The 141345-nt window shown below is 31.7% G+C and overlaps 6 protein-coding genes and 1 long non-coding RNA gene across 16 annotated transcripts; 6 read left to right on the top strand and 1 right to left on the bottom strand.

Moving 5' to 3' along the window:
• The first annotated feature begins 3957 nt into the window (after positions 1-3957).
• On the top strand, positions 3958-22037 carry LOC139490754 (uncharacterized). Of its 3 annotated transcripts, none has more exons than XM_071277730.1 (12): positions 3958-4046; positions 6325-7519; positions 8721-8920; positions 9463-9599; positions 10589-10726; positions 11081-12692; positions 14064-14257; positions 14995-15436; positions 17772-17900; positions 18225-18311; positions 19523-19583; positions 21835-22037. In XM_071277730.1, the coding sequence occupies exons 2-11, from the start codon at positions 7404-7406 to the stop codon at positions 19573-19575; spliced, it is 3108 nt and encodes a 1035-aa protein (XP_071133831.1). In that variant the 5' UTR covers positions 3958-4046; positions 6325-7403; the 3' UTR covers positions 19576-19583; positions 21835-22037. The 3 variants fall into 3 exon arrangements, with proteins under 3 accessions (XP_071133831.1, XP_071133830.1, XP_071133832.1); XM_071277729.1 differs by having other exon boundaries at positions 18225-18359; XM_071277731.1 differs by lacking the exon at positions 21835-22037 and adding an exon at positions 20636-20683.
• Positions 22038-39249: 17212 nt separating this feature from the next.
• Positions 39250-61631, top strand: LOC139490753 (uncharacterized). 8 transcript variants are annotated; one of them, XM_071277723.1, is made up of 14 exons: positions 40442-40763; positions 42122-42195; positions 45966-46456; positions 47360-47465; positions 48956-49167; positions 50512-50627; positions 50868-51005; positions 51860-53465; positions 54536-54753; positions 56061-56655; positions 57039-57194; positions 57537-57623; positions 57979-58039; positions 58462-61631. In XM_071277723.1, the coding sequence occupies exons 3-14, from the start codon at positions 46006-46008 to the stop codon at positions 58475-58477; spliced, it is 3762 nt and encodes a 1253-aa protein (XP_071133824.1). In that variant the 5' UTR covers positions 40442-40763; positions 42122-42195; positions 45966-46005; the 3' UTR covers positions 58478-61631. The 8 variants fall into 8 exon arrangements, with proteins under 8 accessions (XP_071133829.1, XP_071133828.1, XP_071133822.1 ...); XM_071277728.1 differs by lacking the exons at positions 40442-40763; positions 42122-42195 and adding an exon at positions 39250-39347 and having other exon boundaries at positions 57150-57194; XM_071277727.1 differs by lacking the exons at positions 40442-40763; positions 42122-42195 and adding an exon at positions 39250-39347 and having other exon boundaries at positions 57054-57194.
• A 6404-nt stretch (positions 61632-68035) lies between these two features.
• LOC139492672 (uncharacterized) lies at positions 68036-88219 on the top strand. The gene is made up of 10 exons (XM_071280824.1): positions 68036-68232; positions 71694-72184; positions 73744-73849; positions 78703-78914; positions 79965-80080; positions 81561-81698; positions 82647-84243; positions 85154-85377; positions 86656-87235; positions 88068-88219. Exons 2-10 carry the CDS (start codon positions 71734-71736, stop codon positions 88217-88219), a joined length of 3576 nt encoding a protein of 1191 aa, XP_071136925.1. The 5' UTR covers positions 68036-68232; positions 71694-71733.
• A 397-nt stretch (positions 88220-88616) lies between these two features.
• On the top strand, positions 88617-91327 carry LOC139490752 (uncharacterized). Its single transcript, XR_011656388.1, has 3 exons — positions 88617-88724; positions 89154-89214; positions 89632-91327. It is a non-coding gene; the product is annotated as an uncharacterized lncRNA (long non-coding RNA).
• A 3175-nt stretch (positions 91328-94502) lies between these two features.
• Positions 94503-107003, top strand: LOC139490751 (uncharacterized). The gene is made up of 9 exons (XM_071277720.1): positions 94503-95548; positions 96264-96369; positions 97106-97239; positions 98449-98558; positions 99753-99947; positions 101239-102775; positions 103850-104034; positions 105770-106193; positions 106593-107003. The coding sequence occupies exons 1-9, from the start codon at positions 95098-95100 to the stop codon at positions 106658-106660; spliced, it is 3210 nt and encodes a 1069-aa protein (XP_071133821.1). The 5' UTR covers positions 94503-95097; the 3' UTR covers positions 106661-107003.
• Positions 107004-107323: 320 nt separating this feature from the next.
• Positions 107324-119843, bottom strand: LOC139490750 (high-affinity choline transporter 1-like). Its single transcript, XM_071277719.1, has 8 exons — positions 119495-119843; positions 117413-117520; positions 114611-114766; positions 112831-112979; positions 112101-112253; positions 111435-111564; positions 109210-109439; positions 107324-108398 (listed from the first exon to the last, which is right to left on the bottom strand). Exons 1-8 carry the CDS (start codon positions 119655-119657, stop codon positions 107799-107801), a joined length of 1689 nt encoding a protein of 562 aa, XP_071133820.1. The 5' UTR covers positions 119658-119843; the 3' UTR covers positions 107324-107798.
• A 5771-nt stretch (positions 119844-125614) lies between these two features.
• Positions 125615-140423, top strand: LOC139490749 (T-complex protein 1 subunit beta-like). Its single transcript, XM_071277718.1, has 16 exons — positions 125615-125788; positions 126728-126805; positions 129036-129101; positions 129753-129855; positions 130126-130202; positions 130560-130672; positions 131103-131229; positions 131565-131640; positions 133707-133807; positions 134717-134844; positions 134993-135096; positions 135414-135521; positions 135932-136072; positions 137018-137121; positions 137783-137882; positions 140156-140423. Exons 2-16 carry the CDS (start codon positions 126728-126730, stop codon positions 140326-140328), a joined length of 1599 nt encoding a protein of 532 aa, XP_071133819.1. The 5' UTR covers positions 125615-125788; the 3' UTR covers positions 140329-140423.
• Positions 140424-141345: the final 922 nt, after the last annotated feature.

Below are 141345 nucleotides of genomic sequence, written 5' to 3'. Positions count from 1 at the left end.
TTAAGTGTTTGTCAAACTGCTATATAACCAGTGTAATTTTTCTGATTAAACAGTTGGTTCAAATTTTTTGAATTTTTTATATTTTTGTTAAAGGGTCAAAGTAAATACTGTGTCAAAATTTTATGAAAATTAAACAAGCCAAATTAATTTTAGTGAAAGTGTTGGGTACCACCTTAAGCAGTTAAAAAAGATGACGTGAAGAACTATTTCACATTAAGACGAAATTATAATTCTATTCAAATCAGGTACAAGATATTCAAATTATTGGTATATTATTAGCTTTGATTGGTTCAATTAAATTAAACATTTTGAAAGGACAACAACCAAGAACAGGAGCGAAATTAAAAGTATTGGAAACAGGAACAATTATAGCACTGTGTGACAACATAAACCAACAGAAATAATAATTGTAACAAACAAAAAATATTGTAGACAATAGATTAAATATCTTATTAAAAAGTCTTGAAACAAACAACTTAGATAAAACTTAATGTACATTAACATTATTTGTAAAATAGCATATTAAAGGTTAAATAAAAAAAGACCGTTACGTATGATTGTGTAGTCTATTAGGAATAATGAGATACTGTTAAAAGAATCATTATAATAATTACATTAGAAAAAGCATTGACCTTGCGCACATTTTTCCGCGCTTCATACAAAATGTACTTCGGTCAACGCTTTTACACCCCAATGAAGTTACAAAAAGAATCATTCAATTCTTAAATACAGTAACGGTTAGTTACGTATTTTTTTTTAAATATTTGTATTGGGAAAAATTTATGATCTAATAATTAAATTAGTTTATTGCATTGAAAATACATTTATTTGTTAGTAGTGTTTTAAAAGTACAGTCACACGTTTCAATCATCATTTATTATTGATCATCTTCCTTTTATCTGTGTTATCTATAAATATAGATGCTCGAAAATGTAATCAAAAGCTGCGCACAAATATAAAAATAATTGAACCCAAATGCACGCATATGTAATGCGCCTGAAATCTGTACAATGAAAAAAAAATGAAATGTTTTGTAGGAGCTGTATCATCAAAAAGGGGTGATAAAATGAATAGCTGACTCAACCTTTTGAGCCTTTGTCTTTTATAGTTTCTTATTTCAAATTATGAAAAAGTGGTAAACTTTGTCTTTACGTTGCATGCATTTATTTAATTTTTATACGTTTAAGTAGCGTTCTGGGAGAACATAGTTTATCTAATATATTGTAGTTGTAAATGACTTTGAACTCACTTTCAGTAACTGCGAGTAATCTTATTTCGGTGCTTTGTGTCTATTATTTTTATCTTAGTTGTTTGTGTGCCACATATCATTTTTGAGTTGAGCCAATTGCAACTGATTTTTAAGGTTTGTTTTATGATGTTCTGTTAAACCACTGTCTTAAGTTAGTGGAAGGTTGAGCGCCCAGAAAAATGTTGTCACTCACCAAATTCTTTATTGGCCTGTCCCCATATCAAGAGCCAGAAGTTCAGTGGTTGTCGTTGGTTCATGTCTCATATTTGTATTTTTTAATAATTGCTTTTGTTATGATTTAGGCCGTTAGATTTCTTGTATGAATTGTTGAACACATATTTCAAGTCGGGGTCCTTTGAAGCCCACTAAACAATATTTTCAAAAACATTTTTGAGGGTCATACGGGGCGGTCAATTGCTTACATTAACTTCAATTGGGAACTCTGGTGGATATTTGTCTCATTGCCAATCAAACCGTATTTCCTAATTTTTATACGCCCTTTTACTGGACGTATTATGGTACACCGTTGTCCGTCTGCCCGTCCTCAACATGTCGGACATTAACAAAAAACGCTTTAACCAATTTGATTGTTTATATCTATTGACGTGAGCTTCCTTTCCTTTTCCTTTTTTTTTATGCCCCACCTACGATAGTAGAGGGGCATTATGTTTTCTGGTCTGTGCGTCCGTTCGTCCGTCGTACCGTTCGTTCGTTCGTTCGTCCGTCTGTCCCGCTTCAGGTTAAAGTTTTTGGTCGAGGTAGTTTTTGATGAAGTTGAAGTCCAATCGACTTCAAACTTGGTACACTTGTTCCCTATGATATGATCTTTCTAATTTTAATGCCAAATTAGAGATTTTACCCCAATTTCACGGTCCACTGAACATAGAAAATGATAGTGCGAGTGGGGCATTAGTGTACTGAGGACACATTCTTGTTTATATATATATCGTTGCCAAGTTCTTGGGTTTTATTGTTAAAAAAAGGGAGGATTTTCCAGTTTTCGGACAATTACCCCAAAACGCATAAAACTTTAGTAGATAATTTATATCTATTGAAGTAAGCTCACTTTCGTTTTCTATAAATGTTGGATTCTATGTTTCTGAGTTATGGGATTTTATTCATAAAAAGGGGGAATTTTCCAGTTTTCGGGCAATAAAACAAAAATGCTTTCAGCAGATCTCATTAAATCTATGTGAATCGTTACATTGACGTAAACTCTCTTTCAATTTTCATGAATTTCTGATTTGACATTGAGAAGTGATTGAACTTCATTATAAGAAAACGCGACGGGCGTATCATGCGCTCATAGCGCAGCTGTTTATTATATTTTAATGTCGGATAGAAAATTTAGCAAAGACCTAAATATTTGAAATGAAACATCACTTTTAAAACGGAGTTGATTAATTATTTGGATGTTGTTTGAAATAAGCACATACGCGATCGTTAATTAATTCCGCAAGTACCAGCACCATGACGGGATTTCTATGTTAGTTTTGAAAGGATGTGATCAAGTTTTATCTTATTATTCATATGAAAGTCATTTAAAAGTGTATTTGAATTAAAGAGAAAAAAGAACAAAAATGAAGAAAAAATAACCAATATGGTCCTATCTGCACGTATTCATGCAAATTCTAGGAACTTCGCTAAAAATATTGTTATATCAATGTAACTAAATCGATATCTTAAGAACAAATATGGAAAGACTAAACCCTGGTATTAAGGGATAGAATAAAACTTCCCAGAATCATTCATATATTCAAATAGTATGGTTATTTTATGTCAAAATAAGATCAATTCTAAATATTATTGTACAAACAAGGCAATGAAATGAGACTCCATTCATGACAATGTCATTTGTTTCATTCATACGTTATACCATGTGTTAGTGTTACTTATTTTCATATATGGCAGGAGATGGTAGGTTTTGTATAAAAATGGTACTCAAAACAATAATCATAATACTCGTTGCTATCAAGTATTTAGAAAGCATCATATTTACATGTACAGGCACATCTTATAATTGTGTTTTGCAACTTATAGAAAGAGAAATTTAAAAATAAACAAACATAAAATGAGAACGGTAATTAGAATGGCTCTTAATAAATAGATGGTGGATTCGTAAATAATTTTTTCCCCCCTGGAATCGAGCAAAAAAAAATATATTGAAAATTATTGAAGAAAACCGCTAAGATCATGTGCACTACTACATGTACTAATACTTGCTTGACCTATAATCCCAAGAAAATGTTTCGACACAAATGCATTTCAGGCAGATGCAAGAAAACAGTTGATAAGAAAAAATAGCAGATTTATTTAAAAGAGCAGGCAGGTGTATATAGATTAGGTAATTAAAGAATTGAAAAAAACATTTCGAAGCATTCGATATACAACCAGACAAGGCACATTTATTGTGTTGCAGAGCTTTGTGCTGGGTTATCAAAACAGCCTGTGAATATACAAAAATAAAACAAATTTAAAGAAGTTTTATCTCAGTTCCTTTTCAATCCTTTATCAAATGCTAGTCCCTCCGTATATGCATGAAATATTGGTCACTGAACTTTTAACATTTAAAAGTCAAATCCAAACTAGATGCGTGGAAAAAAATAATTACAATGAAATTGCAAAAAAAACAAGGTTCTTTTTTATTATGACGAGTTATACAAAATCCAATACTTTCACGGGGAGACAATTCTATTTTACATAAATCGAAATAAGTACTTAAGGACATTTTACTTCCTGTTTATGCGTAACGATACGCACTTTATTTGGCCGACCAACCAAAACCTTGTACCGGAAGGTAGGATTTTATAGTTTGTACAATACAAGTATTTTATGAGTCTTCTTTTGATATGGAAGTTGGAGTCATAAATAATACTAAACTATTCGCATTCATTTTGTCTAAATTATTCGCAATTTATACATTTAAGTTTTGGCATGAAATCTTTATACCTTGGTCTGGAACTAATAACTGAACTCCTGTTTTGTATATTTTTTATCAATACTTCTACTAAGTTCTAGCTTATCTGGAAGTTTTAACTTGTATATATATAGGTTGATTTTCTTGAAATACATTTTTTTAGTATATAATGTTTAGTATATGTACAGTGCAACGTTATCATGATTATGAACAATATGTTGTGTGCTCTGATAAATGTCAAGTTTCACGTTTGTGTATGTGTGTGTATTTATATATTTTGAGACACCTCGAATCAATATTACCTTTTCAGTTCATTGAGAAATTCTTTAATTTTTAAAGAATATAAGGTTACAATGATTTGCGTCACAACTGATTTGCTCTTTTATAATTTACAGAGTTTATTTGAATCAATGAACCAAATTCCTTAATAAAATGGGTAACAAATAAAATAAAAACCTCAAATAAATCCAAAGATAGAGATATTGTACGATTTGTTTTGTCTGGTCCCTGAAATCTTTTCAAAACTAAGTTGACTTCAACAATGACACTTTAGTCAAGAAATATCAATTCATTTATAATGTCAGATATCAACAATGTACAAATTTTAGATAAACCTAATAGGGCAAGCATATAATGCACTTCTCTACATTGTATATTCTTTAAAGACAACACATGAAAGCGTTACCACTTATCTATGAAGGGGTCATTGAGTGTATGTATAAGATACAGCCACGAGGACGCAAGCCCGATGCGGTGTATAACATTTACATCTTATTATTGTACATGCAACCTCATACATATCTTTAAAACTGACAAGGTTTAAACAACAATTTTCTACATGATGAAATTCGTGTACCATGAATATGGCAGTTGTTATCCATTCGTTTCATATGTTTAAGCTTTTGTTTTGATAAAGAACTTTCCGTTTTAAATTTTCATTGGAATTCGGTATTTTTGCTATTTTGCTATTTTCTGTAATTCATATTTTCGTTTATTGTTTTAATAGAAACACAAAGAATACGCGTAAGGTGTATCCATTCATGACACAAAATCAGTACATGTACAACAAAAAACACACTTAAAGCAATAGAACAGCGCTTTTATTGCTATTCTTCATCTCTCATCTGAAGCCTTGAACACGGAAACAAAAAATTATCAATCAAACAGCCATTGATGGTTTACGTGAAAATAATTTAGACTCGGCAGCCAAAATTGTGTTCAAAGTTAAATACAGAATAGATATACAACGTGACTAAAATCCAAACAATCTCAAAAAGACGCCAATAACAAAAGTGCTTGTTTTTGATATTAACGTTCAGCAGTGATTTAACTTTTTCCCCATTAGTAGATGTAGTTGGTGTATTGCTACTAAGTTGGGGGGGGGGGGGGGGGGGGGGGGGGGGGGGGATTGATAATATTTTTTTTTAAATTGTCTCGTTTGTCATAAATTCTGTTACTGAGATGAGCGCTTATGTCAAATTCGAGGTATAAGTATAAAAATGAGAAGGAAGAAGCCGTTTCTGTTGTTTGTTAATTTCTTATTCTGGAGGTAATTTTATTGATATCAAGTCAGAAAAGTTTGGATAGTTAATGCAAAGAATAAAAGCCATATATCTTAACGTGAAATTAAATGATCTGGCTTCTTTGATCTGTTTGTTTTTAACAAGTGGTTGAAGGATCACCGACTCATATGAAAAGATGCCAATGATATATATACAGTTTAAAACGCTTGAATTCTTAACAATGTTTACAATGCTAACTATACACAAATAATTCAAAACAAAAATACCAGAAGATATGTAGTGTTTGTGGTTTTGAAAGTAACATTGCAGTATGGGATGTCGTGCCACAGAGTAACGAATATTGTCAATATCCTCACTTGTGCCATTTAGATTGACAAAAAGACAGTAAAGGTTAGCTCAAGTGAAAACATGTATACATACGGATTATGAAATTTGAACCATTCTACACAACATGAAAACAATACTGTTTATAATTCTCATAAAACAACTACGTACAGCACCAATCATGCGTGAGAAATCTGCAGTATGTTTTTCTTTAAAAAGTATATTGTTAACAAGAAATACAACAATATGATTTTATAAGTTATGTAAACAATTTTCATTAATTTTTTATATTTCATTAAAACATTCCATAGAAATATAGATAAAAAAAGAAAAATGAGCATCAGTTTGACAGATATTGTAGAAGATATATCATGTGGTAAAATTACAGACATTAATATATGGAACAAGCTTAGACATTATTTTAGTGAACAATGGGATGGACAACCAGAATTTATAGCCGTTCTAGTTAATTTGTCAGGAAGACAGTTAGGTGAACAGATAAAAAATATCACAGACACCAATAGTTACTTCAATGCATTGGAAACTACCTTCAGTGATAATAATGATTTACTCGAGTTTTTAATGAATTTAACTGGGTATTTGAATTATCACACCGAATCAGGATCCGTCAATGTTAAGCATAGCCTAAAAGAGTTGCGTAAAAACTTGAAACAGTTGCGACAGCAGTGTGTAAGAAGAGGAATATTTCAAGATAGAAATTTTGTTGGCAGAGAAGTACACATTAAAACAATGGAAGATGCAATTAAAACAGGAAGCACAAAAGTTAAGTATTCACATACAATTCGTCAACCGTAAACAAAACAAAAAGGAGATGTGACACAATTGCTCTTAAGAGAACTATTGTTTAAATATAAATAAGATGTTGTATGACTTCCATTGAGACAACTCTCAATTCAAGTCACAATGTCAAAAATTTAACAAACTATATGTCAAAGTACGGACTTCAAGATGAAGTCCTGGCTCACATCGAACAGCAATCTATTAAAGCTCTCATATGGCACTAAAGATGGGAACAGTTACTTGTTACAGTACGGACTTCGACAATGAGAAATAAAAAGGCAGGGGGTTAAGAAGGAGTAAGGAAAAATATATTTTTTGAAGAATGTTTAAGGAAGCACCGACATCATTTAAGTGAAAAAAGTAAAATGGGAGATACATTAAGAACTTCAGATTCTCTTGAGATGTAAGAGGATACAGAATGTAGATGGACGAATGAACTAGTTAAAAAAAAGTGTGAACAACAATTACTATTTACTTCATTTCAGTAAGCGGGTAAGGGTATAAGAACGGAAATAATCGTTTCTCCACTATTATAGAGGACAGTCACATTAAGATGTTTCAGCCTTGATAATATATAGTTCAATATATTATGTGTGCAGGTATTCTACTATGTGGTTTAGGAGGAATGGGAAAGACCAGTCTTGCTAACACACTCTGTTACAGACTCCGAGGTGAATGTTGGAAAACAATTAAAATTGAGCTAAGGTAAAGTCAAAATTGTATTTCCCATTCAGAAAAAATGTTCTGTAATAATCTTTGAGTACTGAAGATAGAAGATAGAATTACAGTTTGGTTTTAAAAAGGACATACATGCAAAAGTAGTATTTGACGTGTCTCGGTACTTATACAGCCTGTCATTGTCTTATTGCACTTGGTAAATCTTTGTATTCTTGTATTTCCTTTAAGCTTACATTTTTTTGTCTATATTCCTAACTTATGTTTATTTGTTACATATTTGTTTATTTTTTATTGTGATAAAGATTATAACACTTTTTTGACTATTATACCCATATTTTAACATTTTTACCCATTATGTATGTTTGTTTTGTTCACACATTGTGTCATACAAGCAAAAGGATTTAGCTAGCTATAAAACCAGGTTTTTTTTACACAAAAAAATGCCTGTACAAAGTCTGGAACATGACAGATATTATTCATTTGTTTGATGTGTTTGAGCTTTTGATTTAGTCATTGGATTAGGGACTTTCCGTTTTACACTTTCTTCCGATGTCGTTATTTTTGTGATTTGACTCTTTTGAGTTTACATATTGATGCAGACATCAAAAATCACTTCTTATATACAAATATACAACATTCTGGACTTAAAACGACAAATACGTGATAAATGATATTTGTCTTGATACAGTATAACAAGATTGTTATTCTAAGAAAAATAAATCAAGGATTTATAACTCTGAATATACGTCCTTGTGTTATTCAATAATATATTTGTTTTTACATGTATCTCCACAATAGTATCACTTCTTGTTCTCAATGAGATATGCCAGTATTTTGTTTTACATAGGAAATATTCTAACCATGCTGATTTGTAGCAAGGACAGACATTTAAAGTTTAAAAAACGGATTGTTCTATGGTCATTGCATACATTCATGCACCTTGTCCATGTAGTATTGTACAATAACATTATGCAGTAGTAAATCATACCCTATCCTTGAAATCATTAGGATAAAGATGTCAGATAGAAATTACCTATTTTAAAAGGAGCTGACTGTTGTTTAAATCTGTTGTAAATTAATTCCTCTTGTCCTGAAACATACAAACCATTTGCTATTGGACGTTAAGCGAAAACAACCAATCTACAATTAAAGATGAAACAGAACACAGTATACATTTAGTTAATGTAGTTGTTCTGAATAGCTGTACCATATCATTTTTTTTAATTAGGGAGCAGGTAACCTACAGACATTTCTTGCGGGTTTCCGTTCAAAGTATTATGAAAGAATCAAATGTACTGGTGTCAGGTAGTGGGATTCAAACATCAGATAATGACCAGATTGAAGAGAGAACAGATCAAATTCTCATTGAGGAGCTTAATCTGCGACAGAAACTTTTAGAACATATTTCAGAAAAGTTAAGAAGGAAACGTAAGTCAGGCAGAACATTACATTAATTATTAAGTGATTTAAATATTTCAGATATCGAGGTACTGAATGTATAATAGTATAAAAGAAGTCAGCACAATTATAGACATAATAAGCACCAATCCATTAAAATGGAAATACCAATATAAAACAAAACAGTTACACAAATCTACGTTTCTCACAACTAACATTTACAGCATTGTGAGTGCATTTCATTTGATAACGGTAAAAACGAAGGGATTTCAAACACTATGTTTCAGAATCGTAAAATTAAGATAAGCTAACAAAAAGTAAAACCACAAAAATACTTTAATCCAGGAAAATTCAAAACGGAAAGCCCCTTCTCAAATGTGATTATTTAAGATTGTTAAGTTATGTTTTTTCGAAGTAGTATTTTCTGTCCCTTTTCCTTCTAAAAAAGATATGGTAACATAGATTATTTTTTTTCAAATATCTAACAAACTTCGTGATAGCCTAAATCGAGAGCTATGACATTATGATTTATGCTTAATCCTGTTTAACTTTTTGTAATATTTGTACTTCAGTTATTATTTTATTTGACAACCTTGATGACGAGACTACAGAAGAAGCATGTGCTACAAATAGTACCATCGAACAATCAAAGATTATGGAATTCTTTAAGTCTTTACTTGAAATTATGACAGCCAATAAAGACTGCCAGGTAATTTTGTGTTTCATAACTTCGAATCTTCTTGTTTATAATAACAACTTGCCCCAGAATTACAAGTTCTGAACTCTTAAACTTCATGAATATTTTTAACACCTTAATATTTTCAGTTTTTATGTCAGGTATACGTTGTGTATTTACGGACCTACATATATAGAATATAGTACACACAAAAAAAAACCATAACACTGTTTTTCGTTTTGAATATTAGAAAGTATCAAATAAAGGAAACAGTAGTATACTGTTGTTCGAAATTAATAAATCGATTGAGGAAAAACAATCCGGGTTACAAACTTAAACTGAGAGAAACACATCAAACACTTGGAAATTATAAGATATTAAAATATTAGAATAACATTTACAGTACCAAATTTACTACCCCAGATGCAATTAACAATTAATGTGTCTTCAGTGATTCTCGAGGCCAAAATATTAAAGATTCAGAGCAGCTGATACACACAACAAGGACTAAAGGCACAGCAAAAGCCGTGCAAGAGGAATCTACTATGCTTTTCGAATACAAGATTAAAATAATTTATTTTACTGAAAATTTAATTGTTAAGTTTTAATAACGCTTTTAGTAATAAAACAAAATTGTACATCGATCTCAAAGGAAAACCTCGATATTTTATTAGGGCTAACGATTCAAATATTTTGGATAAAGAAAGGCAACAGTAGTATACTGCTGTTCAAAAGTCTTAAATCGATTGAAAGAACCGTTTATTTAAAAATATATTAATAATTTTTAATAACTCACCAGAGTGTTGCATTTTGTTTGATGGTAAGTATAAAATATACTGTTGATAACATGCATCCAAGAAAAATTTACATTAAAGATCAAAAATATAAACATAAGATTGTTTCTGCAATCATTTTATTTTCATAATTTATATTTATCATAAAACTGGTTGTGATACTAGAAAGAAAATTATATATAGTTTATTAAATACATTTGCAAATGTACCTATTTATATTTCATTCAGACTAGACTTATTATAACATCAAGGAATAACTTCCTGTTAACTACTGGTAAGGAATTAAGAAGTCTTCTGCTAAAAATTGAAGTAGACAGCTTAGTCATTGAGGATGCAAGAAAGCTTACTTCAAAGTGTACGAAACAGGTATACCATTATAACACATATTTGTTTGTCTTTTTCGTTTGTAGCCATGGTGTTGTCAATTTATTTTCGATTTATGAGTTTGAATGTCCCTCTGGTATCTTTCGCCCCTCTTTTGGTATAATGTTCACAGACATTACAAAAATCTATTGGACGATTTAGGAACTACTACAAACAAACTTATCTAAAAAGAGAAGAAAACACAGAACAATATATGGTATAAAAAATCATATTCAAGACAGAAGTATATTGTTTGTAAACCCCTTATCAAAATGGAAGAAGTAATTATAAACCTACACAAAATTTCTTCCAACATAGTAAAACGTTTGTTTTAAAAAGTTTTGTTTTTGTTTTCAGTGCAAACTGAATGATCAACAAATTGATGCCATTGTGACAGTTTGCTGTGCATGTCCACTTGCCATTCGGGTTATCAGTGATGCCATAAATGACTCCCCAAATAGTACTCATATAATTTCCCTTATTCAGAAAAGAACAGATCCGATTTTGTCGCCATTGTTGCAGATTTATGAATGCTTAAGCCAACCATTTGAAAAACTAAAGGAAAACAAATCTACTTTATGTCAGCTTTCACTTTTTGGTACAACGAAATTTGACATGAATTCAGCAGCTAACATTATATTTGGAAAATTTGAAACCAGCATGGAAAAGAAAGAAATCATTAAAAAGCTCACAGAATTAAAACTTACCATTTTGCTTTTTAAAAGTCGACACCTTATCGAAATAGAAAATGACGAATGTTTGTACAGCCCTAGCGGTCAAATTGCGGACATAGAACTCGAGGACCTATTTGCTAGACAGAAAATATATTCTCTACATCCTCTTGTTTGCAAATTTTTAAAGGACAAAGCAGACGACAAAGAAATTGTTGGTGACATTAGAAAAGCTAAATATAACTACATAGTATATTTTGATGAGCTAGTTCTAAATATTGGTCAAGAATATGAATCAAATTTTTTAGTTGCTAGAGAAAAGTCTGAAAAACTAAAAATTCACATATTAAAATATATAGAATTAATGAAAGAATATGACAGCTTTTCTAATATACAATATCTACAAACATCATCAACATCTGAAGATGCTAAAAGACGAAGTCAAGTAGTTCAAATGATTTGTGTACTGGAAAATCATTTATCTTTTATTGAATCTATGATATCGAAAATTGAAACACGTACTATATCAAAACTTAGCTGGGAGATAGAACATGTAGCAGCAATTTTAAGATATCAGCACTACTTTGAAAATATTGAAGGTAAATGCAAGCAGATTTTACAAGAGCTCAATTCATTCGCATCAAATAATTTGAGTGAAGTGGAAACAATTCAGCTATCTATTTTAAAAGGACGAACATATTTTTTCTTAGGAACCCTCACGACAGACTCAGATCCAGGATATTCAGAAGAAAGTTTATTGGAAGCAAAGCAGATTTTTGAATCACAAAAGTTGACTCAAAGGCAAGAATCTTTATCATACTTGGGCGACATTTATAACGGCTTAGGCTATCTTCTTTATCGAAAGAAAGACAAACAAAACCGGATAAAAGATCTTGAAAAAGCTATACAGATGCACAAACAAGCTCTTAAATGTTCATCAAACAGTCAAAATGAAAGTATTGTCATATACTATTCAAATATTGCAGCATGCCATTTTGAGCTATCAACTAAATTCAAAAACGATAAACGAACACGCGAAAGAGAAAAATCTTTGGATTGCTACAATAATTCAGTTGACCTTGCGAAATGTTATGGCATGGATACTTCAGATATTTACCTACGTAAACTTTTAGACAGAGGAAATGTTTTTATCATGCTGTGGCAGTTAGAGAAAGCTGCAAAAGATTTTGAAGAGTGCTCAAATTTGGTAAAGAAGCTGTATGAAAAACCAAGTAGGATCGAAATACTTATACGTCATGCACAAGGACATTTAATTAGAAGAAAAATACAACTTGGGGGTAAATAAAATAATAACAAAGTCATTAAATGCTGGTTATAAAATGTAAAGATATTCAAACTCACATATCTAAGCGTATCAAACAGGTCTAGACCACTAGAATTCTGACGTCTGAATACATTTGCATTTTGATAATTTATGAAATTTACCAATCGTCATGATGAACAGCAAATCATTGTGGTCTAATTAGAATATTATTAAAACTTAATAACAAGTGAAATTTTCAACTTTGTTTTAAATTTTTGCATTGTATTTCGAAATCTCGTGTTTATTTTGCTTGTTCAACTGATGTGACGTATGCAGATTCTACAAATTTTATTTTCAAAAAATAATGTTCATCAACTACAGGCTTTTGATACCTTTGACTTCCATTTCACCATTGATTTTTCACCTTATATTGTCAAAATAGTAAATATAATATTTCCCCCTTGAAATGGACTATGCATGAACATTCATTACAACAAAGTTTTATATTGTCCTTTTAAACTGATATCTTTTAAATTGTGAAAACACTTTAAAGAAATAGACTAATGAACCTGTATGCTTTAGGATATCTAAAATCATTTTTCATTTATCCATAATATTTACGTTATCTTTTTCTAACAATTATTCGTTAATCTGAGCATAGAACTAATGACCTATATCATTTTATCATATAAGAAGAAAAAGTAACTGGTTTCCGGAATCTTTTAAAGCAGCGTTGAATGTTAGATAAAACACGTGTTTCAGGAAAATTTAATGATGTGCAGTCGGGAAATGTTATCCAAATAGGGACAACTGTAAAATTAGGAGTATAGGAGGTGATTTACAAATCGACGCACTCAGTCACGCTTTTTTTATGAATTATTGCGACTCCCAGTTTGTAACTTTATCATGTTTATATATGTTGCCTTGGATTTTTAAAAAGTATTGGAGAAATAAGGCAAATAATGATATTTGGTTTGCTTGGTAGAGATGTCTATTAAAAAAAAGCTATATATTCTTTCAGAACAAAAATTCCAATTTCAATCTCAATCATTTTTTATAAAACGTTTAACGTTGGATGTTTGGTTGGACCTTTAATAGGTTTATGATTTTTACTTTGCACTTTTCAACACAATGACACTACGGTAGATTCCTTTACATTCCCTTTAGGAGAACCTGACTACTACGTATTGGTGGAGATGATTTTTATCAATCTCTAATATAGGTGCAGTGCTTTATTCTGATATTATATCAATTTTTCTTGCCTTATTTTATTTTTGTTTATCATTCTTTGACCTCAAATTGATCAATCTTTTTACAAATGTCTTTATAAGAATCGAAAGTGGTTTGAATGCCAAAGTGATAAATTTCTAATGATGTGATAGTCATAAATTTCTTTTGTCTTTAGGTATATCGAATGATGAAACTGCTGACTTAGTCATCAAAGGAACAGAGGTATACGAGGAATTGAAAAATATTCTTTCGCCTACCCTACTACCTGGTAATAGCACTAAATTTAAACAAATTCGAAGGTATCATATGGACTTCCTCAGGGACTATAATGATGACGATTTGGTGATAAATGCTAAAAGGTTTTATTCGGTAAGTTCATATTCATAAAAACAATACGATATTTATTTCTTACTTTTATTCTTAAAATTTGTTATCAGTCTGCATGTCCACATGGTATACCGTGTAATTCAGTTTGAGATTCATCGATCCCAAACTTCATTTTTAATGATAACATGTATTTTGTATAGCGCTATAGAACCAGGTTCTAAGAAAATGCCGGTACCAAGTCACGAATATGACAGTTGTTATTCATTCGTTTGGTGTGTTTGAGCTTTTGCAATTTGATAAGGGACTTTTCATTTTGAATTTTCCACAGAGTTCAGTATTTTTGTGATTTAACATTTTTTTAACACATCCCATACACATTGCCATGTTTATAATTTTTGGAGTATCTTTCTATGGAACTACAAATAAGAGATTTTCTAAATTTTGGTATTAACATTCATGTCAGTAATAAGTATGATGTGTTATTAGATGCATCGCTTATCAACCATCTATTAACCGATTTCTTATAAATTCGAACACTTTTCTAGGAACTTATAATAAAGAGCTGCCTGAAATTTCTTACCAGTCTTTCTTTGAACATGCTATACCGTGCGATGTGTTCTCAGAATCAGAACTCGCCACCTTTCTGTTTGCCTATGCTGTTAAAGTGGGAGTATTATTAGTGAGCTAAAAGTTATACTTGTGAATTTCGGATAACATCAATTGAAGGCAGAGAGTACGGATTTGGAAACCCATTTATAATATCATGTTTTATTTTTAAGGCGTACCATTCTGTGGATTCGACAAATGACTCTAGTGGTAAACCTACGATATCAGAATCGGTGTCAAGTAGTAATGACGAAATGGAAGAACCACAAAATTTCAAGCTTCCGCTATCCACTCCTAAATATATTTCAGGAAGGGACTCAAATCCGGCAACACGATGTAGAGCATCTAGCACAAGTTCTGGTTTTTATAGTATGAATTCCTCTACCTCGGACATCGAGAGTGTCAGCTCATTAAAAACTAATTCTACGTCGAGACAGTACAGTTGGTCGGATGACGATGTTTTCCCCAAAAGACAGTCATCTTTTGAAAGTGCAGTAGAGAGAATGGAAGACAAAACAAGTACAAACAAAAGCAGTACACCTAAATCACCCCTCCCTAAATCAAGTACAACATTTGAAGTTGGAGAAGCACACAATAAGCGACAGCTGAGTGAAGGTAATCGTTTCAATTAATGATTGACGCATTTCATAACGATTTTGTTTTACATCACTGCACACCCTTCTGGAGATTCTGATATGACCCCCTGGTTTTAGTGGGTTTCATGTTGATCAGTCGTTCGCTTTCGTGCTGGGTTTTGTGGATATGTCTTTTCGTCGTCTTATTTTTTTTGTCACGGCGTCGATAACTTTACACCTCATTATGAGTATTGAATGGTCCTTATTATCTACAGCCTCCTTTTAGTAATATCGATCTCCTACTTTCAAACTGTATCAGGATAAGTTAAGTTCAAACATATTTTATTGTTCAAAATGACAAATGGATCAGACACAGTAACGTCTTCACCTATGCAATCAAATATGTAATAAACATATACCTTCAAGTGCAACTTTAAAAGATAAAAGGGTCGAAATTTTAGACATTTACTAAACATTGTTTTTTCTATTTTTATTATTTCCATCTTTTGGATAGACACACCTTACTTTTTTTTTTAATTCAACAGATATACACAAGCAGATTTTGTAAAAACATTATGAAAATCTTAACATGTTCTTAATGTGTACAATAATTCTTTGGAAATATTAGTTTCAGGATTTAAAAAAAAACATTGTTTGCAGTATGTGTTTCAAATTTGAAAAAAAAACCATTCATCGATGAAATTTACATTAAAAGAAGTAGGTTCAGTAAGACCCCTTTTTGTCCCCAAAATTAAGCATTTTTGCAAAATTGTGAAAATGTAATCTTTAAGCTATTTTTTGGAAAGTAGAATGCTTCTGCTACATAAATATGTGCTGTTTTTGACAATACAATGCACATATATCGTGTACTAGCATCATAAAGTCATGCTAAATTACTGAAATCTTCACAATTATAGCATTTTAGTTAAATTTTAGACGGTTTCCGTCTTAAATGAAAGTGGCCGCATTCGTGTTCATTCATAATATTGAAATGTAAGTTGTATTTGATGATAATACATAACATATATAAAGGTTGAGGATGAACACGGATGCGGCCACTTTCATTTTTGACGAAAACCATCTGAAAAGTGACGTTTTTTGGCATATTTGATAGATTTGTCATATTTAAGTTTCAATCGGAGCGTTTTTAATGACTGAATCAGTTAAAATCTTTAACATAAACTAATCGAATCAATTGAAATAGACACTTAAGTGTTTAAAAAGTGTCCTAAATATCTCGTTAGATGAAACTGAAATTTGGGGCCAAAATCGGCCCTTACCGGACCTACTCCTTTGTACAAATAATCTTTATACGTAATCAAACTTAATGCCATTTTGAATAATAGGGATCCATGTACTCGTTTTCCAGTCAAATCAGTTCGAATAATAAAAAAAAACACCAAGTAGAACAACGCATCTTTTCCGATATGTCACAGTTTAACGCTGTTGTATTCTAATAATTCGTATATGTGTGTGTTACAATGTCGTTGGGTTTTTTGTTGCACTTTAGTGTTTCTGTTGTTTCGTTGGTTTTCTCTTATAATTGATGGGTTTCCCTCGGTTTTAGTTTGTAACCCGGATTTGCTTTCCCTCAATCGATTTATTATTTTTCGAACGACGGTAGACTACTGTTGCCTATATTTAACGTCGCGAAAATAACATTTACCGTTAGTAACGTCATTACTTCGCCTATAACTGTATGGTTTGCTTTTATAATTTAATGTTGGATGTAACGCGTCTTCTGATTGGCTGACATTATTTTGTTATTAGCCATAGACATGATTTAGTCATGTGACCGTGACGTCATCAACGTTTTTTCATGGTTTTCTACGGTTTAAAATGGAATTTAGAATTAAATTATAAGAAATGACTGTAATATTTTTTCTAAAAAATGTGGTGCACACTGTTATAACCTGATACGCGCGTTATTCAGTATGCACCAAATTTTTAGGTTATTTCGAATAGACAGAAAAAAATATTACAGTCATTCATTAAATAAAGAATACAGTAGAAAATAAGATAATGTGTTTTGTCAAATATGTTATGTCATACTTTAATGAGTAACTCACAGTCATCTGACAAAGTTATTTTTCCATATTGAAAATGGCTTTTTCTTGTTTTACAAAATTATGTTGAATATCATCAAACTGTATGTACTAAATAAGTAGTCCGTGTAAATACATTCCTGTAAACATTCTGAAAGCAATTCTGGAAGTTCTTATACATCATCTTGTAAATAATGGGTCAAGCATGCACTATTGTACGGAAAAAGAACTCACGCTTTTTACTGATTCTTTAAAATGATAACCAGGATACAATAAAATTTCAAGGTATTTTTTTTTTAGATCATTAGTGATGATCAAACTATTTTTCAGATGACAAATCAAATTCATCAGATTGGAATCTTCCACACAAATTGAATACAGAATATGAAATTAGACTTTTGGAGGCGAATTCTCGAGCGTGTGACACCAGTACGAAGAAGTATAAAAAGGAGAAGCTGGGTAGGCATTATAATTTTGTCATAGATAAACGGTTATTGATATAAATCCAAATACATGAATTTATAGTCATTTGCTGATGGAAAATTACAAGAAGATCTCAAGATTCAAGAAGTAATATATCACTCTCAAGTATAGAATAAAGTATAAAATTTATGATTTATTCTTAACAAGTTAACATTGTGTCACCACACTTTTGCAATATGTCTTTTTTAAAATAATATTTCCTTTTTTTAATTCCCTAAAATATATGTGATTCATGTTATATATTGACAAACGGCAAGAAACCTTCAGTGAACTTTTAAAAAATATCTTTAATAATTGTAGAAGAAATAGTAAATGAATTAGAGGATCTTATACCATCAGTAAAACCAAGGATGAGAACACTCGTAAAAGATCTTGACTCGGGGGAAGGCAAGTGTATATGTAACTTTACCAGATCTATCTCCATAAAACATAGTGGTAAGCTATAAACAAAAAAAACACGAGACACCAAAATGAAATGAGATTATGCTCTTTGACAAGGTAATCATATTTGCTTGTTTGATTTGTAAGTATTTGACGCCACTTTCACCGACTGTGGTCATATTATTGTGGTCTGAGCCGAAAACCCGCAGAGAACCACAAACAATCGACAGGAAATCTTGCAATCCTTTTTAAAGGATCAAAGTAGCAAAACAACTACTAGTATTGAACCACTGTACGGTACTTGTCTATCCCAAATTCATGTATTTGGTTTTGATGTTATATATATATGTTACATTTGTTATTCTCGTGGGATTTTGTCTATGTGTGTTACATTTTAGTGTTATGTCGTTGTTCTCCTCTTATATTTAATGCGTTTCCCTCGGTTTTAGTTTGTTACCCATATTTTGTTTTTTGTCCATGGATTTATGAGTTTTGAACAGCGGTATACTACTGTTGCCTTTATTTATGTTGATATAATTTGTATCTTCTTAGTATTCCACCAAGAATGTGTACATTATAGTCTTTTGTTACCCTTTAACATTACCCATATATGAATTTTAAACTTAGATCGGGAAGTACGTCTACGAAAAAAATGGTACATATTTTTCGAAAAATTAGCATAACAGTATTATTATGGCGGATATTTGATTAAAATCTCACATTTTTTTTTACTACACATACTTTTTAAAAAGGATCTGAAAGACATTGCAATTTTTATTTTTTTTATTTTTCTGACAACATGCTAGCTTTTTTTAATGAAAGTTGTTATTTTTTTTTCATACAAAATATTTGTTTAATCTATGTTTCTTAAACAAATGACTACAAAGAACCGATCATGAATACGAACCCCACTTCACACGGGATATGAATCTATTTCTTATAAAGTGGCTTGCATTTTATGTTTCCCCGGTGGCCTCTGTTTACGTAAACAGTTTCAAACCGGGTGATAAAAAACGTCAAATATACCAGGCTTCTAATGAGTCGTGTTAAGTGAAAATTCGTAAAAAGCCAAAACTTATTCCAGTTAGTCTTATGCATTTGATACATATTTTACGGTAAATAGTGATTATTTTGTATAATTTCGTCCACAAAACAAACGGTGTAAAGTATACATTAATAGTTTTGTATCCCCAATTTACGTTTTTCTTTTTTTTCAGCTGAGCTAGTCGATGACAAAAGAGGCAGACTTTCCCTCCAGTATAAAGATTGAGTATTTAGGTATATAAACAAAAATTGAAATTAATATTTTGATATAAGTTAAGAGCACCAAAAAAATGTATTCAACTTACAAAAAAAATCCCCTCATGAATTATACATTTATTACAAATCGTACCCCTGAAATTTTAGTACTAAACGAGTCATCTCAAACTGGTTCCGTGCAATGTGGATGATAACTAATTTTGGGTCTAGAAAAAATCGCAACAAAAGTCAGTGGAACCAAAATTTTTATTGAAATCGATCAAGATTTAGAATCATTTAAAACGAATACAACACACCGAAATAATTTGTTATTCAAAAAGTTCAAATTTTTGAGTCACAAGGAGATTTTAAATATACTTTGTAATCATTGTGTTGAATAGGCTGTTGTTGAATCTGATTAGGTTTCCACTTTCGTTAAGATAATTTATTTTTTGAAACAAATATCATTACAATACTGCTGGATTTCCCCTGTGTACTTTGGACACAATTACTTTTAAGTCTTTTAAATCGACTCAAGAGGAATCAGTAAAGCGATTTTTAAGACTTTACCTGAAATATCTTCTGAAGATTTTTGCAACTATCCTTGTATTGGAACAGGAAGAGAAAAAATATCATCGAGAGTGGTATTCTTATAGCAGTGCAATACGTATGTTCTTTGATGTATTTCAATTGATACGATATGAGAACGTATATATTGTCACTAATGCCCTTTTCACAACTATCTTAGTACAATCAATCTTGACTTAAATCTCATTAAATGTATATGAATTGTATATGCACATGTTAATATGAATGTAAGATCTGCATCTGCAAAGATGCAAATAAGCTGTTCACCTGAAAAGATATATATCAACTGTTTATACTTGCCTTTGAGTTTGGTATTTTTGTTATACTTTTTTTTAACATCTTTACAGCTAGACAGTGTATGCAGTAACATAATTGAGCTGCGTCGGATAAAATTTGACCTTATGTAATTTCATGTATACATGTACATGTATATGACTTTGATTGATTTTGGAGCTAACAATTATGATAAAACTGTCTTAGATGAGTTTTGTTCTGTTTTGTAGGGTATTTATAACAATCCAATACTATCTTTAAACTGTTACAGACTTTTTTTCAATCTTAAATAGGTTAACAGATGTAAAGATCTTCATTTGCATAAGGTCGATTTCAATCTGACGCAGCTCATATGTAAAGTTAACCTGTATCTTAAAAAATGTACATCAATGTAACATCTAATAAAAGAGACAAACAGTTTATCAGAAGAAAAGAGTGATGAAAGAAACAATAGAAATTATCACTTTACATATTTTTAAATATTTTTAAATTAAGATTGATCTTGAAAATGTTATTATGACTTTCATGAATAATTTTTCTCAATTTAAAAAAAAGAAATTGTCACACTACAGGGAGATAACTCTGTATAGTCAGCTAAACGTTTTAATTACGTTGTGTTGTAAAGGGAATATTAAGCTTCTCAGTGATCAAAATTGGTGTTTGTCAAACTGCTATATAACCAGTGTAATTTTTCTGATAAAATGGTTGGTTCAAATTTTTCAAGATTTTTATATTTTTGTTAAAGGGTCAAAGTAAATACTTTGGCAAAATTTTATGAAAATTAAACGAGCCAAATTGATTTAAGTGAAAGTGTTGGGTACCACCTTAAATGATGATATATGATACCACCGTAAAAACAATACAAACTTTTTTGCACCACATGTTCAATTTTTTTATTGTATCAAGCAGATACATATTTATCATTCGTGATTTTTAGTATACCTAATATCTGGAATATAGGTTAATCATACATTTATATAATATTAAAAATTGTAAACACTTACTTGTATAGGTGTCTGTTGTTATTCTGCGGTAAAATATTGTAAAGAACTATTATATTATTTATTTATGTATTTCTCTGTTCTGAGGTTTCTTGCATTTATTTGTACTGTGACGTTGTTTTGTAATTTTAGCGTGTTTTTCAAATATTGCCATATACGCGGGAGTTTTTTCTCGCCAGTATACCAGGTCCTGTCTAAATTAATTTTCTTCAAATGCCCCGTTCCAAGTCAGGAATATGGTAGTTGTTATCAAATAGTCCGTTCCTATGTATGTTGGTGTTTATTTTGTTGCAGTTAAGTGTTTATGTTGTACTTTTTTATTTTATGTTATAGTTGATGTGTGCCCCTGATTTTTAACCTTGATTTGTTTTTGCTAAATTGTGAATATTGAACAGTGGTACACTACTGTTTGTTTTATTTACCTTCAGGGAAAATTCACGCATGTTTAAACCTGGCTACGACTTACCAAGGATAGTGTTATGAATTATGCAAACCTCAAACTTCTCATTCAAGACTATATTACTTATTCTAATTATGATTAATGACAGTTGTAAGCATATGTTCTATGTTTGATTCTTAAGAATAATCTATACTATAGTTGATTTTAACTTGAAATATATATATTGTATTGTTATGTGTTTATTTGTCTATAGTTTGCAAAATATGCTATATAAATGCTTATAACTTGAATGTGGTACATCAGTCTATATATATAGACGAGTTGTATATATAGAATGTACACAACCATGTATAACCATCACTGATGGTGATCAGATGGATAAATCTGTTGTAGAGTTGTCACTGGTTCAGACGTACTTATAAATATAATTATTTTCTGTGACTGTAACTTACATTAATTTGTAGGATCCTATATCATGTACTGTAGTACGACGCTAGATTAAAACTGACGTGGAAAGTAACACCCGGCAACCGAAGGCTTCATTTTTATGCAGCCCAGGTGGTCGTGTAGTCTAGCGCGTCGGTTACAGTGCGGGTGATTTGGTGTCACGATATCTCCGTAGCATGGGTTCGAATCCCGTCGAGGGAAGAACAAAAAATTTGCGAAAGCAAATTTACAGATCTAACATTGTTGGGTTGATGTTTAGACTAGTTGTATATACAGAATGTACACAGCCATGTATCACCATCACTGCTGGTGATCCGATAGATACATCTGTTGTAGAGTTGTCACTGGTTTAGCCGTCACGCTAGACCACATGACCACCTGGGATTCATAAAAATGAAGTTTTCGGTGGCCGGGTGTTACCTTTCCACGCCAGTTTTGATCTAGCGTCGTACTACAGTACATGATATATAAGGCATGGAGATGTTATTTTTACAGATCAGCTAAATTATCTATAGTAAAGGATCCTACAAATTAATGTAAGATACAGTCACAGAAAATAATTATATCTATAAGTACGTCTGAGACAGTGACAATTCTACAACAGATTTATTCATCGGATCACCATCAGTGATGGTGATACATGGTTGTGTACATTATGTATGTACAACTCGTCTAAACATCAACCTAACAATGTTAGATCTGTAAATTTGTTCTTCCCTCGCCGGGATTTGAATAAATATATGTAGCTGTAGCTTGGGGAAGAAAAACCTTAGCGTTTCGATTAATTTAACATTGAATAAACAGTAAATTTAAAAACGAAATGACCATATCAATGATATTTCCTGTGGACATAAAAGTGCTGACGCTTGAGCTGGTGGTACCTCTTGGAACGAAACGCCAATCAGTAGTGGTTTCGACCGAGTGGCTACAGTCCCTGTAACGTAAAAGTTAACACTTATTTCGTTCGGATAGCGTACGTACAGCGTTCGGTAATAGTTCGTATAGAGTTCGGTCATCGTTCGTATATCATTCGTATAGCGTCCGTACAACGTTCGGTCAGCGTTCGTTCATCGTTCGTTCATCGTATGGTAAATGTTATCGTTGATGGTTTTGTATAACGTATGGTTCATGGTATCGTTAATCGTTTTATTTGTCGTATGGTTTATGGTATGGTTTAGCGTTTAGCGTTTCGTTTATCGTATGGTATGTGATATCGTTTAGCGTTTCATCAATCGTATGGTATATCGTTTTGTTAAACGTCTGATATACACGTATGTTAGGGTTTTATTTCAGAAAGTTATTTCTATTATTATAGTTATAAGTTAAAGTGATTTAATATAAAAAGATGCGGGATAAAAAAAAATATTAGTTTGGATTGGATTCAATCATTATGGAATATATATAAAACGAATGGGAAACGTTTCCTCCAATCACATTTTGACATGAATAACATTAGACCAAATACCGCGATATAAGTCAGGCTCTCTATGTCTCTCTCTCTCCTCCGCCAAACATTTCTCTAATCCAAATATTTCCTTGACACAATGAATTATAAAGAATGTTCTATACATGAGGCTTTATATGAAGTACATGTTTCATATCTAAATTAAAAGTACATTATGAGTAAAATACAGAATTAAAAAATAACTCTACCTTTTTTATATTTCTTTATTTCAGAGGTAAGCTTCTGGACAAGTTTCACTTATTCTGTCGCAAATCATTTACCTAAATAACCATTCAATTGTATTCTAAAAGAAGTTGTTCTTTGTACGAATACATGAAATATTTCTCACTGGAAGTTATGTTTGCAATCGATGATCAAATACAAATACAGTATTTATATGAAAGAGACTAAATAATATATTTTTTTAATTATTATTCTACACATATTTGAAAGATCGAAATAATCAGTTCTACAAATGGGTGTTATTTAAAGACTTGACATTTTACAGTTATCACATGCATCCATGAAATTTGTTATCGACGCACCAAACTTTTCCCTTTCATCGCGCATAGCTCATTTTCCGATTCACTAAAAGGTCTCTAACGATCTTCTTGTTAATTAAATTCTAAAATTAAAATCCTACACAAATTGCAAACACTTTTATTCTCCGGCTAGACTGCGTAAAAGATAAATACTGTTTTGTTTATGTACACACAATGTTTTGAAGGCCGATATCCAGTTTCGGTAGAAAAGAATTAATTTGCGCCACAAGTTAATCACGCCAATTCTTATTTTGCATCACTTTATTGTAAAAACTGCAACATTCATTTGCGCCAATAAAACAATCATTTAATTGCGCAAATATTATAGACTTGTTTTCAAATGTTTTTCTTAGTGCACTGATGAGGTCCTTTCCGGTATTTACAGGTACAGATACCGCAACTGAAAGGGCCTCCTTATTGCACTTAGAACAAAATAGTGCACTAGGGACCTGATGGAAAGATAGAATTGACACAAAAAACATGGCATACGGAAGGAGAAGTACATAATTTCAAATTTTAGTAATTTTAGTAATTATAAAGTTATTCAACAGTTGAAGTCAGTATTCTAATGTTACATGTACGTGTAAATAGGTTAATCGTTTCGAAGTTAATATGACACAATTAATAAAATTGAGAATGGAAATGGGGAATATGTCAAGTTTCATTTATTGGCGCATTTCATATTATAAAAAAAGAAGAGATGAGCGCGATTCAAACCTTTACAATATGACAAATTACACCTAACCGTTTTGACAAACCAGTAAATTCTTCGCCCGGGGATATACACTTGACAGTAATCTTCATTCAGTAACTTTACAATACCCAGCCGTGTCATTTCCGTATATTGTACATGTAGATAGCACGTGTGATACATGTTTATACACCAGAAATACCCATTCAAGTTATATTTAATTTTAGAAGAACTCCATATCGGGAACATAAACATAAATTACAATAATATGAAAAAAATGTATTAATAAGTTCAAATGTTGTTTTATTAAATGCATCTAGGTATTTGTAAACTTATGTTAATTCGTTATTTCATGTATCTTTTTTTTTGTTGCTTCAATTACTTTTTTTATCCTATTGACTTATTCGTAAATCGAAAAACGCACAAATCTGAATAGAATCATATGGCATTGAATGATTTCTCTAACTCAAAACTAGTTATACATGTACATGTAGATGCTTCTTAAATTATATTTTTCTCGTTGGGTTGCTTGTCCATTACTTGACGTTTACGTTGATTAAGAATCGTGCATAATCACATGGGGACCTTACTTTAACCAAACTTCACAGAAACAATAAATTCAGGATCTTTTGGAATCACAGATAAAGCCAATAATGATTGGCCCGACTATTCACCTTACATGAAATTCATAGGCAGAACTACAAAAGAGAGAATCATCCCCCTCCTACCCAAATTCCTTTAGAATATTAGAATTAAAAAAATCTGAATCAAATGTATAGTTTTTTGTTTTTTTTTTATTAGAATGAGTTTTTTTTTCTTCATAAAACGATGTTAGACAATATAATTATTTTAAAACAACTCGTGCTTTATTTAAAACCTTCAAAACACGATGCTATATCTTCATCATTATGATTTTTGGTCGGACAAATAGCGAAAAACCGTAAACATTCTATTTGTCCGGCTTGCCGGATGAATAGACATTTTTGACAATTTGTCCGGCTAGCCAGATGAATAGCCACTGCCTTAAAAGAAGGGGAACAATATACCTCTAAGTAATAAAACTTTAAGATGGCATGGTACTCTTTAAATTGTATAACTTTCTTATTCTGGCTTTCTCCTCAATTTTTAAATCATATTAAGAATCACGTTTTTACGCCAGATCTTTTATCATTTGTTAAATCAAAGACATGTAGTACATGTATTCTATTTTCCGGGATAAATTAGTCACAATGATAAAGAAATAAGGAATGATTTAGAAATTGGCATTTTGTGTATATGTTCCAGACTGTATGAGTATTTGGACCGTATGCGTACTTTTTCAAAATACTCATACGGTCGGACCGTACGCGTATTATATTAAGAAGTTGGCAAAGTTAATTAGATGCATATAACAGATCAATATAACTTAATTCTCAAATTGATATAAAAAAGTTTAACTGTAAATGAAAAAAAAACACACTTTTACATTTTATTGATTTAAAATACTGGTTATTTGATACACACAAAAAACATGTTCCAGACCGTATGAGTATTTGGACCGTACGCGTACGGTCTGAACCGTATGCGTACTTTTTTCAAAATACTCATACGGTCGGACCGTACACGTACGGTCTGACTTATATTAAGAAGTAGGCAAAGTTAATTAGATGCATATAACAGATCAATATAACTTAATTCTCAAATTGATATAAAAAAGTTTAACTGTAATTGAAAAAAAAACACTTTTATATTTTATTGATTTAAAAAATTCACGCTAATTGAATCTGTTAATCTCTTGTATTTAGCATGTCGATCACTCAGTAAAATAATTGAATTATGAACACTAAAATTGAAAATATTGGAAGTAAATATAATGTGGGAGGACAATTGTTTTAGAATATTTAGCAACTTTACGAAAAATGCAAATGCTAAGGAACATACACAAACTGCAAACATGTAAATGTAAAAATTATTTATACGTTACTTGTGGTAGCAAGTGTAACATTGGTTGAGAGTACCAAAATAAGGAACAAGATATATACAATTAAACAGATATTTAATTTCAATTGTTCATTTGTTCATTTTATCCGTGTAATTGTAATAATATTAATGAGTAAACCTAAAAATAAAGATTGTGATTAATGTTAATTTGTTTACATTTAACCGATATGATCTAATAACATATATAGTTAGCTGGTTAGCTCGTACTGGACCATACGCGTATACTCATACGGTCCGACCGTACGTGTATGGTCGGACCGTACGAGTATACGTATACGGTCCGGACCGTACGGTCCAAATACTCATATGGTCTGGAACATATACACCTATATATTGGTGAAGACTGTATATGTTACCCACTAGCTGTCCTTATGTGTTTTTGTTGTTTGATTGCTGGCTCGTTGTCGTTAACCCCACTATGATCTCCTACAGTTTCAATATATATTTCCCTTAAGACTGCTCAGAATAAAGTGACACAATAGGTTTGTATATACATTTTAGCGTTTCACTTTTCAATTTTTAACTTCCCAAAATTTTATTTTAAACTATTAATTTTGAAGACGTGTGTTATCTAAACGAAGTCTAAATGGTCACCAATTACCAGTTTATTGTTTCTCTATTTTGCACACACCTAAATATAAACATTATTATAAATCCGGTCGCAGTAAGTTCTATTGATCACAAAACAAATCCACGTTTTTTTTTTAGATATGAAAAAAAAATAATATTTATTTTTTTTTACTTTGAAACAAGGAAATAATACTTTAAATTAAATTGAGCAAAATATGTCGTAAAACCTTCCTTCGAATTAGAAACTCTTTTTCGTCATAAAAATGTTTGACATAGTTTACCCTGGACATAAAACAACTTCAATCAATCAACTAAAATATATTTAAGGGATTATTACTATGCATGTCAGTTATCTGCTAGTAGTCTGTTGTTATTTATGTATTATTGTCATTTTGTTTATTTTCTTTGGTTACATCTTCTGACATCAGACTCGGATTTCTCTTGAACTGAATTTTAATGTGCGTATTGTTATGCGTTTACTTTACTACATTGGTTAGAGGTATAGGGGGAGGGTTGAGATCTCACAAACATGTTTAACCCCGCCGCATTTTTGCGCCTGTCCCAAGTCAGGAGCCTCTGGCCTTTGTTAGTCTTGCATTATTTTAATTTTAGTTTCTTGTGTACAATTTGGAAATTAGTATGGCGTTCATTATCACTGGACTAGTATATATTTGTTTAGGGGCCAGCTGAAGGACGCCTCCGGGTGCGGGAATTTCTCGCTACATTGAAGACCTGTTGGTGACCCTCTGCTGTTGTTTTTTATTTGGTCGGGTTGTTGTCTCTTTGACACATTCCCCATTTCCATTCTCAATTTTATGTACATGTACATGTATATAAATGCCGTATACCATATACATATATTGTGGGTTAATTATTTTAAGCATAAAGTTCATAAATCGATCTCTGAAACAAATTATATATATATAGAATAAAGTAAAAGTAAAGATTAAACCTATGCCTGGCGGAAAAGAAATATATGAAAACGATAGATACAATGGGCATGCAGCCTTCGAATGATATTTAAAAAAAATATATATTTACTTTATTAAACTTAGGACTTTAATTTAAGTATTGTTGATGGGATGTTGAAGTTTCCAGAACATAGAAAATACACAAAAAAATTTATCAGTACACTATTTTATCAAAACGTGTTTGGTGTCCATTTTACAATATATTTGTTTAAGAATTTAGTGTTTACCTCTATTTTAATCTGTATATATTATATTTAAATTTGATTGGACATTATCTCAATTACAATTGTAAAATATACAAACTAAGCAAGCAAGCTAATCAAAGTCTCGCTGTACATGCATACGGAAATTAGCTGTAAAGCCAACATACAAATAGCCGCTATATCATGAGAAGAGACCACGATAAAATTTGAAAGTTAAACAAATCTTAGTTTTCACGAGAACGAATATTTTGTTAAAGCGTTGTAGTGATCAGATCATCAATGACATAATTTAAAAAATAAGACGACAAGGTTGAAAATAGTTCTAGACGTCTTATAGCAAGAAAGTCTCCTCACTCAGCTTGTGGTTATTTGGTGGTGGTGAATAGAGGCAAATCGACTTAAAATTGACTATTTCTCTGCGGTTACCATTAAAGCTCGAGGTCGAAATCAACACTAGGGAGATACCATTAAATTTTTACAAGGTAGGTGTGGGGGAGTTGTGGCCAGGATGAAATATGCTGTCAGACAAACTTTTTCGTGCATGTGACTCCATATTTGAAAAGGGATAAGAAATGACTTACTTGATAAGTTTTGCATTGCATTTAAAACATCCATTGAAAGAATATCGTATAATTCACTGGGGTAAAGCTGATGACCGTAACTGCATTCACGGTCATCCCAAGATGTCGGATGAAAAATTAGGTCAGTTCCTGTATTGTCTGTTAAATTGTTTCTATATCATTTTCTTTACAAATCATACATTGAAATGATGTAAATTTATAAAAGAATCACTCGGAAATCACTAATTACTTCCGAGAAATGTGCATGAAACGGGAAATTCGATTTGAAAAAATCGTTCAGATGACCGTAAATCATAATCAAAATATTTTCAAGATGACCGTAACATAAAACAAGGATGACCGTGATTGGTAAAAAGATGACCGTAACATGTAAAGGATGACCGTAATTTGTAAAGACTGACTGTAATTTATATAGGACGACCGTAACTTTTATAGGATGAACATCAATTCTAAGAAATATCCGTATTGTATTCAAAGCTTTTTTGTTGAGTTTGGCGATATCAATAGGGGATCGGTTAGCGGATATAAATATGTTTCATACATTTTTTTTTAAACTATAATATAATTGGCCGTATTTTGGATTTATGACAATGATAGTAAATTGCATATTTCTCGTAAATAAGGAAATATTTATTGATAACGACGTTAAAATTTTAACACAAATTGACAGCGATACGACGATAATTTGAAGAAACATGAATGTGTCCCTAGTACACGGATGCCTCATCTACACTATCATTTTCTCTGTTTATTGGACTGTGAAAATGGGATAAAACTGTAATTTGGCATTAGAATTAAAAAGATCATACCATAGGGAAAATGTGTACTACATTGTACTAAGTTTCAATTTTATTTAACTTGAAGCTGGACAAACGGACAAACAAACAGACGATCAGACGAACGTACGCACAGACCAGAAAAACATAATGCCAATAAATGGAGCATTAAAAACATTAATAATACATACGAATATTTGGTAATCGAGTCTGTGTATGGTTCCAGAGGGCAGATTTAAATCTTAATTTGTCTTGATATATGCAGGCGGAAACACTTTTGAAATAGAACAAAAGAATCGAAGCTTCGGCTTTATAAATATTTTGACATGAGCGTTACTGATGAGTCTTATGTAGACGAAACGCGCGTCTGGCGTATTAAATTATAAACCTGGTACCTTTGATAACTTTTATCGAGAAAGCGATAAATGTTTACTGTAATGTTTGATATAGTTACAAAATTTTAAAAAATGATAGAAACAAATAAAACGACAATTTTCTTCTCAATTACGAAGTTTTTACTTTAAAAACACCATTTGCATAAATTTTCAATGTATCTATTACATAATAATGCAAAACAATAAGATATCTAGTCGACGACATGGGTATTTATAAGTTGGATGTAGAAAATGCATAATCTCCGATTTTTTTTTACCACGGACGGAGAACATATCAATTTTTTAGTTCAGAAATATTCGTGTCAGCCCTTCCATTATGTGAATCAAGAAAAAATTCCCCAAAATAGGTAACGATTGTATCGAAAAGAGAAAATCGAGTGCACCTTTTTTATGTTAGGGCATGTTTGGGGTGTATATTTTGTCTTTAAAACGTACAAAGCAAGAGTATTTGATATAGCATCTGGCTTTAGATTCTATCATTTTCATATATCAAAGCTACAGGTTGACTTTATAACATAAAAAAATGACAGTACGAAAAGATGAAATATATGGGTCAAGTGAAATACCTATCTAATGAATCACAAAAACAGAGTAGGTGTGTTCGAATTGCTATTTTTTTCTAAAAGTACTTGACGACAGTCTTTTAATTTGGATGATGAAAATGGATATCTTCGAAAAAAATATGATTTTCTTGTGTGTGATAACTAGGGTTTATAATCTTCAACCACTGAAAATGTTTAGTCTGCCCTTCCACGAAGTATTTAATTAGGATTTTTTTAAATGCTTAAGAATTTTCGAAAATTTCACCTGACATCCAAACAGACAATATTTTTTAAGTTTAATCAATGCAGACAAGATCATTAACTGATGCTCATTAGCTAGTAGATACATTTGTCTTTTAAAATATAACTGACATATAACGATCGATCGTAATGGTGCTATGTGGATAAATTTATCAGTTTTCAAGAGCAAAATTGGCAGAGAGTCATCCCTACAGTGGCTTCCATTTCTACGATTGTGAGCATGGACTGGCGTAATAGGGAGATAATTTTGAAGAAGTAGAATCCTGACTATATGAATAACATTTCTGTATATATACAAATAACCAACAACGTTCCCCCTTGTGATACGCTTTTCGTACAAGACTATTTTAAGGATCTACTTTGCTGGAGCTCACCTTCACTAGTTTAGTCGTATGATATTTTCAAAATATTTCTGTTATTTTATTTGCACGACAAAATGGAAGATGATATAATATCAATTGATGTACATGCATTGGCATTTTTAAAAATGTGTATTTATTATATGTCATTAAAAGGAATCCCAGAAATAAAAAAAAATCTTTTGTCGAGCAGTTGCATGGAGGCTGTGCACCGCATTTTTTCATTATATTTGTAAAGTATTAGATGTATCATTAGGAGGACATTCACAATGTTATGATAACATTAGATGTATGTTTCATTATATGTTGTGTCACATACATATAAATATGTAGTTTTATGGCATTAAAGATTTGAATTTGAATTATAATACGTTATTCTGATTGGCTACACTGCAATCTTGCGTTATTCCTTTATCAATTTCATAACACAATAAAATGTATCATTCAAGATGACACGAGGTCCCACAATAGAGTGGACAGGAAAATTAAATAAAAACTTGATAAAAATCGTGTTTTCATAATCCTAGCTAAAAAATGTATTTATAAGTATTCAATGCTTCTTTTTGTAACTTCATAGGGTTGTAAAAGCGTTGACCGTGAGCACATTTTTAGAATGAAGCGCTTCTTACAAAATGTACTTCGGTCGACGCTTTTACACCCCAATGAAGTTACAAAAAAAGCATTCAATACTTAAAATAAATATGAACAAGGATATCCTGTGTTATGAATCACTCTGATTCAAACAAAAAATTCTCTGAAACTGATATTATCAAGATGCTTGATTTCTTGATTGACAACATATTTGTTACGTTCGGAGGACGTGTTTTTCAACAAACTGTCGGCATTCCAATGGGAACAAACTGTGCCCCTCTACTCGCCGACTTGTTTCTTTATTATTATGAGGCTGACTTCATGCAGGAACTTCTTAGGAAGAAAGATAAGAAGTTAGCAATATCCTTTAACTCTACTTTCCGCTATATAGATGATGTTCTTTCACTAAACAATTCAAAATTTGGTGACTATGTGGAACGCATCTATCCAATCGAACTAGAGATAAAGGATACTACAGATACAGTTAAGTCGGCTTCATATCTTGACTTACATCTAGAAATTGACAATGAGGGTCGGTTGAAAACAAAACTTTACGACAAAAGAGATGATTTCAGCTTTCCAATTGTGAACTTTCCATTTCTAAGTAGCAACATTCCAGCAGCACCTGCATACGGGGTATATATCTCCCAATTGATACGATATTCCCGTGCTTGCATTTCCTATCATGATTTTCTTGATAGAGGTTTGCTGCTCACAAGGAAGCTATTAAACCAAGAGTTCCAAATGGTGAAGTTGAAATCATCCCTTCGTAAATTTTACGGACGCCATCACGAGTTGGTTGACCGTTATGGAATAACCGTTTCACAAATGATATCGGATATGTTCCTTACGTCGTAACTACAATCCCCTTCCCTTTCATGAATATGACCTACCGAATTAGACTATTTACCGGATTTGTAATCACTTAAGCAACACGACGGGTGCCACATGTGGAGCAGGATCTGCTTACCCTTCCGGAGCACCTGAGATCACCCCTAGTTTTTGGTGGGGTTCGTGTTGTTTATTCTTTAGTTTTCTATGTTGTGTCGTGTGTACTATTGTTTTTCTGTTTGTCTTTTTTATTTTTAGCCATGGCGTTGTCAGTTTGTTTTAGATTTATGAGTTTGACTGTCCCTTTGGTATCTTTCGTCCCTCTTTTATGCAAACATGTGTATTTTGGCACAAGCGATGATATATAGACCGTGTGTATCATATGTATACATAGGGTGGGTTGCTCCGAATTAAGGAGGTATAAATACAGGAAAATAAAGCAAAAAAAAAAAATACAAAATTAGAATAGTCTAAGAGTATAACGGGCAAAATAAAGAACAGTGGAAAATCGTAAAAGAAAATTAAGGAAAATGGTATAAGAAAAATCAGGAATATAGGGAAATGGTCTAGTTTTTTGCCGGACAATTGTTGATGATTGTTTTTTTTAAAGTAAAGTGCATTTATAGGACTGGTAAAATAATACACAATCGTTTGTACATTGGTAGGGATTTATGTTTGGAGTTGATGAGGCACATAATAAGTATTTGTTTTTGTTTGAAATTTGAAATATTTTGGTTTTTTTCGTCTGATTTTGAAATTAATAAAAACATCTATAATACAAAACTAAATGGTTTAGTTACGACATATAGATAAAACTGCTATTCAGTCGATTTTAAAATACATGCTATAAACGAGAATACAAAAAAAATATTTAATAATCTTTTTAAACAAAAAGTCAACCTTAAGACCCGTAATCCGACTTCCATCTAAAATAACTTGAATTGTTGTTCATTTGAAAAAAAGGGTGATACCTTAGGCTATTTTCAAAAAAATGTTGATTGATCCGAATATTATCACCTATATAAAAAGATTTAACAGAACACCTTTCATGTTTGATATTTAAAAAAAACATATACGCTAAACGAAACTATGCACGCCAAGAAACGATGTACGCTAAACGATACGATATACGCTAAACGAAACGATGTACACTAAACGATACGGTATACGCTAAATGAAACGATTTACGCCAAACCATAGGATATACGATTAAAGGGCGCTTATGTTATCGTTTATAGTATGGTTTTGGTACATGGTTTCGTTCGTACATCATTCGTTCAGCGTCCGTACAACGTTCGGTCAGCGTTTCGTTTGCATTCGTACACCGTTCGGGAAGCGTACGTACATCGTTCGGGCATCGTCCGTTCATGGTTCGGGCATCGTTCGTATTGTTAACTTTTACGTTACACGGACTGTATACTCACACGTGAAAAATAACAGGGTTATAACTGTGTACACTGAACGAGTTTCGTCAATATAAGACGCATTAGTGGCGCTCGAATCAAATCAGTTTGAAGACCAAATGAAATACCATTAGAAAACGAAGTATCCGAGTAGTCTTGGAAAAAACGATCAAGGAATGTATGCCTGACCTGTGGGTAGATAAGTTATTCAACATTTTACAACTTGTAACTTACAGAAAGTTAACATATCAATAATATTTCATTTATACGCAAAAGTGCTGACTATAGGACTGCTGGTAAATTTGGTGGTATCTCATCGACAAATCTGCACTTATATGAGATTGACGCTGGGTGTCAAATATGGAGAAGGGTCTGTTTATCTTTCCAGGTAACCTGAGATCGTCCCGATATTTGGTGGGGTTCGTGTTGATATTCTTTAATTTTCTATGTTGTGTTTTGTGTAGTGTTGTTTGCATTATAACAGTCATTGTCTGTTTGTTTTCGACTTATGAGTTTGAATTACATTTTAGTATCTTTCAATTTTTCGCTTTTCTTTTATAGCTTCAAAATGAAGTACTTGTAACTATATTCAATGAAAAATTACAGTATTGTTATTTTTGGAATCACTTATTATTTTAAAAAACTTTTCTTTACTGGTTTGATAAATGTAATGGATTGTAACAGTCAGCAAGCAGGTACCTCAGCTAAAATTTGCAACTATGATGATTGATAATAACAGTTACTTGTCAAATTAAAATCAGTTCAAACACAACACATCGAAAACAAGAAATCAGACACCATGTGGAAATACTATAATGTTGAGCCTTGCACAACATCTTTGGAAATCTACAAAACATTTAAACGAAAACATTAATAGCAGTTTTATAGTTGCTTTATTTTACAAATATAGTTCTTATAATGGTATATTCAAGATTTCAGATTTCAGCTAACACAATTTATAAATGTTTGTTTCATTATCAATACTATCTATCCTTTAAAATTTAGGGTGCATTTTCCTGATATTCATAACGTTAAGTTTATTTATGTTAATTACAAAAAAAAAATTTTTATGTTTCGTATACGTGAACACACCCAGTAAGATTTTACATGACATAAGTCATTTAACACAAAGTATTTGTATAAACATTTCCAGTTTTGAACATAAAGGTTTGTTAAATGCGACGATGTAACCAATCTTTCAATTAAGCATGTGAAATATTTATTCAAAACGACGAAAAGTCAAAGATTTTTTCAAAGGCTACAGTAGTACACCGTTGTTCAAAAGTCATTAATCGATTGAGAGAGAAAAAAATCCGGGTTAAAAACTAATCCGGGTTAGATTTTATAAAACCGAGGGAAATTAACATTACAGCAAAGATGGTGATTGTTGATTTTGGAGTAGTTCTTTAGAAATCTTATAACTTCAAATCTGGTCTAATGTGCCTCATTACAATATTACTGAAGATTTTTTTTAAAGATAATTTTAATGGCTTTCGTGTGAACTGAGGAACCCCGAAATTAAATGTTCAACGAATAACAAAGTATTAAGAATATGGTGAATTAAACCTGGTGTTATAGCTAGTAGACCTTTCACTCAAATGCCTTTTTGTGCTTCTTTGTTACATTTATTACATTTGTTTGTTTTTATAGTTATTAAGCTGATAACACAATGTTGACTGATGTACCCATTTTTTTTTTACATATAAAGGTCATGTACAAATGTAGTATACCGCTGTTCAATAGTCATAAATCAGTAAGCTGGTAAAACAGACCAAACTAGTAAAGTTAAATGTGAGAAAAATAAATACAGTAAGTTATTGGTGTTCCTTAAATAAATCTTCATGAATATACAAATGAAGAAAAATAATGGAGACATACATAAATTCCATAAGGAGTGATACTTGCTGACTCTGCTACGGTAGGCATTTACGTTTCACATGTATTACATTCCATATGAATCTAGATACATTCAAAGCGTTACGATAGGATAAATGACGCCATAGGCCAGTTTACAAATCATACAAGTTGTATGATATCTCAGATAAGTTAAGGCACAGATACATCGCATTTTTGAACAAATTTGTAAGCTTTTAGTGATACTTTCGATTGTTATAAACCGATTTTTTTTCGATTATCATACGACCAAAAGTAAACAAGATATATTTCATTACCATACATGCCATTTCATGAATTATATCTGTCGAAGGATATGCCAAAAGCATTTGTAGTGCACATGAGATTTAAAATTAGTTTCTGACATTGATATTAGTACACTGACTGAATCTTATTACTGGCCGATTGTTTGTGTGTTCATTAGCTAACGCTGCTGTATTGGAATAAAATATGGTACATCGAAATCTCTGCATAATTTGTATTTTTTTTATATTCTTATTCGTAATTTTCGAAAATAAAATTCGGTTTAACTGTGAAATTAAATAATGACGTATTAAAGTGCGTGCAATAGATTAATGTAAGAATCACAAACAAAATAGGCATGAACAGGGAAAAATAGTTTTAAATTTTCCAACTTTTATGTTAGCTTTGTTTGTACAGTAATTGATGCAGGTTATTGAAGTCAAATTTGGAGCACTGTGATTGGATGTAAGGGTATTATATATTTATGAATAACTGCAGCGTGTATATTTACAATTTGAGAATTATTCGAAAAGGCTTGCTAATTTTTATAAATTTGATGTAGAATTACAGTTGCCATTGATACTACATATGTTAAAACAAGCTCCATTAATATATGGTCATGCCTCTCTTTGACTTCAAAATAATTAAATACAAACATCACTGGTAACTGTTTTGTCCAGATTTTTATTTATTATACTGAGTGTTAGATCTAGCAAAAATGTTAAGTATTGATAGGAAAAAAAAACTATCATTTTTACGGATAATACAGTACAAGTAGCTTTAAAATTACACAAAAAAAATAATGCACACATAACGCGTATTGATATTACATTACAATTTTTGAATTGGAACTATTCGAATAAGTTAAATTTTAAGTACACTTTTATTTGTTTGTATTGGCTTCATGTAGAGCCAAATGTGAAATATCAAAAATACCGAACTCTGAAAAAAATACTAAACGGAATGTCCCAAAACATACGGCAAATTAAAAAGCTCAAACACATCAATCGTGTCATCAGTGGATAACATCTGTCATATTCCTGACTTGGAACAGACATTTTTTTATGTTGTAAATGGTGGATTAATCCTGGTTTTCTAGCTAAGAAAGAGGTTTCATCAAGAAAATGTTTTGATCTGGCGTATAACATATCGGTGTTGATATGAATATCAATTATATGGCCTTTTTTTATATAAATTTCCTGTTAACAAAACTATCAATTTTCGAAAAAAATAAGGATTTTATTTTATCCGAGACATAGATTACCTCAGCCGTATTTGGCGCAATTTTTTGGAATTTTGGATCCTCAATGCTCTTCAAATTTGTACTTGTTTGGCTTTATAACTATTTTGATATGAGCGTCACTGACGAATCTTATGTAGACGAAACGCGCGACTGGCGTATAAAATTATAATTCTGGTACCTTTGATGGCTATTTACACCACTGGGTCAATGCCTGGACATTTTGTCACCGAGGGTACCGAATTAGACTATTTACCGAATTTGTTATCCCCTAAGCAACACGACGGGTGCCACATGTTGAGCACGATCAGTTTACCCTTCCGAAGCACCTGAGATCACCCTTAGTTTTTGGTGGGTGCGTGTTGCTTATTCTTTAGTTTTCTATGTTGTGTCATGTGTAATATTGTTTGTCCGTTTGTCTTTTTCATTTTTAGCCATGGAGTTATCAGTTTATTTTCGATTTATGAGTTTGATTGTTCCTTTGGTATCTTTCGTACCTCTTTTACCTTAGCCGTATTTGGCACAACATTTTGGAATTTTGCATCCTCAATGCTCTTCAAATTTGTACTTGTTTGGCTTTATAACTATTTTGATATGAGCGGCACTGATGAATCTTATGTAGACGAAACGCGCGTCTGGCGTATAAAATTATAATTCTGATACCTTTGATAACTATTTACACCACTGGATCGTTGCCTGAACGTTTCGTCTCCGAGGTTATCACCAGCTCAGTAGTCAGCACTTCGTTGTTGACATGAATATCAATTATATGATCATTTTAATAAGTTTCCTGTTTACAAAACTATCAATTTTTCGAAAAACTAAGGATTTTCTTATCCCACACATAGATTACCTAATCCGTATTTGGCACAACTTTTTGGAATTTTTTATTCTCAATGCTCTTCAACTTTGTAATTGTTTGGCTTTATAACTATTTTTATCTGAGCGTTGCAGACGAGTCTTATGTAAATGAAACGCGCGTCAGGCGTATAAAATTATAATTCTGGTACCTTTGGTAACAATTTGACTTGATTTAATAATCTGTCTGAACTAAATGGAATTCTAACATATCAAAAAATATCAGATGTGTGCTAATGTTAGTTGAAAAAAGAGATATTCAATCATTAAGACCTTGGTATATTCCTTTCCAATTGTTGTGACATTAATATAAACAGTAACATCCGCTAATAATTGATACTGTGACAGTTTCTATGTATCTACCATTTCGACCACACACGGGTTCATTATCTGCAAATAGTTTAATAAGGCTTTTGTTAGGATTATAATCATTCTGTAACTGTAGTTCGATCGTTTGAGTTGTATAATAAATATTAATATTTACTTGGATTCTACTTTATATATATGTAGCATAAGATGCCACACCAATATTTAGAAATATCTAAAATAATGTACTTGAATGCGTTCAAATATCATACATTTAATGTCGATTTATAAATATCTCTTTTACGGAATCTTTATCATTTTAATTCCAGTCTTGATTCTAAACTTATATATTTGCAAAATGCTTTCAATCATGATTATTTACTTCCCGCTTGGATAGAGTGACGTAAGGTGAAGGTAAGCTGTTTAACAACAATATATATAAATATATTCAAAGATAAACGCGTAAATAAACAAATCATCGAAAAGAAAAATCCAGGTTTCGCTAAAACGAAAACATTGAAAGGTTTATAATAACATGTAATGGATCTTTTATTTGGATGGTTTTTAATTTTTTTTTCCAATCGGTTACAGTGAGAAGCTTTATAGTTTTAAATAAAGGATATCTGATTACATTTATAGAATAATGTTGTAAACAACAATGAACCCGGTAAAACTTGTTGCGCACCATTAACTGCCATACAAATGCAACTATAAAAAAAACCCATATAACTTGTACTATTGGTTTATAGTCGAAAAAACTCTTCACTGAATCTCGAATTAAAAAAGTTAAAAGGCCAAATAATTATAGTACAAAGTTGAAGAGCATTGGGGACTTCAAATTCCGAAAGATTTTGATAAATACAGTTAAGGTGATGTTTCCTTTTAGTAAAAACAATCCTTAATGTTTCGAACAATACAATGTGTTGTAATCAATTAATTCATAAATATGATCATTTATATAAATCATCATAGATACCAGGATTATAATTTTGGACAACAGACGCTTGGTCCGTACAAAAAAAAATCACCTCATCAGTGACACTCAATTTCAAATCATTTAGAAAGAGGAAAATTCTGAAATTGTTTTTGCAAATTCTACTAATGTAATATATGTCTGAGGTAAACAATCCTTAGCGACAACTTATTTTTTTATATTTTTTTGATTCATAATTATGGCAACATCAAAGATAACTAATGTCAACGTATAAGTAAATAAATCCCGTTACAAATAACAATCCCTATTCTATGGCAAACATCAACTTTTTTTATCAGAAGGAAATAGGCCATTCAAACGTATGATTATCTTAATTGGATCATGTCATTGAGGACATAATTTTAATACTGCTTTGATATTAGTTAAATTACTGTTGTTTTTTTTTTTTATTAAATTGAACCTTATTTACCATGCTCAAGGACATCACTTACTACGTTCTATTTTAACGTTCGAAGGAAACAATTCTGCTCTTTGCGTTATTTGTAAACTCTAATACAGATTATGCATTAAGCCAGTCCTATGATAAATGTCATAGTTAAGTATCATCATCGTATGACGGTATTAGATCTTTACAGATGTTTATTTGTGTTATACATACGAGGTGTCATTCCTTATCCTAAATCAACAAATCAAAACAGAATAAAATGTTGGAAAAGAGGGACGAAAGATACCAGAGGGACAGTCAAACTCATAAATCGAAAATAAACTAACAACGCCATGGTTAAAAATGAAAAAGACAAACAGACAAACAATAGAAGTTGGGAGTGTACATTCTTACAGTTTTTGCGTTGAAATAAATTCTTTCATATGTACAACACTTTCCGTCTATTTCGTCTGTAAATATGATTTAATCAAAAAGAATTATTTGCTATGATCATATCTTATATATAGTTATTACTTATCTTGTAGGTATTTTCTTGTCCCAGTTTTTCTTTATGTTCGTTTTATTTTGAGAATTTACAAATTGAATACCCGTCTTAAAACTGTTTTCCGTATTAAGCCCCCCAAGGCGGTTGTAGTCGATTTATTTCGCCAGTATTCCAATGTTTATATTGTATCAATTGATAATCTAAAAATGAGACAAAACAGACCTAGGACCCACAACAAAAATGCATCAGTTGAGAAAAAACCTACAAAAAGCAAAAAAAAAGAGGAATAAACAAACAACAGTCTTCAAACACTACATAAACAATACAACGGTACAAATTATCTTATAAATATATAAACTGGCACAAATTAGATGACAGAGATTATACAAAAGCGAGCCAATCTACAGTTACCAATTTTAATTCCAGACGCGCATTTCAACTATTAATTTGTCTCAATTGATGCTCGAGGACAAAATATTTTAAAATCTGAAACCTAATACAAGCTCTATCAAGTGAAGAATATGACAGCTATTTTCTATTGGTTCCGTTGGTTGATAAAGTCTAGCGGTTCGTTTTGCCAGGTGTTATGGACGGTGAACTCTTTTCATCTGACAATAATAGAGGAAGTTTTAAACGGTGTAAATCTAGGTAGAATATATTTTACAGGAAGTAATTCAACACCTGGGTTGAAGTCATAAAACTTTGCTCAGTGCTCGTAGCACAAAAATCATGCCCGAAACATGAAATCAAGCATTTTGATTGGTTGATTACGGAGTATGAGAACAAAAAACTGACTCGAAAGTTATATGACTACTAGGCCAGACGAAATGTGATCGAGCTCCCGGTCTTCAGAACAAGTACTGGTTGTCTTCCCTACGTTTTACCATTTACAAGATTATTTTTGTGTATTGATTTGTGATGTCACAGACTAAAAATTACATTGTTTATCTCTACCTACGTTGCAATTTTACATCCGATAATTGTGTGCATGATCGAAAAGCTCAATCTTAATTAATGAAGTATACACACAAACGTATATTTGAAAAAATTTGTAAATTCGAATGATTTTTCTATTGACAATTTTTAATTTGTGAATACATTCATGTAAAAACACGTAAACAACATGTTTATAACTAAAATGATTAAAATCGTCTGTTCATGTAGTAGTGTGCAGGCCTTTAAATTAAGCGTTCAATTAACTTCTTTTTAAAGTCAGATCAGGTAATATCAATTTTTCTGTTGTGCTTTGTCAAAAATACGACATGTTTTTAAAAATGACAGATATAATATTGATATTTGTTGTTATTTTAATTTAAATGTTAAAGTTGAAGATAAGTCAGAAAGTTCGGGGACAGAATCTTGATTCTTTATTTAGATAGAAGTTTCTTTCTCCGGTAAGGTAAGCCATTAAACATTTGCAAATAATAAATTAATGGGATATTAAATAAAAGTGTTGCGAGTCGAATGTTTTAACATTTTATTATAATGCGTTATATTTTTTTACGGTTGACAAGTGTACTGATAAGATACATAAATCATTTGTTGTGATCGTTACTTACGAATCAACTTTTTGAAAACAAAGGAAATTGGTGTTAAGGGTAAAACTTCAACTGTTAATCTTTACACTTTATGAACGGGTAAAAGACAAATTGTCTTTCCCTCAGCTGTATTCCTAGTACTAGTGCTACGTCTATATTTTAATGTCGACCTTACTAGGTTTTTGCTAGACAGATAGTTTCCAAACTAACCTTTTAAGCTCACCTGACCTGAAAGGTCAATTGAGCTTTTCTCATCACTTGGCGTCCGTCGTCCGTAAACTTTTACAAAAATCTTCTCTGAAACTACTAGACCAAATTTAACCAAACTTGATCACAATTATCATTAGGGTATCTAGTTTGAAAAATGTGTCCTATAACCAGGCCAACCAACCAAGATGGCCGCCATGGCTAAAAATAGAGCATTAGGATAAAATGTAGATTTTGGCATATATCTCTGAAACCAAAGCATTTAGAGCAATTCTGATACAAGTGAAATTGTTTATCAGGTCAAGATCTATCTACCCTGAAATTTTCAGACAAATCGAACAATCCGTTGTTGGGTTGCTGCCCCAGAATTAGTAATTTTAAGGAAATTTTGCTGTTTTTGGTTATAATCTTTAATATTATTATAGATAGAGATAAACTGTAAACAGCAATAATGTTCAGCATAGAAAGATCTACAAATACGTCAACATAACCAAAATTATCAGTTGACCCCTTAATGAGTGATTGCCCTTTACAGTAAATTTTCAACCATTTTTCTAAAATTTTAGTAATCTTTTTAAAAAATCTTCTTCTCTGAAACTACATAGACAAATTTAACCAAACTTGGTCACCATCATCATCAGGGTATCTAGTTTAAAAATATGTCGGATAACCAATATGGCCGACATGGCAAAAATAATACATAGGGGTAAAAATGCAGTTTTTGGCTTATATCTCTGAAACCAAAGCATTTAGAGCAAATCTGACATTAGTATAATTGTTCCTTGAGTCAAGATCTATCTGCCCTGAAATTTTCAGACAAATCAGGCAACCCGTTGTTGCTGTCCCTGATGGTTGCTGTCCCTGATGGTAATTTGAAGAACATTTTGCAGTTTTTATTTATTATCTTCAATGTTATCTTAAATAGCGATAAACTGTAAAAATTATGTATAGCAAAGTAAGATGTACAAGTAAGTCAACTTTGCAAACAGTCAATTGATTCCTTAAGGAGTTATTGCCCTGTATAGTAAATTTTAAACAATTTTCGTAAATTATGTAAATTTTTTGTAAATTTTTACGAAATATTTTCTTTTGAAACTACTGGGCCAAGTTCATTATAGATAGAAAAAATTGTAAACAGCAATAATGTTCAGTCAAGTAAGATTGACAAACACATTATCATCACCAAAACATAATTTTATAATGAATTCAATTCAAGTCTATAATTTGTAACTTTTGTTTAATATGCACAAGGTGAGCGACATAGGCTCTTTAGAGCCTCTAGTTTATCGTTCCATCTTTTGTGGAGAAATAAGTGTTTATACCCGATTTTTGAAAATTTCGGTCAAATCTATTTTTTTTCTTCTAAAAACGTTGCAATTGTCTATTGTTTAAACATTACACGTCGCTCTCTCTTGCTGCTGGATAATTAGTGTTCTAATAAATAATGTGTACATTAAAAAAAAGAAGAAGTGGTATAATTGCCAATGATACAACACTTCAAAAGAGACAAAATGACACAGACTAACTATAGTTTGCCCTACGAACCTCAAGAATGAGCCAAGCCACATAGTAAGCTAACAGTCCCCAAAATGACAAATGTAAAACCATTTAAAAGAGAAAACTAACGGTATAATTCATGTACAATATAATGAACGAAAAACAAATATGCAATACAGCAACAAACGGCAACCACTAGATTACAGGTTTCTGACTCAGTAAAGGCACATGTATGTTTTCTCAACTCTCTAAAGTAGCATTTACACACAGTTTACAATCGTAAGAGAGAAAAAACTCAATACTTAAAAACTTCAAACATGAGCATTTACGAACAATGATTTAAATATCTATTTTTTTTTGTACATATACATCATTGTTTTGGACGAAAAGACACCTGTGGTGTATTTCACGTCAACGAGATAGCTGAAATACGATACAAACAACAAGACTTTACACTAGTATGCAGTATTCAAAATATATTGAAATAACTAGGTCAACTTTGTTTCTTGAAATGAAATAAATCTCTAACGTATATATGCATACAAATTGTTTTAAGAAGAAACTTTGAAATTGACATTGCGAAAATGCCTCATTATTCGATTGGCAATATATTTGTTTTGTTCCCAACAAACAATCCTGTGGAAGCTATTTGACTCCATTTTTTGTCGATTTGTTACTTTATCCACATAATATATACTTCATACAGGAGCTTTTCAAGAGGAATGAAAATCTCCCATTATCCCTTAACTCTACGTTTCTATATATATTTGATGTCTTCTCCAGTAAAAGTTCAAAGTTAAAGGATTATGTTAAACTCATATATCCTATCATATTTGAAATAAAGGATACTTCTGAAACCGGTAGATCTTCGTCTTTCCTAGACAATAACGATGTTGGTCGGTTAAGAACAACAATTAACAACAATGAGGACGATTTCTGCATTCCCATTTGTGAACGTTCAATTTTTATGTAGCCAAATTCAAGCATCGCCTGTTAAGTAGTATCTATCTCAAAGCTAGAGTTTTCTTATATATTACTCTTTATAGAAGATTGCTGCTTATTGGTAAAAGCCTTTTTATGCTGAGACTGCGCGAAGCAAATACCAATCAATGAATCAACAATGCAACTATTAAACAAAGGGTTCTAAATCAAAGTGGTGACATTGAAGTTGACAAACCAGTATTGAATATATGTGTCACTAATGACCACGTGTATCTTCCATTGTAGAAGCCTCAATCCGTCATGTTTATCTCGATCTTAGCAATATAAAATGATACGAATAATTGAATTTGTACTGAGATGAGCAGCATAATAATTGCATTATGTTGAACAGGAACTGCTTACCCGTCCGAAGCACCTGTGTTTGGTTTTTGTTGAGGTTCGTGTTTGCCGATCTTAGTTTCCATACAGGGTTTTGTTAACATCATTATTTTTTCGGCGATGTAAGTTATTTTTACTTAAGCATTTTGAATGTCCTCATCTTATTTTGAAATTGCATATTCTTTAAAAAATAAGTTGATGACCTTCTGTATTGTTGAATATAAAACAATATATGATTGCCAATTAGATATCGATTCACAATATACCATATGACAAAGAAATTAACAAGTTAATTGTGTATAGACAACAAAAACACAAAGTGGACGTTGACAGGTACTAGTAAATCCTAGCAACTAATAAAAAAATCATGCATCTAAGACTGTATCGTGATCTATATATTTTGTCAATTATAGCATTCATCTTTTCACAGAGAAAACTGTATCTTTAAAGATATGTTAGAAAGACATTTAACTTATTGGTCGGATTTTAAAAACCTACATTCATATGCAGCTAAGCAACATAGAAATATCATTGATCGAACAAATTTAAAAGAAAGCACATTATAATTATATTAAAAAGATATTTTTATCTTTTATACATCATACAGGTAACACCATGTAGTATTGAAGATTACATCAGTGGCAACCATGTTCCTTAGTCTGGGAAAAATTGTCGATGAAATTGCCACTGGACACTGTACAGAAATTGATATTTGGGACAAATTGGTGCATTATTTCACTGAATATTGGGATGGAGATGATCACATATTTCAGCAGGTTTTAAACTTGTCTAGGCGACAGTTAGGGGAACAAACTCAAACCATCACCGACACCAAAGCATTTTTTACAGCTTTAGAAAACAACTTCAGTGACAAGAATGATCTGTTGGAATTCTTAATCAATCTTACTGGATACTTACACTACCATACAGAGTTAGGATCAGTCAATGTAAATGAACACTTAAAAGATTGTCGAGAGAACATAAGACGGTTTAAGCGAGAATGTATAAGGAGAGGAATTTTCAGAGACAACAATTTTGTTGGTAGAGAAGATCAAATAGCTAAGATTAAAGATGAAATCGAGAAAGGAAACACTAAAGGTTTGCATACATTTCTACTAAATACCCGGACTTAAACATAATTTAAACAATACTGAAGTAGTTATATATCTCATGCATATAATGGTGAATTTGTAAGATATTTACTGATTTATAAAACAAATACTGTTAAATGGGGGACAATCAGATTTGAACGATGTTCCATCAATCGCCCATCGCAAATGCATTACACTACTGATGTTGCTTATAGTACAATTTATTTTAGAACTCCTTACGTTTCGTGTTAAAGATGTATGTTTAATGATTTTTTTTTATCAAGAACAGTCAAACAACATCAATAGCTGAAATTTTAAAATAGTTGTTTCAACTCAAACGCATCTCACCAATTGTTATTTTGTTTTAGTTTTAACTGTAGTTGTCGCTGTTTCCGTTTGTTAACGTAGTCTTTACTCTTTGATACGAGCACATGTTAGACCATTATTTTTATATAAACGCTGAATGGGCAAAAAAAGTGTTATCTGCTTACCATTACTTCATTTTATTGACTTTAATGATTTATTTAGTGTTTCTTTAGCCTAATACGGTTTTATCTGAATAAAAGGATATCTGCAATATTCGTCACAGAGACGGCATCACTAAGACAGCAAAAACATTGAAGGCATCTAGTGAAAAACTTATTATTATTTAAAGTCGGTGTCCATTCAAAAATTTGCAGCGTGAATACTCATAAAAAACCTACTTGATTTTTATAAAGCTTTACAAAATCTTCTTTAAGTATATGACATCGTTATTCTTTCATTTCATATTTATATTCAAATGTTTTATGTATAGTCAGATAACAATGTCATTTATATTCAATAACGGAATGTAGAATGAATATACATGCTTGCCTTTAACGATTTTGTAAGATATATTAGATAAACTTTTTTCACTTTGATATTTTAGGGATTCTTGTTTGTGGTTTGGGAGGAATGGGAAAAACCTGTCTCGTCAATACAGTTTGTTATGAACTACGAAGTGAAAAATGGAAAACAATTAAATTTGAATTAAGGTAAGAATTGTTTTCAAGATGAAAATCGCAATTTACATATTATACGATATGATGAATTGAAAAATTAAAATTTGTTCTTAAAACAAAACGTAAAGCCTAGTGTACAGTGTATTTTCGAAAACGTGCAGAATATCAAAATTTTAATGCAAAATCATAAATTTATTCATTTATCATGTTACTGATGTGGTGCTATTCACAACCTTTTGTTATTGCACAGAATTTGTTCAATCTGACCACTCGATGCTATATGCTACATATCAAAGTATATCCAACACATAAAGGCACAACCAATGTTTTATTATGTTAGAAAAAAAACCCACATATTAGTTTATTCAAATGTATTGACCAATTCAAAATTTCGGCAGTGATAACCTATATAATTAGCTTTTTAAAATGAACAAATTAAAATTGATAATTCCTTTAGCAAATACCATGATGTTTTAGACTTGGTCTGGGGTGACAAGTAAAGTACCTAATTTTGAAAGTGCCGAAAACAATCACTACAAAATTGGGCTACAAATAAATATCTTAGCCAACACAATATGGTACACTATTATAAAGAAATGGTGGATAAGTTTTGTAAATAACTATTTTGTTCTGATTACCAATAAAATGAATGAAGAACTTTTCCATTTTGATACTGAAATACTCACAATTAAATATGAGACTTGATTCGGATTCACTTGGTATTTTACCGTGATAAACTCAGTATTTAAATTAAAAGAACTTTATTGTTTATTTATTTATCGATTATGAGTCAAGCGATGTCGTTAGTTTTCAGTTGAATGATAATTTGTTTTATAAGGGTGGAACACTGGTAAATTACTGTTGCCTTAAACAAAAAATTGTGCTTGAGTAAAGGTCTATCAGAACATCTGTATATATTAGCTTGGTATTGTGTCTATGATTATCTAGTTTGACTTATATGTTTTTATTATTGAGGTCCATTGCGTTAAAGTGTACTTCGTTTTTTTTTCGAATTATTAATCAAATATGACATTAAAATAATATGTAATGAATTGAAAAGTTGGTATGTAAAGTATTAAATTGAAAATTAGTTTTTTTGGCTTCCTTCTTTGCATTTCAGCTTTTAGATAATAAATTAATTTTGGATGTAACACTTCTTCTGATTGTCTGACGTAGTTTTGTTTATCAGCTCATATACATTATTGTGTTATGTGACCATGACGTCATCAAGTTTTTTTTTTGGTTCACTCCGGTTTAAAATGGAATTCAGTATTACATTATAAGTAATGACTGTAATATTTTTTCTGTCTATTCGAAATAACATCAAAAATGTGGTGCACACTTTAAAATAACCCGCTACGAGGGTTATTAAATGTGCACCACATTTTTGATGCTATTTCGAATAGACAGAAAAAATATTACAGTCATTTCTTTTTGGAACAGATAAGTTACCAGAAAACATGCGTTTTTGGGAGCATTAAAATTCAACAGTATTAAATGAATGTAAATATTTATAAATTCAGGGAACAAAGAAGCTTTAGACATTTCCTCCGTTCAACTATAAACAAATTCAGAGAGTTATGGTGGTCTAGTTTAGGCAAAGTTTCACACATAGTCAATGAGGAAGAAAATGAGGTTAAGGATGAGATTCTTGTTGAAGAAAGTATCCTACAACAGACACTTTTAGATTATTTCCAGAAACAGCTGGGAAATGAAGACACTGTTAGCAAAAAACGTGAGTTAATTTTATAATGTACGTTCAAGGAATTATTTGTACCTCACTGAATGTTATGATGATTTAATATTTTTTTATATTCAATACACTATATTCTACACTTAGATCCTCATTTTTCCTATCAGCATGTGTATCTCGATTGTTTCATTGATCAATTATGAGACCACAGTGTTTTCTTTTATTCCATTTAACAAAACATTTGATCGATATAATATAACTGTAAACTTTCATTTTTTTTCAATCAATACTACTAAAGGAAGACACCGATATTATTGAGTCGCAACTACTTTGACACCATACAAACTCGGAAATATTTGTGATATCTATACTATTAAATGAGAAGACTTCAGTTTGTGTGTCGCTACTCTTTCTTCTACAATTAATTAACTACAATAAATTAATCATCATGCCTTTGTTTCCAAAAGGTACAATGCATAGCCGCATTTGTCATCCTTGCTTATGTTTATTCCGTTTGGGATGTTTTGAAAGTAAAACGAAAATAATGGCGTGCGGATATTGTTTCTGTCATCGGACGGATTTTTAAGTCATAGTATACAAGACTTCCGTTTAGGACTGTTAAAAATTACACATCATTTGCATAGGAATTTTGGGACAGGACAATTATTTTTGCTTTTTTCCTGTATACTATAAACATACATATACTATAAATAAAGTGTATTTGCTATTTACTGTCAATTAAAAAATACGAATTTAAAAAAAAAGTGGTGGCTAAAATAAATTTCATGTCCCCAAGATTAAAACTTTTGATACCTTTCCTGAAATTCATCAGTCATAAAATCGTTCACAAAAATCCATCCTTCAACAGTTTACTTAGTTCAAGCACATTATAAATGCCCGCGATTTTGCGGTTGTGTTTAGAAGGAACAGAGCAATTTCCAGAGTCACAACTCCTCTGAAACTATATAAAATCGAAAATATTTGTGATATGACGTATAAATGTAGTGTTTTTAATTTATAAATTTCTCTTTTAAACAATCTTGTTTTTCACAAAAACTTGTAATTTTGGAGAAAATATCTTATTTCTGAACCGTTATCAACCAGTGTCTTATACGCTTTCGTGCTCAATCGACGTACTGCCAGCAAATTTTTAAAACTCTTTGTTTCAACCCTTTCTTATAGTGCCGCAATTTCGAGGGCATTTTCTAGTGACGTATAAATGAAGTGATTTGTACTTTCTAAATTTGTTTTCGAAACCATCTTTTTTCCACAGAAAACGCAAATTTTGGAGAAAATATCCCAATTCATTAATTGAAGACAACATGATAAATCAGTTTCTAAAAAAACAAAAATCATCTAGTTTTCATTATAATCATTCATTTTCAGAAATATTAATGTTTGATAACATTGACGATGTAACCACGAATCCTGAGGAGAAGACAAAGCTTTTAGCATTTTTCAAATCTCTGCTAGAGATGATGCAAAAAAGGAAAACATGCAAGGTATGTTATTGATAGTGTTTATGATTTTTGATCGGTATGAATAATTAAGTAATCTGTCCTATTCGTGATTTCAAAAACCTAAAATAAGGTCAATTTAATATAACGTTGGAGCAGGAAAATGATAATAAGTAGTGATCATTTTATATGTATTGTGCTTTTATTTATGAAATGTTTCATTTGAGAAACACGAGTTTATGTAAGATGTGGGTTTTTTTTACAATTGATTTTCTCCTATTACAGATGAGAATTATCATTACTTCCCGGGATAATTTTCTGTTGACAACTTGGCATGATATGGTACATAGTCTGGTCAAAGTTGAAGTAAAAAGTTTGAATAGAGAAAGTGCAAATGACCTAGTGAGAATGTGCACAAAACAGGTACCTTTGCGTAACATATTTTATGATTTGAATGATTTATTATTTTTATTTTTACGGGAAATGTCGAACACGCACCTAGAAAGGAAAAAGTATTTGATGTCAGTTGAATCAGTAACACAACTATGAGGTCCATATTTATATAAATAAATACACTTATTTACTTTTCTACATTGACTAGAGGTATAGGGGAGGGTTGAGATCTCACAAACATGTTTAACCCCGCCGCATTGTTGCGCCTGTCCCAAGTCAGGAGCCTCTGGCCTTTGTTAGTCTTGTATTATTTTAATTTTAGTTTCTTGTGTACAATTTGGAAATTAGTATGGCGTTCATTATCACTGAACTAGTATATATTTGTTTAGGGGCGGGAATTTCTCGCTACATTGAAGACCTGTTGGTGACCTTCTGCTGTTTTTTTTCTATGGTCGGGTTGTTGTCTCTTTGGCACATTCCCCATTTCCATTTTCAATTTTACTCATCATACATACGAGAATTATAATTTTGTACGCCAGACGCGGGCTTCTGTACAAAAGACCAATCCGTACCGCTCGAGTAAAACAAAGTTATATAGGCTGAATAAGATTGAAATTGAAGACATTGAAGAGAAATTATGTCTAACACATACTTGAGCCATCACAAAATGCTGCTTGAATTATCCAGAATTTTGTTTTTTAATTAAAAATCTAATATGAAATATAAGAGAGAAAAAAGGAAAATTTAGTTATTTGACGTTTCTTCGGCATAATAAGATAAATAAACATGTAGTCATAGTTACCTTAATAAACAGTACTCGTATAAGTTAACCCATAACTTAAATGGCAGCTCGTTCCTAATATTAAGTAACATTTGTTTTTCAGTCCAGTCTTGAAAAAACGCATGTTAACTTCATTGTTCGAGTCTGTGAAGCATGCCCTTTGGCCCTTCGAGTTATATGTGATGCAATCAATAATGCTCCCAACATTGACCAGTTGATAACATTTCTGGAAAGAAGAACAGAATCACTTTCAACATCTGTTTTAAGTATGACCGAGTGTTTGAATCAACCGTTTAAAAATCTTGGTGACCACAAGTTAACACTCTGTAAGCTGTCATTGTTCGGTACATCCAAATTTAGCCTTAGATCAGCCGCTATCATCGACCGAAATGAACCGGGCAAAGATAAAAAGAATGAATCTGAAAGTCTTGGTGATTTGAAGATTACTCTTCTTCTTTTTAAAAGTCGACATCTTATTGAAATTGAAAATGAAGTGGTGGACGAAAGTTGTACAGAGGAGTTGAAAAACGAGTCTGAAGTCTATATGGCTGACCAAGAAATATTTTCACTTCATCCGTTGGTATACAAGTTTTTACGAGAAAAAGAGCATGAGACTGATATAGCACTGGCATTAGAAAAAGCGAAATTAAATTACTTCATTCTTTTTGATGAGCTTGTTTTAAAAATAGGTGAAGAGTATGATATAAATGTATTGACTGCACGAGAAAAATCTGAAAAGTTGACAGTTCACATTGCGAAATATATACAGCTAATGGAAAGTTATAAGAATGTATCGAATCTTCCAAATATGCAAGGTTTAACATCAACTGAGGATACAAAACACAGAAATAATGTTGCTCTGATGATCCTTAAACCAGAGCAACACCTTTCTTTTATTCAAAAGATTAGCCACAAGAACTGGTCTAATCCGTTGGTAAAGGTTTCATGGGAGGTAGAATACGTAACAGCTATGATAAGACATGATCAACCCTGTATTGATATTGACAAAACATGCATCGATATACTCAATAAGATCAATGATATTCGAAAAGACGACTTGAGTGATACGGAGAACTCGCAACTACTTATATTGCATGGTAGAATGCTTTACAATTGTGGTCGTCTTAAAATGGACATTGATTCAAAAGTGTCTAAGACGTATTTTTATAAAGCGGAAAAAGTGTTTAAATGTAAAGAGTTACGACACAAGCAAGAGCGTAAGAAATACCTGGCAGATATTTATAACTGCTTAGGATGTATCTATTATCGACTGGAGGAGACTCCAAAGGCTATACGTTTTCATCAGAAGGCTCTCGATAGTCAACATAAAAGTCACAGTCAAAATGAAAATACTCTAACATTCCGTGCCAATATTGGAGCCTGCCATTTTCGACTAGGAAAAGAACATTTGAGAGATAAAAAGAATGAAAATGGTAAACGAGAGATGGAGAAGGCACTCCAGTTTTATAATGATAGTATTACATTGGCTGAAGCTTTGAAAATGAAGCGAACTGATATTTACTTGAAGAAATTGAAAAACAGAGGTGATGTTCTGACTATGCTTGATCGATATAAAGAGGCAAAGAAAGACTATCAAGAGGGGATGGACATAGTTAAGACATTGTTTGTTTCACCAAGTCGTCAGGAAATACTTTTTCTTCATGCTCAGGGAGATTCTATTCGAAAGAGGATTGCATGTAAAACTAAAGGTACATAATATTATCATTTAAGAAATAACGGGGCTTTAGCTTTTCAAAATTTTAGTTTCACTTTATATGTGTTGGGTGTTTCATTGTTTATACAAATTATGTTGTCTCTTTAAGTTTCAATTTCATAAATGAGTTCTTTAAGATAGAAATTATAATTACAAACCAAGCCGTTCTATTTCTTGTAGCATGATATAGACAACAAGTTTGACATAGTTATTATGATATTTTACCAAGCTATTACATTTAAGTATTCGGAAATTGTGTAGCCTGTAATTCAGTGTTTATGTGTTACAATGTACATATTTGTTTTTCGTTCATGTTTTTATATAAATAAGGCCGTTAGTTTTCTCGTTTGAATTGTTTTACATTGTCTTATCGGGGCCTTTTATAGCTGACTATGCGGTATGGGCCTTTGGTCATTGTTGAAGGCCGTACGGTGACCTATAGTTGTTAATGTCTGTGTCATTTTGGTCACTTGTGGACAGTTGTCTCATTGGCAATCATACCACATCTTCTTTTTTATAGTGCTATGGAATTTTTGTTTTGTTGTTTCTGTTGTTGTTTTTGTTGTTGTTGACACATAGAGCTTCGTGGTCATCTATTTTTTGGAAGGGTTTCCTGTTGCTCAAAATTTGCATACATCTAAAATATAGTTTTTGATTCGTTTTATTTGTTGTAATGTTATCAGAAAGTGCTTTGTAATTATATTCGTCTTATCGTTTTGATAAATACAAACTTTGTTATAACTTCTTTAATATGTAATGCATTCACTTTTTTTTTTTTTTTTAGATTTTAGATGAATTGAGGACATTGAACGATTGAACATCGTTAATTACGGTAAACTGATGTTGCCTCTATATAATATTACGTAAGAAAAAAATCAGAAAATATATTCATTATTGCGATAACTAGATAGTTGTCGCAATAAAGAATATATTTTCTGATTTTTTTCTTACGTAATATTATTTAAAGACATAACAAGGATTTCCATAGTATGCCAATTTTCTATTAAGTAACCATGTTTTGTTAAGCTTCCACAGTATAAACAACAGTACCAATTTATTTTGAAGGTTTTTTTTCGAGTGACGTAACAGAAGAAGAGAAAAATCAGGAGGATATGTACAGCCTTACGGACGAGGGTGTAGAAATCTATGAAAAATTAAAGAGCATGCTACAAATTGACATTTTCCCTGGTGATCACGAGTCATTTGGCCAAATAAGGAAAAATCATTTATATTTCTTGGAACAGCAGCATGAGACTACAGACGACACAGAGAAATTTTACTCGGTAAGAGATTTTGTCAAATTTAATAAATAAGCGATTTATCGACTTATTTGTAATGAAAAACAACTTTTAACACTTTTGGAAATATAATAGTTTGATTATTGTTTTCAGTTATTTTGAAATAAGGCACTATTATGCATGTACCGATAAAATAAATTTCTGCTCTAACATATTATCAATTGCTTGTCTAGTTCGTATTTGCGTTGGTATATTAAGTAGACAACTCCAGTAGCCTATTGTTTGTCCAAACATCCGTTAGATATTGGTTTCTCGTCTTTTAAATAGTAGAGTTTTCATTTATTTTCAATTATTACAACTTTCGTTATTTTGTCAATTGAAAAACGATAAGGCCCTTGTTTCTTTTTTCTAGAATTGTTTGTCTTTTAAAGTTTACTATATGATTTGGAGTTCGCTCAGTTCTAAATGCCTTACATTTCTTGTAATTGTTCATATCCCGTTGATATTTGTGAATAGTTTGATCATTGGCAATATAATCACATATTCTTATTTGAATACATCATAAAAAGCTTGATTATTTTATAAAGTTATTGAATGAATAAGGCTATGTAGTTGTATGCCAATTGTAGAGGCAATAACTCTTTTAAAAAGAATTGATAACTATATAATAGCTATAAAAGTCACAGTTAGAAATTACCAAAGTAGTTATATGTTAAAAGTTGAATCAATATCGAATATCTAGGTAATTATCAGTACATTCTCGAGAGATGTCAAAATTTAAATGAGAATAAAAGAAATACAATAAATATTCCCTCCAAAAAAATCTTACACAAATTGAACTCGTATTAGCTTGATGATGGATAGTAGGTAATTCCAAATGGTCAACATATCTGGGTTTTTTTTATAAGAATCGGTCGTGTATTTCGTCGGTCAATTCCGACAATTAGTTGAATTAAGGAAGTGGGTTTGGATAAAAGGACGCTAATATAAAAAATAAAATGAATATGAAAGTTTGTGTCAACTTTTTATATTAACTTTTATATTGTTTTTTAACAAGAACACGAACCCACATGAAAACCGTGGGCGATTTCTGGTGCCAGGGAATGTAAAGCAGATAATGCATAACATTTGGCCTCTATCGTGTTGCAATTCTTAATAAGACAGATGATATATATATATTTTCATAAGGCATTGAATATACGGGTTTTTTTCCCTCTCGTTTCAAGATGTACCTTTTTAACTCATCCAGTACCAGCTAAAAATGTTTTTTTTTAAAAGACGCAAAGTCTGTCAACGGTTATTTGTAAAATATTCATGATTAATCAATTAATAAAATAAATTTGCTTGCATAGGCCTACCAAGCAAGAGGTCAAGATGACGATACAGATTCGTCAAGTTCGACAAAAAACAGCAGCGCAGATTCGGGTGAGGGCAGTGGAGATGACACTGATCTTGAATTCAATCCACACACTCGGAGTTCACCCTGTCATTCAAAAAAAGAAGAGGAAGGAGCAAGCAGTAAAGCTAATGTTCACGTTAATACAATCGACCAAACTAGATGGATGATGGAAAAGAAACAACAATTCAAATTGCCTTTACCTGCAAACACAAGTGTTGATGGAATTAATCCACAGAAAAGAACAGATCGCCGAGAATCGAGTTCGAGTTCAGGTGTCTCAAGTATGGGCAGTTTTACACCAGATGTAGAAAAGGCTTGTTTGAGACAACTCAGAGAACCTCTTCACTCTAGCCATGGGAGTTCATTCGAAGATGATGTATTTCCAAAAACAAAGACAGAGAGCATTGATAGAAAAGAAGCAAAATCAGATCCTGGATGGGTTGGACGGAGATCTACATTATTGTCATTTGGCTCTGGTTCGTTGGAAGAAGGTACAGTGGGTGATGCCGATGTTGTACACAAAGAAAAGAAACGGAAAATAGAAACAAGTAAGTGATAGAAAAATAAAGTTCTAGCACAATATTGAAAATCATTCTGATATTCAAGAATGTTTTTGTCACTATTGAATATGAATATCAAGTTTATGAATTTATAGCAGTCTGCTATTTATTTGTTAGTGAAATAATTGAAAATTTAAAACAATCTGTCACTGGATCTTGAATATATCAATAGTAAAATAACAAGTTACCGAACGCCGAGGAAAATTCATAACAAAAAGTCCGTACATTAAATCCTCTGAATATTTTTGATATTCCAACAGTTGAAAGCTTAGTCTTAATTTTGACAGAAATTATAGAAAATGGAACTGTCTATTATCGTTTTTTTTATCTGTATTTCTACATTTTACATACTCTTCATATTGCATAATCAGCACTTAGTAATTCAGCATCTCTGGACGAAACCCAATCCCATGGAAAATCTTTGAAGAAGCATAAATCAGAAGATTGGAATGTAAAAGACAAATTGTCTCCATTTTTTGTAGACAAACTGAGAGAAAGTAGTTCCCAGACAGATTCAAGAAATATAGGTTCGTATTTAAAATTACGCACGTACCTCGTTAGAACACTTTTTATATGATCAAAGATGGTGTATATTAACAAGAACAAAAACCTTCCTGAAACAAGGCATCTTCTCAAATTCAAGGGTAGTTGTTGAAATCATTTTGATTAGGCAAACTTAATATTTTATCATAATCAAAATATAGTACATTAATGAATTCAATGCAATTATATTCAAACCAGTAAACGCCTTACTTATTATTCATAATTAGACATACATTTCATATAAAGTTTGTGGCAATATCTTTGCTAAAGATGTTTAACACTGATTTTCTAAAAAGAACTGGCTGACTAAAAACTAACTTTTGCAGATGACATAGTTGATGAGTTAGAAGATTTGATTCACTCTGTGCAGCCAAGAATGAGATCTCTAATTAGAGATATAGATTCAAGAAAAGGCATGTGTAATCAGTGTACAGTATTCTCCATATAGTTTTAAAGTTAATGATAAAACAATAGTCATTCAATTTCTTTTTCAAAAGTTTACTATTTGTACGCACTCCCATTGTAAGAACAAGACTACGGTAATGGTTTTAAATTATCTTTATTAAAAAGGAATAATATCTACTATGGCTAAACATCACTGAGCTTAATTCTGAAATCGACTATTTCTAACATACTTTGAATATAACTGAAAAAAATATATGCCATAGGATGATAATACTAACAACTATAACACGAACAACAAAAAAGGAAGAGTAAACTGATTATAGGACCAAACAACAACCAATCAGATTTAATATCTCTTTTCAGCACGATTAATTGATGACATAAACGGAAGACCAACTATTCAGTACAAAGACGAAGGTTTCTTGTAAGTCGGATTCATATATACTTATTGTACACATATGCTTTCACTTTTAATTAAAAGAAAAAAAAAATAGTCAATGCAATTACGTATCGAAAAAGCAACACAAAGATACCAGACTTATGATTTATATACGCCATACGCTCATTTTGTCTAAGCAAGATGCATAAGGGATACTAGACTGTAAAGTTCAAATGCACATCATGCTCACAGTACGAATATCTAGATAAGAGACCGTCTGTATTTAGTTTTAAAACATTTTCATTTCCTTTTACATGTTTATACATAAATAGAACTTTGCATGTTTCCTTTAGCGACAAGCATCAAGCAAACGTTTTCTAAGAATGGTATTTAACAAAAAATAAACCACTGAATGCCCGAAAAACTCCAGATTTCATTTCTTATGTTTTATCTATGTCTAATTTCAGTGACGATACTGGTTAATTGAATCAGGTGTTGTAAGATAGAAATGGCAGACCATCGTTAATGGACGGAATTGTGATCTGAATTTAATATGTCGAGATTATCTAAACTGATTGTATTTTTTGTACTATTGATTGTATTTTTAGAACTATTTATCATTTACTAGATAACTTTTTGAAATCTATAATTCCTATAGAATGTTTATTTTTTTATAGATATTATAGCCCCAATTCAAACTATATTGATAACGGACTTCCGTTTTGAATTGTAGATCAGTATTTTTGCTATTTACTTTTTACCAGACTTTATAATTAAAAGATGTCGCTGAGTTTTCTCTGAAAGATTTTTTTAAGTATGGTTTATACATAATGTCAATTTTAACGTTAAATATTACAGAATTCTTTAAAACTTAAAATAAGCTTCTTAAAAATCTGCTGAATTTAAAATTCTAAGAGTTAAATCTACAATTACAATTGAACTGCATATTATCTCTGTATGATATAGTAATGTAAAGCAAGATTGAGTCATTTCCTATGAATTCTCTAATCTTATTTGCAATATTTCTTGTGTGTTTCAATATCAAGAAAGAAGTAATAAACTAGTTACGTTGATGTTAAAAAAAATTTGCAATTGAATATAACTTTTATATGTATTTACATCATCAAAGATATTGCGAATGTTTTATATTTAAAAAATGATCTCCGCAAAACAATTTTTACAAAATATTTTTATCCACCTCATTTATTTTTGAATATCATTTTTTAATCTCCACAAAAACTGTGTACAAATATTCATATTTATATATTTTAAGTCTTGATAAAAAGATGTCACAAATACTCATTTATCGTATATTCTAATTTAATGACAATATTCATTAAAAGTAAATGTATGTGTAGGACACAAAGTTATATAGTACGACACCCTTTAAGTGCGATCGTTATGGTATTGTAGACGGTTAGTAATTTGTATCCCTAAATTGTGACCCGCTAAATAAAGTCAACAGTAGTAAACTGCTGTTATAAAGTCATAAATCGATTAAGAAACAAAAACAAACAAATGCGGGTTTCACAAACTTAACCCGAGGGGACACATCAACTATACACAGCTACTTTTGCATAGGTACCATTTCTGTACCAAAAATATGTAGTGCTAGAAATCTAATTTAATACTCAGTACTATTTTGTTTCTTTAACTTTATTGTAATAATAGGAACCTGTAATTTATAGTTCTTGATGTGTACTAAAGATTCAAGTACTACAGATTTTCACTTACACCATTTCATTTTCAGCATTTTGAAAGTTTGTCTATTTCAAATAGTTTAAAGTTATGATTTTCGAACATGAAATATTGCAATCACTGTCGGTACTATTTCTGTACCAAAATTTATTAGTACAAATCAAGTACTGTAAAATGCAGGTACTTATTTTTACAATAAATTCAAAGTAACAAAATTAACGCAAACCGGCAGACAAACCAAGTAATATTTTTTTTAATTAATTCAAATAACTGTCACCACCATAGACTTTATTTCATTTGTATCACATGAATTTAAAATAAAGGAACATTATATGCAGTGGCCTAGTGTATTTCCAGTGACCGTCACTTACATACCAAATTTATGGTTTAGAAAATTAGGTTTTAATTTGGCATAGATGTAAAAAAAAAAAAAAAAAAAAAAAATAAATAAAAAATTTAATTTCAAGTCATTCCAACATCTTTTAGTCAGCTATTACACATTTTTATATAAAAAAAAATATCTTACAAATTTCTTGACCCTGAGGCGCGAAAGATACAAGATGGGCAGTCAAATTCAACCTAACAATCTGCTTTCATCTAAAAGATCTCATAATAACTATTAGAAAAACACACATGAACTCTGATGCAATTAATCCTTTATTATCCTTGTCACGATTATTTTTTTTTGTGTATTTTTATTTCCCATTCATGTAAAAGATAAATATGTAAAGTAGTGGGGAAATATTGTTATTGACATCACTGTTTTTGAGTTACATTTGGTGTAATTTAGAACAAATGTTTAGTAAGTAATAAATGATTAACACATATAATAAATAAAAACAATATATGAAATGTTTTAAATTCTTTTTTGAATATTTGAAAATAGACATTTCTTGTCATTCATCAATGTGTGCAAGAATGTATTAGGAACGACATCGAAAATTCAATGTAGGATAAAAAAAAAACTTTATTCATATAGTTTTTTCACTAATCCCCCCTTCCCCCCCCTTTACCCCCTCTTAACTTAATTTGGGGAAAATTGATTGACCAATAAGGATATATTTAAAATCCATGTCAATTAAACAAAACTTGCAGCAATTTTGACCCCCAACCCCAAACTATTTGAATTAAGTTTTTCGTCCTTCATTGATTCTTTTATGTCGTCCCTTAATTTTCAAATTTTGGATATTCTAAAAGTAAACCAAAACAATTTTTGCTTAAGATTATCATCATCATACATATAATACACATACTACCTGATGCTTATTTGAAAGAACAAATTCAGATCGCATAGACGAACAGTGTTTTACTACATATACAGGGTGCGTTATAATGTTTTTAGTATATTGGATGGATTTTTCTCATGATATGGTTTTGTAATCGAATATTTCCTAAAAAAATAATGCTTTGACATTGTATTGGTGTTCGGTATGGTATTTTTATAAATGAAATATATGACGAATCAATAACACTTTGATGAAACATTGATTTTTATTTTGTTAACGATTTAATATGCTTCTTTTTTAATATTTTGATCTCAAATTTAGTTCCATTCGTTTTATACAGTTTTATAAATATTTATCACAAACTAAATTTCAGTTCACATAACAAAGTATGTCTTGGGTCAATATTTACATGTCAACAAAAAACATCGTTAAGACATACCATTATTTACGTTTAATTACATTCATAGCGTTCATTTGATACAATGTTGGTATGCTCTCATTGGACATTTAATATTCATAAACAATTCGCCATCAAAAGTAGTAGGCAGCTAATATTTTTATGGGACCGACATTGGTTTTGGAAACAATTATTTATTTGTTTTTATATGACTTGACTGTATAATTAAAATATGTATGTAATATGAATATAGAAGTATGAAGTGCATTGATAATGTTATTCGTTAATAATACCTTAATAAAAGTATTTTGCCTTTTCTTTTTCGTTTTTTAGCAAAAAATCTTGTCAATATAATGTAATGTTATGCTACTGTCATACAAGTGAGAGGTTAAGCTAGATTCTAATCCAGATTTTATCCACCATTTTTTACATAAGGAAATATTTGTACTAATTCAGGAATACGACAGTTGTTTTCCACACGCATGATGTGTTTGATGTTTTGAATTATCCATTTGATAAGGGACTTTCTGTTTTGAATTTTCCTTGGAATTCGTTCTTTTTCTATCTTAATTTTTCAATTGGATTAATTGATTTTTACGTTATATTTCATAGTTTACTTTAATTTATCCGAACAAGCGAAAAATAATTAAACGTGTTGGTCGTTGGTGCTGTTTTTTCCCCCAATAGGTTTTGTTAATTCCTGTCATTGTTGTTGTGAATCATTCAAGTAAAATATTGAGACAGTTGAGAAATGTGAAAAAATTGACGAATGTGTATTGTTTTGAATTTGTAGTCCTTTTAACAACAGCATATACCAAAATACAAGTTAATTGTATTTCATGGCATGAAAATAACGTAAAAAAAACAGTAAATAAGTAAAATGGTACAACTGGCATACGAAAAATCGACTTTATTATTATCAACATTAATATACAGAAGCATTTAAATCTAATGAAAATAATTTAGCTATTTTAACACAATATGACACAAATTGAGATCTTTTTCTCGATATTGAAAGGGATGGACGATTTCAAATTGAATATGTGACATACGTGATGATTTTGATTTTTAAGTTGTCAACATTCCATTTATCCGGCACGTCTATACTTTCTGCCACATCGTATGGTGTTTACATATTTCAATTAATACATTAAAACCGAGCATATTCATACTACTAAGTATATAGCGTTTTTTTCTATGTTGTGATGTTTTACACTATTGTTTCAGGTAAGGGCGAATGTTGATATCTATAAGACGTGTCACGGTACTTTTCTATCCCAAATTCATGTATTTAGTTTGTTTCTGTGTGTGTTACATTTTTAACGTTGTTTCGTTGTTCTCCTCTTATATTTAATGCGTTCCCCTCGGTTTTGGTTTGTGGCCCGGATTTGTTTTTTATGAGTTTTGAACATCGGTATACTACTGTTGCCTTTATATATTTTTTTTTGTACATGTTCTTAGTCAAGAACCCAATCAAGTGGTTGTCGTTTGTTGGAATGGTTCATAAGTATTTCTTTTTTTTTAAATAGATAATACCGTTGGTTTTCCTGTTAGAATGGTTTTACACTAGTATTTTTTTTGGCCCTTTATAGCTTGCTGTTCAGTGTGAGCCAATGCTTCGCGTTGAAGACCGTACTTTGACCTATAATAGTTTACATTTGGATTGAGTAATGTTTCATTGGAACTCATACCATGTCTTCTAATATCTATATATGGACATCCTGAGAAGGGTTGTGCGTCTTAGAAGAACGACACTACTCAAATGTACTTAAAATATATGGCTACCATCAAATATTGTTTGACAGATATAATAGATCTGAGTCCAAACTCACTAGTAGCCCGTTTTCTTAGATCTTTAAATACCACAATAGTCGTCTTATCTGTAATTTAACTATAGGGCCCTATTCCTGATTGTGATATTTTGACTGAGTGTGGATGTGCATGGAGAATGATGCTTGTGTGAATTCAGAGCTAAACCTCCATCAGGTCCCGCTATATGAGTTGATATGTTTTCCTTAGTTTTTTGTTTGTTTCCTCGACTTGTCTTTTAATCGATTTATAAGATGTAAACAACGGTAAACTGTTGCTGTTTAACTCAGAAGTAACTAACCAAAACGTTTAAAAAATTCAGATGTTGATATAAAGGTAAATAATACGTTTAAAGAAATTGCTTATTGATGGCAAAACCCCGGATCCTTGATTAACAATTTGTTCAAATGATTTTTAAAACAAGAAAAATGCAACAATATACAGAGATAGACATAAGAATCAACCACTTGAAATTTAAACATTGTCATATGGTATTAGATGATATAAGATGATGTTAGCTTTTTTCAGATCCATCATTTCCAATTTGGCAGTGTTTGGCAGTTTTTAACATTGCCATTAAAGTGCGAGGTTTGGCATGCCACAAAACCAGGTTAAACCCACCATTTTTTCCTTTAAAAATATCCTGTACCAAGTCAAGAATATGGCTATTGTTATATTATAGTTCGTTTCTGTGTGTGTTACAATTTAACGTTGCGTCGTTTGTTTTCTCTTATTTTTGAGTGTAAATTGACATTGCGATAATACGTGTCACGGTACTTGTCTATCCCAAATTCATGTATTTGGTTTTGATGTTATATTTGTTATTCTAGTGGGACTTTGTCTGATGCTTGGTCCGTTTCTGTGTGTGTTAGTTACATTGTAGTGTTGTGTCGTTGTTCTCCTCTTATATTTATGCGTTTCCCTCAGTTTTAGTTTGTTATCCCGATTTTGTTTTTTGTCCATGGATTTATGAGTTTGAACAGCGGTATACTACTGTTGCCTTTATTTGCTCGTAATTCTAAATTTTGTATAGTTGTTGACAATGTATTGAACAGCTGCTGTGAAATATTGGGTCACCCTACTCATAAAAAACACCCCAAATTACAAACAACAAAAAAAAAAAGACATCACCTTGGATATCGATAACATCAGTGAAAATGAACAAAACGAACATATCTACTAATACAGAAGTAAACTGATGTTTGAAAATCTTCCCTATGGACAGATGTTTCTAAAACGGTTTTTTCATCCTTTCGAAACCTAATTCCAAGCACTACTAATGCGGAAATGATTTCGAATCAAAAACGAGGGACGAAAGATACCAGAGGGACAGTCAGACTCATAGATAGAAAATAAACTGACAACGCCATCGCTAAAGAATAAAAAGACAAACAGACAAATAACAGAACAGAAAACAAAATAAAACAAAAACTGGGGGTGATCTCAGGTGCACCAAAAGGGTAAGCATGAGTGTTATGCACCAAATGCACTTAGGGGTTTTGTAAATGAAAATAACACTTATAACATTTTCTACATTTGAAAATGCCTGTACCAAGTCAGGAATATGACAGTTCTTGTCCATTCGTTTTTTATGTGTTTTGTCATTTGTTTTTGCCATGTGATTATGGGCTTTCCGATTAGATTTTCCTCTGAGTTCAGTATTTTTGTGATTTTCCTTCTTCTTTTTTTTAACCCTGCCAATGGTCATATTCGTCAGCAACTGCATTGCAATAAGATGTTTTCGATGAGGGTTTAACTTGCTTCAGTAAATTCTGTTCAGAGTTCAACATATATAAAATTCAGGTGTTTCAATAAACAATATGAACTTTCAGAAAAAACAAAAAGCAAACTCGTTACAACAAACTTAAGTATGGTATTTTAAAAGAGACTGCATATGTTCTTCTTGACGTTTTTAACAATGGAATGCACAGTACTCCTTACGAAAACAGATAAACATTTAACATTGTCATATACTGATGACTTTCGTAGAAAACCATATTAATAATTACAATGAACTAGGTATACGGGATTGTTTTTCATGAGGGAGATACTGGACTTTTTAATTGACGATATGTTTGTTGAACTTGGAGGATTGATATTTCTACTAACAATAGGCATTCTTATGGTTACTAAATGTCTGCACCCCTACTGGCCGATTTGTTCTTGTACTAGTATGAAGCAGAACCATCTAAAAGACAAAAAAGAAAAAGCACCTCGCCAAGTTCTTTGGTTTTACTTTCAAATATATTGATAATGTCCTATTCCTATATATAAAAAAGAAAAAGATTTGGTATGATTGCCAATGAGACAACTCTCCATAAGAGACCAAAATGTCACAGAAATTAACAACTATTGGTCACCGTACGGCCTTCAACAATGAGCAAAGCCCATACCGCAAAGTCAGCTATAAAAGGCCCCAAAATGACAATTCAAAACAATTCAAACGAGAAAACTAACGGCCTTATTTATACTATATAACCTATATTTCAGTCAGTACTTGCATCTCATATATCCCAGCGAACATGAAATTAACTGAGGATTCTACTAATACTAAAAATACTGTTCCTCCTTTTATTTCACAATCATTATTGTCCGCTTTTACTTTCGTTGTCATGGTCTGATTTTGATGGGGTTAGTATTATACATTTGATACATTTATTACACATGGTTATAATTTCATAAAAAACTAGGGGGGAACCAAATCCAGGGTGCTCGCATAAGGCAGCTTAACTGCCTAAAAATGATTGGTAAATCAATTGAAATCACCCAAAAAAAGGAGCTACTACAACGATTACACACACATAATAACTGTCATTCAGTATACACTAGATTAGTTGAACTCTTAACAAAATCAGAAACATGATTTATATCACGTATAATATTGTTGATTAAACAAACTTAGCATTAATTGTGCACTGATTTTTAGCGCCTCTAATTGACGATAAAGTGTAGTGTTATTTTCATTTTGTAGCTTTGGTACTGAGCTGATTTCTAACATAGCTTTCGTTTATTCTCCTTTTGCAAGTTAAATAAGAATTTAAAAAAAAACTACGTTCCAACTCACTCTTGAAAGGTTAATATATTTGAAAACTTAATTTTATTTAGATTCGTTTTGATTAACAGAAAAGTTCTCGCGGTAAAGAAATATAGGCATCCAATGGATTTTGACTGGCATTTATAATCCAGCCAAAGTGGGGCATCCAATTAGTTGTGCGGAATGCGTTCATATGCGGTCATATCCAGTCGGAATGAGGACTTTACATCCGATGCATCATGTTGAGATAGGTTTACGCTCTAGTCTCATTTAAAAACAATTGCACTTACTCTTCGAGGGGTTCCTTTTTGGCAGGAGCAAATTAAATGTCTGTATCCCTTCTTTTAAAACCTCATTTTCCAGTGACAGACAAATGTTTGTCTTTTATCACGACCGACTTACTTTTACCCGTTTTATAAATTTTGAAATTATAAAAACAATAAGCTTCAACTCCCTAAGGCAAAGTTGGCTTCGGGTGAATTGGTAATTTTTAATGTATTTTTTCATGATTTCACAGATATTTCGGTTTTCTACATCCTTAGCTTTAAAATTTTCGGCTTTGAGCCTTCTTGAAGAAGGTAAATCGAGAAATGCGCTTCGGGCGCACTTTATTTATAAAGTATAGTGTTCGTTTGGAAAAAAGAATAAATTTTGCAATATTAGTTATATAAATGTATTTTGCACCACGAAGAAGCATGCAATATTTAAGGAATGACTGTAATATTTTTTCTGTCTATGAAGAAATAACATAAAAAATTTGGTGCACACTGAATAACGCGCGTAGCGGGTTATTTACAGTGTGCACCACATTTTTTATGTTATTTCGAATAGACAGAAAAAATATTACTCATTTCTTATAATTTAATTCTAAATTCCATTTTAAACCGTAGAAAATCATTAAAAAACGTTGATGACGTCACGGTCACATGACTAAATTATCTCTATGGGCTCATAACAAAATAACGGCAGCCAATCAGAAGACGCGTTACATCCAAAATTAAAATATTTGCTAATGGAATTAAAGAAAACAATAGTCAATTAATCGTTATTACTTGTTTCTCCATGCCGTGTAATCAGCAGTGTCCAAATTGAGAATGTGGCCGACATTAAAGATTTCAATCTTCAAGGGCTATTTTTGAATAGAGGAAGTTTTAAACGGTGTAAATCATCTGACAATAATAGAGGAAGTTTTAAACGGTGTAAATCTAGGTAGAATATATTTCTCAGAAAGTAAATTAACAAAAGTTTGAATTTTTCGAAAACCTAAGGATTTTTTTTATCCCAGGTATAGATTACCTTAGCCTTATTTGACACAACTTTTTGGAATTTTGGATCCTCAATGCTCTTCAACTTTGTACTTGTTGGGCTTTATAAATATTTTGAGATGAGCGTCACTGATGAGTCTTATGTAGACGAAACGCGCGTCTGGCGTACTAAATTATAATCCTGGTACCTTTGATAACTATTAACACCAGACGAAATGTGATCGAGCTCCCGGTCTTCAGAACAAGTATTGGTTGTCTTTCCTACGTTTTACCATTTACAAGAATATTTTTGTGTATTGATTTGTGATGTCACAGACTAAAAATTATATTGTTTATATCTATGTGCATTATCAAAAGGCTCAATCTTTATTAATGAAGTATATACACAACGTATATTTGAAAGAATTTGTAAATTCGAATGATTTTTCTATTGACAATTTTAAATTTGTGAATACATTCATGTAAAAACACGTAAACAACATGTTTCTAACTATATTGATTAAAATCGTGTATAATGTGCAGTTATGGGCCTTTAAATTAAGCGTTCCATTAACTTCTTTTTAAGGTCAGATCAGGTAATATCAATTTTTCTGTTGTGCTTTGTCAAAAATAGGACATGTTTTTAAAAATGGCAGATATAATATTGATATTTGTTGTTATTTTAATTTAAATGTTAAAGTTGAAGATAAGTCAGAAAGTTCGAGGACAGAATCTTGATTCTGTATTTAAATAGAAGTGACTTTCTCCGATAAGGTAAGCCATTTTTTAAAACATATGCAAATAATAAATTAATGGGATATTATATAAAAGTGTTAGAGTCGAACATTTTATGATAATGCGTTATATTTTTTGTACGGTTGACAAGTGCACTGATAAGATACATAAATCATTTGTTATGATCGTTATTTACGAAGCAACTTTTGAAAAAAATGAAATTGGTGTAAAGAGTAAAACTTCAATTCTTAATCTTTACACTTAATAAACGGATAAAAGAAAAAAATGTCTCTCACTCAGCTGTATACCTAGTGCTACGTCTATATTTTAATGTCGACCTTACTAGGTTTTTGCTCGACAGATAGTTTCCAAACTTACCTTTTTAGCTCACCTGACCTGAAAGGTCAAGTCAGCTTTTCTCATCACTTGGCGTCCGTCGTCCGTAAACTTTTACAAAAATCTTCTCTAAAACTACTGGACCAAATTTAACCAAACTTAGTCACAATTATCATTGGGGTATCTAGTTAAAAATATGTGTCATATGACTCGGCCAACCAACCAAGATGGCCGCCATGGCTAAAAATAGAACGATGGGGTAAAATGTAGATTTTGGCTTATATCTCTGAAACCAAAGCATTTAGAGCAAATCTGATACAGGTAAAATTGTTTATCAGGTCAACATCTATCTACTCTGAAATTTTCAGACAAATCGAAGAATGCATTGTTGGGTTGCTGCCCCTGAATTAGTAATCTGAAGGAAATTTTGCAGTTTTTGGTTATTATCTTGAATATTATTATAAATAGAGATAAACTGTAAACAGCAATAATATTCAGCATAGAAAGATCTACAAATAAGTCAACATGACCAAAATTATCAGTTGACCCCTTAAGGAGTGATTGCCCTTTATAGTAAATTTTTAACCATTTTTCTAAAATTTTAGTTATCTTTTTAAAAAATCTTCTTCTCTAAAACAACATAGACAAATTTGACCAAACTTGGCCACCATCATCATTAGGGTATCTAGTTTAAAAAATGTGTCCGATAACCCCGCCCACGAACCAAGATTGCCGACATGGCTAAAATAGTACGTAGGGGTAAAATGCAGTTTTTGGCTTATATCTTTAAAACCAAAGCATTTAGAGCAAATCTGGCAGTAGTCTTCTTTAAGTCAAGATCTATCTGCTCTGAAATTTTCAGACAAATCAGGCAACCCATTGTTGGGTTGCTGTCCCTGAATTGTAATTTGAAGAAAATTTGCAGTTTTTGGTTATTATCTTCAATATTATCTTAGATATATAGTGATAAACTGTAAACAACAATTATGTATAGCAAAGTAAGATGTACAAGTAAGTCAATTTTGCCTACAGTCAATTGACTCCTTAAGGATTTATTGCCCTTAATAGTAAATTTTTAACAATTTTCGTAAATTATGTAAATTTTTGTAAACTTTTACAAAATATTTTCCTTTGAAACTACTGAGCCAAGTTCATTATAGATAGAGAAAATTGTAAACAGGAAGAATGTTCAGTCAAGTAAGATTGACAAACATTTCATCATCACCAAAACATAATTTTATCATGATTTGAATTCTCGTCTATAATTTGTGTCTTTTGTTTCTTTATGCACAAGGTGAGCGACATATGCTCTCTAGAACCTCTAGTTTATCGTTCCATCTTTTGAAGAAATCAGTGTTTATGCACGATTTTTGCAAATTTCGGTTAAATCTATTTTATTTTTTTCTAAAAACGTTGGAATTGTCTATTGTTTAAACATTATTAGTCGCTCTCTTTTGCTGCTGGATTTTTAGTGTTCTAATAAATAATATTTACATTAAAAAAAAAAAAGAAGAAGTGGTATGATTGCCAATGAGACAAAACTTCAAAAGAGACAAAATGACACAGATTTTAACTATAGTTAGCCCTACGATCCTCAAGAATGAGCAAAGCCACATAGTAAGCTAACAGTCCCCGAAATGACAAATGTAAAACAATTTAACAGAGAAGACTAACGGTATAATTCATGTACAATACAATGAACGAAAAACAAATATGCAATACAGCAACAAACGGCAACCACTTAATTACAGGTTTGTGACTTGTATGTTCTCTCAACTCTCTTAAGTAGCAGTTACACACAGTTCACAATCGTAAGAGAGAAAAAACTGAATACTTAAAAACTTCAAACATGAGCATTTACGAACAATGATTTAAATATCTAAATTATTTTGTACATATACAATGTACATCCTTGTTTTTGACGAAAAGACACCTGTGGTGTATTTCATGTCAACGAGATAGCTGAAATACGATACAAACAACAAGACTTTACACTAGTATGCAGTATTCAAAACATATTGAAATAACTAGGTCAACTTTGTTTCTTGAAATAAAATAAATCTCTAACGTATATATGCATACAAATTGTTTTAAGAAGGAACTTTGAAATTGACATTGTGAAGATGCCTCATTATTCGATTGGCAATAAACAATCCTGTGGAAGCTATTTGGCTCCATTTTTTTTTTGTCGATTTGTTACTTTATACACATAATATATACTTCATACAGGAGCTTTTCAAGAGGAATAAAAATCTCCCATTATCCCTTAACTCTACGTTTCTATATATATTTGATGTCTTCTCCAGTAAAAGTTCAAAGTTAAAGGATTATGTTAAACTCATATATCCCACCATATTTGAAATAAAGGATACTTCTGAAACCAGTATATCTTCGTCTTTCCAAGACAATAACGATGTTGGTCGGTTAAGAACAACAATTAACAACAATGAGGACGATGTCTGCATTCCCATTTGTGAACGTATCTATCCCAAAGCTAGAGTTTTCTTATATATTACTCTTTATAGAAGATTGCTGCTTATTGGTAGGAGCCTTTTTATGCTGAGACTGCGCGAGGCAAATACCAATCAATGAATCAACAATGCAACTATTAAACAAAGGGTTCTAAATCAAAGTGGTGACATTGAAGTTGACAAACCAGTATTGAATATATGTCATCAATGACCACGTGTATCTTCCATTGTAGAAGCCTCAATCCATCATTATTTTTTCGGCGATGTAAGTTATTTTTACTTAAGCATTTTGAATGTCCTCATCTTATTTTGAAATTGCACATTCTTTAAAAAATAAGTTGATGACCTTCTGTATTGTTGAGTGTAAAACAATATATGATTACCAATTAGATAACGATTCACAATATACCATATGACAAAGAAATGAACAAGTTAATTGTGTATAGACAACAAAAACACAAAGTGGACATTGACGGATACTACTAAATCCTAACAACTAATAAAAATAAAACATGAATTTAAGACTTTATCGTGATCTATAGATATTTTTTGGTCAAATTATAGCATTCCTCTTTTCACAGAGAAAACTATATCTTCTAAGTTATATAGAAAAGAAATTCAACTTATTGATCGGATTGTAAAATCCTACATTCATATGCAGCTAAGCAACATAGAAATATCATTAATTTAAAAGAAAACGCATTATAATTTTATTAAAAAGATATTTTTATCTTGTATATATCATACAGGTAGCACCATGTAGTATTGAAGCATATAGCGGTGGCAATCATGTTCCCTAGTCTGGGACATATTGTCGATGAAATTGCCACTGGACACTGCACAGAAATTGATATTTGGGACAAATTGGTACATTATTTCACTGAATATTGGGATGGAGATGATCACATATTTCAGCAGGTTTTAAACTTGTCTAGGCGACAGTTAGGGGAACAAACTCAAACCATCACCGACACCGAAGCATTCTTTAAAGCTTTGGAAAACAACTTCAGTGACAAGAATGATCTGTTGGAATTCTTTATAAATCTTACTGGATATTTAAATTACCATACAGAGTTAGGATCCGTTAATGTAAATAAACACTTAAAAGATTGTCGAGAGAACATACGACGGTTTAAGCGAGAATGTATAAGGAGAGGAATTTTCAGAGACAACAATTTTGTTGGTAGAAAAGATCAAATAGCTAAGATTAAAGATGAAATCGAGAAAGGAAACACTAAAGGTATGAATTCAGGACTAACAAAAGATGTCTGAAACATATCGTAAACTTTACTCAAGTATCTGACCTATCTCATATAACATATAATGCATGCGTGATTGTAAGTAATCTATTAATATTATTAAAAATCTGGTTAATGGGGAACAACCCAATTTGAACCATGACCCATTAGTTGATACTGTAGTATTTTCTGAGCCATTCGATTAATGGTAGTCTTTTTAGAATTTTTACCAGCTTCTTACACTTACTAAGTACCAACACACAGAGTCAACTGAAGTACTTTGAATAAAACATTAAGAAATAATTTCAATATATTTTCTTCTATCTTTAACCTAAGACCATTAGTGCTTCTATGGTCTTTTATGATGCAATGAATACACAGTTAAAAACAATCTCAAAATTTTATTTTAACCTGTATGTAAAGATATTTCATATTTTTTTTCACCTGATTTATCCTTCAGCTTGGACATATATGTTAAGCAAAAACTATATTTCGTTGAATAACTGTTTTTAGATTCATTGACGTTAGGGTATATAAAAGAGCAAAATATTTCCGTGCCACCATATAAAAAGCATTATACGTCATGAACTTGCTTATAGTATATAAATCATGTAAGAAACCGGACATTTATATTTATGTTTTGTGTATATTTTGTCAATCTCGAACAGTTAAATGACATCACCTGCTAAAGTAACTATTATAACAGAAATGCATTTCAATATTTGTTTATGCCATAGTTTGCTGTATGTCTTACTGATTCCGTCTGTTTGTTCATCGTTACTTATTGATATAAGTACTTCTTATATCAATTATTTTATTCAAACATTGAGAGTGCAAACGTGCAGTGCATAATACTCCAGTTTAGTGGCATTAATGATTTTGGTATTACTTAAACTTTATTCTGTTTAATGATTTATATGGAATTTCTTTAGCCTGATATGTTTTATGTCAATAAAATGACACCTGACTTATTCGCCACAACGACCGCACCACGACAATATTACAATGAAGACCTCTAGTCAAACCCACAGTATTTATTGTCTATACAAAATCAATTTGCACCATCAAAATCTTTATCAACCTACTGGATTTGTATGAGGCTTTCAAAAAAAATTGAATTAATTACCTTATCAGAAAGTAAAATAAAAAAAATAATATTGAACTCCGACGAAAAAGCAATACGAAAAGTCCCTGATCAAATGGCAAAATCAAAAGCTCAAACACATCCAAGTAACGGATATCAACTGCTATATTCCTGACAGGCATTTTCTCATGTAGAAAATGGTTGATTAAATATAGTTTTATATCCAGCTAAATCTCTCACTTGTATGTCAGTGGAAAATTTTTATTATATTGATAATAATTTGTGAACAATACAAACAGACATAATAGGTAAAAATGTCAAAAATAGGGGTACAGCAATCAACATTGTCTTGTAATCTTATTCGCTATAAAAACAAACAAACATGTAACAAATAGCCACAAAAAGCATATAGACCAAGCATATATTAGACTTTCTTTTCATAGTTATATTCAAATATGTTTTTGAATTATATTTTAGGAATACTTGTTTGTGGTTTGGGAGGAATGGGGAAAACATGTCTCGTCAATACTGTCTGTTATGAACTACGAAGTGATAAGTGGAAAACAATAAGATTTGAACTAAGGTAAAGCTTATTGTCATTGTTTTAAATATATATATGGTGTGATATATTAAAACAAGAAAAAATGTAGAACAAAAATACTGAATTACAAGGCGAATTCTAAAAGGAGAAATATATACAAACTGACAAAATGAAAGCTATCAATCAATGAAACAAGTGAACATAACTACCATACTCCTTGGTACAGGGATTTGTCGAATAAATTGGTGAGTTATACTTGTTTTTCGAACAAATACCAACCATTTGTATGACAGTTGCTTAATGGTCCGTAATGTTGATAAAAATCGGGTCACCAAAGTTAAAGACGCAAAATACATGTGGAAGATCATAGTGTTATTATAAAAATAAGAAGGTACGAGCTTCGTTGTATAGAATACACCTTATGCAAATGAATAGCAAAACTTATTTCAAGTTAAAAAATCTATATGCAAGGTTTGAAACGTGTGTTGATATGAGAACCCAAACAAACCAGACCAACATGCATCTTATATTTCGTACTTGATTTCGCAAGATGAATTAAAGTCTTCTAAATGTCGATTTTTATCCGATGCAGCCAATATACTATGATTGCTAATGAACCAACTCTCAAAAGGAGACAAAATGACACAGTGGTGTTTCGCTCCTTCGTCTGTTCTTACAAAATAAAACTGGAAATGGGGAATGTGTCAAAGAGACAATAATCGGACAAAAGGCAGAAAACAGCCAAAGTTCTCCAAACGGGTCATCAATATAGGGAGAAAATCTCACACCCGGAGTCGGTATTAAACTGCCCCCTAAACAAAATATGTACTAGCAGTCAGAAACATATAAATGAACTAAAAGTAAAAACACATACTATCTATACTATTAAACGAGAAGACCTCGTTTTGGGTGTCGCTTCTCTTCTTTCAACAATAAATTAATCAACACGCCTCTGTGTCCTATAGGTACAGTGCATAGTCGCATTTGTCATCCATTCATATGATTATTCAGATTGACTTATTTTGGGAGAAAATCGAGAAAAAGGGCATCCGGATATTGTCCCGTCATTGGACAAAATTTTAAGTCAGATTATACTTCCGGTTTGCGTTTTTCTGTATACTTTGAACATACATATACTACGAATAAAGTGTATTTTCAGAATTCTATCTGCTATCATTTTCAAGTTTACTATCCACAGTGGTAACAGAGTTTATTAAATAGAGAGGGTCTGTATACTATATCAATTACCACCATGGATCGATTAGAAAACTTAGAATTAAAAGTAAATACACTTTATTTATATAGTGAATGTTCATAATATACAGATAAGCGCTAAAATTATTCATGTGCACTTTTGATACCTTTTCTGAAATTCTCCAGTCATTAAATCTTTTACAAAATTCATTGATTACAAAAAAAGAAGATGTGGTATGATTGCCATGTTGACACCTCTCCACAAGAGACCAAAATGACACAGAAATTAACAACTATAGGTCATCGTACGGCCTTCAACAACGAGCAAAGACCATACCGCATACTCAGCTTTAAAAGGCACCGAAATGAAAATGTAAAACAATTCAAACGAGAAAACTAGCGACCTTATTTATGTACAAAAAATTAACGAAAAACAAATATGTAACGCATAAACAAACGACAACCACTGAAGTACAGGCTCCTTACTTAAATGTTCATAACATACTAAATGTATATTCATATTGAAATTGATAGAAAACCACACATTGGGAATTTTGGAAATAAAGAAGGAGGGACTTTCCAACATCAAACATGCGGAACCTCCGCCGATGCAGTTATCTATATACTATTAAACGAGAAGACCTCATTTTGTGTGTCGCTTCTCTTCCTTCCACAATAAATTAATCATCATGCCTCTGTGTTCTTTAGGTAGCATGCATAGTCGCATTTGTCATCCATCCTTATGGTTATTCAGATTGAGTTATTTTGGAAGAAAAACGACAAAAAAGGTGTCCGGATATTGTTTCCGTTATCAGACTGACTTTTAGTCGTAGATAAGACTTCCAGTTTTAAAAATGCACGAGAACAACCAATCGTATGATAGATTACAAAAATGAAAAATAAATAAACCAATCAGAGCGTTCTCCATATCATGGTTTTTAGGTCGCAAGAACCACAACTATTATACCTCCTTAGAGACAATTATGTTTTCGCGTTTATCCACCTGTAAACTACAATTATACTACTATAATATACAGAGACCCTCTGTATTCTGTCTACTTTTTTTCTGAAATATTTACAATCTAAGGGGTCATACCAGTTGCATATATATATTAAAATAAATAAAACATGTGGAAACAAGAATTTGTCCATAGTATACGGATGCCACATCGGCACTATCATTTACTATGTTTAGTGGACCGTGAAATTGGGTAAAATTTCTAATTTGGCATTAAAATTAGAAAGATCACATCATATGGAACATATTTACTACGTTTTGAGTTGGTTTGACTTCAACTTCATCAAAAACTACCTCGACAAAAACTTCAACCTGAAGCGGGACAGACGGACGGACGAACGAACGAACGAACAAACGGACGAACAGACTAGAAAACATAATTCCCATTAATGGGGCATACAAATTTATTGTTGAAAGTGAAAGTAGTGATTTGGCCAAAATGAAAGTAGGGTAGAGATTAGAGGGAGGCAGGACATATTCGGGACGTCTGGATCGGGTGTTTTTAAGGTCGGGATTTCGGGATTGATCTTTACGGAATGCGGGAATATATATTTCATTTTATTCCTGGCTTGGTACAGGTGCAAAATTGCAACGGGGTTAAACGAGATATCAACCCTGCCCCTATACATCTAGCCAATGTAGAAAAAAACAAACATACAGCAGCACGAATAGTAATACTCAGTTCAAAAGAAGTCCAAGTCCGATGTCAGTATAGATAACAAAAGAAACTAAACAAAATGACAATGATACATAAATCAACAAAAAGGACTACTAGCAATTATTGATATGCAAGCTCCAGACCTCAATTTAACTAATTACAGATAATATCGTCATATAAAAATAAATTACAATACCTGCCATTAGGAGTTTAGTATCATATTATCATTAAATATATGAGAAAGAAAATAAACCGTATCATGCCAACAACTGGTTTTATAATTAATGAGTTTATTTCCGATGCAAAGACCAATGCGTGAATCAATATTAATATCAAAATGTGCTATCTTTAATGACCCGACAACAGTATCGTTACTATTTCCATTCTGAATAAATCTGTTTAAGGGTTTGGTTAGCTATTGAGGTGAATGCCGACATTTTAGTCCTTGTGAATGTGTTTAAACAGTCCATTCACTCTAAAATTGTATAATTCAAAGTACACACATATACATATAAAGGTACAGTAATTGCATAAAAAACGCTGAAATATTAAAAAAAAAAAAAAATTTTAAATTCACACATTCGTTGATTTTAATGTGTTGACCCCTCATATTTAGCGAAGTGTAAGTCAACGAAACTTTCTCTGATTTTTGTGTAATTTTCACATTACTTAATCGGTGTAAGAAAAATATTTCTCCTCAGTAGTCAAATATTTGTTCTTTGCAAATGATTTGTCGAAATGTTATCATGATGTCCAACTTTCTTGGGTTTTTTTTATTTTTCCTATTCTTACGTCATGACAAATGACGACCATCCCAGATGACGTCACATATAAAGAACACGAACTTTCTGCAATTCATTCAAAAAGTATCAAAATCATAAGAGAAACAGATTCCATCTCTTTAACTCGTGTTTTACGATATTTCTTTACTCTCAACAGTCAGATTTTATTTATTTAAAAAGTAAATAGTGATTCCATAAATTTAACTCATGAAAATCTGTTTTGTATATATACCTTACATAAGGTGTATTTATTATGATTAAATTACCTTAATATTGTGCATTTAATTTGAATGTTAGATTTATATTTATTATAAATCCTCCGAGTTTCAGTATTATACTTTCTATTACTATTCGGATAATTAATAAATGAGCTCTTTATGTGATTGTGTCATAAGGCAGTGGGCCATATGTATCCCTAGGCTATGGACGCAAGAAATACAGTGTTATTTTCATTAATGTCAGTTTATGTATCATATGTAAGAAAGGGCAAAGATGGTGTATGAATATTTGAACAATTTTGTTCATTCATTAGATCGATTTTAAGATTATATCATAAATTTACTACTTCATAATGATTCGATCGTAATGCATTCCGAGATTACTTAACTATTAAAATTTCTCTTGTTGTTTGTTTGTTTTGCTTTCTTGTTTGAATTGCAGCAATCAATATAATCAATATTAGTTTTACACCACTGGGTCGATGCCACTGCTGGTGGACGTTTCGTCCCCGAGGGTATCACCAGCCCAGTAGTCAGCACTTCGGTGTTGACATGAATATCAATTATATGGTCATTTTTATAAATTTTCTGTTTACTAAACTTTGAATTTTTCGAAAAACTAAGGATTTTCTTACCCCAGGAGTAGATTACCTTAGCCGTATTTGGCACAACTTTTTGGAATTTTGGGTCCTCAATGCTCTTCAACTTTGTATTTGTTTGGCTTTTTAACTATTTTGATCTGAGCGTCACTGATGAGTCTTGTATAGACGAAACGCGCGTCTGGCGTATATAATTATAATCCTGGTACTTTTGATAACTATTTACCGATTGTCAAATTTCATAAATCCTTTTAATAAAAAAGATCACCGTTACCAACAAAAACTGAGTGAATCAAACCAACTCTTACAGGGCGAGACCAGGTGCCTCGGCAGGGTAAGCGTTGTCAAGAATATGTAGGTGCCCGAAGCTAAGACACATTTAATTTCAAAAAGTGTATGTAATGCGTATTTTTTTTCTAAATTCAGGGAGCAAAGAAGCTATAGACATTTTCTTCGTACAGTTGTAGCCAAGTTTAAAGAGTTACGAGGAGGATCTAGTTCCTTCGACCATTCAAACATAGGCAATGTTGATAATAAGAAGAATCAAGATGAGATAATGGATGAAGAAAAAATTCTACAGCAGAAACTTCTAGATTATTTCAGGGGACAACTTGAAAATGAAACTGTTAGCAAAAAAAGTAAGGAAAGTTCCATAATTCACCTCTGGAAATTCTTCGTGTACCAGTGAAAGCTATGATCACTGCGGAAAATAAAAATGTGATAGGTGACGCTATTAAACCACACAAATACCACTTAAAGATTTTATTCAAAACTCTGATAGAAATAATTGTTATACTTCTTCGTCGTTTTAACGACGCACATGTTAGCAGCATAGTCTTTTAAAGATCATACAGATCAGAACACTGTTTTTAAAGGCGAACAATGTTCAAAAGAAAGAAAATCTCTGAGCCACGAAACTTAATCCTTTATGAAAATGAAAAGATATTCAAAAGTGAGAAATTTTTTGAACTTTGTTTTTTCCTATCAACTAGACGGAAATTAATAGATAAACTTATTTCAGATGAAATCTGTGGTCCCAGAAGTCATAAATTATAATTCCATGATACATGTTACAATGTTATCGTATCCCTTTAAAAATTAAATGTATACTATTATCGAGTGTTTATGTATTACATTGTAAACTAATAAATAGATATGTAGACTTGTAAAACGGCATTCTGGTTTTTTTTTTGTTAGAATGAACGAAATTTAAATGAAATATATATTGTTGCAAACTGGCGAGAGAAAAACAATTGAAAGTGACGAAAAATGTATTGTTTTGTTGAAAGAGGTAGACAAAATGAAAATTTGAACCAGGGGAAACCGTCATTAATAATATATATATTTTTTCAAATGTATTGAATACAATACATTTTAAACATAGTGTGCATTAAAGCCTATGCATCTAAATATGTATTAGGAAACAATGGCAACTATAAGACTACAAATTTTTAATGACATTTTTTTTTTTTTATATAAATAAGACACTCGAGTCATTATTGTTTAAATTATATGTTTCCTGGCTTTTGTCTTAAAAGTGATAATAGCTTCCTAGTAAAATTCAAAACAAAATGTGTCATTAAATGAAATCTGAAAACCAAACTACAAATTGAAAACAATGTGAGAAATATTTGAAATTAAAAAAAAATATCAAGTTACGTATACCATAATAATTCAGAATTTTTCAGAAATATTAATGTTTGATAACATTGATGATATAACCACGCATTCTAACGAGAAGAAAAAGCTTTTAGTATTTTTCAAAAGTCTTCTAGAGATGATACACGGCAGCCAGGAATACATGGTAAGATATTGATAATCAAATTAAGAATGGAAACGGGGAATGTGTCAAATTGAAAACAACAACAAAGAGTAGTAAACAGCCAAGGGCACCAATGGGTCTTTAATACAGCGAGAAAATCCCGCACCCTAAGACGTGCATCAGCTGGCCCCTATACAGAATATGTACTTGTTCAGATAGAATCCATTTGGTTTATATAAATGAAAATAAAATACATTTGTTTTATATAATTGAAAATAGAATACATTTGTTTTTTTATAATTGAGAATAATCTAATTTATTAAGAAGAAAAAAAAACTTTATGTAGAAACTGGAAATGTTTATGTTGAAATGTGCAAAGTGTCATTAATTTATTTGTATCTATCATAGTTTAATGTTGAAACATTTGAATTTTCTATACATTACACAAGTATTCCCAATTCCGAACTAAAAGACAAATAAAAAGAGTGTGTATTCTTTTGTTTACAAAAATATTGACTAACGTGAATACAGTCAGTAATAAATCTTACGTTGTAAAACTAACTCAGATTCAAACAAAAAAATCCTTGAAACTGACATCATGAAGAAGCTTGATTTCTTGATTTACAAAAGTTTGAGGGACGAATTTAAAAAAAAAAACTTGGGAACCAACTGCATCCCTCTTCTTTCCGACTTGTTCCTTTATTCTTTTGATGCTGACTTCATACAGCAACTTTTTAGGAAGAAAGAAAAAAAGATAGCAGTATCATTTAACTTTACCTGTTGGTATATAGATGATGGTGTCTCAATAAATAATTCGAAATTTGGTGACTCTGTTGAATGCATGTATTCGGTCTCATATCTGGACTTACATTTACACACTTACAATGCGGGTCAGTTGAAAACAAAACTTTACGACAAAGAAGATTATTTCATTTTCCAAATTTTAAACTTTATATTTCCATGTAGGAACATTCCAGTAGCGCCGGCTGCGTCTGTCCAATCGATACGAAATTCCTGGACTTGGATTTCCTGTATATTAATGTTTCCTTGATAGAAGATATATTAAGAGTTCCAAAAGGTGAAGTTAAAATAATCCCTTCGTAAATTTTAGGGACGCAATCACGGGTTGGTTGACCGTTATGGAATATCAGTTTCACAGATGATAGCTGATATGTTCCTTATGTCATATATATAATCCCGGTCTCTTTTCACGAGTGTGACCTACCGAATTAGACTTTTTTTCAGGGTTTGTACTAGCATGAACAACACAACGGGTGTCACATGTGGAAAAAAGATCTGCTTACCTTCTTGGAGCAGCTGATATTCCCCAGTGGTTGGTCTTTGGTGGGGTTTGTGTCGCTAAATATCTATTGTTCTTTGTTGTATTTTTTTTACTATTATTTGTCTGTTTGTCTTTTTCTTTTTTAGCCATGACGTTGTCAGTTTATTTTCGACTTATGAGTTTAAATATCCCTCGCCTTTCTTTTATAGGATATGAATTATAGATTTTTTGAATTTACAGATGAGAATTGTTATAACATCTCGGGACAATTTTTTGTTGACAACTGGGATAGATCTGGCACATTGCCTGGTCAAAGTAGAAGTAACAAGTTTGGATCGAGATAGTGCTAATAAGCTTGTGGCAATGTGTACAAAACAGGTAAAAACTGTTCATGTCATATCGTGATTGTCTTGAATATATGTTTTTATATTTTATTTTGGGGCAACCTTCGGTGACGATACTAGGAAAGGTAATATAGTTGAAGGCACATTAATCAGCATAATTTATCTGAGGTTATTATCATAAATACCAATAATTACACACACAGGTTTCCTTAACGTTAAAAAAAAACACGGAGGGAAACGTCATTGTTATCATTAAACAATAAGTGAGGCAATAATTTCCATCGGTTCGAAGGATAATTCTTTCATTGCAAATGACATTTAAGGAATGACTGTAATATTTTTTCTGTCTATGAAGAAATAACATAAAAAATTTGATGCACACTGAATAACGCGCGTAGCGGGTTATTTAACAGTGTATCACATTTTTTATGTTATTTCGAATAGACATAAAAAATATTACAGTCATTTCTTATAATTTAATTCTAAATTCCATTTTAAATCGTAGAAAACCATGAAAAAACGTTGATGACGTCACGGTCACATGACTGAATTATGTCTATGGGCTCATAACAAAATAACGTCAGCCAATCAGAAGACGCGTTACATCCAAAATTAAATTATAACGAAATGGATTATATTACTTAGTAAATTATATCAATATAGTTTTGTGTTTTCTTTACCACTTTCCTTCTCTTAGTATTCTTCCATATATACCTTCTGTATTACTCAAGAATGTACAAGCATAAAAAATCATAACTTATTGTTTCATTAAATAAAAGCAAATAATGAAAAATGAACAACGAACAAAAGATTAGGTACTCATATATCTCTGACAACTTTTCCACGGATATACATATATCGTGTCGACCCTTTTCTTGATAAGGATTGAGTTCATAACAATGACTGTTGAAACTAACAAATATCAATGGTATAAATTTTTAAGATATCAGCTCTTTTCTAACATTGATTTTGATTTTTTCAGTCCAACCTTGAAATAAAGCAAATTAAAGTAATTGTTCGAGTCTGTGGAGCATGTCCACTAGCCCTCCGAGTTATATGCGATGCCATCAATTTTGATCCATGCATTGATCAGTTGATAAAGACTCTGGAAAAAAGAACAGAGTCACTTCCAACCTCTGCTTTAAGTATGAACAGTTGTTTGAATCACCCGTTTATAAATCTCGGTAACTGCAGGTATACTCTCTGTAAGCTTTCATTGTTTGAAACGTCAAAATTTAGCCTTAAATCAGCGGCAATCATTGAGAATAATGAACTTGAAGTAGATGACAGAAATGAATCAATTAGGCTTGGTGATTTAAAAATAACGCTTCTTCTATTTAAAAGTCGGCATCTTATTGAAATTGAGAATGATATTGGAGACATTAGTACAGAAAAGTTGCAAAATGAGTCTGAAGTCTTAATCGCTGACCAGGAAATATTTTCACTTCATCCGTTAGTTTACAAGTTTTTACAAGAAAAAGAGCATGACACAGATATAGCACAGGAAATGGAAAAAGCGAAAATGAATTACGTTAAACTGTTCGACGCAGTTGTTTTGGATATTGCAAAAGATTATGAAGTAAATGTTTTAGCTGCAAGAGAAAAGTCTGAAAAGCTGAAAGTACATATTGCAAAATATATGCAGCTGATGGAAAATTACGAGAAAACACTTGAACTTTCATGTATGCAAGGTTTTATATCATCTGAAGTCACAAAAAGAAGGAACAATGTTGCAATGATGATTCTTAACCCTGAGCAACATATGTCTTACATTAAGGCAATGAGCTCCAAGCACTGGTCTAACCCGTTGATAAAAGTTTCATGGGAAGTAGAATACGTGACAGCTATGGTCAATTACGATTGCATTTGTGCAAACATTGATGAAATGTGTATCGATATAGTTAATATGCTTAATGATTACCCTACAGAACACCTTAATGATATGGAGAAGGCACAATTTTGTATCATGCGTGGTAGAATGATTTACAATCGTGGTCTCCTTCAAATGGATATTGATTCTAAAGAGTCTGTAACGTATTTTCGACAAGCAGAGACCATTTTTAAATCTAAAGAATTAAAGAGCATGCAAGAACGAAAGATATACTTAGCAGATATTTACAACTGCTTAGGATGTATACATTATCGTCAAAAAGAGACCGAAAAGGCTATAAAATTTCACGGGAAGGCCCTTGAAGGTCATAGTCACAATCAAAATGAAAGACATGTAACATTCCTTGCCAATATTGGAGCCTGCCATTTTCGACTTGGAATACAACACTCGCGACTTAAAGATAAAGAACAATGTAAGCGGGAGATGAATAAGGCACTCAAGTTTTATAATGATAGTATAACAGTAGCTGAAGCTTTGAGAATGGACAGAACTGATATTTACTCAAGGACATTGAAAAACAGAGGAGATGTCCTGGCTATGCTTGATCAATATAAAGAGGCAAAGAAAGACTATCAAGAAGGGTTGGACATAGTTAAGACATTGTATGTTTCACCAAGTCGTAAGGATATAATTTTTCTTCAAGCCCAAGGAGATTTGATCCGAAAAATTATTGCAAGTAAAAAAAGAGGTAAATACTATTGATGGAATGACGGGACGTTATCTTTAGATTTATCACATTCAATTCTTTTTTAATATGCTAGAAGTTTCATCATTGATAAAAGTAATTTTTTTTAAGATACAATGCCGTGTATTTCGTTTTTGATATGTACTTTAAGATAAGAAATTACAATTTAGAGAGCTCTTAGGTGAATTCACTGCAGGGAAGCATTGACATCGTAGTACAACAAATTCATCAGTGACGCTCAAATAAAAATGTGGGAAAATGTTTAAATAAATTTCGAAATTAAAGCGCAAAAATATTGTTTTAGTAATTCATAGAGTAGATTGTTATTAAGTGAAATATTTTGATTTCGTTTTCCTTTTGGGATGGAATGATTCGATCTGAACATCGGTCAACATGTTTACCTGGCTATGCGTATGCTCATTGATAAAGTTTGTACGACAAGCTTTCCTGCTTAATTCGACGTCATGACTGTAAATATTATTAAATATATGAACGCACAATATAGCATTTACAGCTGTCGCTTGGTGGCAAAGGGGAAACACTTCTGTTAAAGATTTGTGTGTTTCCAGTGACGGACAAATTCCAAATTGGTCTGATTTCTCGGCACTAATTGGTAATGATATAAATATCAAAAGTTGATTTCCGTAAACACGCAATAATCGCCAGTTAAGACCAATCTAGGTGGTCAACATTTTTTTCTTTCTGTTTTCATCAAGTGACGGAAAAAAAAAAAATACGGAATCTCCAAAGCAGTATATACCAATAGATTAACTCAAATATTATGTTTTTGTTAAGAAATGACAATGCTACAAAACAAAACAATGATCCAAACAGCAGTTTAAGTGTCTGAAACCAAATCCCCGTCATGTAAGCTTTGACAATATAAACAAAAGTTCTTATTTTTATTTCGAAGGTTCTTTTTCGAGTGACGAAATAGACGATGAAGGAAATAATGATACAATAAACGACCTAGTGGACGAGGGTATAGAAATCTATGACAAATTAAAGAACATATTAAACAGTGACATTTTCCCAGATGACGACGAACTTTTAAACAAAATAAAGAAGAATCATGTGTATTTCTTGAAACAGAGACACGAAGCTTCAGAATTGGAAGACACAAAAGAGTTTTATTCGGTAAGAGTTTTTTTTTCAATTTAAATAACAAGGTAACCTTTCAAATCTGTATCGACTTTCTTTTTACGAAGCAATATTTTGTTGAAGCATATCATATTCTTTTCTTGTTTATTGTTTTGCACACAAATCTAGGCGTTTGTTTTCTCGTTTGCATTGTTTTGTAATTAAATTTGAGATTACTCATTAATAGGTCTTGTGTATCTGGGTTTTTTTTTTGCGTTTTTGTGCTTAGTAACGATGTGATAGATTCAAGCACTATTTTTACAGTTTATTCTTATGCTGAATTATTACAAAAGTGTCCTAGGATTGGGGAGATTGTACACTGATAGTCATGTTAGATTAGCATCACATTCCCTGAGTGCCTACAGGGAATCAGGAACATAAAGTGGCTGTTTGTATATGCTGGCTGCCAATTTTTGCAATAACGTATAATAATTCGTTGGTTTTTCTTATGAATTTATTCGCATTTTGTCATGAATATGGATTATATGATTTAGAGTTCGCTCTTTGCAATCGGCCTTGAATTTACAACAAATTGTTCAAATATATTCTCTTTAGTGTGTATGCATCATTGGCAACATTACTTTATCTCCTTCATTACATCACCAAGGACTTGATTATTTTATATAAAGTTCTGAAAATATTTGGTATATAATTGGTTACCTACTTGATACAACATGATTTTGTTCATTCCAACACTAAGTCGATTAAAAAGTAAAGTAAAGATATAAGGATGAATAATTGAAGTATCCATTATTATTCATATATTCGTAACTTATAAGAAATACAGATAATTTTTTTTAGCCGGAATTCTGAAAACATAAGAAAACTTTAAATTAAAACTGCATAACTAGTTTCAAACTGTTCTTCTTTTGTACAAAAGAATAAGAAGATGTGGTATGATTGCTAAATGGCTAAATCAAAAGCCTAACACATCAAACGAATGAATATCACCTGTCATATTCATGACTTAGTACATGCATTTAACCTGGTTTTATAGCTAGCTGAATCTCTCACTTGTATGACAGTCGCAAAAAAAATCATTTTATTGACAACAGTATGTGACCAAAAAAAAATATCTAGACATAATAGGTAAAAATGTCAAAAATAGGTTTACAGCAATCAACATTAAATTAATATCTGAATCACTCTAAAACAGACAAATATAGCAATGATTAACAAAAAGACATAAAGACATGATTATACTCTAGTTTTGCCCAACTTAAAAATGCCTAGTTAATTGTGATATATTCATAAGGAAAAAGATTTCTTTCATAGGTTTACTTTACAAGAGGTTCGGATGATGATACAGATTCATGTTGCTCACCACAAGGCAGCAGTATAGACTCAGGCGAAGGTAGTGGGGAGGAAACTGAAAAAAGTTCACACAATCAGAGTAGAGGCATGTCATCTTTGCATTCAGAAATAAAAGAAGAAGCAGCAAGTAATGATAATACATATAACCGATGCAATATAGTGGAAACAAAGGGACAATTCAAATTGCCTTTTCCTGCAGAGACTAGATTAAGTGATGATGATATATCAAATTGGTGTCCACAGGAAAGAACAAATCGTCGCAAATCAAGTTCGAGTTCAGGTGTCTCAAGTATGGGCGGTTTGACGCCAGATGTGGAAAAAGTAAGTTTAGTGCAATTAAGAGGAGAATCTCTTCCGTCAGGTCACGGGATTTCACTCGAAGAAACAAAAACAGATGACAGTGACAGAAATGAAGCAAAATCTGATCGATTGGCAAAACGCAGATCTACATTTTCGTCATTTGGCTCTGGTTCGTTGGAAGAAAGTAATGTGGTTGATGGAGAAGTCGTTCAAAAAGAAAAGAAACGGAAAAGAGAAACCAGTAAGTTGAAGTAAAAGAAGGAAAATTTAGGTATCAATAACAATTATATCTTTTTTATATGCAGCTATTTATCTTAACGAGCTTACCTTTGTTTACAGTTAATGTTTTATAAAGGAGTAATATAATTGACTGGTTACTAGAATAATTTAAAGTTTTTTGAAATTAATTGATGTAATTGAAATGAATTTCGTTATGTAATAAATTGAACCAAATGAATCTAGAGGTTACCTAACAAGACTTATGTTGATGTATTCCTAAGTAAACAATGTATTCTACATAAATTTCTAATTTTCTGAAAGCTGAAAACATAAATTCCTTTTTTTTTGGTATAAAATAGAAGAAAATGTAACTATTTTCTTTTTCTTAGGATGTACTTAGGTGAGGTTTTGGAATTTGTGTCAAATTTTTGGACTCCTTGGTGTTTTTCCATACAATACAATGTAAAATATTTTGCCCCATAACATCCATTTATTTTTCATATAAGACTTAATAGCTCATGATAGGTAATTTATCAAAATTTTAGAAGATTCTTGATTTTCTTTCTTTTATTTTGAGACCCAACTAATACCAATTGCAAATATAGGGTAAAAGTCCAATTCAGCTTTTTCCCTCCATATTTTAAATCTCAAATATCTCGAAAAGGAGGTCCATGACCTATCAATATTTTCAGCTTATCTTTATCTTTAATTGATGCTCTACCAGCTTATAGTATCAATTCTAATTTCTTAATTTCTTAATTTTTACCTAATCTCACCTAAGTACATCCTTAATACACCTTTCCTTTATGTTTCTTTCTTCTTTACATTTTTTTGTTCTTCATGTTTTAAAACAGCTCTTGGTACGTCGGCTTCTTTTGATGAAGCCTTATCCCGTTCAAGATGTTTGGAGAGGCAAAACTTGGTAGATTGGACGATAAAAGATAAACTGTCTCCATTTTTTGAAGACAGTAGTTCCAAAACAGATTTAAAAACTTTAGGTTCGTAATCATAATTACAAAAGAATGTCGGTATACCAGCGTCCATGTGGACTTGCTCAGTATTTATTATTGTAAGTTAACACCGTAACTTCCTTTCAGCAGGCCATTCATTCAACCAATTGTAATGGTGGATACTTGATTTGGTTTATGGCTAATTTAACATATTATCGTTATCAAAATATAATACATTTATCGAATCACTGCAATTTTGCCATAACCCGAAACACTAAATACTAAACACACTAGAGTATATTAAAAGAGGCGCGAAAGATACCAGACGGACAGTCAAACTCATAGATCGAAAATAAACTGACAACACCATGGCTTGCATATGAGCAGTACATACTAGTATATATTTTCCAAAAGATACAAATTTTACATTTACCTTCTGCAAACAACTAGCTGACTAGAAACTGAATTTTGCAAATGACATAGTTGATGCGTTAGAAGATTTGATTCCATCTGTGCAACCAAGAATAAGATCTCTAATTAGAAATCTAGATTCAAAAAAAGGTATGTGTAATCAGTGTACAGTATTCTTAATTTGAAAATGGAAATGGGGAACTCGTACTTTGAAAAGTGATGAAATTATTATTCAACTTCATTTTCATAATTTGAATAATTTTTTTTGGTGCTTTCCGAGTAAGAACGTACAAGACTGCGGTTATAAATTTAAATAATGTTTATTGCAAATAAGTTATATCCTCTGAAACATTAAATTAATCAGCTCAATCCTGAAATCCTGAAATCGATAATTATTCAAGGATGAACTATGTCTTAAAATTCAAAGAAGAATTTAACGGACATGCTACGACTATAAATGAAGAAAATACAGACTATAGGACTAACAACCACCACAACAAACAATACAGAAGAGTATACAGATTATAGTAATGATCGTTAATCAAACAACAATTGATCAGATTTGATGTCTCTTTTCAGCGCGACTAATTGATGACATAAATGGCAGACCAATTGTTCAGTACATAGACGAAGGTTTTTTGTAAGTCTGATTTATATTTACGTATACACGTATGTTTCACTTTCATTGAAAAACAATAGGTCAGAATAATTATTCATCTAAATGAAAATCACCAAAAATACCAGACTTATGATTTTGAATGCTATTCGCGCATTTGGCTTACAAAAGACTCATTAGTGACGCTCACCTAAAAATGTTAACAGGCAAAATACAATTCAAAGCTGTAGAGAAGAAACCGTGTTTTTTAACATAAAAAGAATTTCCATTTCTATTTACATTTAGAAATTGTTACAAGATCAGCATTTGTTTCATAAATTTTAAGCCTTAAGCAAAAGTTAACTATTCTTAAATAAGAATGGTATACCACAGAACATGAACAACTCCTGATAATCATATTTACTGAGCCAGTTTACATTATTTACCTTTGTCTCTTTTCAGTGACGATACTGGTTCTTAAAATCAAGTTATGAAAGGTTAAAAATGACAGACCATCGTTACTGGAAGAATTATGATATATGTGAAAAGATTCGGTCTTATTTAGACTAAATGTTTTTGTGTATTATTTATTTTTTACTATAGAAATATTGAAATCTATCATTCCTTAGAATGTCAAATGTCTTGAATTTTCCTTGAAGTGCAGTATATTTGCTATTTTACTTTTGACTTATTATTGAAAGATGACGCTGAGTTTTCTCGTAAAGTGTTTTTAAGTATGACTTATACAATAATGCTATTTTTTAACATTGAATATTAGTGAATTCGTTAAAACTTTAAAAAAAACTTCTTAACAAACTGCTGAATTCATTTTTTCCTGTATATATTTTCAAAATTTGAAGAGTCAGATCTACAATTACAATGAACTATCTCCATACATGATATAGTACATAAAAGTAATGTTGAGTCACTTCCTAGGAATTCTCTAATCCGATTTGTAATAGTTCTTGTATGTTTCAATATCAAGAAAGAAGTAATACACTAGTTTCGTACATTACAGCTAGAAACTGAGACACTGTATGCATATATTTACAGACTTTACAGAAAAAAATATAAAAGAAAAATATGTGATTTTTTTAGCAGATGTTTTGTTTTAATATGACATGAATTAAATTCAAATATTGTGTGTGAATTTTTCAAACCGAAAACAGTTGCAATTGATTTTATTTTTTATATGTATTTACATCATCGAAGATATTTTAAATGTTTTATACCTTAGAAATTATCTCCCCACAACAATCTCCATTTTTTTTTATCCACCTTATTTATTTTTTAAATATCGATTTTTTAATCTCCACAAAAACTGTGTTCAAATATTCATAATCATATATTTATATGTCTTGATAAAGAGAATGTAACAAATACTAATTTTTAATATATTCTAATATAGTAACAATATTTTGTTATAAGTAAATGTATGTGTAGGACACAAAATTATATAGTTAGATAGAACGACACCCTTTACGTGCGATCGTTATTGAATTGTAGACGGATAGTGATTTGTATCCCTAAAATGTGACCGCTAAATAAAGGCAACAGTAGTAAACCACTGTTATAAAGTCATTTATCGATTAAGAAAAAAAAACAAATGCGGGTGTCACAAACGCAAACTAAGGGAAACACATCAAGTATACACTAGCTACTGTTAATGAAGTATATGACGAATCAATGACAATTTGATAAAACATTGATTTTTATTTTCTTTACGATTTAATATGCTTTTTTTAATATTTTGATCTCAAATTTAGTTCCATTCGTTTTATACAGTTTTATAAATATTTATCACACACTTAATTTCAGTTCACATAACAAAGTATGTCTTGGGTCAATATTTACATGTCAACAAAAAACATCGTTAAGACATACCATTATTTACGTTTAATTACATTCATAGCGTTCATTTGATACAATTTTGGTATGCTCTCAACGGACATTTAATATTCATAAACAATTCGCCATCAAGAAAAGTAGGCAGCTAATATTTTTATGGGACCGACATTGGTTTTGGAAACAGTTATTTATTTGTTTTTTATATGACTTGACTGTATAATTAAAATATGTATGTAATATGAATATAGAAGTATGAAGTGCATTTATAATGTATTCGTTAATAATACCTTAATAAAAGTATTTTGCCTTTTCTTTTTCTTTTTTCAGCAAAAAATCTTGTCAATATAATGTAATGTTATGCTACTGTCATACAAGTGAAAGGTTAAGCTAGATTTTAATCCAGATTTAATCCACCATTTTTTACATAAGGAAATATTTGTACTAATTCAGGAATGCGACAGTTGTTTTCCACACGCATGATGTGTTTGAGGTTTTGAATTATCCATTTGATAAGGGTATTTCTGTTATGAATTTTCCTTGGAATTCGTTCTTTTTCTGTTTTTGCACAAGTCCAAAACATAATCAGTGGTTGTCATTTGTTGGTATGGTTCATAAGTATTTCTCGGTTTTTTAAATAGATAAGACCGTTTGTTTTCCTGTTAGAATGGTTTTACACTAGTATTTTGTTTTGCCCTTTATAGCTTGCTGTTCAGTGTGAGCCAATGCTTCGCCGTACGTTGACCTATGGTATTTTACATTCACAAACTGTGACTTGGATGGAGTGATGTTTCATTGGAACTCATACCATATCTTCTTACATCTATATATAGACATCATGAGAAGGGTTATGCGTCTGAGAAAAACGACAATACTCGAATGTACTTAAAATATATGGCTACCATTAAATATTGTTTGACCGATATAATAAATCTGATTCCCAACTCACTAGTAACATGTTTTCGTTTTCTTAGATCTTTAGATACCACAATAGTCGTCTTATCTGTAATTTTACCATAGGACCCTATTCCCGATTGTGTTTTTTTGAGTGTGGATGTGCATGGAAAATGATGCTTGTGTGAATTCAGAGCTAAACCTCCATCAGGTCCCTCTATATGAGTTGATACGTTTTCTTTAGTTTTTTGTTTGTTTCCTGGACTTGTCTTTTAATCGATTTATTATAAGAGGTAAACATCGGTAGACTGTTGTTGTTTAACTCAGAAGAAGTAACTAACCAAAACGTTAAATAAATTACGATGTTGATATGAAGGTAAATAATGCGTTTAAAGAAATTGCTTATTGATGGCAAAACCCCGGATCCTTGATTAACAATTTGTTTAATAGATTTTTAAAACAAGATAAATGAAACATATAAGAGATAGACATAAGAATCAACCACTTGAAATTTAAACGTTGGCATATGGTATTAGATGATATTAAATGATGTTAGCTTTTTTCAGATCCACCATTTCCAATTTGTCAGTGTTTGCTCTTAATTCTAAATTTTGTATAGTTGTTGACAATGTATCGAACAGCTGCTGTGAAAAACTCATAAACAAACCACCCCAAATTACAAACAACAACAACAAAAAAAACAACAAAAAAACCATCACCTTGGAAATCGATAACGTCAGTGAAAATGAACAAAACGAACATATCTACTAATATCCTTTTCGAAACCTGATTTCAAGCACTAATAATGCGGAAATGATTTCGAATCGAAAACGAGGGACAAAAAAAAACCAGAGGGACAGTCAAACTCATAGATAAAAATAAAAAGACAAACAAACAAATAACAGTACAGAAAACAAAACATTGAAAACTAAAGACTAAGCAACACGAACCCCGCATAAAACTGGGGTGATCTCAGGTGCTCTAGAAGGGTAAGGATGAGTGTTATGCACCAAATGCACTTAGGGGTTTTGTAAATGAAAATAACACTTATAATATTGTACGTGCTAAGCGCCTTTTTATCTCAACTGTTCCGAAGGGCAAAGTGAGCTTTTCTATACACGTGTTGTTCGTCGTTCGTCGTCGTCGTCAACTTTTACAAAAGATGTTTTGCTCCGAAACTACTTGGTAAAATTTCATCAAACTTGGTCTCAATCTTCCGATGACCCTTCCTGTCAACCAAGATGACTGTGTATTAGTTTTGTGTATCATTATGAAAATCGTTATAATAGAGAAAATCTGATAGCAGCAGATATGTTCAGAATGTTGAACCCTGTCAATGCTCATATTCGTCAGCAACTGTATTGCAATAAGATGTTTTCGATTATGGTTTAACTTGCTTCAGTAAGTTCTGTTAAGAGTTCAACATTATATAAAAGTCAGGTGTTTCAATAAAAAATATGAACTTTCAGAAATGTCAAATAGCGAACCCATTACAACAAACTAAAGAAGGGTATTTCAAAAGATACAGCATATGTTCTTCTTGACGTTTTTAACAATGGAATGCACAGTATTCCTTACGAAAATTGATAAACATTAACATTGTCGTATACTGATGACTTTCGTAGAAAACCATATTGATAAATCCAACGAACTAGGTATACGGGATTGTTTTTCATGAGGGAGAAACGTTCACTATCTGAATGTAGATAAGTTGTTACAATATATTTAAAATTATTTTATGTTTGCATTTTTTTGTGACCTTACCTTTGTGCGTTTACCGTTTTGTTAGTACAGTTTGAGTTAAAATTGCATGTTTTTAATTCATTACGATGGCTTGACATGCACACAACGTGTACTATAAACATTGTATACAAACAAATAGTGTACAAACTCAGCATATTTTAAAGAAATGTTAACTTCACCACCTCATGAATGAAGCTTTTCTATAAAATGGGTTCTTGTATTGGATTATAATCATTTCATATTTTGTAAAGAATCATGGTGGTTCTACCATACAATACACTGAAGATGATATTATCAAAATTCTGGACTTTGTGATCGACGATTTGTTTGTTGAGCTTAAAGGGTTGGTATAACAGACAGTCGGTATCATAATGGTCACTAATTGTCTGCATTGTTCTTGTACTAATATGAAGCAGAACCTTCTAAAAGACAGTTCTTTAACTTCACTTTCAGTTATATTAATAATTTCCTATTCCTAAATAACCTATATTTCAGGCAGTACTTGCATGTCATATATCCCCGGAAACATTAAATTAAGCATGTTACTGATACAAAAAGGTGTTTCTCTCCTTTTTTCACAACCTTTATTGTCCGCCCTTAAGCTCGTTGTCATATTCTGATTTTGATGAGGTAAGTAATATACATTTGATAAATTTATTTCACATGATTATGATTTCATAAAAAAATGGTTGGTTACTCAATTGAAATCCCCTCAAACAAAAGGAGCTACTACATCGATTACAATAAATATATACATCTCTGCATTATATGAACGTTTTTAAACCACAGTTGTTTACTTTAATAAGTAAGTTATGCGTTACAACAAACACGCAAGTCAGGAAGCAAAGTTCATATCTGTACTAATTTGTTTTTATCATAAATTCAGTTGGCGGAAAAAGTATGTAGTTTTTGTCTTATGTAGACGAAACGCGAATCTGGCGAACTAAATTATAATCCTGGTACATTTGATAACTTTCATTTCTGAATAATTTTTCTAAATTAGGATAACAAAATTGTGATGTGCTACCACAGGGCATATTATAATTGAAAAAATGACATTGTAACGCAAGTAATATAATCCCCCCTTAACAAAACAAGTAAGTCGTGAAATTATAAAACGCGACATTTAATTAAATATATCGTTAAACTAAGGCGAGAGTAGTCTACTGAGATTCTAATCTCGTCAATTGATATATAAGTAAGTGAGAAATAATGGTTAACAAAAACTGACGGAATCACATGAACTAGAGCGAGACCCGGTGCGTCGGCATTGATAGTGTTTATTGTATATACTGCACTAGTCTGTCAATAAGATAACCGCGTTCAAGTTCTCATTGAATATAAATAACTTGACCTCAATACATTAAATACCCGGATGAAAACAAGGTAACGGGAAAGTGAATTAACGCGTTTTTATACGGTACACTTGTCAGTATCTCGGTCAGTATGGCTACTAGTTCATCATCTGAGAAGCCATGTATTGGAGCCGAGAAATCAACTCTGAGTCCTTTAGATGCAGCTATTCATGAACTCAAAGAACATTTGTTAGTAGATGAGGAATTCTGTCAGGAATGGAAGAAAAACAATCCATTTTATAAAGACGATGACGCCGTGATTGGCAGTATAAATGCAATGCGGGCACGTACAACGGAAGAAGAGGTTCTCCAAGCCCTTATACTTACAACAGAAACACTAAATCTTCATATTGATTCTGGAACAACTAAAGTAGCAGACAAATTTAAAGAATACAGACAAACACTTCAAAACTGTCTGAATGAATTGAAATGTGAAAAAGAATATGAAATTAAACATTTTGTTGGCAGAGTGAAGAATATTGAGTCATTAATGAAAATATTTTCCAAAGATCTGAGAGATTGTAGTAACACCAATTATATAGGTAAGACAAGTGACACTCAAAGACACACATATGCTTACTCTTATGTTTTGTCTTACAAAACAACTGCAACACACACATTCAGTTTACACTAGATTAGTTGAACACTAAAGTGTAGTGTTATTTTCATTTTGTAGCTTTTTTTATTTAGATTCGTTTTGATTAACAGAAAAGTTCACAGGGTAAAGAAATAAAGGCATTTAATGGATTCTGTCTGGCATTAAAAAATCAAGCCAAAGTGAGGCATCCGATTAGTTGTGTGGGATGCGTTCATATGCAGCCATGTCAAGTCGGAATGAGAACTTAACATCCGAGCATCATGATGATATAGGTTTACGCTCTAGGGTCATTTAAAAACAATTGCATCAACTTTTTGAGGGGTTCATATTTGGAAGGAGCAAATTAAATGTCTGTATCCTTAGTCTCTTTCAAACCATCATTTTCCAGTGACAGACAAATGTTTTGTCTTTGATCACGGCCGATTTACTTTTGCCCGTTTTATAAATTTTGACCTAGAATATAATTGGAAAAAGTAAAAATTGCAAAAATACTGAACTCATAGGAAAATTTGAAACGGTAAGTCCCTAATCAAATGGCAAAATCAAAAACTTGAACACATCAAACAAAACAAAAAACAACTGTCATATTCCTTACTAGGTACGGTCATTTTTTTTTAAATTTATGTAGAAGGTGTTTTTTCGCTCATATCTACTTGCAGGTGTATGTTTGTGTGGAATGGGAGGTAATGGCAAGACAACACTAGCTGAACATATTGGGCTTAAACTTCAGAAACGAAATTGGTCATTTAAAAAGATTGACTTCAGGTACAATTACTATCATTGAACATTTACATACTGCTTTACCAATACAATGCTAAATAAAATATATTCCAAAAGGAGACCTTTACATAAATTTTAAATTTCAATAACAATATATTATCGCAGCTGAGATGTGTCCTTAATCGTCCGTCTTTATTGTTGTGAGTTTGTGTATTCTATATTGGCTAGAGATATTAGGAGAGGGTTGATATCACACAAATCATCTTGAACCGCGCTGCCTTTATGCACATGTCCCGAGTCCGGAGCCTCTGGCATTTGTTAGTCTTGAATTTTCTCTTTTTGATTTAAGTTCATTTATATGTTTTGGAGTTTAGTATGACGTCCATTTCCTCTGAACAAGTAAAACCCGCCGCAGGGTAAAGACCCATTGGTGGCATTCGGCTGTCTTCTGCTCTGTGGTCACGTTGTGGTCACTTTGACACATTTCCCAATTTTCTTAGTAAATTTTTATTCAAATTAACATTTGAAGCATTTTTAAATAACATAGATTTAAATACAATATTTTTTCATCGATCAATATACTCTTTTCGTACATATTTCATTATGACAATCATATACATATTAACAAGAAAGTAGGTCATTGTTTTGTCCGTTCACTTTTGGTAATTCATCTAAAAAAAAAACGTGTACTGTTGAAGTTCCTTTATGGTTTTATTTGAATCTATTATTTTATAAAATTCAAAGTAAACTAAATATTTTAGACTGTGTTTTCTTGTTTAAGGGGACTTACTTCATTGTTGCAGTTCATAAGACAAATCCTACTACAGTTTGGTCATACAAGTTTGGATGAAAATGTAGACCGGATGAAATCCAAGTTATTTTCAGTTCTTGAAAATCAGAGTGAACTCAAGCAAGGTACATTATATCGTCACGTCTGTATCAAAACAAAATTTGTATAAGGACTGAGAACTCAAAAACATGTTTCTCCCTTTCACGTTCTTTGTGTGTCTGTCCGTAGGCTTTAGCCAGTAGTTCAATAGTTGTCTGTCATGTTGGTTTTTTCGTACGTTTTTTTTTAATTAGTTTTTCATGGAATTGTTTTATATGTTTCCTGTCGGGCTGTTTATAGACGACTATATACGGTAGTGCTTTTTTTCTCCTTGTTAAAGTTGTACAGTTACCTATGATTGCTTACATCCCCTTTATTCGAACTTGGTGGATAGTTGTCTCATTGGCAATCATATCCCATATCCATTTTTTTTAATATAGATATAGGAAGATGTGGTATGAGACAATGAGACAACTCTCATCCAAATAACAATTCATAAAAGTAAACCATTATAGGCCAATGTACGGCCTTCAACACGGAGCCTTGGCTCACACCGAACAACAAGCTATAAAAAGCCCCACAATTACTAGTGTAAAACCATTGAAACGGGAAAACCAACGGTCTAATCTATATAAAAAACGAGAAAAGAGAAACACGTATAAATTACATAAACAAACGACAACTACTTGTACATCATATGTGTATGAGTCTGTATTTTTTTTTATCATTATGTACATAAGAAATAAATATCATCATCAAATTAGCTTTCAAAGCGGTAAAGCCTATAGAATTAAAATCTGCAGAGGACCTTGCATTATTTTGCACATTAACATTTATTTCAAAGGTTCAAATTGATCTTATCAATGTTGCAGAAAAAAAATTAAAGTAACACGTATAAGTTAATTGCCTCATAATCGCTTTCTGGATTTAATTTCATCAGGAATGATACCTAAAATAATAGCCAAATCCTCCAAAGGCAAACTTTGACTGAGGGAGATGAAACCTTGGTTTCTTTATAATTTCAAAATGTATAAAAGGGATTTAGAAAGGTTCGTTATTAATCATGTCAGTATCGAAGTATCTGATGATACCCTCTAGGATCGATAGCCAATTACTACCATCAGAGATATCGACCCAGTGCTATAAAAACTGAAAAAAAAAACACATATAAATTTAGTGCATCCGAAGTGCTTTCTAGATTTACCTTCATCAGGAACGCTCAATGCAGAAGCCTCCAGCTTGTAAAAGATTTTTTATGAAACTATATTTGAAAAAAATATTTATTTTATTTTAAGATACGTTATTACTACTGGATAATATTGATGATATCCACAGAGACTGGGATGATTTACTCAAATTCCTGGAGCAACTTATGATAATTCTGGACAACAACACAGATAATAAGGTTATTCGTAGTGTTTTCTGATACAATAACATACGTGATGGCTAAATAAATCAGATTAGTTATGGAAAAGAATATTCTTTTTTTTCAAATTATCTTAGAAATAGTTTCCTCAATTTCGAGTGAGTTATCAGCTGATATATTTGCAAGAATGTAAAAGAGGAAAAGATGTATATAAAAATATATTATTAATTCGTATATTTTAACAAATTTGATTCGTTTCGGGATAGTCACATGTTAAACTATATTTTCGAAGGTAGTGAGAAAACGGCGGATAGCAAAAAGCATATTGCACGGTTATTTTTAGAATATCTAAAAACCGATATACTTTGTGACGTCATGTAATGAATTTCAGGATATTGTTTAACGTTTTGAAACAAATGATATCTTTGATCGATTATTTGACGAAAAAAAAATCTTCGAATACATAAGATGTCAAAAAAAAAAAAGTAAATGAAATAACAACTAATATGTTGTTATTGTCAAGGAGACAATGTAATATCTATAAAGTTCAAACAAACCTAAATGACGATTTTGATACAAACATGGTCGGAAATTAATAATATAACAAATATAGCCTTTGTATGAGGTCAATACAGGATATATCGACCCAAAGAAGTATATCGACCTCGGACTTCGTCCTCAGTCAATATACTTCTTTCAGGTCAATATATCCTTGTATCGACCTCATACAAAGGCTATATTTGTATAGTAACAGTCAATTATAGAATAAGGTCAAAACCTTTATATTTATATTAAGTTTCAATACTATAATATTCTTGGCAATCTTGGATATACAAATCGATTAAAATTCGCAGATCTTAAATAAAAAGAGGGTCGAAAGAGATCAGAAGGACATTCAAACTCATAGATCGAGAAAAAAACTGACAACGCCATGGCTAAAAAATAAAAAGACAAACAGACAATTAATAGTACAGAAAGACACAACATAGAAAACTAAAGACTAAGCAACACGAACCCCACCAAAAAATGGGGGTGATCTCAGTTGCTTCGGAAGGTTAAGCAAATCCTTAAATAATTTACAAACAAACATACAGATAAACAGATGCAAATATTTAACTATGTACGGATTAGATGTTCCATAAAAATTGAGATTAACGATGATAAGATAAAACTAAATAGCAATTTGATTTTGCTCATACAAATATTTACATCTTTTTTTATTCATACTTACAGATTAAACTTCTCATAACATCAAGAAAAAAACTAATGTCAGAAATGGGGATAATTCAATCTATAACGAATTACTTCACAAGTTTGCCGACAGAAATGGATCGATTTGATGGATTATGCCTAGAAAGAGAATTAGAAACACTTGGTTACGATGACTGTTCAAAACTTGTTAGCTCTTTATTACCAAGAGAAATACAAGTATGTTATACCAAGATAAAAAAAAAATAGTTTTAATAGAATGGGGAAGGTCAAATTTGTCTAAAAGTTATAGGCCTTACATAGAGAATTTGACCTCCTTCCTTACCAATATCTTGAAAACTCTTATTGATAGATAAAAAATTCAAATTACAAAAATGGTCAGCTGGGCTTGGACAACAAATTTGGTAACAAAGTCGACTTCCTAAAGGAGTTATTGACCTTGCATTATAATGTTCACTCCATTTTAAATTTTTCGTAAATCATAGAAGAGAAAGAAAAATGTAAACAGTAAAACTAATCAGCAAAACAAAAACTTCGAATAGGTCAATAAATCCATTTCATGTATCAGTTAATGCTGTTGAAAGATGTTTTTTTTTCTTCTTTCAAAACTAAACTAGATAGAGTGAAACTGCAAACAGAAAGAAAATATAAGCAATACAAAATCAACACAAATAATGGCAACAGTAATATACCGTGGTTCAAAAGTCATAAATCGATTGAGAGAACACAAATCCGGGTTACACACTAAAACAGAGGGAAACACGTTAATTCTAAAAGGAAAACAACGAAACCACAGAACACTGAAGTGTATTAAAAAACAAAAGCAACATCCATAGAAACGAACTAATAGATAACAACTGTCATATTTCTGACTTGGTACAGGACATTGTAAGAAAAAATATTGAGTTGAATCTTGTTTTGTGGCTAACCAAACCTCCACGCTTTATGGAAATGTTATATATACCGCTAAAATGACGGAAATACAGTAAAAATATATACAAGAACAGACAAATACATAATTTCTCAAGAAAGAGAAATACATAAATAACTGATATAAATGTATATTTTGACATCTAAACCACAGAATAACAAAGAAATAACTAAAATCAATTTAGGACAGTACACAAAAACAGCTTAATAGAATTACAAATTGTGGGTCTGTTACATGAATGCATAAATGCCACAAAAAATAGCATCACAGGTAAAAAAAAAATGGATAGAAATCAAAATTAGGTTTCTAATTATGTTAGTTCATGTATTTCATAACAATTACAAGAATATTGATATAGAATCAACATATTAAAAAAAAAAATGGAATCAACAAAAAAGAGAAAAAAGATTTTAGTTGGGCAATGAAAAAAGTAACCATTTGTAGTTTATGCACATTAATCTGTGCTCTCATTAGTAGGAACATTTATATTTATAAATTCATTGATCATTGCTGAAATCTAGTTACGAACAATTTTTGATGAAATGTTTTGTAATGCTTATGTTTATACCATGTTTTCAGAAACAGATAACTTCAAGTCATCTTCAAAAACTTATGTCATCATGTGGCTTCAATCCTCTTCTTATTCATAACGTATGCGACACACTGAGAAACAACGAGAGCAGTTTACCGGATATGCTAGGGAATATGCGATCGTGTGTGATGCCATTAACAGATCGTTTGAAGTCCGACTCGTGTATTGAACAAACTTTTCTGCAGATGAAACATGAGCACCAAATATTTCTAGTTCAATTGCATGTTTTCAAAACATGTCGATTCGACATAAAAGCTGTAAAGACGATAACTGATGCATTGGACACACAATCCCTTCAGATTAAAATCATGAACTTAAAAGCTCATCATCTGATAGAAGTCCACACTGTAGGTGCAACTAACTCGTCTGAGAAAACAAGTTTTTCATTGCATCCAATGGTTTCTCATTTTTTAAAAGAGGTTTCAAAGAAGGATGAAATGGCTTCTTTTTATAAAGAAGCTGTTCGTGAATTTATGAAATGGATGCAGTATAAAATTGAAAAATACGAAAACACGCTAGAAAAAGACTACAAAAAGGCTCAATATATATTCGTACAAAACCAAGCCCATTTTATAAATTTCTGTAAATATCTGAAAAAAGATCCTGCTAATGGATCAAGAACTACCAAACAAAATAAACAGATTTCCGAAGTAGCCGATCTAATTTTAAATGATAAAAAGAAGGCCGAGTTAATCGAATATCTTCGGAAAAGATCAGAAAAGGATACAGACAAACTGAGTGCATGTTTTTGGTGGTTAGAGAATGCAGAATTAGATTTGGATATGGACAGTAAGGAAGTTATTAACACAGTCAATGATCAGGCCAAGGTTTTAAAAAGCATTTCTTCTAAACATACTGCAGGGGAGCTTATACCAGTTCTCTCCATTTTAATGTTTCTTAAAGGTAGAATTTATTACCGGTTTGATGAGTTTGATGATGGATATAAAGCCCTTTATACCGCCATTTATATATTAACTGACACTGATATTGAAGGTATAAAATGGGTAGTAAAAACCTTCAAAACATTGCGCTCAAAAGTATTCAATCTACTAGGATGCCTTTTATTAAGAGAGAAACGAATCATGGAAGCATTCCACTGTTTCATCAAAGCGTTTGCATTAATGACTAAAAAGAATTGCAAGGCCCGAAGTCAGAACATGGCATTATTCATTTCCAATATTGGGGCATGCTTCTATCAAAGCGGTCGTAAAATGCTAAATAATGAATCGGATTTGGCACAGCAACAATTTTTAGAAGCGATGAAATTTTCCCAAAAAGCAATTAGACTAAGACAAACAATGGGACATGAAAAATTTAGTACATATGCATTTGAACTTCAAAAACGAGGAAAACTTTACTTGGAATTCAGAGATTTTAACAGTGCATTGGCAGATTTTAAATCAGCACTAGGAATACACATGGACATAGAAACAATGCCTCACTCAAACATAACTTTAGCTTTACATCTAATTGGGAAAACATGCCTTTTACAAGGCCAATATCAAGTAAACAATTGTCTCCAAGGTATGTAATATTAATGTCTATGATGAAGCGCTTTGGAAATCATTATACCACAAATTGAACCGAGTAAACATTAAATGTCAAGTCTTCAATGTTTTCGCGTTGTAACACATAGAAATAACCCTTCATCTCTGGTAAATATATGAATTGCATACAATGATGTCTCCGGTCGATGCCACTGCTGGTGGACGTTTCGTCCCCGAGGGTGTCACCAGCCCAGTAGTCAACACTTCGGTGTTGACATGAATATCAATAATGTGGTCATTTTTATAAATTTCCTGTTTATAAAACATTGTATTTTTCAAAACACTAAGGATTTTCTTATCCCAGGCATATATTACCTTAGCCGTAATTTTGGATCCTCAATGCTCTTCAATTTTGCACTTGCTTTGCTTTATATATATTTTGATATGTGCGTCACTGATAAGTCTTATGTAGACGAAACGCGCGTCTGACGTACAAAATTATAATCCTGATACCTTTGATAACTATTATAAATATTAAAAAAAAACAAAAAAAAAAAAACAACCAGTTACCAAAGCAAGTACTATAACAACCAACCTCCCTTAAAGAACTAAGATATTTTGAAATTTAAGTTTTAAAGTCTTTGAATTAGATAATGTCGTATTTAAATGTTACCTTAATTTTCTTATTTGTTTTTTAGAAAACAATCATGTCGGCACAAAATAACACATTTGTAAATTATGTAAATATTCGAATGAATAAATCGGTATAACCGTATTTTTTTCTGTATTAGTCTGTGCTACTTTTCGCTGGACGACAAAAGTGAAGAAAAACAAACTGGAGGGATTTTAATATTAGTCTTTCTAGTTACGGTCAACCCCGTTAGAAACGATTAATAATAATCATTCCGCCACAAAAATTAGTTAGCAATGACTGAACCTTGAAATGAAAAAGAAAAATAACAAAAATACCAAACTAAAAAAAAATTCAAAAATGAAAGTCACTTATTAGATTGCAAAATCTAAAAATCATAATTAGAACATAGTATAATAGTTACTTATAACCGTGACAAAATGCTTTTTTTTTAGTCCGTGTTTTATTCTATTTCAATAGATGTTGGGAAAGAACATTTAGAGTTTTCCCGGGTATTGTATGATAGCATTGCCGATCTCATTTACGACTGTGGACTTACTGGATATAATGAGGAATATGAAGAAATGAAGTCTAACCATATCTGGCTTCTTAATGATCTTAATGTTCCTGCTGAGGCAGTTAATAAATTCAAAGGTTTATACAAGGTAACTCAATATTCAAAGGTTTATACAAAGTAACGTAAATTCAGAGGTTTAAAAAGGAGAGGCGAATGATACCAGAGGGACAAACTGATAAATCGAAAATAAATTGACAACGCAATGGCTAAAAAATAAAAAGACAAACAGACAAATAATAGTACACAAGACACAACATAGACAACTAAAGACTTAGCAACACGAACCCCACCAAAATCTGGGGATGATCTCGGGTGCTCCGGAAGGGTAAGGAGATCCTTTAAACAAGGTAACGTGACTTCAAAGATTTAAATAAGGTAATGTAAATTTATATGTATGGTAACGGTTATCAAATTACTATTTAACCTATTTATATCGGTGAATAACAGCGCTTGGTGCATTCAAAAAGTATATCTTATTTCCATATCGAATGCAACATCTGTGACTACATGCGCTCTTTGTGACAATGTTACAACAAACCATAGAAAATCTATAGAAAGGGTTGATTTAACTCGTATTTGAACACGCATACATTTTAAATCTTACACAGTGTCACCAAGACTTGAAATTCAAATTGAAATAGCAACGAGTCGTTCATACAGACCTACCGAATTAGACTATAAACGGGTTTGTAATAACATGAGCAACACGACGGGTGCCACACGTGGAGCAGGATCTGCTGTGCCTTCCGGGGCCCCTGAGCTCATCCCCAGTTTTTCATGTGATTCGTGTTGTTTAGTCTTTAGTTTTCTATGTCATGTGTACTATTATTTGTTAGTTGTTTTTTTTTTTTCCTTTTTTAGCTATGGCATTTGTCAGTTTATTTTCGATCTATGAGTTTGACTGTCCCACTGATATCTTTCGCCCCTCTTTTTTAGTACGAATTTCTATAAACATAATTTGCTACAGTCAACGCTCAAACAAAAATAAATCAATTGAACTTTAATCACTTAATCAGTTATGTACAAATGACACAAAACCTTTACAAAATGGGTTCATATATACAAAGATTTGGTTTTATAAGTTTGACTGTGTCTGTAGAAGTCCGATGACAGACCGAATATTACATCCTAATTTTAACGGTGGTGTTGTTTATAGAGCCCTTCAATTTTGTAAGAAACGAACAACTAAAACGTATTGATTCTTTAAGAAAATCTTTTTAAAGGTTATCAATTTGACATCACAGATTTGTCTATAACGCTATTTCACTAAATCCTTTGGTTTATATTCTATCTGGGAAAATGATTTATTTTGAACTAGCTTTCAGTAAATTAGCTCCTCATATATACCTGCATAAAATTTGGAATAACATTAACGGTACCAATTTTTCTGGGATGTGCGTTTCGTCTACGAACTATCTTTCATTAACTGCGATCACTCTCAAATCGGTATTTCATCGGTTTATATTTTGGGTCTATCTGTTATTTGTGTGAATTGCTTCTTGCCGATCCGATCATGGTAACCCTAACAAGCTTATTTTTACATTTTGTTATTACATTGTGCTGTTACACCACTGTCCAAGGTTAGAGGAGGGTTCAGCGCATTAAAAAAAATATCCGGTCACATTCTTTTCAAAAGCTTATAGTATGTAATTCAGTTGTTGTCGTTTTATTCTCAAAGGCTTTCTTTTATAACAGGGTGTAATCATCGGATATCCATGGAATATTGTATAGAAAAAGACGGTAGTTGCTGTCGCATGTAGGATATCTTGTAACACGGAACTTGAATTAGCTGTATAAAAAAGTACTTTTAAATTTACTTTCAGGAGTGTGAGTCAGGTAAAAGGGAATCGGCATGGAAGAAAAACTCAAGGCGGGAAGTGAAATTTCAAAAACGATATAAAAACGTGCTTGAACTATTAGGCGAAGATAAATTACTGCAGGTCTTGGACGATCAAACCAAAACAGCTGTTAAACAATGGGTGACTAATGCAAAACAAAGCAAACCTTTGACTGACGAAGAATTTGATGACGTACTTCCAATTGTATTAAATAATATCAGTGATGAAACTATAAATGACGAAAACGATGAAACGTTTTTCCAAGAATTGATTTCCATTGCACACAAGCAATATCACAAAGACTGTATACAGGGTGTCATATCGAGCTTAAAAGAGATGTATCACTCTTCGGATGATATGGAATTGGTTACATATTGCTTAAACCATTGCAAACAAGAAAATCAAACAGGTACGATACCAAGAATTCTTTATAAATTATATTACACATGTGTAGATCATTTGTTATAACTTTTAGTAACACATGCTACGTCTTTCTTTGGACGTTGTCCTCGTGTTAGAGCAACATGTCTAAGAACAGCGTTATTTTTATTGATTGAAACATCGAATTAATGTATGTACAAAAAAGTATAAAAGAAATGTCTCTTGAAAGTTATTACTTTTGGTCTGTTTTTTTCTTCTTTAAACAGGGTCGAATGTTCCAGAACATTTGTATATAGACATGCGAATTATAAAATTGTAATTTTAAGTTTTGTTCAAGTGTTTTTAAAGCTTTGATTTGATTTATTATTTATGGTATTTCAGACGGTGGCAGGTACATTGATGTCATGTGGGTTTTTCTATTTTTCAGAAAATACTCAAAGAGACTGGAAAGAGATGAAAAGAAAACGACGTTGTAGTTCAGATACTTCTTTCTGATATTGATAACAACGAATTTGGACAAGAATCCAGTATTCGGCATTATTGTGTAAATCACTGTGTGATAGTGAACACATGTTAATTCAAACTTAAACAACCAGAAAACGATGTTTATTTTTATTCATCTAAAAACGGGTGTTTTTTAATGATAAAATAAATCAAGTTTATAATTCTATACACAAATGTATAGAAAGAACTGTCTTGAACGTAGAATTTATAGTTCTGTGAAAGCAATGCTTGCTATAGACACATTCCAAATTTACAATGCATGTGTTATACGCATTTGCAAGATACTTTTCATTGTTTGGTAGTATTTATACAATAATGCGTACCCAAAACCTAATTTGTTAATAACGTCATTGAAACCAAACTTTATTGTCTCAACAAAGACAGTATATACAAACTGGATGCGAGGCATACCGATATTTTTGTTGTATATGTTTGAAAGTTAGTTAGCCTCTAAAGAGAAACAAGTGGATCATCGAGCAGACACAATAACTCTCCACACATTGCTGAGTTTTAACCACCGTAAACTTATGAGTTTTAACCAGCGTTAACTTATGTCACAACTGCAATAGTAAGGTTTTTTTTCTTTAACTTCAATTTTTTTCGACATTGCTTAACTGAATTTTATAGAATTAGGAGGAAAAACTAATTTTAAAAGTAATTAACTTATTTTATTAAGCATAAAATCAATCCAGTATAAAAGGAAAATCGCTGAAATACATATAAACATTGACATAACAAACATACATACATTGTATACCATTCAGAAGGTAATCAGCTTGTTTTAGGAAGTATACAGTTATGTACATTTGATGCAAATATAATTGAAATCATCTTTCAACAAAAAGGAACTGGAACCGTCGAACAGATGAACACGACATAGTGCCAAAGTCATCCACTTTTTTTCTGATAAATGAATATTGTTACATCAATCAATATTGCCACAATTAGTATACACCTTCTTACCTTGAACGTAGTTTATTACCAATGCAATGACGTTTTTTGTTAAATGTATGCATCGCTTTTTTTCATTTTTAACATATGTTCATTAGTATAGGTATTTCTTCTTCAACTGTTTCATCCAAAACTTCGTATGTAAAATAACTATTTTCACTTCAATACGATTTTACTATTAAAGTTTCGTTTGAAGTAGCTCTTGATTTGAAGCAGCTTCTGTATAAGGCGGTGGTACATCATCTGCTCCCTCTGCATACGTTGTGACGGTCATTTTACTTGACATTTCTACATTTAATTCTTGTGCTGGATGAAATATTTTACTCGGCTTTTTCTTTGGTAAGTTAACAATGCACTTAAATACGTCGTATTGCTTACTTAAAATGCCTCTTTTGAAAAGATAATTTGCTGAATATGACACTGTAAATATAGATACAAATGTAAGCAGCATTGCAAATGTTTTGTATGGGAAAAGTTGCGTGTTGGAGTCTTCTAGATACCATGGATATCTGATCAAAGGTTTAAACCCTAAAAGGTTATCGCCCCCTGATAGCCGAAAGAAGAGTCCAATAATAAATCCAGCTAGAGATCCGTATGTGTTTGTACCAGTGAAATACACAACACATGTAAGTTGTGGATATACCATGACATACACAAAATCCGAGCACAAGAACCACAATTCATATATTGAACCAACAGTTATTGCAATCACTGTAGCGACGACTCCAACTCCAAAAATTGCAATTCTTAACACCCATGTCAGTTCGCGTTCGGATGCCTGAAAAAAAAGTACGAAAATTAGTATTACGTTGGAGACGCTTAATATAAATGATTCCCTGGAAGAAAGCTTAAAGAAACTCCAAATGAAAGAAGTTAACTGAAAAGGTCATTTTTGAACTTTTATTTATCCGTCGAGCAAGTTGCCATTAGATGGATTTGATTATTATTTCTGTCCTTTTTTTGTTTGTTCTTCCAACTGTTTCGTTTCTTATATAAACCTGTTGACTTTGAAATAGTTGGCTTTAAGCGTTGATGAAGGTAAATTAATTCAGAAAAGGCACTTTGGATGAATAAAATTTAAAAATTGTTCTTTTCATTTTTATAACTTTATGTAACGATTTGTTTTAGCTCTTATCATTTGCACCTTGTGTCTTCAAGCATCATTTATTATTCAATTACGCACAATTCATTTAAAAACAAAAATCAAAAAATTTAAAACTGTATGTAACGTTGGGTGTTTTTTGTTTGTTTGCTATTATCATCTGCACCTTGTGTCTTCAATCATCATGTATAATTCATTGTAACAGTTTTTGTTATTAACGAGCTTATATTTGTTTTTTAATCTTTTTTGTACATAAATTAGGCCGTTAGTTTTCTCGTTTGAATTGTTTTATATTGTCATTTCGGGGCCTTTTATAGCTGACTATGCGGTATGGGCTTTGTTCATTGTTGTAGGCCGTACAGTGACCTATAGTTGTTAATTTCTGTGTCATTTTGGTTTCTTGTGGAGAGTTGTCTCATTGACAATCATACCACATCTTCTTTTTTTATATCAAAATTTTAAAAACATTACCACTAATTCAACTCACCTGTTGTCTGAATATTGCTCTATAAATGTTTCTCGAAAACATTCCACTAGCAGACAAAACAGAAGAATCGGCAGACGACATAACTGCCGCGGCTACAGCTCCCAAACCAAAGAAGGACACAGCACTCGGGCATAGATACTGTAAAACCAATGGTAATACCATTCGTTCGGCACCTTTCGGTAGTGCCCCTGAGAAATTTTTTGCTGACTCGTATCCAGTTTGACTCCAGTCTGTTGATAAAAGATATATCCATAATCAGTCATTTCCTGTTGTCTTTATATCTAACTTAATGTGTACTAAAGCGAGAAAGTATTAACATTTAAACTATATACTGTATATACTTTCAACTTCAAAAACCTTTTTGTTGGCGTCTTTGTCAAATTAACTTGTTTAAACTCCACATATTTTTATGCTCTATTTATGGGCATTATTTTTTTCTGGTCTGTGCTTCCGTTCGTCCTTCTGTCCGTTCAGGTTAAAATTTTTGGTCGAGGTAGTTTTTGATGAAGTTGAAGTCCAATCAACTTGATACTTAGTGCACATGTGCCCTATGATATGATCTTTCTAATTTTAATGCCAAATTAGAGATTTTCCCTCATTTTCACGGTCCTCTGAACATAGAAAATGATAGTGCGGATGGGGTCATCCGTGTACTGAGGACACATTCTTCTTTGTTGGTGTTTTTGTTATATTTATTTGTTTGTTTGTTTAAATACTTTAGTAACTAAAACTTAATCAGCAGGGGTTGATCCAGACATTTTCAAAAGGGGGTTCCCAAACCAGGATAAAAAGGGGGGTTCCAAACATATGTCTCTATTTAAATGCATTGATCGTCCAAAAAGGGGATACCAACCCCCGTACCGCCCCTGGATCCACCACTGGTCAGGTATACTGTATGTCTGTGATGTATATTTATACAGTTTTCACTTCTGTGTCCCAATTATTGTCACATATGCCCGTTTGTGTAGCTCGCCAAAGTTTGTAAATATGACGGAACTATAAAAGTTTCATACAAGTCGGAGGTTTAACTGGCTAAAAAAATAGTTGTAACTCACTAGTTTCTTCGGGAAATGTCGGTAACAAGTCAGGAATGTGGCAGTTGTTTTCCAGTTGTTTTATCAAGTTCAACTTCGATTTTGTCAATTTAATGGACTTTGTGAATTTACCCTGGAGTTCAGTATTACACTTTTTTCAGATATCATCTAATAATATATTTTTCAAGTACAGGACAATTTTTGACTTTATACTTGAAAAACTACCTATGGTTTTTATTCTTCTAAATTTAGTATTTTTAACATGTTAGTACTTTTTTAAACCAAAATCTACAAAAAATACAATTCGGACATGTATGTAGCCTGTATACAGTCGTTATTGTAAATAACTAATTCAAAATTCGTTCATCATAGTTTTCGGAATGTATAACATTTATTGCATAAGCTTTAATTCAAATGCGAGAGAAAGGAGATGTTGTCCAAGTTTTCTACATTTTCGTAGCGAGAACAAATACATGTGATATTTTCATAAAAAGTACAAACTACTGATTTAGCGGACAATCTATAATTTACGCCTGAAAAAAAATGTAGCTTTATTTTACAGACGTTTCTTTTCCATTAAATCCACAATATTTTATCCACGGGGACTGCAAAGTAAGTAATACTGAACACCAATTAACGTAAAAATAATTTAAATGTATCCGTTCACTTCCAATAAAAGCAGGATACATGATAATTATGCGTATACTATTTTATATCCATACATTAAACTTCAGATTCATGTCCTCCTTCAACAACCAAGAAAAACACACATTTGCTTCAGCCGATAAAGCACGGTTAGGTTTAAATTAATAAATTCGTGAACTCTTGCTTTCCAACTGCATGGTTTATAAGCTGTTAATGAAAATACATCAAAGAAATACTTTCGCGGACCATCGCACTTTAGCGTATCATCATGTAGACATCGCACTTTAGCACAGACCAACGCACTTTAGCGTGACCATCGTACTTTAGCGTCCCCATCGCACTTTAGAGTCCTACATATATATATATATATATATATATATGAATAATACAGTAACAGTGCCCTATTGTTAATTAAAACATTAAAAAAAACCATAAATGTTTACTCAATTTTAAAATCTATTGGATTTCGATATTGAAAAATTACAGAAAATCATTTCGATTTTTATGATTAAAAATTTCATGACGTCAGACGTTATTAATTCATACCTGTTTGTGCAGCAATAGCTCCTATGAGTAATGGTGGAATAGTAAGAAACAGACAAGCGAAGCCGGCAAAGTACGACAAATTCTCTGCTATCCTAGTTGTCCGTGCTGATAAAACTCTTTGGAAATATACCTAAATTATAAAAATAAGAATAGCATTGCAATTGTCAAACATGGTGTCCAGTCTCAAACAATTTTAACTGAAGACATTTATCACAAAAATATTTGCAGAAAACGTCACTATTTGGAAAAAACGTGTGTCTGTTCTCTAAAATATCCTTTTAAACAATGAAATATAAACTAAACAAAAAACTCGTCGTTTTATATCAAATAAATAAAATGTTCTTTATCATAATTAAGCCATACGAATGCTTCGACTATTATATGACAATGGTAATTAAGTAAAGGTGACATACATTGTACATACAATGCTACGACGAGACGTTTTAATTCGTATTTTGAAATTAGTGCTTTGGTTTTTTATGTTTTATACTGTGTTTTTTTCAAGTGAGATTAAGCACTTACTGAAATTGTTGATGATCGGTTTACCGTGGTCGATGTAATGAGTTTTGAGAAGGGATACAAATACATCGCTAGATATATAATAGGTCATTTTCAATTTTATAAGAAACAGTAGTTGTTATATTCGGTAAATATTTTAAAAAGTACCTGCCACCCGATTCCCCCGAATATCAGCAGTAAAAACGCATCAATGTACTGCCCGGAGTATGCTGGGTCTAGTTCCTGTATCCAGACTGTTGTGTAATTTACTGATATACTCGTCACTGCATCGTGTGTCATGGCAAAAGGTATAGACAACCACTGCAAACGGAATATAACTTTATAGTAAAAAAAAATAATGTAGGAATGGTTTTCTATCATGTGTTGTTATACAACAAGACAAATGTGCACATCAACAGTATAGTCACCATCGTTTTAAACATAAAATACAGATCAAACAGTTTCTCTATGATAAGCATTTAATTGGATATGTGTATTAGCTAAAAAGTCTGCCCCCCCCCCCTTTTCCCTGTGTCCATTACTTAACACTGATCTGAACATGAATCAGTATATCCGTTTGAAGTACGTTGTGCATCGTAACGAAATAAAATCGAGAATGGAACAGCCGAAGGCCACCAATGGGTCTTAAATGTAGCGAGAAACTCCCGCATCCGGAGGCGTCCTTCAGCTGACCCCTAAACAAATAAGCATACTAGTTCAGTGATAATGGATGTCATACTAAACTCCGAATTATAATTTGCATTTTTCTTAGTCGATCTGGCAAACAGAATGTATTTAGCAGATTCATTGAACAGCAAATATGTCCCCGTGAATACAAAATAAGCTAAGTTTTTAACTCGATGCATTTGGGTGTTAAAACAAAAGGAGAAATACTTACAAGACCAAAGAATATGCATAAGAGCTGCACAACATCTGTATACGCTACAGAATACAGCCCACCAAACAAAGTGTAAAAAACAGCAATACATGCAGATATTATGACCGCTACGTCGTAGTTCAGTGATATAATAACTGACAATGTTGATCCTAAAAAAAGAATTATATAGTATTTACTAGTATATGTATCGGATCCTTTGTTCGTGAGTATCATCATATGCATTTATTAAGGAAAAACATTTGGTTATTGCAAAGAAAGAACATAAAATAGAATATTAAAAAAATCAAAAAGATGTAAATAAAATGCATACATGTAACTTCTGGTGCAAAAAAATTGGTACCGTTAATTTTATTACTACCACTGGGTCGATGCCTCTGCTGGTGGACTATTAGTCCCCGAGGGTATCACCAGCCCAGTAGCCAGTACTTCGGTACTGGCATGAACATACGGATTTTTTGTGTTATTAAAATTTGCTGTTACAAAATATTAGAAATTATTATAAATTAAGGAATGTATCTCCCTCATGCAAAGCTCTGATTCCTTTCACGGATTTGGCTATACTTTTTGGACCTTTTGGATTATAGCTCTTCATCTTTTATATAAGCTTTGGATTTCAAATATTTTGGCCACGAGCATCACTGAAGAGACATGTATTGTCGAAATGCGCATCTGGTGCAAAAACATTGGTACCGTTAATTTTATTACTACCACTGGGTCGATGCTTCTGCTGGTGGACTATTAGTCCCCGAGGGTATCACCAGCCCAGTAGCCAGTACTTCGGTACTGGCATGAACATACGGATTTTTTGTGTTATTAAAATTTGCTGTTACAAAATATTAGAAATTATTATAAATTAAGGAATGTATCTCCCTCATGCAAAGCTCTGATTCCTTTCACGGATTTGGCTATACTTTTTGGACCTTTTGGATTATAGCTCTTCATCTTTTATATAAGCTTTGGATTTCAAATATTTTGGCCACGAGCATCACTGAAGAGACATGCATTGTCGAAATGCGCATCTGGTGCAAAAAAATTGGTACCGTTAATTTTATTACTACCACTGGGTCGATGCCTCTGCTGGTGGACTATTAGTCCCCGAGGGTATCACCAGCCCAGTAGCCAGTACTTCGGTACTGGCATGAACATACGGATTTTTTGTGTTATTAAAATTTGCTGTTACAAAATATTAGAAATTATTATAAATTAAGGAGTGTATCTCCCTCATGCAAAGCTCTGATTCCCTTCACGGATTTGGCTATACTTTTTGGACCTTTTGGATTATAGCTCTTCATCTTTTATATAAGCTTTGGATTTCAAATATTTTGGCCACGAGCATCACTGAAGAGACATGTATTGTCGAAATGCGCATCTGGTGCAAAAAAAATTGGTACCGTTAATTTTATTACTACCACTGGGTCGATGCCTCTGCTGGTGGACTATTAGTCCCCGAGGGTATCACCAGCCCAGTAGCCAGTACTTCGGTACTGGCATGAACATACGGATTTTTTGTGTTATTAAAATTTGCTGTTACAAAATATTAGAAATTATTATAAATTAAGGAATGTATCTCCCTCATGCAAAGCTCTGATTCCTTTCACGGATTTGGCTATACTTTTTGGACCTTTTGGATTATAGCTCTTCATCTTTTATATAAGCTTTGGATTTCAAATATTTTGGCCACGAGCATCACTGAAGAGACATGTATTGTCGAAATGCGCATCTGGTGCAAAAAAATTGGTACCGTTAATTTTATTAGCAAAAGTTGACGAAAATAACATACCTAGAGCACCCAGAATTGCAGCTGACCAGAAGAGTTCCCCCATTAGTGAAGGGAGATACAGCAGTCCTCCCATCCGGTCGCCATATTTTTGTTGTATGGGATCTAACATTGTAACATATCCTTGGGATCTCATTCGTTTGGCAAAGAAAAATCCACCTATAGATAATGAAAATAGTATATACATTTATTTATTTATTTGAATCAGTAATAAAATAGATAAAGGACTTTCTGATATGATGTTCTTTAAAAATGGCTGGATCTGCGCCTGGAAGAGAAAAAGTAAATGAAGATATTCCTTCTATTGATGAAAAGAATCCACTATTTCGAAATTGCTGTCATCACGTTTAATCATAACCTGAGTAGCTAATGCTATTACCATTATAGGTATTTATGACATGTGACGAAATTACTTGAGTCGTAAATATAGTGATGGCGTTCCAATCGTTTCTCTCATTCCTATACCAGACGGAACAAAGTGGGACAGTAATAACTGAATATGTGCTTGCTTGGCTACTTGCTTGATTATTTGATTGATTGTTGGTTGTGTAGGGTCTAGTGGCAAATTTACATATTCAAGACGAGAACAAAGCAGATGATTAAATGATTCGGGGAAACATGTTTGCCTCGCAACAGACCTTTCTAAGATTTTTTTACATTAGTTCTTTGACGTGAAGAAAGCTCGACACTCTCTCTTCACTAGACATTGAATTTAACGTCCCCAATTCCGATTGGGCTTTGCTGCAACAAAATTGACGCCACACTTTATTAAGATTTCAATGCCAGATGGATGGGAGGAATCCAAGTCTTGACCACATTTATATACCGAAGTCAACGGACTTGGAGTTGTATAGATAATAAAATTGATGTCAAGTTGTTTACGTCTGTTCTATAGATCGTCCTGAACATGCATGAAATATTTGCCACTGAACGCTAAGACGTTACGCACGTTATTGCGTCAATACTGTGTATTCAACAAGTCCACACTAATAAACAGCTTTTCTATAAAATCATAACAGTTAAGATATATAAAACTTATATCCATAGACTAGACAGGTAAATACTATTTCGAAAAACTGCAAATTGTTTTTATCATACTTTACTATAGTCTAAAATAAGGACAATATATTGACAAAACGTCAAAAATATGCGTGTCAGTTGTAACAGACTATACGCATAATAACTTTAGCAGGGGTGTTTGTGTTCTTCAAAACAGTGTTATATCCACGAAAATTCAAATGGATGATATGCTTTATATATAAAGTATTACAATATTACTGAATATGCGTTCCTGTAACGATCAACGCTATTTTTTGGTAAAAACAAATAGTGGTCATTATGGTCAGATTTTGGAAAATGTTTAAGTTATCAAAATTTATAGGTTTTAAAATATAAGATTATATGATATTTCGTTTGTGAAAATTATGCTTACAAATGTACATACACAGACCATATCAGAATCGAATTTTTGCAGCACTCACACTTCATATAAAAATGCAACGGCTTCTGGCAAATGTCTTGCAAGATGTCCAATGTCGGATTTTGCCGCTTTTTACAATTAAATTGGCATTTTTGACGCTATTCATTGAAAAATTAGATTAGTTGCATGCTACATAGTGCTTATCCGTAATTGTGCTTTAACTTCGCAAAACAGCTACATAGTTTTTAATAATTTGCGTAGTCAAAACGACTTCGTTTTCAAAGAAATGAAATCTCTTGCAAGTTTGTCCACTGGACGATTTTCATACGTTTTCAACGTTAATTGTCTATTCGGGGTACGCTATTTATGGTGGATCGCCGTCTGTATATTTCCTAAGACAGAATTTTCTTGATGGTCAGATACTATCAATAGGACCTCAAAGTATTAAAAAAAATCCAATGACTGGGGTTGTTCGTTTAGATGAGGTTCTTAAGTTGTGAAAAAGTTAGTATCACGAGAAGATAAAAAAAATCCTCTTTTTCAAATTTTCAAATTTGGGAAGCGTAAAACTTCGATTTTTTTTAAATTTCTCTGCAATAAGATTTATATGTATAGAACTTGAAAGTAAAAATGAAATTGGGCCTAAAGCGGGCCATTGGCTATATACACCTCTCCACATCATACAAAGGTTGTAAATAATGTATATGAGATGAATTATAAATAACCTTTTATTTCTGACAATCGTTTCATTTTTTTAATCTAATTGTACCGCTATTAGTAAATTGAATTTTATAAGCAAGACCCGTTTAACTTATAATTCCCGACAAACTTTTTATAGTAAAGCAAAATATATATCTTCCTCCTTTTCGGATCTAAATGGGGGAAAATTGCATTTTATTAAGTTTTATGTCAATTGGTCTCTGGTAGAGAGTTGTCTCATTGGCACTCATCATACCGTATATATCTTCTCATTTCATATAGATTTATGCATTACCCAAATACGATATATTTTGTTGTTTGTTGCTTACGTTACTTTCAATGGGAAATATTTCATGCATATTCAGTACAACTAATCATTAAGAAGTATCCATATTGATATGCAAAACAAAAATTTCAGAGCAACTAACAATCAATCAACCAAAATAATCTGTTCCATAAACAACATCTCTACAGTTGTTACAGTCAAAATAACGGCAACTAATTCTGGCGAATGAAACCGCACAACCTTAAAGCTTAAATTTGCTAAATTGGTATTTAATTTGATAGTGTATTTACCGCCAAATGATCTTCATGTAAGTAGTATAATGCGTGTTTTTTTTCTGGGTTATAATTCGATATAGTCGCACTGAAGTCTGGTAGCATGTAAAAGCTCTTGGTATACTTACCAAACCATAGACTGGCGGCATAACCAAATGGAGCCTGACACCACACAAAACCCCAGGAATATATAGCTTCTGATGTTCCATTTATAAAACCACCTCCTACCCAAGTTGCTGAAAAAATAGAAACGCTCAATGTTATGTTCCGTTTTGGATGATTCGAATTAATATCATTATAGAATGATCCTTTATTCCTTTGAATTTTAAGAGCATTGTGTTTTTATCTGTTCGCTTATTCTGTAAAACTCTCATGGAAATAAGTTCACACAAGACCGTTAACACAAGTACCCTTATTATATGCGAGTATTTGAATACTGAAATGGAAAAAAAGAAAACATATATCAAATAAATGCGGCTTGCACATAACTGCTCATTTGAGTAGGAGCCCCCCTTTTTTGGGACGGTACATGCATTTAAATGGGGAAATATGATTGGACAACCCTTTAAAAATGGCTAGATCAAAATCAACATCGTTCTTATGTTGTACTGTTATACCACTGTCCCAGGTGAGGGGGAGGGTTGGAATCCCGCTAACACGTTTAACCCCGCCACATTATTTATGTATGTGCCTGTCCCAAGTCAGTGGTTGTCGTTTGTTTTTGTGTTACATATTTGTTTTTCGTTCATTTTTTTATTTAAATAAGGCCGTTTGTTTTCTCGTTTGAATTGTTTTACATTGTCATATTGGGGCCTTTTATAGCTGACTATGCGGTATGGGATTTGCTCATTGTTGAAGGCCGTACAGTGACCTATAGTTGTTAATGTCTGTGTCATTTTAGTCTCTGGTGTACAGTTGTCTCATTGGAAATCATACCACATCTTATTTTTTATATTTAGATCAAATCATCTCAAAATCATGAAATCAAAAGCTTTATTTAGAGTTGGGACATATACAAAACAGTACAGCATGAGCTTATCAAAGCGTTTAGACCGACATATGTATAGCAAAAGCAAGAGTTGACATTACATTCAGGATTTGATATAAAAAAATATATCAGAAAACAGCTAAATGATAAACAACCAACAACATGGGTTATATTTGCCTCCTCATGTGGATGTGTATGGTCTGTTTATCTCTAACTGATTTCTGTGTTCTTCTTCATGCCTATAATGAGGTCTTAAACTTTTTGACAATTGATTTTATATATTCTTTGTATCCACATAAATACATGCTCCCTTTCTTTTATCACGAGCATTATATTAATTTCTGTTTGCAAGGTTATATAAATCAAATCGTAAGCTAACCAAATTATGAATAGCATAATTATAAGGTCGACAGGTTGCAAGTATTTGACACTTGGTCATGAAAGCAGTTGACTTTACAGCGGATTTCATTGAGTGTGTAGCCAAAGGTAATATCTTTGGTTAGCTTGCTTGTTAGCTGAACCGTGAAGTCTTTATAAGGTAAGGTATACTACCCTCCTTTCAAAGTAGCATATATAGTCCAACAGACAGATCGATTGGTTTTCTGTCGGACTAGTCTATTCTAAGTAGGGTAATTTACCTAACCTAACAATGACTTCACGGTTCAGCTAACAAGCAAGCTAACCAAAGATATTACCTTTGGCTTCACACTCAATGGAATCTGCTGTAAGATATCAAATTCCATTTACATTTCATAAAATTTCAACTTTTAAATAAAATTGGCTGTAATTGGACCTCTCCACATTTAGGATTCTGATTCATTGTACTTACAAACAATTCAAAAAACATATTAGTTTAAGATGAGCCACTCCGTTACCTTTGTGACCTATTTGCTATTTAACAATTTCAAAGTACACAACAAAAGATGTGAACTCTAATAAAATTTATGATTATATGTGGTGTGTTCCGTTTCAGTGAACTTTAAAGCTCTATTTGTTTTGATACATTTATTCGGTGTAGGAATAGTCGCAGCTCAAAACTCCAGTGTAGGTCTTGTAATAGCAGATCATGGTCTATTTAAGAGTCACGGCAAACTGTGGGTGATTCGAAAAAACTTTATTGAAACGCAGTATATAATGCATCAACATATATATACTTGTCACACTTACTACCTTACGAGAATTTTAATATTCAAGAACATACATTATAACTATAAATACTTGCCAGTCATTGTAAACACGCCCACGAAAACACCTATATCTCTCCCAGCTAACATTAAATCCTCATTATTCGAATTCCTTTTTCTTCTTGCAGCCCATAATCCTATGCCGAGAATCAGAATATAGAAGAGAATCACTGCAATCAGACCTGGAACATTGACATCCATGTTGATGTGCGACAAATTATTTTATGACATTCATTTAACTCATCCTATTTGAGACCATAAGCTTGGTTGATAGACCACGAAGAGAGTTTTTAATTATGCTGTTTGTGATCAGTTTAACACACCTTCAAGTATTATCTTCACCTGCGGTTTATTGCCGTTCTTATGCACAATATTACTTAAAAGTACCTAAAAAGGCAATAAATATATTGGAGATTTCATGTTTAACATATTTTTGTATATATCAAACAAAAGTTATGCAACTTAAGTAAACTGCACACTAAGATAAGATCAGATCCTAACTACACAATAATTTTGGCCAACTAAATTAAACTCAACTAAAATGTGCATTTTGCCGTGCAGACAGCATTTAATCAAATTTGTAAATCAATACAATACAATTATCTCATATATATGTTAGCGGCAATAAGTGAAATTAGGCAACAAGCTTAAATCCTAGGCAATAAGCTAACGCCTAGGCAGTAAGTCTATTGCCTAAATGATGTTAGGCATTAGTCTTAAATCCTAGGATTTAAGCTTAAATCCTGAAAAATATGTGCAGGCATTAAGCTTAATGCCTAAAACATAAATGTGAGTAAATAAAAGACATTTATTTATTTAAATAACAATATATTTGTTAAATAATAACATTGTGAGAACTGGGGCCTGTTTATCGAAACTGTCCTAAGATCGATCCTATAAGATATTCCTAGGACAGAAATTATGATAAAATTAGGACCGACTTACGACATGTCTCAGCATGCACATTGAAGCTATCCGAGGATTATTCTATCTAGGATGTCCTAACCGCGTATTGACGTAAAAAATAGCAAATGAAAAAAAATAATATTGTATCAAAGGAGTAGGTCCGGTAAGGACCGATTTTGGCCCAAAATTTCAGGTTCATCTGACGAAAGATTTTGACCACTTTTTAAACACTTAAGTGTCTATTTCATTTGAGTCAATTAATTTATGTGAAAGATTTTAACTGATTTAGTCATTAAAAACAACCCGATTCAAGCTCAAATATGAAAAATCTACCAAATATGCCGGAAAATGTCACTTTTTAGATGATTTTTGTCAAAAATGAAAGTGGCCGCATCCGTTTTCATCCTCAACCTTTATATATGTTATGTGTTATCATAAAATACAACTTACATTTCAATATTAAGGATGAACACGAATGCGGCCACTTTCGTTTCATACTAAAACTGTCTAAAATTTAACTAAAATGCAAGAATTTTGAAGATTTCAGTAATTTAGCATGACTTAATGGTGCTAGTACCCGATATATGTGCATTGTATTGTCAAAAACAGTCCATTTTTATTTAGCAGAAACATTCTACTGTCCACTAAATAACTAAAAGTTTACATTTTAACAATTTTGTAAAACTGCTATATTTTGGGGCCAAAAAGGGGTCTTACTGGACCTACTCCAAAGTTTAACCAACAACTTTAATTTAAAAACCGACTAATTATTAGAAAATAAATATTAGTTTTAAATTATAATAATTTGTTCATTGTAAACTATATGAAACAAAACATAAGTAAAAAATATAAGTACGTTTTATATTAGAATTGAACAAACTAACTGCAAATAGTTAAAATTTTACATATAATCAGTAAAATCATGCTTTGAGGGAGCTGAAATGGAAGTGTCACAACACAACACTCCACAAGAGACTGGAAATAAAATCACTAATAAGATATGTTATCTATATTAAAATAATAATCTAAAAATATGAAAACTTGAAAAAAATTTGTGTTCAAACAATTTTGTTATCACAAGTTGTGAAACTGTTAATAAAGAAAACTTACTTATCCTATAAAAAAAAATTGAAAAATGGTGTAAGCCAAAAAATCACATTTTAATTTTGTCTACTTTTGACCAGTTTATATCATTTTTTCCTCGGGATCAAATTTCACCCGGATCAAATTTTGCTTTACATATGCCTTAAAACGTTTCCAGATGCACAGTTTTGTTTCCAGATGCACAGTTTATATCAGCTCGACTATAGTGAAGTGAAAATTTTTTCAAATAAATATTTAAATTATTTTATAGAATCTCCCCCTTGTTTAATTGGATTATAACAATCACTTTTTAAAATCTTTTTAATATTTTGTAATATCACAAAAACATGAAAAAAGTATGTGTAAATTCTGATTTTAACTGCTAAAATTACTAAATAAACTTACTAAATTTGAAGATCTGTCAAATGAATGTATATTTACACATGTTATATTAGAAATAAATTAAGTACTTTATATCAAGAATAAATCACCAAATATGCATTAATTCCAGATTTCACTTATTGCCTAAAATTATGTTCGGCAATAGGATGAATAATCATCATAAGATTTCAGGTAATAAGCTTAATGCCTGAAAATTTCAGGCAATAACTTAATGCCTAGGCGTTAGCTTATTGCCTAGGATATAAGCTTAATGCCTAATTTCACTTATTGCCGCTAACATATACATATACAGTATATGCAAACATCATATATAAAACAGTAATAGTAGCTATACTAAGTAATTTAACACACAACTTTGTGAACCAAAAAATATACATCCGGCAACAATAGGAATAAATATCTATTAACTTCGAAGAACATTCAAAATGTTAAATATCATATTATGAATACCCGTCATAAACGGACACTCGCCGCCCAGGAAAAACCAACTTATATATAGTTTGTAAACCTACGCTCGGAGCAATGCAAGAGCCGTTTCTTGGTAATGATGCCGTTCTCCATTATGATCATGATTGTATAAAAAAAAACATTTTTTTATGCAAAAAAGGAAGTTTTAACTGTACGATGTCTACGGCTAGAATGACCACCTAGACATTTTTTTTCACGAACCCGCGAAAAACAAATTAACATAACAAAACATTAGGTCACCTGACCTATCGAATCATATATCATTGACCCATACAAAATATTATAGAAACTTTAAGACAGTATTTTTCCGTTATACTGCGAAACGCTAAAATATATATATATATCAGATTTCTACTAAAACATGAAATAGCACAAATAAACAATATAGTGGCTTACCAGTACAAATTATGACTTGGATATGGAGAGTTGTCTCATTAGCACTCATACCACATCTTCTTATATCTAATAAACAATTTACAAATATGTAACATTCAATATGATTGCTAAATGTGTTTCCATTTTTTTTCAAATTGTTCGCGAAACCTGATAAGTTTTGAAGCAATTGGTATTTAATTAATTAAAAAGTAGCCCATGCATCAGCTAGGTCTTTATATTTAATTTGAAACTCTGCATTAGAGAACACGACTTATTTACCTGTTGCAGTTGGCTTTGAACTAACTTTTAGTAACTCAAAGTCCTCTGATATCGGTGCTTTGTGTCTTGAATTTTTGTTACTTGTGTTTGTGTTTGTTAAAGATCTATTGATGTAACCAACTTTGCAACTGATTTTAAGGTTTGTTTTTATAATATTGTGGTGTTACTGTTCGAGGTAAGGAGAGGATTGAGTGCTCACAAAATGTTCAACACCGTCACATTCTTTTAAAGTCATGAGTCTCACAGTAATTCGGTGGTTGTTATTGGTTCATTTCTGTAAATTTTTTTCATAAACATTTTTTTACTGTTGAATATTAGTGTCTCATTTGCACTTTTTCTTATTGTAATATACTCAATGTTCTACGATATTCGGACTGTGCCTGACAATTCAAAGAGATATGGTTGCACGGTTGTATTATAAGACTCTGATGGTGCATGTATTGTCAAAGCCTGACTTTAAATGAATTACAACATGAAGTTTGAGTTGTTACGTATACAATCATATTTCGTTTTAATATTCTGATAAACTATTTGTTATATCAACACTTCTTTTAAAATGACGAATAAGTTATGGCTATCTTAATACCATTGATTTCAGTATAGTAAAGTTACTATATTAGTTATATAATGTTCTCTGTATCGTTTGAGTATTAACAATTAAGGATTTCAATTTTTAAATCTTTGTATAAACCCGATGGCCGGTGCATAACTTAATGCCAAATGAACTGGTCATTTTCTTTCATTGGGAGAAAGGGGATGGAAGAAAATACAGGAATTTCTTTTCTTTTTTTAAAGTCGCCAAGACTTCACTTACAAATTACACAATCAATCACTCTTCAGAAAAAGTTGACTCTGAAAAATAGTTAAGCCTAAATTTTCAGTCAAACTTATAATGGGATAAACATAATGATAACATGACATCATAAGCAATTTTGAAATCTGTCTTTTGGATTTATTCGTAGAAAACTTAAAATAGCTTCAACTAAAGTTAAAACTCAAGCGCTTGTCCGACCATTTTGGATCCACATCAAAAACAGCAAATTTCACAAATTAAAAAATTTCAGCGAAGAGCAGCATGCTTCCATAACACCAGTTCAGTTACTGAAAGGATGACACACTTAAAATTGTAGCCACTTTAAATTAGAGATTTGCGATACAGACTTTGTTTTCTTTTACAAAATTATACACCAAATTGTTGCAGTCCCTCCATTTAACCTTTTGATCCAACAAGACAATAGAACCAGACATATATAGTAATCCACACTTATTTAGGCAAATACAAACATCTAAAAACAGTTATAAATATATATTCATTTTATCCACGTACAGTTATAGATTGGAATCATCTGCCACAACACATAGTGTCGTGCATGCAGTATAATACAGCTATTCAAGAGTATGATCTCAGAATCAGCTCACACTCCTCCCTATTTTCTATCCCTAACTATTATTGTTATCAAGTGTATATAGTTTTATCTAAATGTTATTTTTGATTTTGTTTCTTATTTTTTTCTGGTTACCTTGTAAAATATAAAAAAGAAGAAGATTATAGTCGACACCCGGCGAATAATCTTCAATAATTGATGGATCGCTAGAAACTGATAGAAGAAGAAAATACACCCAAGACGCATTTCCAAAGACCTTACAATTTCATTACCTTTTAAAAAAATTACTGCATTGTTTTATAACAAAAAATGCATATACAATGTCTATAATAAAATAACTATTATTTAAAAAAATGTTTACTAGTAGTGGTGTTATAGCATGGTCAAGCAAGGGGAGTTGTTTGTTACCTTGATAACCCTAATCAAGATGTGCCTGCTATGGTCTCAATGACATGTATATTCACTCCTTGTGTATAGTACTCTGCCCCTCCACATCATCTCAATTCATTTTTGCACATATGTGTTGCATTTACCCTTTATTAAATAAGTTAGTACATAAGCATCACACGATGAAACTTTCCTGTGGATAGTATGTTGAAACTGATTTGGATACTAGGGGCTGAATATTTTTTTCGTGCCAAAAAAAATACATATTTAAGATTGTAGGGAGGACCCGTCGATTGTGACATGCGGATATGAGTTCGCCTCTGTACGACATTAAAAAAATCATATAAATTCAAGTTTAATGGACTTTTTACTTACAAAAAAACCTTAGAAGTATTGGAAATTATTAAAATTTATATATTGACTGAAAATGTTTTGAACTCAGAAAAGTATCGATATAGTACAGATATATTTTATGCAACCCATAGAGCATATTAGAGATTTTTTTTTTTACTAATATGACTCACTGTACGGTTCTGAGCCTGTGGTTTTACGAGAGACATGTGTATATATGTCTCTGGGTTTTATATCTTAGAAATAATTTCTATGCATATTTCAGGATATTTGAAGTTATCAGTAACATTATTGTCAGTGGCGGATCCAGAAATGTTCATAAGTGGGGGCCCACTGACTGACCTAAGAGGGGGCCCGCTCCAGTCACGCTTCAATGATTCCCTATATAAGCAACCATTTTTTCCCTGCCCCTATCATATATACCATATCTAACTCCTATATTTCATCTTAAACCATTAAAATATTACGTGGCGCGAATATTAACATTTGCCGGAACATTCCTATATTTGTTTCCGACATTTTGTTTTCTCTGTTAGATTTTTAGAACTGGTGCCCTGTTTTCCTTACAGTTTGGTGTACCTTTACTAGTCAATAAAGTTTCAGTACATACGCGTCTGAACGGGAACATTCTAGAGAAAAGAAACACTACTGACACAATTTTTAGACCAGAAAGGTTTTAGTAAGACTGCAAAAAAGGTAAATGACATATTAGTGCATACAAAAATCTCCGTAAATCATAATTTTAGTCTCCAATTATTAACGAAACGATATCGTTATTTACTTCACATGGTATTTTGGTAACCATGTGGTTTACACCCCCCTTTTATGTCAGAGGTAGTTACTACTGCATATACTTTATCGTTTACGGTGTGGATTGAGTTTAACATGTTCAGATAAAAGATATAGTCCTAATAGATTAATATATCAAAATTATACATTATCATAACCTTAATAAATTAGAAATTAACATTTTTTACAACTCCTCCATGTGTTTATATGTGTTTTTGGGATATTTAGAATGCATTGTGACCATTGAAAAAGCTTAGTACAATTTCATATGTTTACACAAACATATAATCTAATGATAGACAATTAAAACATATCACCTGAATTTAAAATGCCAAAGAAAAAAGTCCGTATATTATCATTGACATTGTGATGGGTTTATGTCCTTAGAACATGTAGACATTGATGTGTAAAGGTAATGTCCACCTAGAAAATTTCAATTAACCTGTATTGACCACTTGATGAGACATTAAAAATCATACTCTTCTGTAGTCCAAATAAATATGATGTCTTGAAAGGCTTTCATACTTTTACTTTATGATTAAATCATGGCGCTTATGCATATGAGGATGTGGGGGATCGAAGGGGTGCTGATCCCAAAATACCTGTCTAAAAACATGTAATCCTGAAGGTCTGAATTTAAAGAAATTTGAATCCTGACATCCCAAAATTTGAAAAAAGAATTCCCAGATCCCGAAAGGATCAATCCTGAAATCCTGAGCTAATAAACACCTGATACCAGAGTCCTGACAAAAGTCAGACTCCCTCTCATACATTTTTGATATATTATACATCCACATGTGTATGTCACTGAATTTACTTTATTATGAAAGAAAACCTTTATTGCAGATGTCGTCATTAGCATTGAACCCTATACAGATTTTCAGCCAAGGAGCTGAAGAAGAGAAGGCAGAAACTGCTAGATTGGTAAGCTCATACTATTTGAGAAATTTCCATGAAAGGATAACTTGTTAACAATATTAAGTTATTAACCCTCTTCCTGCCACTACTTTTATATGGTTGCATTTCCTGTGCCAGAAAATACTACAGATGGATGTTTGTGACATACCCAAAAATGACGTCTATCAATAAACATTGTATGAGCTCACATCTTAAATGAAAGATTCAGCAGATTCAAAGCACCTGTTTTTTTCCATCTCCATTTATTTTTTATATTGAAACTTTAAATAGTTCAATTCAAGTCATTTTTTTCTAATGGCATGTTCAACATATGAAAACTACAGGATTTTGATATTAAAATATATAATTGTCATTAATATTAGAGTTACATTTTTTAAAAAAACTTGAAAGAAGTAAGACATTATTTTAAAAAATTACCATATCATATGGTCATTCATTTGTTTATGCTTTTGTTTAAAATTTTATGTTAAGTTTAGTGCAAACATAAATCATCTACTTTCTTTGACATACATGTATATCAGTCAAGGGTCTAACTTAAATAAGTTATTAGAGAAAATAACATGCATGTTGTTATTGTGGGCTAAATTATCAAAAACTGTGATGACATATATGTATGTTACCTGTTTTAAAGGGAAAATATACAACCTTGATTTTGTAAAATTTTTCTCAAGTTCTATTAATATAATTTTCTTTATGTATACTTATCTTTGCAAAGATATACCAGCTCATAGTTTACTAATCATACATAGTACACCTACATGTATGTTATTACAGAAAATATATTCCAAAGGGTGTTATTACAGCTTCTCTATATCTCTTTAGAGGCTTTGCTCTGACATTCATAACAATGTATTTCAATTCATTGTAAATATGATGATCAGAGCTTTTAATGAGGCACTGCGCAAGATTCCAAGTGTCTCATTTACTCTCATATAGTAAGTTACATGCTTGTAATAACTAAGCCTTGTTATTACAGCTTAGTTTGCCCTTAACGGCCTTGTCTCATTGATTTACCATGGTTGATCAAAATTGTATAAATGGAATTAGAAAATTAGTTATCAAGGTAATATATTAAGCTACTGCGCAAAGTTTTAAGAATTCTCAAGTGCCCATTAAAGATAAAATATATTTAACTGATAACAAACATGTTATTACAGATTAAGGAAAAAAGAGTTATTACAGATTAAGGAAAAAAGAGTAGACAAGTCATGAAAGTTTCTGTAATAACACATGCATGTTATTTTTCTCTGATAACTTATTTAAGTTGGACCCTTGACTGTATTTTGTAATTGAATTTTTGGTTCTTGATAGACACATCAAAATACACCTCAAAATATTTTGAAAAAATCAGATCAGCAATTGTGGTAATATGAGGTAGGCATTACCTGTGAAAGGAGACGAAGTCTGTATGAATTATTTTTTTTAAATTCCAACATATTTTAATTTCAAAATGGAAATACCGATTTTGGTTCTGTTGTTAAGGATTTACTTGTGACGTTATTTAAGTTATGACGACATGTTCAATGTAAACAAAGAAACGCGATCATCAGGTTTATTCATATCAAAGACAAAAGAATTATTAAAAATGAAATTGATGTTGTATTCCTTGAGTTTCTATATATTTTCTAGACTACTCAATAGTTGCATGACACCAAGACCGGAAGAAGGAAGTAGATTTCTGCGTTATGCGCAAATGCGGGAATTAAAAAAAGTGACCAAAAAAAAGTTCACAATTTTGAGTTCATTAGTAAAATGAAAATTTCTCGCGAGAAATTTTCCTGTCTTCAAATTTTTTTTATTGATTTTTCTACTGTAATAGGGGACTTCGTCCCCATATTATTGCAAATGAGTTTGTCATCAACCTAAGACCACTGGATGATTTAAAGTATGATTGATTGGTGTTTAACTCCACTTAGTCTTTTAACACTTTTGTTCTATTTTGTGGCAGTCAGTTTTTATTGGTGGAGGACGCCAGAGTGCGCTGAGGGATGCACAATTTTCAGTGGGAAAACTGACAATCATAGTCAATAAAGATTGGAGTCAAGGCCACCTGCCACATGCTGGAAATTGAACTCACAATCACACTTTTGACAGGCTAGTTGTACAGTAATTCCACTACTTATACCACTCTGAAACTTAGGCCTCCTTGTAAAGTATTACTTGTATACCTTAAATAGAACTTTATTTGTAGAAATTGTTTACTTGGGTGTATTTAATGAAGATTTATTTTTTGTAGTCATCATTTGTTGGAGCCATTGCTATTGGTGATCTTGTCAAGAGTACATTAGGTCCAAAAGGAATGGTAAATAATTAAAGACTTTTACTATGTATATAGATGTAAGAAGATGTGGTATGAGTGCCAATGAGACAACTCTCCATCCAAGTCACAATTTGTGAAAGAAAACCATTATAGGTCTTTAACACGAAGTCTTAGTTCAAACTGAACAGCAAGCTATAAAGGGTCCCAAAAATGACTAGTAAATGGCCATTGAAAACCAACAGTCTAATCTATTCAATAAACCAGAAACACTTCTGAACCACATCAACAAATGACAACTACTGAAAATCAGCTTCCTGACTTGGGACAGGTGCAAACCATTGCATCGGGTTTAAACGTTGAAATAGGTACCAACCTTCACCTTTACCAGAAACTATAGTGTTACATCACAACATAGAAAGACACACTTTAAAATATCAATTGAAATGGCTTAACTCAATCAAAAGACATATCAATCCAAGTGAACATACACTGAACAAATAAATTTGATCTATGAGACTATGTAAATACAAAATAAATAAAATATGGACTATACATGCTGGCAGGCTCTTTATAAATGTTATTTCTCATTGATGGTAAAGGAATTGGTCAGTGAAAAAAAAGTGAATAAAGGCTTCGAAATTGATAAGTATGTCAATTAATATACAATATATTCTATTTATGAAATAATTACAGGACAAGATTCTGCAAAGTGGTGAGGGTATCCAAGTAACAAATGATGGTGCAACCATACTGAAATCCATTGGTGTAGATCTTCCTGCAGCCAAAGTATTGGTTGGTAAGTACAAACATACCAATATCTGTAAGTGTAGACTGTCCTTTTTGCTTTCGATATATAAGTGAACAGTCATATTGAAATCCTTTAGTGCAAATATATCTGATGCTAAATATTTGGTTGGTAAGTAACAGTTTAAATATACATAAACATGTAGATATATGCATGTATTTTGTAAATGCCTTTTTTTTTTTGTATAAAATTAAGTTGAAAGTGGTTGCCATTGAAAGAACCATATCTTATATAACATCAAGCATGTTTTTCACTTTGTAGATATATCCAAAGTACAGGATGATGAAGTAGGAGATGGTACCACCTCTGTTGTCGTGTTTGCTTGTGAACTTTTAAAAGTAAGTGTTGACATGTTTGATTATTATCTCAAATGTTCAATCACATGGATCATACAGATTTCGAACAAAAAAGAAAAAGTTCACACAAAAAGTATTATTTTTATTATACTTTTATAGTATAACCAACAAGTGACACATAAAACAATGAAAATTTCATATAATAATACTAGCACCCAGATGACAGCTTGCGTCCTGTCTGTCCATTTATCTCTGTCTTATTTATCTTTCAAAAATTTGTTTGCTTTTAAGATCCATAGATTACCTGAACAATCCAGATCTTTTAAATGTTTTATATATTAGATACAACACTTATCTTATGCTCTGCTCAATGGTTTAACATTTGATTGTAATTTATAGGAAGCTGAACAACTGATTTCCCAGAAAATTCACCCACAGACAATTATTGCTGGTTGGAGGTTAGCTACAGATGAAGCTAGAAAGGCTCTAACAGAATTTGCAAGAGATCATGGGTAATTTACAAATTAAATTTAATATTTATATATTTTTTTTCAAATTTAAAAGAAATTTAATTATGCAGAGCTACATGAAACTGATTTTTTTCTTCTAAAGGAAATATTCCTTTTTGCTAGAAAATACACAAGGTTGTGGTCCTTTAAAAAGACCAGGAAGAAAGTAAATTTTAGAAAAGCATTAGTTTGTGTAAAATATAAATACATACTTGGCTCAGTTTTGAAGACCGTACTTTGACTTATAATGGTTTACTTTTATAAATTAGGACTTGGATGTAGAGTTGTCTCATTGGCACTCATACCACATCTTTTTATATCTATAACCATTGATTACATAAATGTTGTAATAAATATGTCATATTCTCATACAGCCATGACTTTAATGTTTTGAAGAACTGTATGATTAATGTCTACCATGTTTTCTTTCCAGAAAAGATGAAAAGAAATTTAAGAAAGATTTAATGAACATAGCTAGGACCACACTTAGTTCAAAAATATTGACACAATACAAGGACCACTTTTCAAATCTCTGTGTTGATGCTGTACTTAGATTAAAGGTAAAAGACTTTTTATAATGAAAATATATAGTGAACAATTAAAAAGTACTAGGAATGTTTTGTTATTACTTTATTGGCTTCAACTTTTCAGAATGCCTCCTTAAACTAAAAGTTTAAAGAGATTACATTTGTTATCAAAAGACTATCTATAACTGCAAAATGAAGTCTCCTTAAACTTTCAATGTTTTACTTTCTGACCAAATGTTACTCTTTTCTTTAAGCATAGTTTTTATCATTTCATTTCTTTCATGTGGTTTAGGAAATATTTTGGATTTTATAAATTTATCACTATTTAGTAATTGACTGAAAATGTAACAATTTTCTCTGTTTTCTAGGGAAGTGGAAATTTAGATGCTATACAGTTGATCAAAATACTTGGAGGTGGTTTACAAGACTCATATTTAGATGAAGGTATGTTTTACCCCTGTTTCTTATTGATACATGCAGCTATTTCGGCAAATTAGAAATTGTGAAGTTGGTTAATGTTTGTGTTTTTTCAAAAGTCTATGATTGATAATCCCCCCCCCCAAAAAAAAAACACAACCTCCCTTACTATATTGATATGAATTACAAGTGATTTGGGGAGTAACTGTCAATGAGACAGAATTCAAACAACAAAATTGAATATCTCTTGGGTGTCTCCTTTCCTTTTGAAACAAAAACAGGACACAGGATATTTATTACCAGATGTCAATTTATCCTTTTTTTAGTAGTAATATATCAGAAAAAATGTCATTTTGGTGTGGGGGTAGGATAACAACAATTGAGTATTGAGGTCTTTTATTCCTAGTCTGAATTTTAGACTAGACATAAAAGGGGAGGTTGGGTGTATGTCAATGAAACATTTTCCCAATAACAAAAATAACCAAAAGATGTTGAATTAATTTAGTTTCAATATTGACCTTGCTTTTTAGCTCACCTGGCCCAAAGGGCCAAGTGAGCTTTTCTCATCACTTGGCGTCCGGCGTCCGTCATCGTCGTCCGTCGTCCTGCGTCCGTCGTCGTTAACTTTTACAAAAATCTTCTCCTCTGAAACTGCTGGGCCAAATTAATCCAAACTTGGCCATAATCATCATTGGGGTATCTAGTTTAAAAATTGTGTGGCGTGACCCCGCCAACCAACCAAGATGGCCGCCACGGCTAAAAATAGAACATAGGGGTAAAATGCAGTTTTTGGCTTATAACTCAAAAACCAAAGCATTTAGAGCAAATCTGACGTGGGGTTAAAATGTTCATCAGGTCAAGATCTATCTGCCCTGAAATTTTCAGATGAATCAGACAACCCGTTGTTGGGTTGCTGCCCCTAAATTGGTAATTTTAAGGAAATTTTGCTGTTTTTGGTTATTATCTTGAATATTATTATAGATAGAGATAAACTGTAAACAGCAATAATGTTCAGCAAAGTAAGATCTACAAATAAGTTAACATGACCGAAATGGTCAAATGACCCCTTTAGGAGTTATTGCCCTTTATAGTCAATTTTTAACCATTTTTTGTAGATCTTAGTAATCTTTTACAAAAATCTTCTCCTCTGAAACAACTTGGCCAAATTAAACCAAACTTGGCCACAACTATCATTGGGGTATCTAGTTTTAAAAATGTGTGGCGTGACCCGGCCAACCACCCAAGATGGCCGCCACAACTAAAAATAGAACATAGGGGTAAAATGCAGTTTTTGGCTTATAACTCAAAAACCAAAGCATTTAGAGCAAATCTGACAGAGTAAAATTATTCATCAGGTCAAGATCTATCTGCCCTGAATTTTTCAGGTGAATCGGACAACCCGTTGTTGGGTTGCTGCCCCTGAATTGGCAATTTCAAGGAAATTTTGCTGTTTTTGGTTATTATCTTGAATATTATTATAGATAGAGATAAACTGTAAACAGCAATAATGTTCAGCAAATTAAGATCTACAAATAAGTTAACATGACCGAAATGGTCAGTTGACCCCTTTAGGAGTTATTGCCCTTTATAGTCAATTTTTAACAATTTTTTGTAAATCTTAGTTATCTTTTACAAAAATCTTCTCCTCTGATACTACGAGGCCAAATTAAACCAAACTTGGCCACAATCATCATTTGGGTATCTAGTTTTAAAAATGTGTGGCGTGACCCGGTCAACTAACCATGATGGCCGCCACGGTTAAAAATAGAACATAGGGGTAAAATTCAGTTTTTGGCTTATAACTCAGTTGACCCCTTTAAGAGTTATTGCCCTTTATAGTCAAGTTTTAACCATTTTTTCGTAAATCTTAGTAATCTTTTAATAAAATCTTCTCTGAAACTACTGGGCCAAGTTAATTATAGATAGAGATAATTGTAAGCAGCTAGAATGTTCAGTAAAGTAAGATGAACAAACACATCACCATCACCAAAACACAATTTTGTCATGAATCCATCTACGTCCTTTGTTTAATATTCACAAAAACCAAGGTGAGCGACACAGGCTCTTTAGAGCCTCTAGTTTATTTGTTTCAGGATTTTTGTTAGAAAAGAAAATAGGTGTCGGACAACCTAAAAGATTAGAAAACTGTAAAATATTAGTAGCTAACACACCCATGGATAGTGATAAAATAAAGGTAAGAATTACAATTGATCTGTGTAATTATGAGTCGTCAGTTCTGTTTATGTTTGATATTGTGAACCAAATTATTTTTGTAGATACTTTCTTTCTCATTGAATTACAAATTTATTAAGAACGCAAAAATAAATCGAGCTTATTCACACATTTCCTTTTATCTGACCATCAATAAATTTGTTTGTATAACCCTTTATTAGATGGTTAGATATTTTTGTTATTTAACTATTTCCTGCTCAATTAAATTCAATTGACAAGTCATAAAAATGATTTTCCTAGTTATCATGCCATGAGAAGCTTTCAAAGATATAACACTTCAGTTGGTATGAAACATGGAGTGTTGAAACAAAAAAGTCATAGATTTTGCTTGCATAGTCGGAAACACAGTGTTTTAATAACGTAAAAAAAAAAGCAATGCGAAAAAATGACAATGTAACATTAAATAGAGGTACATTGTATGATCAAATCAACCTGATACACAAAATAAGTTTATCTTGTGGAAGTTAGAGTAGTCTCCCCTTGAGATGAGCTTTGGTTGACTGAATTATTTCACTACACCTGCTAATCCATCAAATCTCAATAGGCTCGTCATAGGCTTCCTGATAACCATGAACACAAAAATTGACTACAATAAACTGTTACTAGTCGGGTTATGAAAACATGTGAGAAGGGAGACAACTCAAATTAAATTATTGATATTAATTTGCTGTTTTCCTGTTTGAATTTTATAGCTTGTATGTTAAAAACTAATTAAAGCATGATTTTGATGTAACATAACTAATTCTAAGCCACTGAAAATGCATGAAGAAAATTCACAGATGTAAAATAAAATAATCGGTTTATCTTTTTATTAACAATAAAACTATTATTAATACTGGTCTGAATAATAAAAATGTTCTAATTTCCTTAGATATTTGGATCTAAAGTAAAGGTAGATGCTGTTTCTAAAGTAGCAGAATTGGAATTAGCAGAAAAAGAAAAGATGAAGGACAAAGTGAATAAGATCTGTAAAGTAGGATGTAATGTATTCATTAACAGGTAAATAATCCCTTTATTCACAAAATCAACAAAAGGTATACATCAAATATTAATGAATTAAAAATATAAACACAATGGCACCATAACATATTTATATATATAGATACAAGATTCTAAGCATTATCTGTAATATGATTTTGTTTTGTAGACAATTGATATACAACTATCCAGAACAGCTGTTTTCAGACAATGGAGTTATGTCTATAGAGCATGCTGACTTTGAAGGAGTTGAAAGATTAGCTTTAGTTACAGGTACTTACATCTTATTTCCATTGGGTGAAAATCAACATCATAAACTGCTACTGTATTCTAACTCTTTTACAAGAAATATGTTCACTTGTAAGCACGTTGAAATCAGAATTAAAACACAGAAGTGATATACTGCAATTTTTCAACTTATGAAAACTGAACACTTGGTAATATGAACTTTTTTTTGTTGGACATTTTTGGTCATTATTTGATATTACATAAACTTTTTTAAAACATTCATGAAAATTTACAAAATTTTGGGTTGCAAGGAACAATCATATACAGTTATTGTGTATATAAATTTTCAACATTTATTTTAGGTGGAGAAATCTGTTCAACATTTGATGCACCAGATTTAATCAAATTGGGTCACTGTGATTTGATTGAAGAAATTATGATTGGTGAAGATAAGCTGATCAAATTCTCAGGTATGTCATACCCCATGTTATTGTTCACAAAATTATTGATACTTGGAAAATTTGTGTTTCTACATGTAAATTCAACCTCAGAGCTTTTTACTTCCATCAAGGCACCTTACATGTCGACTCCTTAGTTCAAGTAGATCCAATTACTAAAAGGAAATATTAAGTGAATAAAACAAAAATCTATGTATGTATCAAATGTTCATATTGGAGTAAAATCACTATTTATTCCTGATTTAGAACAAGCACTTTGTCTTTGTAAATTAACATTACATGCAGTTTGACAGCTTATACAATTTAGTATAAAAAAATGTAAACAATTGTTGCAGGAAGTCACTATGTCAAGTACAAGGGGATGTGTTATGTTTAATGGACTGAGTGATGAGACGTGATATTTGTATAATATGATATTTCAGGTGTAAAACTTGGAGAAGCCTGTACTATAATTTTACGAGGAGCAACAAAACAAATCTTAGATGAAGCTGACAGATCTATTCATGATGCCCTGTGTGTTCTTACTCAGACAGTCAAGGAAACCAAGACAGTTTTTGGTGGAGGTAATATTTTAGTCCATTCATTTTCATATTATCATAACTGCAAGCTGTTGATGTGATTTTTAAAATGTTTGTGATTAAATAGGAAAAGAAATTTGGTAGATATATATATGATACAAGCATCTTGAATAGCTTTTGAGATAAATCCTTCTCAAGTTGACTGGGCCTTATTTAATGTCATTTGTTGTGTAACGTGAGGGTACCCTAGTAACACCTATATTGACAGTTTTCCACTTAGGTTTATTGAAGAAACAGACAAACATAGGTTTATTGAAGAAACAGATAAACATTTCCATTCTGTTAATATTTTGTAGCTTTATCTTTTTATGCCCCATTTATTGGCATTATGTTTTTCAGTCCATTTGTTTGTTCGTTCCTTTGTCTGTCTATTCTGCTTCAGGTTGAACTTGTTGGTCTTTCAGGTTAAAGTTTTTGGGCAAGGTATTTTTTGATGAAGTTGAAGTCAAATCAACTTGAAACTTAGTACACATGTTCCCTATGATATGATCTTTCTAATTTTAATGCCAAATTAGAGTTTTTACCCCAATTTCACGGTCCACTTAGCATAGAAACGATAGTGCAAGGAGGGCATCAGTGTACTATTGACTTTTTGTTTAAACATATTTATAAATATAGTGGATTGGGACTTATTCTTGGGTACGATACATTTCCTCAAATTAGATTTTTAATCCATTATGAATCTCAGGAAAATGAGTTTGAACTGATTTTCAAGCTTTCTACGATTCTGAATACTTAATGATTTTAATGTAACCATTTTATATACTTTTAGATATATTTATCTATGTTGTAGATGTGCATAATGACAAATAATGATTGGTTTAGTCTCTAAGAAAAATTAATTTTAGGTAAAATAGATAAAAATTGATATTAGGTGCAATCTAAGTACTGTGATACTAGTTGTTAATGCTGTACTTTAATTGATTCTAGGAAGTTCAGAAATGTTGATGGCCGATGCTGTATCCAGATTAGCAGCAAGAACACCTGGTAAAGAAGCTGTTGCTATGGAAGCATATGCTAAAGCTCTAAGACAGGTAAATAGTTAGAATTACTGTATTAGACTAATCTTCAGCAAATTCCATTAATGAACAATATACAACAGAAGATGTGATATGATTGCCAATGGACAGCTCTTCACAAGAGACAAAATGACACAGGAATTAACAACTAAAGGTCACCGTATGTCCTTCAACAAGGAGCAACATTCATACATTATAGTCAAACATTAAAGGCCCAGAAATGACAAATGTAAAACAATGCCTAAGAAGCTAATACATTTTGTGCAAGACCTTCAGTAATGGAGGTCATGATATTTTCCAGTCTGTGAGTCTGTATATCTTGTATGAGGTTAAAGCTAACCAAAACTAACATTTGAAGTTTGAATACTTACTGACCTAGACATTAGATGTCATTAGGTATTTGGTGTTAATTTCATAAAGATGGTTTGAAGTGTTAGCAATAAGAATCTAGGGTGAAAAAGATTTTTGAGGGTTGTTTATTATTTCAATAGTTCACCCATAAATTATCTTTTTTCTTATGATTGAAGTTGTAAAAAGATGCAGTATCAATCACTTAGCAGAATTCTGTGATAAGAAAATGTCTACTTTTCAATTTCTGGTAATAAACAAGTGTTTTCAATTTTATAAGTTAAAATTTATTCATATTGATAATTAATTATCTCATTTCTATTTATAGCTTCCATCCATCATGATAGACAATGCTGGTTATGATACAGCCCAGTTAATCTCAGAACTTAGAGCTTGTCATACACAGAAGAAACACACCATGGGAATAAGTAAGTTCAAAGTGTAATAATATAATTTTGGATGTAACGCGTCTTCTGATTGGCTGACGTTATTTTGTTATGAGCCCATAGACATAATTTAGTCATGTGACTGTGACGTCATCAACGTTTTTTCATGGTTTTCTATGGTTTAAAATGGAATTTAGAATTAAATTATAAGAAATGACTGTAATATTTTTTCTGTCTATTCGAAATAACATAAAAAATGTGGTGCACACTGTTAAATAACCCGCTACGCGCGTTATTCAGTGTGCACCAAATTTTTTATGTTATTTCTTCATAGACAGAAAAAATATTACAGTCATTCCTTAAATATTATTTCGTCTTTGAGGTCTTAAACCAATTGTCTGATTGTTTATACTGTAAATTTAGAAATGATAACCATGTTTATTCTAATGATAAAAATGGGACAGTATCAGGTTGGCAATAATAAAAACTTTTGATTTTCCATTATGAAACTTTTGCAGTTACATTAATTAGATTTCACTTTTTTTACAAAGTTCATGGACTCTTAAAAAAGAATGTGTGCATTTATTTCTGCAGGGTTTCCGCTGGCGGTCGCCATTTTCGCAATTTGCAAAAAAATAATAATTGTGGCGATAAAAATTCCTCATTTGCTAAAGAATTTGGCGAAAGAAATATATATAACGATTTATTTTCCTTCATCTTGTTTATTTACTTTTTTCGAGTTTCTCGGAATTTACCCGATCAGACAATACTCGGAATTCACCTTGACCTCATTAAGATTTGGACAGAAAATCAATAATCAGCTGATTGCATTTTATAGCTATCGACAACAAAGAACTAACAAGCGTTAGCCTTTCAAAAAGGCTATCCGACTCTTAGCTGATGAAAATGGAAAGTGCTCTCGCTTTGTAGATTAATTCATTTACTAGAATAGCCACGTGCATCAATCAGCAAATTTTACCACACACGTGAGGTCACACGCTATGAATTATTATCGTTTAACGTTGTTGTTTACTCCAGAAGATTCGACTATTTATAGATAAAGGTTACCTGTGTAAAATCTAATTGCTAAAATAGAGAGGACAAATCCGATACTCTACGGGATTGAAGGACATTTACTTGGTTTGGATTGTCCTAACCAATCAATAAACTTTGATTATTCACGTCTTGTAATATCTTCCAATCAGGAAGCAAGAAAAATTCACGCACTATCTGTCCATCGTTCAATTCTTATCTCGACTCCTAGTCGAGAATTAATAAAGGTGTTGATTGAATTGTTTGACAAAATGATATGGTTAAATGGCTTCCGCTAAATGACTTATACAGAATTTATTTACCACTTTGCGACGCACGTGTTTGAAGCACACTTTTGACGTCTCCTCTCCTTTAAAAGATAGTTTAGAAAAGAAAGCTGTTGCTGTGAAGAAAAATGTTCAAAAGCAAGAAAAATCTCTGATTTAAATTTTAATTATCCTTTGACTTTAATATAGGTAATTGATTAGGGAGACTACTTTGAAGTCGTTTGAATGACACACGTGTTTCAAGCATAGTTTTACGTCTCAACTTTTTCATTTACGATGGTCAAGAAAAGAAAACTGTCGTTATGAAGAAATCTATCAAAAAGGTTGGGAACAACCCCTGGAATGAGAGTAACCCTTCAATGGAATGACCACACATGAAATGAGGGATCAATTTCATGTGATAAAAGCTTCTGTTTTGTTGTAAAAACCACTTCTTAGCACAAAAGGCCATATCAATATTTGTTTTAAAGAAAATTTCCCTACGATCTACACTGGTTTTATATGATCAAAACATGTTCATTAATTTTGTTATATTCCAGGACTTATATCTTCTTTTTTGATAAAAGAATAGTGGCCCCCTCATTTAGAAAAGTTGTCTAAAATACAATGAATATTTTTCCCTTTCAAGTTTGTTTTAAAGTAAATGTTAAGTGTTTATTAATTAAAATGTAGACTCTAAAATAAGTTTGAGAGAATAATCATAGACACATTGGGGCATCTTATTTAAGGGAGGGGGAGGGGGTAGAATAAAAGGTAAATTTTAAACGAAAAATATATTTATGTTACTTGGCGAAAAAAATAATAAAGTGCCGAAAAAATTATTGTTTTGACGAAAGAGGTGGCGAAAAAAATGATTGACCCAGGGGAAACCCTGTATTTCTGTATATACATTATTTATATAGTAAACCTGACAAAAATCTCTTGATAATTACAAAAAATATCTGGTCGCCGTGAGTCCTATTATATGACTAAATCTGACCTCTGATATTATTACAGATATGGATGAAGGAAAGGTAGATGACATGGAAATCAACGGCATTACAGAATCTTTCCAAGTAAAAAGACAGGTCATCATGAGTGGTTCAGAAGCTGCAGAGATGATCCTTCGTGTTGATGATATTGTCAAAGCAGCACCTCGACCCAGACAAAGGGACGATAGGCACTGTTAACAAATCAGACTTTATATTCATTGTGTGACATTTTTTTCTACTTACATAAATTATTCAGCTGTCGATGAACAAAATTAATAAAAAAATAACATCATTGTATTGTTGATCATATTGTCTGTTCGTTATAAAATGCAAAACAGCAAATTGCAGTCGCATTTTAAAAATTTTGTCAATGGAAGATTATTATTATGCCCCACCTACGATAGTAGAGGGGCATTATGTTTTCTGGTCTGTGCGTCCGTCCGTCCGTCCGTCTGTCCGTTCGTCCGTCCGTCTGTCCCGCTTCAGGTTAAAGTTTTTGGTCAAGGTAGTTTTTGATGAAGTTTAAGTCCAATCGACTTCAAACTTAGTACACATGTCCCCTATGATATGATCTTTCTAATTTTAATGCCAAATTAGAGTTTTTACCCCAATTTCACGGTCCACTGAACATGGAAAATGATAGTGCGAGTGGGGCATTCGTGTACTGAGGACACATTCTTGTTTTTCTTAAATACTGTAAGTTCATTTATTTTCTGGATTGAGAAAGAATTACATTTCCATGAATATTGGATTTCATGGTTTTGGCCAATTCTACGTAGAAGCCTATACATAATTTGTAATTCATTGAACATTGGAATTCATGGTTTACCGGCACATTTTGCCTTGACCTTAATTTAGCATGTCTATGGACAGGTTAAGTTGTCAGGATTAGATCTATTTCTTGGTAATTATGTGTTATAGATCAATAAAAAAAACTTATATATATAAGGATTCAAATTTCGTACACCAGACAAGTTTCTTCTGCAAAAAACTCATCAGTAAAGCTTGAAAAAAAGTTATAAAGGCAGAATGGAATATGAAGTTGGGGATAATTGAGGACCCTGGAATTACAAGTATGGTCGTCTATTCCTGGGAAAGAAAATCCTTGGTACTTTGAAAAGTTCAAAATTTGGTAAACAGGTAACTTATGATTATGATCATATTAATGATAATCCATGTCTACACAGTAGTACTGACTACTAAACTGGTGATTCC

The sequence above is a fragment of the Mytilus edulis genome, chromosome 10 (genome assembly GCF_963676685.1).
Source record: "Mytilus edulis chromosome 10, xbMytEdul2.2, whole genome shotgun sequence".
Lineage (NCBI taxonomy): Eukaryota > Metazoa > Mollusca > Bivalvia > Mytilida > Mytilidae > Mytilus > Mytilus edulis.
The sequence above is the reverse complement of the archived record's forward strand: the minus strand, read 5'-3'. Positions and strand labels throughout refer to the sequence as shown.

What these genes read in the sequence shown, in the direction of transcription:
- LOC139490749 (XM_071277718.1), top strand. Translation starts at nt 126,728, where the DNA reads ATGTCGTCATTAGCATTGAACCCTATACAGATTTTCAGCCAAGGAGCT. An exon ending in TGTAATGTATTCATTAACAG is followed by an intron (nt 134,845 to 134,992) that starts GTAAATAATCCC and finishes TTTGTTTTGTAG; the next exon opens with ACAATTGATATACAACTATC. An exon ending in ATGCTAAAGCTCTAAGACAG is followed by an intron (nt 137,122 to 137,782) that starts GTAAATAGTTAG and finishes TTCTATTTATAG; the next exon opens with CTTCCATCCATCATGATAGA.
- LOC139490751 (XM_071277720.1), top strand. Translation starts at nt 95,098, where the DNA reads ATGGCTACTAGTTCATCATCTGAGAAGCCATGTATTGGAGCCGAGAAA. An exon ending in TTTAAAAAGATTGACTTCAG is followed by an intron (nt 96,370 to 97,105) that starts GTACAATTACTA and finishes TTCTTGTTTAAG; the next exon opens with GGGACTTACTTCATTGTTGC. An exon ending in TATTACCAAGAGAAATACAA is followed by an intron (nt 99,948 to 101,238) that starts GTATGTTATACC and finishes CCATGTTTTCAG; the next exon opens with AAACAGATAACTTCAAGTCA.
- LOC139490754 (XM_071277729.1), top strand. Translation starts at nt 7,404, where the DNA reads ATGTGTGCAGGTATTCTACTATGTGGTTTAGGAGGAATGGGAAAGACC. An exon ending in AAGAAAAATACAACTTGGGG is followed by an intron (nt 12,693 to 14,063) that starts GTAAATAAAATA and finishes TTTTGTCTTTAG; the next exon opens with GTATATCGAATGATGAAACT. An exon ending in GTATAAAAAGGAGAAGCTGG is followed by an intron (nt 17,901 to 18,224) that starts GTAGGCATTATA and finishes TAATAATTGTAG; the next exon opens with AAGAAATAGTAAATGAATTA.
- LOC139490750 (XM_071277719.1), bottom strand. Translation starts at nt 119,657, where the DNA reads ATGGATGTCAATGTTCCAGGTCTGATTGCAGTGATTCTCTTCTATATT. An exon ending in TGCAATTCTGGGTGCTCTAG is followed by an intron (nt 112,980 to 114,610) that starts GTATGTTATTTT and finishes TTCTTTTTTTAG; the next exon opens with GATCAACATTGTCAGTTATT. An exon ending in AGCTATTGCTGCACAAACAG is followed by an intron (nt 109,440 to 111,434) that starts GTATGAATTAAT and finishes TTTTATCAACAG; the next exon opens with ACTGGAGTCAAACTGGATAC.
- LOC139490753 (XM_071277721.1), top strand. Translation starts at nt 46,006, where the DNA reads ATGTTCCTTAGTCTGGGAAAAATTGTCGATGAAATTGCCACTGGACAC. An exon ending in CGAGAAAGGAAACACTAAAG is followed by an intron (nt 46,457 to 47,359) that starts GTTTGCATACAT and finishes TTGATATTTTAG; the next exon opens with GGATTCTTGTTTGTGGTTTG. An exon ending in ACACAGAGAAATTTTACTCG is followed by an intron (nt 54,754 to 56,060) that starts GTAAGAGATTTT and finishes TTGCTTGCATAG; the next exon opens with GCCTACCAAGCAAGAGGTCA.
- LOC139492672 (XM_071280824.1), top strand. Translation starts at nt 71,734, where the DNA reads ATGTTCCCTAGTCTGGGACATATTGTCGATGAAATTGCCACTGGACAC. An exon ending in CGAGAAAGGAAACACTAAAG is followed by an intron (nt 72,185 to 73,743) that starts GTATGAATTCAG and finishes ATTATATTTTAG; the next exon opens with GAATACTTGTTTGTGGTTTG. An exon ending in TGAAACTGTTAGCAAAAAAA is followed by an intron (nt 78,915 to 79,964) that starts GTAAGGAAAGTT and finishes AGAATTTTTCAG; the next exon opens with AAATATTAATGTTTGATAAC.